General features: G+C 48.1%; 1 pseudogene; it reads right to left on the bottom strand.

The window, feature by feature from the left end:
* Positions 1 to 35,235: 35,235 nt before the first annotated feature.
* On the bottom strand, positions 35,236 to 136,785 carry LOC142255294 (von Willebrand factor A domain-containing protein 5A-like; annotated as a pseudogene).
* Between the last annotated feature and the right edge of the window lie 7,394 nt (positions 136,786 to 144,179).

Here is a 144,179-nt window from a genome sequence, read left to right as displayed (position 1 = left end):
CATGAACATCATTGAACATGTTTGGGGTAGGATGAAAGAGGAAGCTTGGAAAACAAAACCAAAGAATCTAGATGAACTCTGGGAGGCATGTAAGACTGTATTCTATGCTATTCCTGATGACTTCATCAATAAATTGTATGAATCATTGTTGAACCACATGGATGCAGGCCTTCAAGCTCATGGAAGGCACACAAAATATTAAATATGGCTCTAATAGCACCACAACTTCATTCACCAATGTTATGCAACATATCTTTGTATTAGAAGTTAATTATTTGTTTGAATTTCACATTACTTTCTGTGGGCGACAATACCTTTGTCTTGCCAAAATCTGACCTTTCTGTGTTCATTAAATGATCAATATTTCATCTTTGCTGCAACTTTATTTTTATAACCTAAGCCAAATTTGGAGGGTTTCAGCTTTCAAAACAGTAATTTATAAAACCAATGGATGAATTTAAAGTCAGGTTATAAGTTTTTATTTACATAACATGGATAAGCGATAGAACTTTTGTCAGGAACTGTACACTCCCCAGCTTTAAATAGGAAGACACCAGCTGTGGAAGGTAATCAGAGTTGCACACTGCTCCAAAAAGGATTAACTCCTGCATGACTGGGAGCATTGAAACAACTCAGCCAATGCCCAGCCAAGCTGAGCACTTGAGAGACCAGGTTGCCTGTCGGACTCTGCAATGTGAACAGAGTGTAATACTATTGTATGTACTGAGGATTTCGATTGCGTTAGGGCAATGACAACCAGAGACGAGTTCTTGGTGCAAAGATGTTTATAATATGTAACCAACGATATGTACATAAACGGAACAAAAACACGGTAGAACATAAACACAAGAAATACCTTCCAGGGTCGGAGCGAAAGGGAATTCCCGGGACCACGCACCGGACTCCCCCAGGGAGACCACCAAGAGCGAACCCCTATACAGGGACTGTCTGGCAATCACCCCAGAAGGCCTAAATGCGCAGCAGCCGGGACACAAAAGGGCAATAGGTATAGTCCAAAAATGTCCGTACGTGATGAGAGTCCAGAGAGGTTGTGAAACGGAAGGAACCGGGCAGAAGTGCCGATCAAGGACGGCAGACGGAGTCCGGGCACAGCTAGAATGAGACCAGGTGAAGTCCAGAGTCAGATTCAGTTGTTTCCAGAGGATCCAAATCACAATCAGGAACCAAGAGCAGCAGGGCAGGAGCACACAGGAAGCAGTATACTCAGGCACTGGACTAAGCTTAGGGGCGGCCTTTTATACAGATGGACAGGAAGTAGGGCAACAGAACAGCAAACTCCATGTTAACAAAGGGCAAGCTCTTTCAAAAGAAAACTGGAAATCCCGGAACTCTGACAGTACTCCCCCCCCCCAGAAACGGCCTCAGGACGGATCAGGGCCTGGCTTGTTCGGGTACCGTCGATGAAACTGAGCAACCTTCCGGGGCGCTCAAATGTTACCCACAGGTTCCCAGGAATCGTCCTCGGGGGAGTACCCCTGCCAACGTACCAGATACTGAAGCCGATGCCGATGGAGCCGGGAGTCAATAATGTCCTCAACCACGAACTGCTCCTGGCCGTCAACCATCACAGGCGGAGGAGGAGGCACGATACGACCATGAAACGTATTAGGGGAGACAGGTTTGAGTAGAGAAACATGAAAGACCGGGTGTACCTTCAAATGGTGCGGCAACCTCAGCCGACAGGCCACAGGGCTCACGATCCCGGTGATCTTAAACGGACCGATGAATTTCTGCCCCAGCTTCTGCGAAGGAACACCCAATTTCAGATTTTTGGTGGATAACCACACCGAGTCCCCTACCTTATACATGGGTGCCTGTTTCCGGTGAGTGTCTGCTGACTTCTTGTAACGCTCCTGAGCCGAAGCCAAAGAGTCCCTTAAAACCTCCAGATTCTGTCGTAGCTCCGTCACTCTGTCCTCCACCGGTGGCACCGAAACCGCCACCGGTGACCTAGGCAAAACATTCGGATGGTAACCCAAGTTAGCGAAAAAGGGCGTTACCTTAGTGGAGCTGCTCTGAGTGTTGTTATACGAGAACTCCACCAAAGGAAGCAGCTTCAACCAATCATCCTGCAGATGGCTGACATAACATCGTAGGTACTGCTCCAGGGTTTGATTAGTCCGTTCGGTTTGCCCATTTGTCTGAGGATGGTATGCAGAAGACAAACAGACATCAATACGGAGTGCCGAACAAAACCCCTTCCAGAATTTAGACGTGAACTGCACGCCCCGGTCAGAGATGATCTCATCCGGTACCCCATGTAATCGAAATACATTCTGGATAACCAAATCCACTGTCTCTGCGGCTGAGGGAAGACCGGTACATGGAATAAAGTGAGCAGCTTTGGTCAACCGATCCACCACCACTAAAATGGTATTGTTACCGCCTGAGACTGGCAACTCCACAATAAAATCCATTGAGATGGATCCCCAAGGGCGAGATGGAACGGGTAACGGTTGAAGGAGTCCCGTAGGAGCCACACGAGGGACCTTGCATCGGGCACAAACCACACATGAGTGGACATAGTCTTTCACATCCTTTAAACAGGTTGGCCACCAGAAAAAACGACTCAGAAATTCCTGCGTCTTCTGTACCCCCCTATGACCTGCCAACACGGAGTCATGGACCAATTTGAGGACCCGAAGTCTTACAGCCTCCGGGACATAAATACGTCGCTCTCTCAACCACACACCATTCCGAAGGACCAGAGTCACATCATTCGGGGGGGCAGCAAGAAATACGTCACCATCATAGGCCAGCTTGATGTCCTTCCACAAGTCCTGGTCCTGGATTACTCCAACGAAATTGGCATCAGATAACACGGTCTGAGACGGGGTTCCAGGCACGGAGTCCATGGCGTGGATTCGGGACAAGGCATCGGCTTTCCCATTACGTGAACCTGGACGGTATGTAACGATAAAATTGAACTGGTTAAGGAACAAGCTCCAACGGGCTTGCCGTGGAGACAAGCACCTGGCAGATTTAAGGAATTCCAGGTTACGATGGTCTGTGAGAACTATCACTTGCTGCGCTGCTCCCTGTAAGTGGTGTCTCCATTCCTTAAAAGCTGCAATAATCGCCAACAATTCCTTGTCCGCAATGTCATAGTTCCTTTCTGCAGGGGACAACCGGCGAGAAAAGAAAGCACACGGATGCAAGAGACTCTTGTCCCCAGTTCTTTGGGAAAGGATAGCCCCCAATGCATAATCGGAAGCGTCGACTTCCACAATAAAGGGGAGTGCGGGATTCGGGTGTATTAGTATTGGTGCTGAGGTAAAACAAACCTTGAGACGATTGAAAGCTTCCTGGGCCTGGGCAGACCACACAAACTTCTGTCTTTTCTTGGTTAACAGGGTGATAGGACGGACGATCTCTGAAAAGTTACGGATAAAGCGTCTGTAAAAGTTGGCAAAACCGACAAAGCGTTGTACCTCCTTGATGTTTCCCGGTTCCGGCCAGTCTAGAATTGCTTGTATCTTGCCAGACTCCATGTTCAGTCCCTGAGGAGAGATGACATATCCTAAAAATTGTATTTTTGAGCAATGGAATTCGCACTTCTCCAGTTTAATATACAGGTGGTTATCCCTCAGACGGGTAAGTACGGTCTTGACATGCTCCTGGTGTTCCTGTAGGGAATCAGAAAAGATCAAGATATCATCCAGGTAAATCACCATGAATTGGTCCATTATATCCCTAAAAATATCGTTGACTAGGTGTTGGAAAGCCGCAGGAGCGTTACAAAGTCCAAAAGGCATCACTAGATACTCATAATGTCCATACCGACATCTGAACGCTGTTTTCCACTCGTCCCCGGGGCGTATGCGGAGTAGATTATATGCCCCACGGAGATCCAATTTAGTGAATATCTTTGCCTGTTGAACTCTCTCCAATAGCTCAGGAATCAACGGTAACGGATACCGGTTCCGGATGGTTATCTTATTTAGTTCCCGGTAGTCGATACAAGGTCTCAGAGTCCCCTCTTTCTTTTTCACAAAAAAGATAGGTGCCCCTGCTGGTGAGGTAGAAGGGCGAATAAATCCCTTGGCTAGACTTTCATCGATGTATTCCTTTAGTGCTTCTAACTCAGGTGCCGCCAACGGGTAGACATGACCAAACGGGATCTCTGCCCCTGGGAGTAAGTCTATGGGACAATCATACGGTCTATGCGGGGGAAGCCGATCTGCTTTTCTTTTGTCTTATATATCAGCGAAGTCATGATAAACCGGGGGTAGAACAGGTACCTGTACAGTGCCCTCCGCATTCGGTGTTACTGGAACCGGTACAGTTGGACTAATGGTCGGACCACTCTGCGGTGGGAAGGATATTTCTTTAGTCTCCCAATCGATGACTGGATTTGTAGACCGCAGCCAAGGAATTCCTAAAATTATCGGAAAATGGGGAGAAGAAATTAACATGAAAACAAGGGTCTCCTGCTGACCTGGCTTCATCACACATTCTAGGGGTACTGTTTCCCGATCAACTGGTCCAGAAACTAATGGAGAACCGTTTACCGTCTCCATGGTAACCGGTGAGGATCTTTGTTGAGTCTGGATACGGTGTTTCCTGGCAAAAGAAGAGTCCATGAAATTTCCCCCTGCCCCAGAGTCTATCATAGCAGATGTTGGAATTAACTGTCCCTCCCACCGTATCTGAATGGGAAGCGAGCAATGGGTGTATTTCCCTTCTGAGTCCTTAGGTGAAGTTGACATTACAGTCAAGGGAAATACCGCATCAAGGTGTCCACTTGCCTCAGAGATATCGGACTCTGCATCCGTGTTGTCACACTCTGCCATGGCTGCCAATACCTTATTTGGGCGGTTTGGACAGTCAATCAGAAAATGGTCTGATTGACCGCAATAGAAACACAAACGCTCACGGAGCCGGTGTTCACGACGTTCGTTGGTCTCTCGCTTTTGTAGAGAGTCCACTTGCATAGGAACATCCTCGGCCTCCCGTAGCGTCTTGAGAGCGGGTTCTCTGGAAGGAAACGCAAAGTTGGTTACCCGGTTTACAGCTGCCCATTTTTCCTGTCTACGTTCCGTCAAGCGGGTATCGATACGCACACAGTGTTGGAGAAACAGTTCAAAATCCCCTGGAGATTCGGAACGAGCTAACTCGTCCTTGATGGTACCGGACAAACCTTTTCTGAAAACTGACAATAACGCATTGTTTCCCCAGTCGGTGTCTACCACTAACCTTTTGAACTCAGTGGCGTATTCGACGACAGACCGCTTTCCCTGATGTAAGAAAAGGAGAGCCGATTCAGCGGTAGCACGGCGATTCGGATCATCAAACATTTGCGCCATTGCTGTTAAAAAGTCATCCAGGTGATTTAAACGGATATCACGATTTTCTATCATAGGATTAGCCCAAGCCAGTGCTCGGGAGGTTAACAACATGATTATACATAACACTTTTGACCAGTCAGAACGGTAATAATCAGCATGTACATCAAAAAACAGTATACACTGGTTAACAAATCCACGAAACTGACTACGATCACCACTGAAACGAAATGGGGGTAACCTAGGCATACCGGCAGCTGATACAGACGCAGTGGGGGCGGCTTCCTGAGCCTCCACTCTGGTTTGCAAATCCTGAATAGCCGGACCCAGTACCTGGTGATCATGGCCCAGCTGTACCTCCACATCTCTAAGCTTAGTTTGCACCGCCTCCATCTCCTGCTGTAATGAGTTAATCATGGAGAAGAGCTGATCTACTCGTGTCTCAGTCATTGCCCCAGCGAAATCCTTTTATCGGCCTGAGTATAATGTAATACTATTGTATGTACTGAGGATTTCGATTGCGTTAGGGCAATGACAACCAGAGACGAGTTCTTGGTGCAAAGATGTTTATAATATGTAACCAACGATATGTACATAAACGGAACAAAAACACGGTAGAACATAAACACAAGAAATACCTTCCAGGGTCGGAGCGAAAGGGAATTCCCGGGACCACGCACCGGACTCCCCCAGGGAGACCACCAAGAGCGAACCCCTATACAGGGACTGTCTGGCAATCACCCCAGAAGGCCTAAATGCGCAGCAGCCGGGACACAAAAGGGCAATAGGTATAGTCCAAAAATGTCCGTACGTGATGAGAGTCCAGAGTGGTTGTGAAACGGAAGGAACCGGGCAGAAGTGCCGATCAAGGACGGCAGACGGAGTCCGGGCACAGCTAGAATGAGACCAGGTGAAGTCCAGAGTCAGATTCAGTTGTTTCCAGAGGATCCAAATCACAATCAGGAACCAAGAGCAGCAGGGCAGGAGCACACAGGAAGCAGTATACTCAGGCACTGGACTAAGCTTAGGGGCGGCCTTTTATACAGATGGACAGGAAGTAGGGCAACAGAACAGCAAACTCCATGTTAACAAAGGGCAAGCTCTTTCAAAAGAAAACTGGAAATCCCGGAACTCTGACACAGAGACTGAGTTTATTATAACTTGCATCACCACTCTAATGTTTATATATAGTGACTGACTATAATATTTCAATCTGCAGTGATTTTCTATTGTATATACTCTTATCATTCATGGTGTATGACCTGCTCTCCCTGCCTTCAGGCTTAATTATTTTATTTATTTTAAAACATGTCTGTGTCTATTATATGTTTTTAATGTGCCATCAATAAAAACCTTTTTAATTATTTCATAGTTGTTATTGGGATAATTTGGTTGTATCTATATTGGTATATCCCAATATCCCAGTAGGTTATAGGTTGTGTAAAATATTTTGGTCAAATCTTCTAATTTTGGGCTTTTAATGTTACAAATCTGTCTGCACAGGCAGGGGCTCACCATGACCATATCCTGATTCCCTGTCATTTGCACGTTTAGTAAACCTTCCACCAAAGGGGAGTGATTTACATAGAATTGTTCTGAGAACTGAGGCTAGACCCGTAGAAGCGCACTTGCGTGAAACAGCCATCATCCTTTTGGGTTTCCAGCGCCTGGCCCCGGACCTCCATGATTTTTATTCACCGTTTTAAGTAAAGTCCGGATGTTACTTTACGGCGGGTGCGGCTTTTTTCATCTCTTCACTGGCTCACCTTTCGATTTGCCTGTTCACACCAGAGAGCACCGCTGAAACCCCAGCAATAGTCAAGAGTTCGTATTTGTTCCCCAGCCATCTGCAGCACTGGACCAGGTAATCAAGTGGTGAGTGTCCGCATCTATTCTTTCGTTGTATAACTCACTTTAGCCCTATGAAACAAGGACAGCTGTAGTATAGCCCTGCAACCCAGAGACTGATCCTGGATAGCTCTTTTATCCAGGGACAGCTCTTGGATAGTGTGACGCCCTGGACTATCCAGGTCATCCCAGGTAGTCACACACACAATATCACACCCCTTCCAGTCAGGTAACAGCAGTCAAACACGAAAACCTTGTCACCACCCTCCAGGTTTGATGTCCACACCAGGGAGGGTGGAGCCAGGCGGTTGGCCCCACCCACCGAGGAGTTCACAGGCCTGGAGGCGGGAAAACAGAGAGTTGTAGTCTGGCTCTGGGAGAGTCAAGTTCAAGAGAGTTGAGGGAGGTTGTGTCCAGAAGCAGACCTGTGCTCAGGCCTGCCAAAGACTACTCCGGTGGCTGGGTTGGAACCCAGTCACCAATGGCAAGGAGGCAGATGGTAGTGGCCGCCTGCAGGAGACCGAGAATACGACCGGTGGAACCGTAAGGGACCGGGGCAGGGTAGTGGCCCGCCGGGACCGAACCGGGGAGCCAACTGGATACCGGAGCACCAGTCTGGGTACTCAAACCCCGAACTAGGCTATAAGCCACCACCATAGTCAAATTAACTGATTTCGGTCTGGACCTCAGGGGTTCATTCCCACCTAAGTCCCGATTGAAGGCAACAGCCCAACCATTCCGGATAAGTGCCACCGCCAAAGGCAAGAGATCCAAAGGGCCAGCGTCTGCGGGCAAATGGGCTCCTACGACACTTATACGCCGGGGAGCGGACTACCGGTGCCCAGGCACAGGAGTCAAGATTCATACACAGGTCCAGGAGAAAGGCGGACACTACCAACCTAACAGGAAAAGCTGCAGCCGGCTGCAGGCCCCGTCCATCACTCCGTTTGGTTTACCAGCGACTCCAGTGTCTTGTATCAGAGTGAGTACACCAGTGCCATCAGGCACCGCACCGCGCTGCACCGCACCACTGCGCCCTGCACCCTGGCCCCCGCAATCGGGCCCCGGGACCAACATCCCTTACCCACGGAGGGGTCAACACCTAGCTGCGCCACTACACTGCTCCCGGGAGTCCCCGTACCATCACCGCAGCGGTGGTGCCACGATCACCACAACTCGTGGGTGGCGTCACAAACTATCATTCCAAAACCAAATACCCGCATCCCCCGCGTGTAGCGCCAACCCCTCTTGCAGAGCGACGTGACCCCCGGGTCCGTGAGAGGCTCGAGACACCACCTGCAGTACACAAGCACGGATCCGAGCGGCTCGGCGGTCGCAGCCAAGCCCGCGGGGCGGTACAATAGCCCTACTACCCTAGCCCTAGTACACAGGGACAGCTGTTGTATAGTCATACTACCCAGAAACAGCTGTCGCATAGCCCTACTACCTAAAGATAGCTCTGCTATAATCTTAGTACTCAAGAATAGTTGTCTTATAGTCCTACTACCCAGGGACAACTGAGGCATAGCTCTACTATCCACACACAGCTGTCATATACACAGAAACAGCTGCTGTATAGCCTTACTACCAATGGACAGCTCTCTTATAGCTCTTCTCCCCAGGGACAGCTCTTGAATAGCCCTACTACCCTAGCCCTAGTACACAGGGACAGCTGTTGTATACTCCTACTACCCAGGAACATCTGTTGCATAGCCCTGCTACCCAAAGACACCTGTCGTATAACCCTACTACACAGGGACAGCTCTCCTATAATCCTACTACTCAAGAATAGTTGTTGTATAGTCCTACTACCCAGGGACAACTCTGGCATAGCTCTACTACCCACGCACAGCTGTCATATACCCCTACTACACAGGGACAGCTGTTGCATATGTGACGCCCCTGACTATATCAGGGTGTCACAGGGGACTGCATCCTCTCTTTCTATGATGCAGGACCTACCCCCCCCATGGTTCCGGGTTCCTGAAAACCGGTATCACTCCCATCAGCACCTCAAATCCCAACCACACCTTACATCATGACCTGTCAGACACACCAGTAGGTTGGTCTAGCTGGAAAAGGGCCACCCACCTAGGGGTCAGGAAGACTGGTGGTAGGGACATAGTCAGAACAGTGAGAGCTCCCAAAGAGTGAGGAGCTAGGAGTAGCAGCTCCTGGCGAGTTTCAGTTAACTCAGCTCTCAAAGTGAGAGGAGAGAAGAGTAGTAGCCCTCAGAGAGTGAGAAGTTCGGAAGTTGTAGCTCCCGGGAGTGACCTAGGTTGGGTCGCAGACGGTGGTCCGGGACCAGAGGAGTCTGAGACCCGGTCACAGGGTATTGGGAGAGGGTGCCCAGACTTAGTCTTGAAGGACGGTCGGCATCGGGAAGTCCAGTAGCCGGACTGGTATCGAGCATGGTGGGATACAGGAATTATCAGGGAAGAGCTTCAGGTGCCCTGATAATTAACCTGTGGAGGACACTCTCTTTATGAACTTTCCACAAGAGCTCAGAGATCAAAGGCATCAGCACAACGAGGGGGATAGGGTTTTCCAGCTTATGCGACCCACTGAGATCCCAAGTGCCAGCCATCGAGAGCACAGCTCCACAACATATAGGGAGCTGGACCCTGACAGCTTCAGGCCAAGGGGTCACAAGAATCACTAAATTTGTGCATTTGTGCATGGAGGCAGGCTCCGGACCATTAAAGTGATACCGGTGGGAGCGGACACCCGGACGGGCTCCCCACAGTTGCAGTGGTACCAAGAGACTTTGGTTTACTACAGTGTGTGAGTCTGCTTCATTGACTGCATCTAACAACACAACAACCTGAGTGAGTACACCGCCCCACTCCCTGCATCCTCCCTGCCCAGCAAGCCTGCACAGCACCATCCACCAAACCCTGCAGGGCCCCGGGGCCTCCCTACCTGTGAAGGGACCTTTCGTCTAGCTACCCCTACATCATCCGGCCCGGTACTCCCCTCGCAGGTGGCGTCACAAACTAATCCCCTGTAAATATTCCCCCCTTTCAATTGAGTGGCCAATGAGCCCCGGGTCCAGGGACCCTCGAGCCACAGCAATCCAGGATCCGAGCAGTTCGCCCCCTTAGGGGTGGCACACATAGCTCTACTAACAGGGACAGCTGTCGCATTTCCCTACTACCCACAGACAGTTGTTACATTTCACTACTAATCAGGGACATCTGTAGCATTGCCGTACTACCCAGGGACAGCTGTTGCATAGCCCTTCTACCCATTGACAGCAGTTGCATAGTCCCACTACCCAGGGACAGCTCTCTTCTATCCCTACTACCCTGGGACAGCTCTTGTATAACCCTACTATCCAGTGACAGCTCTCTTATAGCCTTACTTTGAAAGAGACAACTCTTGTATAGCCCTTGTACCCAGGGACAGGTGTCGCATATGTAGCACCCACAGGGCAAGGGGTTAACTGTTATTCGTCGCTGGGCCTGGTGATGTCGGGTCTGGGGATGTCATGGGTGGCTCTACCTGACTTCGTGGCCCCCGAGGCGTACAATAAAGAAGGGGGGGAGATGATGATGGAGGTTTGTCTCGTGACGCCACCTGCGGTACGCAGCCAGGGAATAGCCGCCGCTGCTGTAGCTGTCCTCCGGGGCGGATGGTTGTATCAGCTAAGATGTTTCGGCTCCCCACAGGTGGAGCGGGCCCCAGGGAAGATGATGAGGGGAGTAGTGATGGCTGGCGCCGAAGCGCGGGGCGCCGGCAAGGACAGTTCTGGCTTACCCGGGAGTTGCCGGTCACTGCCGTGATCGGCCCCAGCCGATTCTCGATCTGTTGGAGGTCAGAACCGGTACAGTGAACGATGGGTCCTTCCTCCTTGCGGCTGTAGAGATGGCTCCCCATGGCCTGAAGCTTCTTGGGGACCCCAGTTCTTGAAAAGTGTTTGCTCCCGTCCCTTATGCAGGTAGGGCCGGACTTAGTTCATGACTCCGGACCCCATCTAGTACTGTGCCCGGGAACTGTGGTGGCCAGAGGGACATATAATCCCTCTGGCCTGCATATTTTGGTGGACAAGCTGAAGTCTAATACACCCTAGGATTCTGCACCCTGCTCTAAGCCGCTCCCGAGAAAGCAATGAAGCTCTCCCCTCGGCAACCGTATGGACTCCTGTGTCCCACCGGAGCCACTGGTAAAACCCGTCTTGTGTTGCTCCTAACTCCCCCTGGTGGCTTCTCCTGCCCCGGTTCCCTGTCACTAGTGGATGGCAGCCCCCCATGTTTGGTGACTGTCTTAAGACCCAACCCTAGCCGGTCCTCAGTGGGAAGGCCAACCTGGTTGTGTGTATAATTTGGTGTGTTGTGGAACCAGTACCAACCTCCTCTGGATGCAGGATGAGTACTGCACCTTAAGTGTGGTGCAGTACCCTGCAAGGAGTTTGTATGTTCCCCTTGTATTTGTGTGGGTTTCCTCTGGGTACTCTGGTTTCCTCCCACACTCCAAAGTCATACTGAAAGGGACCTTAGATTGTGAGCCCCAATGGGGACAGTGTTGCCAATGTATGTAAAGCGCTGTGGAATCAATAGCGCTATATAAATGAATAAATATTATTATTATTATTATTATTATTACCCTGTGGTGACTGAAGCCTTAGGGGCGCCACACATAGTCCTACAGCCCAGGGACCACTCTTATAGCCCAACTACTTAGGGACAGCTCTGTTATAGCCCTTCTATTCATGGACAGCTGTTGCATAGTCCATCTACCCAAGGACAGCTCTGTTATAGCCCTACTTCCCAGGCACAACTCTCTTATAGCACTACTACCAAGGGACAGCTGCTGCATAGCCCTGTTATCCAGGGACAGCCATTGCATAGTCCAACTACACAAGGACAGCTGTGGTATAGCCCTTCTACCCATCTATTAGTACATAAACTGCATGAATGGTAATCTGAAGAAACGACGCATCAAGGTAAGCATCAAGAACTATATAAAAATAAATAATAATAATTAATAATAATAAAAAAAAAAGAGCAATATATAAGAATGTATTTTAAAACACCAAAGACACCCTCTCACCTACAAAAAAAGACCTACATATATTTTTATACTGAATACTTTTTAGAGAAATTGGAGTCCAAAAGTGCTAGAGTACCTAGTCAGTAGATCCATCTGCTTTTATATTGGGCAAGGATTTTACCTAAATGCCCCCCCCCCTAAATACCTAATGAGGCTTGGTCAATTCCTCTGAATTTTAATAAGTTAGGATTACAATTATGATGGACCTTGAAATGAGGTGGCGGTGTTTTTTAAAGTGAAATCATCTTCAGTATGTTTAGCCTTTTCTATATCCAGGCAATATTCTCTAATAAGTGTTTTGAGCTCTCTAGTTGCCAATGCAATATAGATTTTATTACATGGACATTGGGCATGGTAGATAACCCCTTTGGTCGCACATCTTATATGTATATGAATTTCAAAGGTCTGCCCTCTTGATTATCGCATGTTTAACATTTCACTGTATTGGCGCAGGCTTTACATAATCCGCATTGGAAGAAGCCATTTGGAATCTTAGAAATGTTGTAATGTTCTACTGTTGGGATCAAAGTGACTGTTCCCTCAATGGAAACGTTGATTTACTTTTGCTTTTTCTACTGTTTAAAATAATTACTTTTTATTATTACTTTAATAAAAATTATATTTTATGTCTAATTTCACGCTCAGTAGTTTTTTCTCAGATTAATATTTGGGTTTGAGTTGTTATTTCACTATGTACAAAGTCTGTAGACGGAGAGATGCTAATCAAAGGGGAGGAGCAGATCGGATTTAGGCTATGTGCGCACGCTGCGTTTTTTTGACGCTGCGTTTTTGTGCGTTTTTGGCCGCTAAAAACGCACAAAAACGCACCTGCGTCGAAAAAACGCATCAAAAAACGTTTTTACCGCGATTTGGTGCATTTTTGGCTGCGTTTTGCTGCGTTTTTGATCTCTGCGTTTTGCTACGTTTTTCCAATGCATTGCATGGGCGGAAAACGCTGAAAAACGCAGGAAAGAATTGACATGTCCATTTTTTTTTTCAAGCTCAAAAACGCAGCTTAAAAAAACAGTTGTGTGCGGACAGCAAAAATGAAAACTCAGACTTTGCTGGGGAAGCAAAGTCATGCAGTTTTGAGGCCAAAAACGCACCCGAAAAACGCGCAAAAACGCCGTGAAAAACGCACTGTGCGCACATAGCCTTATGCTGTCTGGCAATGTTAATCCCAGGTAATAAAACCTTCACTACAAGTAATTAGCAGCAGGGTAATAAAGGGCACACCTTTGAACTCTGTGTATGAGATTGTCTATCTCCTGCTACCTTCAGTTTAAATCAAACACCTGCTGATAAAAAAAATCAAACAGAAATCAGACAAATGTGTGATACACAACTACACCATAAAAATGAAATATTACAATTAATAGTGAAAACAAGAGACAATAAAAGCAAGGGATAAAAATAAAATAAAACAATATAGCGGGTAGCTACCAGATGGCAAAATAAGGTTATGTGTGCATCTTACGTTTTTTTCCGCGGAAACGCTGCGTTTTGAACTGCAGCGTTTTCAGTGCCAAATTGCATGCGTTCAGCTTCTCCAGCAAAGTCTATGAGAAAGCCGAAAAATCAATGCACACACTGCGTTTTGGATGCCCAAAATCGTTGTGGAAAAAAAAGCAGCATGCCACTTCTTTTGTGCGTTATAGCTGTGTTCTCCACCCATTGAAATCAATGATGTGGGTCAAAACGCAACCAAAATGCACTTGGACTGCATTTTTGTTGCGTTCCACATGCTTTTTTGACGAGCAAAACGCAGGTCTTTTCAGTCTCTCTCTGTCAATGTCGGTCAATCTCTGTCTGTGGATGTCGGTGAATCTCCCTCTGTCTGTCGGTCTCTTTCTCTGTCAGTTGGTCGCTCTGTCTGTCTCTCTCTGTCTGTCCCTCTCTCTGTCCGTCGGTCGGTCTCTCCCCCTCTCTCATACTCACCGATCCCCGATCACCGGCGCGGCGCTGCACGGTTGTCACACTGCTCCAGCGGCTTTTCCTTGTTTGAAAATGCCGGCCGCTCATTATTCAATCTGGTATTCCCTGCTTTCCCCGCCCACCGGCGCCTATGATTAGTTGCAGTAAGACATGCCCCCACGATGAGTGACAGCTGTCTCACTGCAACCAATCACAGCCGCAGGTGGGCGGGTCTATATCGTGCAGTAAAATAAATTAAAAAAAAGACGTGCGGTCCCCCCCCAATTTTGATACCAGCCAGGGTAAAGCCACATGGCTGAAGGCTGGTATTCTCAGGATGGGGAGCTCCACGTTATGGGGAGCCCCCCAGCCTAACAATATCAGCCAGCAACCGCCCGGAATTGCCGCATCCTTTAGGTGCCACAGTCCCGGGACTCTACCCGGCTCATCCCGAATTGCCCTGGTGCGGTGGCAATCGAGGTAGTAAGGAGTTAATGGCAGCAGCCCATAGCTTCCACTAAGTCCTAGGTAAATCAGGGCAGGCGTCTCCCCGAGATACCTTCCACGATTAACCTGTAAATTAAAGAAAATAAAACACACATCCAAAAAAATCCTTTATTTGGAATAAAAGACAAAAAAACACCCTCTTTCACCACTTTATTAAAATCCTCAAATACCCCTCCAGGTCCGACGTAATCCACACGAGGTCCTGCAACGCTCTCAGCTCTGCTACATCAGAAGCTGACAAGAGCGGTCACAGACCAGACCGCTCTCTGCCAGCTCCACGCAGCAAATGAAGTGAGCCGCGCGATCAGCGATGAAGTCACAGGTGAGTTACGGTCTCGGGTGGAGGACTCCAGCTGACCGCGGGTAACCTGAGTGACAGCTAATCGCGCTGCTCACTTCAGTCACTCAGGGGATTAGCGGTCACCGGTGAGTGAAAGCACGGGTGACCGCTAATCAGGACGCCACACACAGACAGAGCCGCGGTATGACAATGAAGTTGGGTAAAATTCACCCGAGTTCATTCTCATCGCGCGACTGTCTGTGTCTGCTGTCAGCCGGCATGTAGCAGAGCTGAATTGCCGGGGGAACGCACTATCAAAAATGCATCCAAAACGCATGCTAAATGCATGGAAAAAGCATCCAAAATGCATGCGTTGTGGATGCATTTCTTTTTACAAATGCACTGTCCAGTCTGCCAGAGGGTGCGTTCTTTTCTGCACTGCAGAGAACGCAACGTGCGCACATACCCTAATACCAAGGAGTGACGGGAACAGATCTGTATAGACATAGGCACATACAGTATGTACAGGGGCGGACACTGACAGCTTGGGGCTCCTGTGCAAGAAATTGTGCCTTGGCCCCCCCTTCTTCTATGGCAACAAAGCTGCAGATATATATAGTGCCTTGCAAAGGTATGCGACTCCCTTGAATTTTTCAACCTTTTACCACATTTCAGGCTTCAAACATGAAGATAAAAATGTTAATGTTATGGTGAAGAATCAACAAGTGGGACACAATAGTGAAGTTGAATGAAACGTATTGCTTATTTTAAACTTTTTTTTTTTAAATAACTGAAAATTGGGGTGTACAATATTATTCGGCCCCTTTAAGTTAATACTTTGTAGCGCCATCTTTTGCTGCGATTACAGCTGCAGTCGCTTGGGCTATGTGTCAATCAGTTTTGCACATAGAGAGACAAATTCTTCCCCATTCTTCCTTTGCAAACAGCTGGAGCTGAGTGAGGTTGGATGGAGAGCTTTTGTGAACAGCAGTTTTCAGCTCATTCCACAGATTCTCGATTGGATTCAGGTCTGGACTGTGACTTGGCCATTCTAACACCTGGATACATTTATTTGTGAACCATTCCATTGTAGATTTTGCTTTATGTGTTGGATTATTGTCTTGTTGGAAGACAAATCTCCATCCCAGTCTCAGGTCTTTTGCAGACTCCCACAGGTTTTCTTCAAGAATGGTCCTGTATTTGGCTCCATCCATCTTCCCATCAATTTTAACCATCTTCCCTGTCCCTGCTGAAGAAAAGCAGGCCCAAACCATGATGCTGCCACCACGATGTTTGACAGGGGGATGGTGTGTTCAGGGTGATGAGCTGTGTTGCTTTTACGCCAAACATATTGTTTGGCATTGTGCCCAAATAGTTCGATTTTGGTTTCATCTGACCAGAGCACCTTCTTCCACATGTTTGGTGCCTCCCAGGTGGCTTGTGGTAAACTTTAAACAACACTTTTTATGCATATCTTTGAGAAATGGCTTTCTTCTTGCCACTCTTCCATAAAGGCCAGATTTGTGTAGTGTACGACTGATTGTTGTCCTATGGACAGACTCTCCCACCTCAGCTGTAGATCTCTGCAGTTCATCCAGAGTAATCATGGGCCTCTTAACTGCATCTCTGATCAGTCTTCTCCTTGTTTGAGATGAAAGTTTGGATGGACGGCCGGGTCTTGGTAGATTTGCAGTGGTATGATACTTCTTCAATTTCAATATAATTGCTTGTACAGTGCTCAATGGGATGTTTAACGTTTTGGAAATCTTTTTTATTAGCCAAATACGGCTGTAAACGTCTCCACAACAGTATCATGGACCTGCCTGTTGTGTTCCTTGGTCTTCATGATGATATCTGTGCTTTAAACAGAACACTGAGACTATCACAGAGCAGGTGCATTTATACGGAGACTTGATTACACACAGGTGGATTATATTTATCATCATCAGTCATTTAGGACAACATTGGATCATTCAGGGATCCTCAATGAACTTCTGGGGTGAGTTTGCTGCACTGAAATTAAAGGGGATGAATAATATTGCACGCCCCAATTTTCAGTTATTTAAAAAAGTTTAAAATCAGCAATAAATTTCGTTCAACTTCACAATTGTGTCCTACTTGTTGTTGATTCTTCACCATAACATTAAATTTTTTATCTTTATGTTTGAAGCCTGAAATGTGAGAAAAGGTTGAAAAATTCAAGGGAGCCGAATACTTTCACAAGGCACTATAACCTGCAAAAGCAGTCTGGAAATGGCTCTGACAATGTTCCCCTCCCTGTATCTTAGAGCAGGTGAAGATTATCCCACCCTTAAGGACTGCCAAGTGAGTCTGTGACTGCGCTATTGCTGCTCCAATGCTAGTCTTAACTGGGTTGATCTCCTCCTGAGCATAACAATTTGTTTTTCTTGTTCCCTGTATAGACTCTTGTCCAAGTCCTAACTGTTCCATGAGCTTTACAGCTTGCTATGCCAATGCCCTGTCTCTACCCTTACATGTGTGAGCAAAATAACCTCCTTCTATACCTCTTGAACTCCAAATTAATAAGATTTGTTTGACGAGCGCTCAGGAAATTAATACAGCACACGCTTCGTATAGTGTACTCAAAGAATTCCTCTTTATCAGTACATGTGACCAGTTTATATAAGGTCACAATTTCCAGATGCCTGTCAAAGCAATAAGAACAATAAGGGTGTGAATGGAAATGTGAAACTTCCCCGCCCATCAGGGTTAGCTGAACCCCATGACATCATTCAGTTATAAGACCAGATGGATACTATGAGAACAAAATGGATTCTATTCTCTCACACCTGCGGCTTTGTGAAACGACATTACCCGTTGAGCCTAATAATAAGCACAAACATTACTGGATTGCCTGTGTGGGCACGGCCCGATTAGTTTTATTTATGAATTATTGGTAACAATGTGTGGTCAGAATGTAATGCAATATGTTGAGATTACAATTAGGGATGATTGAATACCTCAAATATTCGGCTTCGCGAATATTTGCCGAATAGGTCGCCGCTATTTGACTATTCGTGAATATTCGATGAGCAATGTAAGTCTATGGGAAACCCGAATAACAACTATTCGGAACTATTCGGTCTTCCCATAGACTTACATTGCGCTTCGAATATTCGCATAGCGGCAACTTATTCGTCGGATATTCGCGAAGCCGAATATTTGAGGTATTCGATAATAGCTAATTACAATCAACCGTGTTCGGGTGTTGGTCTCCAGTCACAATATAGAAAAACAGGTAATGATATGTGTATATAACATAAATACGGCCATGGATATGGCCAATTGGCTTGCAATATATTTGGAATTTAGCTTAGATTTTTAGAACATAGAACTAAATTCCTAGGATAAAATTCACAGGTGACTAAAAATCTAGAAGTTTTTCAAAGATAGTACCTTGAAATTATATCATTAGCACATTAGGATTCAAAATTTTTCACAAGATAATATATCATAGTATCATAGTATCATAGTTTTTAAGGTTGAAGGGAGACTCTAAGTCCATCTAGTTCAACCCGTAGCCTAACATGTTGATCCAGAGGAAGGCAAAAAAAACCCCAATGTGGCAAACAAGTTCCAATGGGGAAAAAATTTCCTTCCTGACTCCACATCCGGCAATCAGACTAGTTCCCTGGATCAATACCCTGTCATAAAATCTAATATACATAACTGGTAATATTAAATTTTTCAAGAAAGGCATCCAGGCTCTGCTTAAATGTTAGTAGTGAATCACTCATTACAACATCATGCGGCAGAGAGTTCCATAGTCTCACTGCTCGTACAGTAAAGAATCCTCATCTGTGATTATGATTATGACTCGCCCACCCCAGGGCTATGGGACACCCGGTGCCGGGCCGGACTAGTCCGGTGGTAGTCACTGGTGGCTGGGCCCGGCTCCGTGGCCCTGGTGGGTGTCAGTAGACTATGTGGCTTGCTTGTTAATGGTTGTGTTCGTGACGCCACCTGTGGTATGCTGCTAATAAGCCGCCGCTGCTGTGTGAGGCCTCCGGGATGATATTATGGCAGCAATGGTAGTACTGCTCCCCACAGGTGGAGCAATGCCCGGGGCACAGTTGGTGCTTGTGAATGTCTATGCAGCGGAAATAACAGAGACCACTTCAAGGGTGCAGTTCAAGTTCTTTACTCACAGTTCTTGTCACAGCTGTAGGGACCCTCAGACTGCTGGGACCACTGTCAGGGACCTCCGCCGTTTCTGGGTGATTCAGAGAGTAAAAGCCGGTACCCTTCTCTTAGTGTCTCTTTCTTCTGCTGTCTTCCTTAGCCTTGCCTTTGATAGGATGAACCTGGCTTGGCCTCCACTACAGCCTCCAGGCTGGGGGGTCACCTGTCGGCTGATTACCCCTTTTCTGGAAGTCTGCTATGGGTTCTGGCCCTGGGAGCTTACAACGTCCCTGGGCCTCGGTTTTTACTGTTTGGAGATGATTTTGCACTCCTCCAGTCTCTAGGGACCGTCCCCTGTCGCAGCTTGGTCCCTCCACCGATGTGACTGTGGAACAGGCCACCGCAGCCTACAACTACCCGTGGCACTTCTAGGGCCCTCTCCTTGGTACCTCTAGGCCTGCTTGTGATACTTCCAGGACTACCCGCGGCCCTGCGACTCCTTCTGTCCCTTACGTGGTGTCACCTGGACCTCTGGGTCCCAGGATCTTCACCGGGAAGCGTCTCCTTCTGTTTCTCTGCTCCTGACTGACTTGGAGCTCTTTTCCTTCTTTCTTTCTTTCTTTCCTCCTCCTTGCCTGCCTCCAGCAGGCCTCCTCCTCCCTCCTTTCTCTCGTTCTTCTTCTCCAACTACATGCTCACTCTCTCCCTCCCTGAGGTAGACTGACTAAACTTGACCTTCCTCTCTTTGTCTGCTCTCAGATGGCTCCTCCCACCTCCCCAGTTGCTAAGCTACCACCCTATGGGAGCAGGGATGGGTCTTACAGCCCCTCTCAGCATGCAGCATGGGAGGGTTGCCTGCCACTTTCCCTGGTCCCAGTATGTACCTAACAATGGGTGTAGTGTGGATTTACCAGGGGACCGGAGTTCACGCTCTTCCTCTCTCAGAATGGGGCATCACACCGCTGGATGGGGTGCAATGACCTGTGGCGACGGAAGCCTCAGGGGCGCCACACTCCCCCACAGCAAATCCCAGCACGTCCTCGGGCTGAAAAACAACAAAAACATGTGGAAGAACTGCAAAACATTTTTGGTATGCAAAACATAAAACAATAAAACATTTCTTCCCTTTATGGGAGGCACAATTACTTTAACGTTGAAAACTTCTTATAAAGAAACTATGTGTGCACTTTCAGTTCATTGCACAGTTTGGGCACTTCCCCCATAATTCTGGTAGGGGGCACAACGGGTGCAACTATATACATTTTCGGCTACAACAACTCCAGTAGCCCGGCAGTTCGTTTCTTTCAATCAAACGACAATGGGACAAAATCAACCAGCCATTAAGTCCAATGGCCTGGTTACATAAGACACATACACATTTACCAGGGCCCACATTCCAGTTCAGTGGCCCGGTAACACATAAACATGGGGGGTGACGTCTTCAAAAAGCATGAGGGGCAGTACAGCAGGAAAGGGTGTCATCTTCGAAAAGAATGAGGGGCAAAACACAAGGGACTTCTTCAAAAAGAATGAGGGGCAGACAGGGGCTATATACAGTTCAGCATCTCTTCTTCTTTACTCACGAGGGTAGATGTCAGGGTCCCACTCCGGCATGGCTCCTGGCAGCAGGTACGCCGACGAGATCATCGTCTGGGTCCCTTGGGCGCTGGTCCCTGACCTTCTGCGCCGTCCTGCAGCCTGGATTGGAGTGGGGCTGCTGGTAGGTGTTGTACGGCGTTGCTGCAGAGGGCTGCTTGTCTGCAGGGGGCTGTTGCTGTGGTCTCTAGGGCCCTGCTTTGGCCGGGCTCCCTGCATCACACACGCCATGGAGATCCTGGTCTGCGTCTCCTGGGTGACCGTTGTAGGCCCGCTGTAATGTTCTGCGGCCTGGGTCTGCCTTGAGGGAGGGCTGCGGCGGCTGCTGACAGGGGAGACGCTGCACGATGGCATGGTGCGGCGCCACTCCGGTTCCTCCGGGGCCGCTTCTTCCTGCACAATATGCGCATGCAGCGCGTACCATCCACGGTCCCCCATCAGCCGGGTATACTCCATCACATCACCCGGCCTGGCATCTCGCCCTGGGTGGCCTCTGGGCAGGTGCTCCTCAATGTCACGTCTGGCCACAAACACGTCTTTGCCCAGGCCGGGCTCCCTGATGAAGCCCCAGCCGCCATCTTGCCGAAAGTCTACGACTAAGCCCCGTCTCACTGGGCCCTCGGTTCCCTTCAGGGCCTTCCTGACCTCTTCCTTGGAGGCCAGATTAGCGGCTTCCCTGGCCTTCCGTTTCTTCTCCCGGAGCTCCCGCTCCCTCTGGTACTCTACCACTAGCCTCCGGCATGTTAACTCGTTGGCCAGGGGAGTTTCCTTGGGGAGCAGCGGCCGCTGCAGTCCCCTGCTTTCAATGGGCGCTGCGTCCCAATTCACTCCCGGGGATGCCATTCCCAGGAGGCTCACAGGGGGACTCGGCAAGGGGCCCGCTAGCTGTTCGGGGTTCACCCCTCCCCAGGCTCCGTCTGCGGGGGTCTCAGGCAGGCCTCCGGTGCCCCACCGTGCGTCCGCGGGGTAGGCTGAGAAGGCCAGGGGGTCAGTGAAGGGGCTAAGCGGGGGCGCGTGGCGGGGCCCTGGGTCCGGACTGGACGGGGTTTCTGGTTGCTCACCCTGCTTCCGCTCCGCGGCATCCATCCACCGCTCCATATCCTCCGGCACCCTCGGCGTTTCTTTCTGCCGGTCCGCTTCCACCTCCACGCTGCTCAGCCTCCGGGCCAAGACTCTCATTTCCTCCCGGAGCAGGTCCAGTTCGAGATTCACTTTTCCGGTCCCTGGTGCACCTCTCTGCAGCTCCTCCGCCATGCTGCCGACCTGGGGAATGCTGCCTGGAACACTGCTCGAGTGCTCGACCACGCCACTCGGCTGCTCCCTTTCCCTTCTCGGAGGCGGGGCCGGAGGCTGCACCAGCAGTTGGCGCCAGACTGGCGCCCAGCCCATCACGACCGGCGCCGCTCCGCTTAGTATCAGGTACATTTTCTTTATCTGCTGGTCTGGCATTTAAACTCTCTCTGCCAGCCGGCCAGCTTATCTCGTCGCCATTTCTTCTTCTTCCGCCTTCTATGGCGGGCACTGCTTCGCGCTCTTTTCTTGGACAAGGGGGCGGGGCTTCTCTTCGCGCCCTTTTTTCTTGCACGCCCCCCTTCTTCCCGCGCTCAGTGGCTTCAATGGCGGCAGTTTCTCACTGTAATACACAGTCTGTTTCACGATTCTTCAGGCGCACAGTACCCGGTGGGACCGGGCACGAAATCCTGTTCGTGACGCCAAAGTTGACTCGCCCACCCCAGGGCTATGGGACACCCGGTGCCGGACCGGACTAGTCCGGTGGTAGTCAGTGGTGGCTGGGCCCGGCTCCGTGGCCCTGGTGGGTGTTAGTAGACTATGTGGCTTGCTTGTTAATGGTTGTGTTCGTGACGCCACCTGTGGTATGCGGCTAATAAGCCGCCGCTGCTGTGTGAGGCCTCCGGGATGATATTATGGCAGCAATGGTAGTACTGCTCCCCACAGGTGGAGCAATGCCCGGGGCACAGTTGGTGCTTGTGAATGTCTATGCAGCGGAAATAACAGAGACCACTTCAAGGGTGCAGTTCAAGTTCTTTACTCACAGTTCTTGTCACAGCTGTAGGGACCCTCAGACTGCTGGGACCACTGTCAGGGACCTCCGCCGTTTCTGGGTGATTCAGAGAGTAAAAGCCGGTACCCTTCTCTTAGTGTCTCTTTCTTCTGCTGTCTTCCTTAGCCTTGCCTTTGATAGGATGAACCTGGCTTGGCCTCCACTACAGCCTCCAGGCTGGGGGGGTCACCTGTCGGCTGATTACCCCTTTTCTGGAAGTCTGCTATGGGTTCTGGCCCTGGGAGCTTACAACGTCCCTGGGCCTCGGTTTTTACTGTTTGGAGATGATTTTGCACTCCTCCAGTCTCTAGGGACCGTCCCCTGTCACAGCTTGGTCCCTCCACCGATGTGACTGTGGAACAGGCCACCGCAGCCTACAACTACCCGTGGCACTTCTAGGGCCCTCTCCTTGGTACCTCTAGGCCTGCTCGTGATACTTCCAGGACTACCCGCGGCCCTGCGACTCCTTCTGTCCCTTACGTGGTGTCACCTGGACCTCTGGGTCCCAGGATCTTCACCGGGAAGCGTCTCCTTCTGTTTCTCTGCTCCTGACTGACTTGGAGCTCTTTTCCTTCTTTCTTTCTTTCTTTCCTCCTCCTTGCCTGCCTCCAGCAGGCCTCCTCCTCCCTCCTTTCTCTCGTTCTTCTTCTCCAACTACATGCTCACTCTCTCCCTCCCTGAGGTAGACTGACTAAACTTGACCTTCCTCTCTGTGTCTGCTCTCAGATGGCTCCTCCCACCTCCCCAGTTGCTAAGCTACCACCCTATGGGAGCAGGGATGGGTCTTACAGCCCCCTCTCAGCATGCAGCATGGGAGGGTTGCCTGCCACTTTCCCTGGTCCCAGTATGTACCTAACAATGGGTGTAGTGTGGATTTACCAGGGGACCGGAGTTCACTCTCTTCCTCTCTCAGAATGGGGCATCACACCGCTGGATGGGGTGCAATGACCTGTGGCGACGGAAGCCTCAGGGGCGCCACAATTAAACCTTCCTTCCTCAAGACGTAGCGGATGCCCCCGTGTTCCAGTCGCAGGCCTAGGTGTAAAAAGATCTTTGGAAAGGTCTCTGTACTGTCCCCTCATATATTTATACATTGTGATTAGATCCCCCCTAAGCCTTCGTTTTTCCAAACTAAATAACCCCAAGTTTAATAACCTGTCTTGGTATTGAAGCCCACCCATTCCTCTAATAATCTTGGTCGCTCTTCTCTGCACCCTCTCCAGTTCAGCTATGTCCTTCTTATATATCGGTGACCAGAATTGTACACAGTATTCTAAGTGCGGTCGCACTAGTGACTTGTACAGAGGTAGAACTATATTTTTTTCATGAACACTTATACCTCTTTTAATACATCCCATTATTTTATTAGCCCTGGCAGCAGCTGCCTGACACTGTCCACTAAAGTGAAGTTTACCATCCACCCATACACCCAAGTCTTTTTCTGTGTCTGTTTTACCCAGTGTTCTACAATTAAGTACATAATCATAAATGTTATTTCCTCTACCCAAGTGCATGACCTTACATTTATCTACATTAAACTTCAATTGCCACTTCTCAGCCCAATCCTCCAATTTACATAAATCTCCCTGTAATATAAAATTATCCTCCTCTGTATTGATTACCCTGCCGAGTTTAGTATCATCTGCAAATATTGAAATTCTACTCCGCATGCCCCCAACAAGGTCATTTATAAATATGTTGAAAAGAAGCGGGCCCAATACTGACCCCTGTGGTACCCCACTATGAACTGAGACCCAGTCCGAGTACGTACCATTAATAACCACCCTTTGTTTCCTATCACTGAGCCAGTTTTTAACCCAGTTACACATATTTTCCCCTATCCCCATTATTCTCATTTTATATACCAACCTTTTGTGTGGCACCGTATCAAAAGCTTTTGAAAAGTCCATATACACAACATCCACTGCATTTCCCTGGTCCAGACTTGAACTTACCTCTTCATAGAAGCCGATCAAATTAGTTTGACAGGATCGATCCCTCATAAACCCATGTTCATACTCTGTCATAAGGTTATTTTTCTTGAGATACTCCAGTATAGCATCTCTCAAGAAACCCTCAAGGATTTTACCAACCGTAGAGGTTAAACTTACCGGCCTATAATTTCCCGGCTCAGTTTTTGTCCCCTTTTTGAATATTGGCACCACATTTGCTATGCGCCAGTCCTGCGGTACCGACCCTGTTATTAAGGAATCTGAGAAGATTAAAAATAATGGTCTATCTATCACAGAACTCAATTCCTGTAGTACTCTGGGGTGTATGCCATCCGGGCCCGGAGATTTGTCAACCTTAGTGATTTCGAGGCGGCGGCGTACTTCCTGCTGGGTTAAGCAGGTAATATTCAAGGGTGAATTTATGGTACCACTGGTCATGTCATCTGCCATGGCATTTTCTTGTATAAAAACCGTAGAAAAAAAGTCATTCAGCAGGTTGGCTTTACCCTCATCCCCTTCCACCATTTCACCAAGACTATTTTTAAGGGGGCCAACACTATCGCTTTTCAGTTTTTTACTGTTTATGTAGTTAAAGAATATTTTAGGATTATTTTTACTTTCTCTCGCAATGAGTCTCTCTGTCTCAAACTTAGCTAACTTAATTTGCTTTTTACATATTTTATTTAATTTTCTATAATTATATAATGCCTCATCACTACCTACCCTCTTTAATTCTTTTAAGGCTTTCTGTTTTTCTTTTATTGCTTCCCTTACAGCTCTATTTAGCCATAGGGGTTTCCTCCTATTTCTAGCATGTTTGTTCCCATAGGGTATATTTTCTGCACAAGCCCTATATGGAGACTCAAGGTTAGCAAAGTAATTAGTGAGATGAGTTTGAAAAGTAGGTTAAACCCATAAAACTTCCTGACGAGAAAACAACTCATTTGAGCCACCACATCCTCCCACATTCTATTAAGTAAAAATGTTTGCGAGAATTTGGAAATGTGTGTACTGTACGTGTATGTCATGATGTAGGTCGTGATGGAGCCGATTATTCGAACAAAGAAAAATACAAAAATTACTGTTTTTGCAGTGTGATTATAAAAAAAATTCTCCCTAAAACAGTCCCCACAGCGGACTTCCTGTTCCTGTCCTGGCTGAGGTGGAAGCTTAGAGGAGAGCTCCTGCCACCCCTCACAGAAACCGACTAAAAACAGACCCCCCCGGACGAGCCACCAAACAGAGAGCAGCACAGGAGGTTACCTAAAGCAGACAGCTATGGAACGGTACCTCCTGAGAAGCTCTGGGAGCGGTGAGTCAGCCTGGAGAAGCTTTGATATGGACAGAGGAGAAGATAAGATAATGGCGCCGAGCCTGATGGGGGAGGAGCCTGAACGCATGGTGAGAGACACAGAAAAGCAAACACAGAGCTGGAAGGGGAGAGATAAGGGAGATATGAGCGAGGAGACAGGAGATAAGGAAGATATGAGCGAGGAGTCACAGGAGGACACAGCAGGAGAGAGGTGGATGCAGGGGACTGATGACAGTGGATCCCAATGGGAGGATGAAGGAGATATGGAGGCAGAGGGGAGAGAAGATGCAGGCAAAGCAGGGCACCTCAGAGACACAGCAGTGTTGGAGGATGAAACTGACAAACAGTACAGGGAGATTAATCCCACTCAGACTCACAGGAAGTCAAATGCAAGAATTAATAATACCCCTTCCAAAGGAAACAAAAAGCAGCCTACTACACCAACATCACAAGCCTGCAAGCTATTGGGGGATGGAGGTGGTGGCCCAGTCCAGACAAAGAGAACTAAGAAAACAGCACCACCTGCAGGCCAAGACAAGTACACACAAAAGCTTAATGTGGACTATAAAAAACTGGCTGAAGAAGTGACATCACACTTGTCAAAAGAGATTAAAGTGGCTATTGAGGCAGCCATACAAACATCATTAGCTAATATGCAAAAACAGATAAATGCCCATGCATCTAGACTGGCAGAATCAGAGCAGAGAATATCTGACTCCGAGGAGACAATACTGGCTATGCAAGCACAAATAGCAGCTCTAGCAAAATCTAATGAATACTTGAAGGATAAAGCGGACGATTTGGAAAACAGATCGAGACGAAACAACCTACGTATAGTCGGGTTGCCAGAGTCTGTGTCGATTGGACAGTTGGATAATATATGCGAGTTGGAGCTACCGCAGGCCCTGGGCATAAAGGCGAAATTCAGAGTTGAAAGAGCCCACAGAGTGGGTCCACTGAGACACCAGGAGGCTAATAAGGGAGAGGGCCAAAACTCAAACAAGAATACCCCGATAAGAGCCAGGCAGGTGATTGTCAAGTACCTTGATTATAAGCATAAGGAGGAAATATTGAGGGCCTTTAGAGAACGAAAGCGTCCACTACAATATCAAGGCAACAGACTGCTAATTTTTGGGGATTATTCAGCGGAAGTATCCAGAAGGAGAAAAGAATTTACCAAAATTTGCTCATTTCTGTACAACAAAAAAGTAAAGTGCCAGCTATTATACCCTGCTACACTGAAAGTTAGAAACCCCAATGGCTCGTTTGTATACTACAAGGACTACAAAGAAGCAGAAAACATTCTCATGGCAGAGCTCAACAAGACTAGGTCAGAAAGGCAAGAAAAAGGAGCTAGTGGAGAAGGGAATAATAGAAGAGGATCCCCCACAAGCTCAGGAAGAGATGTGGGACGTCTTGGGGGACAAAAGCAAGTCGAGACCAGGGAGGAAAGGAGGCCAAGCCCGGGTCGACAGCATAATTCTCGCCTGGAACACAGGAACCAACCCTTGGAGAGAAACCATGATACCTGAACTGGAACTCGCTCATTGTTTTTCCTTTTTTTGCCTGTTTTTTTTTTTTTTTTTTTATCTCTTCCCAAACAGGGAGAGGCGTTGAGGAGGATGCATTACGGAGAGAGGGTTGGGGAGGTGAGAGGAGGAGGGGGAAGGGAAAAAAGAGAGGAAAACATCCCAAAGTCTGGGTCCTCTTCCCCCCCCCCTCTTTTTTTTTTTTTGTTCTTCTCCTTTCTTTCTCCATCTTCTCTCCCCTTGGTCTTTTTTTTCTTTTTTTCTTTTTCTCCTTTGTCCAGGAACATCATCCAAATTCAAATGAAGTGGGCCTGTTCTGGGCGGACTGATGGCTACCTGGAGTCAGAGATAAGTAGGACTGGAGAATCTTGCTGAGGTTTTGACATACTGTGCTAATTTTTGCATAATTTTCAAAGGCTTATTCAAGTTAGTCCGGGGATAGAACATATATTTTTTGGGGGGTGATTAGGGAGCTACATATTTTGGCTAGGAATAGGGGAGCTCACCAACGTGGCGGGAAGCGCCGTGGATTTCTCGGAAGGGAAATTATGTTTTACAGTTACATGCTTTTTGTTGTATTTGTTATATTTGCAAGGTGGGGAAAGGGAGTGTCGATTTTGTGGTACCAACTGTGATTCTAGTGTCGAACATCTCGTCTTCCTTGATGCAGGGGCCCATAGGGGAGGGAGTAGTAAAAGCAGAATACCCAGGTAAACATGATACAGATAACTACGTGGAATGTTAAAGGGCTGAGATCACCTAACAAACGAGCAATGATATTGAGACATCTGAAAAGACTAAAGACAGACATTGCCTTATTACAGGAAACCCACTTGGGGGGGGAGGACTTTTTCCGCATGAAGAAACATTGGGTGGGCACCGTTTACGGGGCAGCGGCACAAGGTAGAAAAGCGGGCACTATGATCCTAATAAATAAACAATTCAGTCATGAGGTAGTGGCACATGAGGCAGACGACCATGGAAGGTGGCAGCACTTAACAATCGTTAGTCCAGCGGGTAAACTCAGTATTTATAATGTCTATGGCCCAAATTCACAACAAATCACATTTCATGATGACATAAAGGCCACCATATTAGCAGATGGGGAGGCTAACATTATAGTGGGAGGCGATTTTAACACTGTCCCAGACTCAGCTGAAGATAGGAGGAGGGGCGAGGAGGGGACAGCTAATGTGGGCAGGAGTTTAGACAATAGGGATGTAACATTAGAAGACGTAGGACTGAAAGACATCTGGAGACTAACTCACCCACATGACAGAGAGTATACACACTTCTCTCACCCTCATGATAGCTGGTCACGTATTGATCAGTTCTGGATCTCGCAAGACTTACTGAGTGGAACGCAAGATTGTGTGATAGAGAATATGGTGATCTCTGATCATAGTCCGGTGAGATTGGGCATTAGAGAGAAATTCAGGAGAGGTACAGATATCATATGGAGATTCCCATCGTTCCTTCTCAGGCAAGATAATTTCCATAAGGTGCTACAGGAGTGGTGGGGAGAATTCGCAGAGGACAATAAGGAACATAGAGAGTCCCCAGTGATATTTTGGGAAACGGCAAAAGCGGTCCTAAGGGGCCGTCTGGTGGGGTACGCAGCCATGATCAAACGGAAAACCAATGAGAATTATAATTTCCATAGTGAAGCAGTACGGGTAGCATATACAAATTATGTGACAAATAGATCTCCCATGACAAAAGGCAGATGGTTGGAGGCAAAAGAGGGATTTGACGAATGGGCCAAAAAAAAGGAACAACTATTCTGGTCGCACAAGGAGGTTGACTTACATAGGTTTGGCAACAAGGCGGGAAGGATGTTGGCCAATCTGGCAAGGGGCAGCAGAAAGATGACAGTGATCTCTAAACTGAAAACAAAGGGGGGAGAGGTGACTACGGATCCTAAGGACATTAATAAACTGTTGGGAGATTACTATAGAAAACTATATGGGTCAGGGAATAACGACATGACTGATGAGGCAGAGTGGCTAAGACAAGCCCAAATGCCTAGCTTGACGGAGGAAGATTTGAGTGCCTTAAACGCAGATATCACAGTAGAGGAGGTGACGAGAACAATTGGGGAGCTTAACACCAACAAGGCACCGGGACCTGACGGTTTCAATAGTGAATTCTATAAGGCTCTGAAGGATCTGATCTCGCCGGATCTAACCTCAGTCTTTAATGCTTTCCTGGGAGGGGCGGAAATACCCAAAAATTCCAACATAGCATATATTAAATTACTCCCCAAGGGAACCAAGGACCTGGATGATCCCTCTAGTTATAGACCTATATCGCTCATAAATCAGGATTTAAAAATTATGTCCAAGATCATGGCTAATAGACTGGCCGAGATCTTACCTAGGATCATTACGAATCACCAGGTGGGGTTTATTAAGGGGAGAAATGCCGTTACCAATATCCGAAAGACAATTCTAGTGGTAGACGCGGTTAGACTGGGTCTCACTGAGGGAGGGGCTAGACCTGCCCTAGTTACACTTGACGCAGAAAAAGCGTTTGATAATGTAAATTGGGGGTGGTTAGACAGGGTAATGGAGGCCATAGGGATTGTAGGCAAGATGAGACTTTACATTAGAAACCTTTATGCCAACTCGGGAGCTAGGGTACACACTCCGGGCTTTCTATCAGACGTGTTCCCTTTGATGAAGGGAACAAGACAGGGCTGCCCATTATCTCCTCTTTTATTCAACCTGGCAATCGAGCCGTTGTCAAGAATACTACAGGGACAAAATAGCTTTAAAGGAATCAAGATAAGGGGTTCAGAAGTAAAGACAGCGCTTTTTGCTGATGACATCATACTTTATATGGGGGACCCCGGTGCGGATTTGCCACAGACTCTTGCCTTGATTGAAAAATTTGGCTCATTCTCCGGTTTCAAACTGAACAAAAAAAAATGCGAGATCATGTTCCTAAAGGGGCATCATGGGACAATGGGGGGACAAATAAGGGATGGCTGTCTATGTGGAATTCCTATAGCACAATCTTCAATTAAATACCTGGGAGTGCATATAGGAAGATCGGTGGAAACAATCTATAACTTGAATTATGGACCGCTAATCAGGAAAATTACAGTTCAATTAAAGGGATGGAAAGGTCTGCCACTTCCATTACTGGCAAGATGCCACCTGATAAAAATGATGAGCTTTCCTAGGCTGCTGTATCCCTTCCAGACAATCCCGCTATTGCTAAAACTAAAGGATGTGAATAAGCTCAACTCCGCGTATACAGAATTTCTGTGGAGGGGAAGGAAACCCAGAATAAAGCTGCGTACGCTGATGAAGTCAGCAGAGGAGGGAGGTCTAAACTTTCCAGATGTCCAAGGGTATAATCTTGTATGTATCATGAGGCATGTAATTGATTGGGTGAGAGGAACGAGTAGGCACTCAGATCATGCGATGGAAACTAAATATGCGTCACCGTGGGATCTGACGTCCATTCTACACTCCCCACTATCCAGGGTTGAAGGGCACATAAGGAACTCAATTATATTCCGAGACACCATGCTAACATGGAAGTCGGTAAGGAAAAAACTGGGGCTCTCATGGAAAGTGTCCAAGTACTTGAACCCCTGGGCATTCCCAAATTTTCCCCTGGGACGAGAAAACAAGCTATTTACTAGATGGAAAGAGAGGGGAGTCAGGAGAATGATAGATGTTATGAATGTGGAGGACAGGAGGTGGATGACAGGTCGGGAAGTGTTGGATAAGTACAACCTTAATAGCTCACATGTCATCCAGTATGAACAATTGAAACATGGAATAATAGGAGACCTGGGTGTGGTTGGAAGAGAGCTGAACAGAAGTTCGATTGATGAGTTACTGGAATGTGATGTAACAAGTATAAATGTCTCTAAAATTTATCGATCGCTAAGGGGGGTGCTTATCTCACGGGAGGATAGTCGGACTTTAAAAGCGTGGGGGAAACAATTGGGAAGGGAAGAAGTGGTGGATGATATACTGAGAGGATGGGTACAAGTGCGGAAACATATTACCAATGAGAGATGGAGAGACACTCAATTCAGAATTCTACATAGGGCCATTATAGGTTTCAACATACCAGGTAGGGATAGGTGGTGTCCTAAGTGTCAAAAAGAAAAAACGGATATGCTACATGGGCTATGGGAATGTGAGACAATCGCTAGGTTCTGGAACCAAGTCAGACTATTTGCCCAGTCAACATGGGGAATTTTCAGCAAACTAGACTTAATGGTGTGGATTTTCCACTCCTTTGAGGGAGGAGTAGGAGGAGGACCGAACACGCCGGAAAAGAGGAAATACGCAATAATGCATGACATAGCCATGATAGCTAAGCGTTGCATCTTAAAACACTGGATTCAAAGGGAGGGCCCATCCATAAAGGAGGTTGTGGGCGAACTACACAACCTTCTGAGGTGGGAAAAACTAGAAGCGGAGAGGGATAAAGATGGGTTGACAGCCAAGTTTTTTGTGAGATGGAGACATTTTATTGAAAGCCAATTCACACAGGGAGAAATAATTAACCTGATGGCACCTTTTGTTCACTCAGAGTGGTATATCCTGAGCGATATTCAGGACAGCCTGGGTAAACTGAGAATCACCTAGGAGGGGGCTCTGGCGGGAGGGGGAGACGAGACGGTTGGGAATACCAAGACACGCTAGCAAAATTGAAATCATTCAGGGACGACACAGAGATTTAACGAATTGTATTGCATATGTTATATTATATTTCATTACCTATGTTTTGGTTTAATGTTACTGTATACTATCTTAAATCGAACAGCAACATGGAACTCCAAATTGGGGTATCACCCACCTCTATGTCACATTTTGTCAGACGAATGTTCTTCTTTTGCAATGATACTTGTCATGTTTTTACAAATTTGAAAAATCAATAAAAAACGTTTTGGAAAAAAAAAACAGTCCCCACAGCAAAGAACAAACAGAATTGCTTGTTTTGTTTTTTTTTCAATTAAACCTCAATAAAAATAATATTAGTGCACACAGAAGAATAAAAGAATAATAAGTCTTGGAAGTGGTGATGAATAGTGATGAGGGAACCTGTCACCAGGTGTTTCCCTTACCACCACCAGTGAGCCCTTATATACAGCATTCCAGAATACTGTATATAAGAGCCCAGACCACTTTGTATAACGTAAAAAACACCTTTTTTTATACTCACCTAGTGCATGGTCCGGACCAATGGGTGTCATTGCTCTCGGGTCTGGCACCTCCTCCATCCTGAGCAGTCGCTGTCCTCCTGCCCAACCCCGTGTGGATGACGCGTCCTATGTCATCCACACAGAGACATCCATTGCGCTCCTGCACATGCGCATTTTCATCTTCCCGGCTGAGAGCAGATGAAAGTATTGTAGTGTGCATGTGTAGTCGTTCTTTGACCTTTCCTTGCGCCTGCACATTACAGTACTTTGCTCTGTCCCCTACAGGGCTGATCAAAGTGCGCATGCGCAGGAGCGCAATGGCGGTCTCTGTGTGGATGACGTAGGATATGTCATCCACACAGGGCTGGGAAGGAGGATGGCGACTGCCAGGCAAGATGGAGGCGGTGGCGGACCGAGTGCAGCGACGCCTATTGGACCGCCCCACCCCCTGAGTATTATATAGGTGTTTTTTACATTATAAAGAGCGGCCTGGGATCTTATATACAGTATTCTGGAATGCCGCATATAAGAGCTCACTGGTGGTAGTCGCAGCTTATAGAAGAAAATCCTGGTGACAAGTTCTCTTTATTTGCACTAGCAATCTTATATTTGTTGTTGAGGTTGACACTGCGCCATTTATTTCTCCCGGTACGCTTGTAGGCTAATAATGCATTACTTAACTTTCCTCAGGACCAACACTATTTCGCTGTCTGTGTTGTTTCCCCCTCATCTGTTTTTAGGTTGTTTTATTATTTCATGGGTTTAATAATAAAGATTTACATTTTATTGCTAAAATTATTTCTTGTGTTATGCCGTCTACTCCATTTCTCTATAGGTTCCCGTATACAGTGCCTACAAGTAGTATTCAACCCCCTGCAGATTTAGCAGGTTTACACATTCGGAATTAACTTGGCATTGTGACATTTGGACTGTAGATCAGCCTGGAAGTGTGAAATGCACTGCAGCAAAAAAGAATGTTATTTCTTTTTTTTTTTTTTTTTTAAATTGTGAAAAGTTTATTCAGAGGGTTATTTATTATTCAACCCCTGAAATCACCAGAATTCTGTTTGGTTCCCCTAAAGTATTAAGAAGTATTTCAGGCACAAATAACAATGAGCTTCACATGTTTGGATTAATTATCTCTTTTTCCAGCCTTTTCTGACTAATTAAGACCCTTCCCAAACTTGTGAACAGCACTCATACTTGGTCAATATGGGAAAGACAAAGGAGCATTCCAAGGCCATCAGAGACAAGATCGTGGAGGGTCACAAGGCTGGCAAGGGGTACAAAACCCTTTCCAAGGAGTTGGGCCTACCTGTCTCCACTGTTGGGAGCATCATCCGGAAGTGGAAGGCTTATGGAACTACTGTTAGCCTTCCACGGCCTGGACAGCCTTTGAAAGTTTCCACCCGTGCCGAGGCCAGGCTTGTCCGAAGAGTCAAGGCTAACCCAAGGACAACAAGGAAGGAGCTCCGGGAAGATCTCATGGCAGTGGGGACATTGGTTTCAGTCAATACCATAAGTAACGTACTCCACCGCAATGGTCTCCGTTCCAGACGAGCCCATAAGGTACCTTTACTTTCAAAGCGTCATGTCAAGGCTCGTCTACAGTTTGCTCATGATCACTTGGAGGACTCTGAGACAGACTGGTTCAAGGTTCTCTGGTCTGATGAGACCAAGATCGAGATCTTTGGTGCCAACCACACACGTGACGTTTGGAGACTGGATGGCACTGCATACGACCCCAAGAATACCATCCCTACAGTCAAGCATGGTGGTGGCAGCATCATGCTGTGGGGCTGTTTTTCAGCCAAGGGGCCTGGCCATCTGGTCCGCATCCATGGGAAGATGGATAGCACGGCCTACCTGGAGATTTTGGCCAAGAACCTCCGCTCCTCCATCAAGGATCTTACGATGGGTCGTCATTTCATCTTCCAACAAGACAACGACCCAAAGCACACAGCCAAGAAAACCAAGGCCTGGTTCAAGAGGGAAAAAATCAAGGTGTTGCAGTGGCCTAGTCAGTCTCCTGACCTTAACCCAATTGAAAACTTGTGGAAGGAGCTCAAGATTAATGTCCACATGAGACACCCAAAGAACCTAGATAACTTGGAGAAGATCTGCATGGAGGAGTGGGCCAAGATAACTCCAGAGACCTGTGCCGGCCTGATCAGGTCTTATAAAAGACGATTATTAGCTGTAATTGCAAACAAGGGTTATTCCACAAAATATTAAACCTAGGGGTTGAATAATAATTAACCCACACTTTTATGTTGAAAATTTATTAAAATTTAACTGAGCAACATAACTTGTTGGTTTGTAAGATTTATGCATCTGTTAATAAATCCTGCTCTTGTTTGAAGTTTGCAGGCTCTAACTTATTTGCATCTTATCAAACCTGCTAATTCTGCAGGGGGTTGAATACTACTTTTAGGCACTGTATGTTTGGAGTGGCTTTTTCTCCTGGTTGCACCTTAGGTGTCTCTGACGCCAGAAGGTTTGCTGCTTCACTCTTTTTTTAAATCAAATAAACTTTATTGAGGCGATATAAAGGATTAAGATTCATTACAGATAAAGCAAATTAACAAGTCTTGATGCCCAATAAATCATTACCAGGAGCGAACGTAAATATATTTAGTACATAGTAGTAACAGTATTACAGATACAGAGCATGTCTTGAATACAATATCCCTAAACATATATAGGTGGGTTCAGCGTACAAACTCAGAAAATCCCACTCTATAAACTAAGTTAGACAATAGTCATTGTTGCTGGTCTATTTCTATCCAGTGATATAAGTTATCAAAGGACAAGTCCGAAGATATTCAATACCACATAGAAGAACATTTGGCTCCAGAATGGCCCTTGCCGCTCCCTTCCCAGTCAGCGATCACCACCCCTCATCTCCACCGGTTAATCCATCCACCCCACATTAATTGGAATTTTCCAAGCCAGCCACATAGATAGTTTTTTTTAAAAAGCAAGGGAAAGGTTCATAGGTACTCTTGATGACATCCAATGTCTGGCTTTTGGGGCTACAATAGAACCTCAGTCAGGAAAAATCTTTCTACAGGCCTTCGGTTTTGTTCAGGGTCAACAAACAGTAGACAAGTCTTTGGGTCATCTGTCATGGGCATTCCCGTGTGATCTTGTAGGACCTGAACCGCTTGAGCCCAGTATCACCTAATCTCCAAGCAATCGCATAGAAGATGAAAAAAAAAAAAGGGGCGGGAGAGGGCTTACAAAGCGATCTCCTACTGCTCATCGCTTGTTGGTTCAACATCTGTCTCCCACTTGCTTCTGGTCAGGTGATGTATTGATTCCGTGCACCCTTCAAGGAGGATAACACATAAATGGGATAGAAGTCCAGATCCAGATGGATTTAGTAGGGATAAGGGGGATGTGGCTTAAGATTTTATATTGGCAATTTGCATTGTCTAGATTGTTCTGAAGAGTGATCAAGTTTTAAAAAGGCATTGCTTTAAAAGGCAAGGGCATTACAGCTTGTAGGAAAGCCCCTAAATGAACTATTTATGGTATTATCAAAATCTTCAAATACAGAGGTTCAAATGCTGTTTAGAAGGCTTCAGGATGTCCAAGAAGGGCCAGCAAGTGCCAGGACCGTCTCATAAAGCTATGGGATCTGTTAAACACCAGTGCAGAGCTTGCTCATAAATGGCAGCAGGCAGGTGTCAATGCATCTGTATGCACAATGAGGCAAAGGCTTTTGGAGGCAGCCTGGTGTCAAAGAGGGCAGCAAAAAAAGTTACTTGTCTCCAAGAAAAACCTCAAGGATAGACTGACATTCTGTAGGAAATACAGAAATTGAACTGCAGAAGACTGGGATACAGTTATTTTCTCTAATGAAGTCTCTTTCAGATTGTTTTAGACATCTGAAATAATAATAGTCTGGAGAAGAAACGGTGAGCCCGTCATGTGGCTGCCAACAGTAAAGCCTCCTAAGACCACTCATGGGTGGGCATGGAGGGCTAACTCACAGTTTTGCCTAAGCAAACTGCCAGGAATAAATAATGGGAGCTAAACATCTTCCAGGAGCAACTTCTCCCAACCATCCAGGAGCAATATGGTGATGATGCTTTTTTCAGCATGATGGAGGCCATGTCATGTGGCAAAAGTAATCACTAAGTGCCTCGGTGAACAAAATATTGACATTTTGGGTCCATGGCCAGGAAACTCCCCAGATCTCAATCCCATTGAGAACCTGTGATCAATTCTTAAAACTGCAGTCTGTGTCCGGTCTATGAAGCAGCAGGCACTGGATGTCCAAAAATATCTTTGGACTTCAGTATAAAATCTTTCAATCTTTCCAATATTTTTTCCATTTTACAGTACATCTAACCTTGGGAAAAGAGAAGTCAGATATGTAGTGCCATCATCCTCTGTCAGTGAAATAGTTACTACATAAAAGTTCATGTTAAGGAGCTGCTCAAGGGCTCAGAGGAATCGGATTTCCTTCCTTTTATCCCAAAAAATCTAAGCAATTCTGAAATTAGAACTATCTGAGGGAAGTGCTCTGCATGCAATTGTCTGAAAATTTCAAAGCAAACGAAAAAGCTAAAACCGTCCTTAATATCACTGAAAATAGATCATCTCCTCTGCATTCTCCGCTCCGATCACTCTCATAGGCCAAAAACAGCGAGATCCACTGACGATTTCAGCAATTTGTTCCCTGCATTGACCCAGAGGGTCAGAGAGGAGCCTGTAACGGGGAAAATAAAGTGATATTACATATTATAGAGTGGAGGTGTTCTGCAGCGTATACAGGAGAAACTGCAAAATAACCTAATATATTTCTGTATCTATTCTTCCATCTAAAACAGGGGTCAAGAGCCTATAGCTTGCGAGCCAGATGTGGCTCTTTTGATGGCCGCATCTGGCTCGCATACAAATCTTCCGGTTTGTAAGACGCACTTTTTTCCCCCAAAACTGGGGGAAAAATGAGGGTGTGTCTTACAAACCGCATATACCTTACCGGGCAGCAGTGGTGGCGCAGGTTGGCGATACTGGAGGATCATGGGGTGTTGGCTGGCGCACTGATCTGTGGGCTGCTTTGAATTTCCTGCAGTTGACGAGATCGACTTCAAGAAAATGTCCGTAGAGGCGGAGTGTGCGCAGATAGGACTCTGTGGCCATTTTCCTGAAGTCCATTGCGTCGATCTGTGCACACGCCATGAACATTTTCTTGATCTCTTCAACTGTGGGAGATTCTAAGCAGCATGCTGGCAGATCAATGGCGCCCGCCGCCGTGACATCCCATGAGCCCACAGCAGTATCGCTTACCATCTGCACACTTACCCTATTGAGTCGCGACACCCCCTCCTCTGTGCACACAGCATCGCCGACCCTGCCTCCTGGGACCTTCTGAGCAGCTCCACCACCGCTGCTCCCCCTGGTGAGTATGGCTCTCAAGAAATTATATTTTAAAATATGCAGTGTTCATGGCTCTCTAGGCCAAAAAGGTTCCCGACCCCTGATCTAAGATCTCTGCTTGCTGCAATTCCATGGACTCTTTATTATTTACTTCTGGTGTCTTGGTCGAGCGATGATCACACACGAGATCTGATAATGAGTCGCCCGGACTAGGGCTGAGCGTATTCGAACTGTAAAAATCCGGATCCGCGCGGTTTTAAAGATTTCCGGGTGCCGGAACCAGATCCGGAATTCCGTGTGCAAGATTCGGATCCGGCACTAGCGAAAATAATTTAAAAATAAAGAAAAACAGAAATAAAACAGCGTTTCATACTAACCGAGTCTCGGTGTCATGGCGGCACACTGCTTCCGGGTCGCGCATTCACTTCCTGTACTGTGCATCGTATACACACAGCTTTCCGTGTTTTCCCCGCCCACCAGCCGTCCACTTGTCTGTGACTGGTTGCAGGCACACACGCCCCCAGATTGTGACAGTATCTGCCTGCCATGCATTAATCGTGGCTCAGTCAGTGTCTGCACAGCCTGCGGTCGGGCTCTATGGCCGCTGACTGTGTTATGTAGCAGCGCTGAAGCGGTGTGGGACCTCGTGTGGATTACGCCGGACCTGCAGGGTGTTGGGGGTTAATAAAGAGGTGAAGTAGGGCGTGTGTTTTGTACTTTATTCCAAATAAAGGATTTTTCTCTGTGTCTGTGTTTATTTACTTTCACTTACAGGTTAGTGTTATGCAGGTATCTCATAGACGCCTGCCACCACCAACCTAGGGTTTAGTAGCAGCTGTGCGCTGCTATTAACCCCTTATTACTTTGATTGCCACAGCTCCAGGGCAATCGAGAAGAGCCGGTATTGCACCGGGATTGTCTCATCTAATAGATGCGGCAATACAGAGCGGCTGCGGGCTGAGAATACCAGCCCCCAGCCGGCTTTATCATGGCTGTGTATTTAAATTAGGGCGGACCGAACGTCGTTTTTTTAAAATTTATTTAAATAAAAAAAAAAACCAAAAAGCCGCATCAACGGCACAGCTGCGCACACTTCTGACAGGAGCGTGCATGTGTTTGTGTACATGCATGCTCATGCTTAGAGAACGCAGGCAGTGCCGGCTGATGTCATGTTACACTTGTACGAGTCTGACATCGCATCACCGGAACAGCCGCACACTTCTGACAGGAGCGTGCATGTGTTTCTGAAACACATGCACATTCACCATACTGACCTGCAGATAATTGCACTGCTTTCCCCACCCACCGGCCGTCCTGCTGCCTGTGATTGGTTGAAGTCAGCTGACGCACTGCCACTGGGGGTGGGGGTGCGTCTAACTGCAACCAATTAGACGTGCTGGTGTGCGGGCAAAACAATGAATATTGAATTGTCGGCTCCGGAAGAGAAAAGCGTGACCCGGAAGGAGTTTGCTGCTGTAAGGGTTGGGCAGACCCCTTACAAAGAGGTACAGTTTCCCCGGGATGCTAATGTTAATGTTATTTAATAAAAATGTTTTATTGTTATATGCACTGTTTTTAGGGGTTCCCCTAGTGGCCGGGTGGGACGGCTGTCTCCACAGAAACAGGGCAGAGGAAAGGAGGAGCCGGCAGCAAAAAGGGGAGGGAGAAGGAGAGTTGTTAGGGAAAAGTGAGAACCAGAGTTAGTTGTGTCCGGGACGGGAGAAAGGAAGCAGAGAAGGGGCAGAGTGTGGGAGCTGAGTGAATAGGAAAGCCGGAAAGAAGAGGAGAAGGCGGAACCTCAAGTGTGAAGCAGTACTGGTGTGGGTCCGGTCTGTGTGTAGCCGTAGTGGGAGCCAGGTGAAGTGGATTAGCCGGGCACATCCCCACTGGAGGAGACGTCAGGAACAGGTTTTTCCCCTCAGCCAGAAAGTGTGAAGTCACCTGAAGTGTTGTGCCTCTGTGAAGAAGAAGTGTTTAATAAAATGCCTGCTGGTTCAATTGATCCATGTCTGCAGAGTCTCTGTACAACTGACGACGGCGTCTGCACCACCACACTCTGCCCCACCAAGTCATCTCCTGTCCCAAAAGTGACGGCGGCACCAGGGGTAAGCCTAACCGAAGGGGCCACGACTACAATCCCCGAGGCACCCCTGTCACCCCGTTACACTGCCATGACACAGCCACGGGTGAGTACACCGCACGCTCCCACCCCCCTATCTCTTCCACAAATGATTTTAGTCTCCGGATTCTGGTTCCCATAGACTTATATATACATATATGGGCACCAGAATCCGGAGCGGATCCAGATTTTTTTTCAATCCGACAGTGATACGCCGGTCCCGGCTTTTGGCGGATTCGAGCGACTCTAGTCAGAAGATTTAGGATATTTATCCACCGGACGCAAACAAAGGTTTTTATGAAATGACAGCAAGCAGAGATATAAAAATGGAGAAATTGATATAACACGTATTGTGGAAAATTGGATAACATTTTACAGACCAATAAATCCAAGTGCTTTCACTGTACAAGCTGCTAAGGCAGGAATTACTCCGCAAAACCACAGTGATTTCCCATAAGGGTCCCTGCTAAGCGCTAAAATTAAAGCTATTTTACAAAGGAAATTGATCTGGGTTCACATAGTGTTTTACCCTATGGTCAGCGGCTCTGCTGGGGCTAACTTCTGAAAAAGGGGCTCTGATGTATGCGCCGACAGGGCCATTGATTGTAATGATGCATATGGAGTCACAGTGTGCCATTTTGTCCGTATACACCTAATTGAGGTGGGCGACTGAATTTTGCTGCCCACCTCAACTAAACATATACGGCTAAAAATTAAGTCCGACAAAAGCACACGGTCACTCCGCCTGCATCACCACAGTCAATGGCCCTCGATGGATCCTGATTTTTAGGGCTTCTCATGTAAGCCTTAATGGAGCCACTGACCGTGGGCTAACACACTATGTGAACAGAGACTTATTGACCTTTACCTGCTTTGGACTTCAGCCAGCTCACTGCCTTCCAGGACAATAACTCCCATTCATCCTTCTGCTCCACAGAGTTACTATGAAGCCAGATGACCGCCAGAACCGTCGTCCACACTGATAAGTCCAATCCCTGGAAGGAGGAGGATAATATCCATTACATTCTGCATTCCTGATTTTTGTTATTCTCTGTTGCCTTCTTTTTCTTGTATATAGCCGGCAATAGAGTGTAAAAACATCCAGGCTGTATGAATTTTTGTTCTCCCTTGTCTGTGTCATTTCTGTGGGAGGGGTGGGGGAGAAGGGGAGTAAGATCAGGGCTTGGACAGGAGTCAGGGTCACGCTGGGGGCTTAGACCTGGCAACCATCAAGCCTACCTCTGGGATAAGGGACAGCGCAGGGTCTGAAGTCTGAGGGGCAGCCTAGGAACCCCTGTTCTGTAATTTCATACTCCGTGACAACCACCCTGCAAACTATCCTGAAAGAGGCTGTGATTCTTCAGTTTCTACATACAGCTGACTGGAAAGGGCACCAATAGTCAGATCACCAATGCTCAGCTATCTCCAACAGGTCCATAGGCAATGAGTGGTGGTCGGAAAGTTACACTATAATGAGTCAGGATGGTCGAGGTCCTAGTGTTGTCATATATCCTATAGAATAAACCCTTTTAAATCCTAGAGTAATACCTGATCTGGATTCTGGACTTCTATGTCTGTCTCTGATATTCCCAAGACTGCGGCTAATTCAGGACTTGGGGTCCAGGAACCATCGGCTTTCTGCAGCAAAATCAGGTTCATGTGAGGCAACACCTCCTCCTCAGCAGAACAGTCATCTAAGGATAGAGAGAAAATCACTGCAATTACTGAGGATAAAAAAATACTGTGTATTTAAAACCAAAAAAGTGCTAAAAAGATGACCCCTACCTAAAAAGGATGCACTTCCAAGTATGATGGGTCCTGAGATGGAAAACATCAATTATTGATCACAACAAAATTTCTGTGCTCTCAGTTACACCTGCCTTTAAGAAAATCCGATAATACATCCATACAAGGCCCATAGAAAAACATACCGCCCACAAATAGCAGTGCCGGAAAATGTGCAAATTTTAACCCCTTGTAATCACAGTAGCACAGTATGGAGCACAAAATCCCATCAAACATTGCAAAAAATAATACATATTCAAGGGGTAGACCCACTAAATACATTTATAACCTACCAACAGAATATTAACGTATGATCACTAGTGAAACCCTCAATCCTGAGAACGAGGGTCTGCAGAGTTCAGAGCTAATTATCTACAGCAATCTCACAGAGAATGAATAGAGCAAAGATGCACATGCTCGACCTCCGCTTCATTCAAACCTTCTCTAGAATCTTTAGTGTCCTAGTGGTCAGATCCCAAGTAATCAATATTCCATATTTTAGGCTGGTTTCATACATCCATGTTTTAGGGAAAAAGTACAGAATACAATACACGGACTGGCTGAAGGTTCTCAGACCGAACTCCAAGAATAAAGCGAGTGTTTCATACCTACAGTGACTGGGTGTCATGGCGGCAAACTGCTTCTGGGTCGCGCATTCAGTTCCTGTACTGTGCATTAGGCTCATCGCATACACACAGCTTTCTCTGCCCACCGGCCATCCTGTCGTCTGTAATAGGTTGCAGTCAGACGCGCCCCCAGTCTGTGACAGCATCTATCTGCAGTCATTGCTCAGCGCAGCTCCATCATAGTCTACACTCACAGCAGCCGGTCGTGTTCTATGGCCTCTCGCTGTGAGATGTAGCAGAGCTGAAAGCGGCGTGGGACCTCGTGTGGATTATGCCAGACCTGGACGGGTGTTTGGGGTTAATAAAGTGGTGAAAGAGGGTGCGTTTTTGTATTTTATTCCAAATAAAGGATTTTTCTCTGTGTTTGTACTTATTTACTTTCATGTACATGTGTGATGCAGGTATCTGATAGATGCCTGTGCCATCACTAACCTAGGGTTTAGTAGCAGCTGTGCGCTGTTATTAACCTCTCATTACTCAGATTGCCATCACACCAGGGTAACGGCAAGAGTCAGTTAAGCACCAGGATTGTCACATCTAATGGATGCGGCAATACCGGGCGGCTGCGGGCTGAGAATACCAGCCCTCAGCTGGCTTTATCTTGGCTGGGGATGAAAATTGGGGGGGGGGGACTACACATCGTGTTTTATTTTTAAATAATTTATTGAATTAATAAAAAAAAAAAGCTGCATGCGGCTTCTCTTAGGCCGGAATCACACTTGTGAGGGACTCGTGCGAGTCTCGCGTCACATCACCTGGCACAGCCACACACTCTTCTGACAAGAGCGGGTCGGCAGCATGTATTTCCATATACCTGCACTCCTGTCAGGAGAGTGTGCAGCTGCCGGGTGATGTGATGAGAGTCCCTCGCATGTCTGACTCTGGGCTCTGGATACACAGCACAGATAAAGCCTGACAGCTGGGGGCAGCAGCCGTGGGTTTTTTCTGTGCTGGCATCAGAATACGGGAACCCTGCACCGATTGTTTTATTTGTTTTACTTTTTATACCACCATACTGACCCGCAGACACGTGCACCACTTTCCCCGTCCACCGGACGCACTGGCGCCTATGATTGGTTGCAATCAGCTGACACGGTGCCACTCAGGGTGAGGGTGCGTCAAACTGCAACCAATTACATTTGCCAGTGGGCAGGCAAAGCAATTGTCGGCTCCGGAAGGGAAAGCGTGACCCGGAAGCAACTTGCCACCATGACACAGCCTCAGTGATTACAATGCGCACGCTTCTACCCCCCTTATCCCTTACACTGACGTTTTTAATCCTGACACTGTGTAAGAGTCTGGTGGAGCTTTATATGGTTCCAGGGCAGAGGGCAGTTTTCTGCAGCGCTTCCTTAGGATACAATTTAGGTTTGGATTTGACAACTCTTCTCGGATAGAAGGTCTCTCTCTTTTCCTTCCAGGACAGTTGACCAATAAGTCGTCTAAAATGGCTTTGTTGTAGTCAGTAAGGAATAAATCCTACAGGTCAAATGCTCTACAAAAGTTTCACTGAAGACCATCCTTAAGGTATTGTGTATATTAGCAAATGTCTGATTACAAATGATAATCCTTACCAGAAGAGGGCACACTCCCAAATAACGAGGGTCCTGGGAAGAAAACGGATTATATTAACTTTTTGACATCTATTAAGTGGCTCATTCTCAGTTCTATCTGTGTGTAGTCGTGTCCTACAAAGACACTGATGCATTTTCCTCTTGGAAATTACAGGAATATACACAAAGCATGCAGCAGGTTAGTAACAGTAATGTCCTTCTGATATACGGTATAAGGGTCAAGCTAGGACCCACAGGGGGATGACTAGATGGGGAACCCTGCACTGGCCCACAGACTAAACGTACCCTGAACGTTCCCTCAACCCAGAGGTACACTTGAACGTAGTGAGGTCTGGGCCCCCAGCATGTCTCTGACTCCTGTCCAGGCCCTGGTTTAACTCCCTCCACACCCACCACCCAGGGGACGGGCCAGGACAGAAGTCACAAAAACCCCCAACAACTAAAAAGACAGACAGGGGTGACAACCAAACTCATGCACACAGGAACAAACACCAGGGGGACCACAAAAAGGTGTACAGGAGGTAAATAAAATAGAGAGAAAGTAACTAAACAATGTGGCAAATTCCACATCCAACAACGGCAGCCGTGGGCTTTTTCTGTGCTGGCATCAGAATACGGGGACCCTGCACCGATTGTTTTATTTGTTATAGCATCATACTGACCCGCAGACACGTACACTGCTTTCCCCGTCCACGGGCCGTTCTGGCGCCTCTGATTGGTTGCAGTCAGCTGGCACGGTGCCACTCAGGGTGGGGGCGCGTCAAACGGCAACCAATTACATTCGCCGGTGGGCAGGCAAAGCAGTGAATAGTCAATTGTCGGCTCCAGAAGGGAAAGCGTGACCCGGAAACAGCTTGCTACCATGACACAGCCTCAGTGAGTACAATGCGCACGCTTCTAATCCCCTATCCCTTGCACCGATGTTTTTAATCTCCAGATTCTGGAGCGGATCGGGGTTTTTTTTTTAATTTAAATTGAGCAGCGACCCGCCGGTCCTGTTTTTTTGCAAGTCCAAGTAGCTCTAGTAATGAGTCTTTTATATTTTGTATTAGGAAAAAAATCACAAGCACCAAAATAAAGGTCAATTGTAGTTAGCGCAGAGCACTTACCTGTAGAAAATAAAGGAGTTCCTGTAAAATAAGCAAAGATGTCATATATCGAAAAGACAGACGGACAAAAATATAGTGAGCTCCGATATATGGCAGGATCACTGGATGTGGAAACAAATATTTTAGGTGCGCACATAATACTGGACATACCAACCATATGGGAGAGACAACAAGGAGTGGGGTGGGGATAAAAAAAGAAACACATTTGAACAAAGATTCAGATCCTACATACAGAAAAGAAGAGTGCTGTGCAACCCTGGATGGTACACATGGATGGCCACCATATCCCAACAAGGCTGCAACGTCAGCAAGGAGGTGGTGGGTTCATGTTTTGGGCCAGAATCATGGGGAGAGAGCTGGTAGGCCCTTTTAGGGTCCCTGAAGGTGCAAAAATTACATCTGTAAATTATATAGAGTTTCTGACTGACCATTTTACTGCCATGGCACAAAAAAAAAAAGACTCATGCAATCAGTAGCAAAATCACCTTCATTCTGACAATGCACCATCTCATGCTGCAAAAAAATACCTCAGAGTCATTGGCTGCCATGGGTATAAAAGGAGAGAAACTTATGGTGTAGCCACCAGCCTCCCCTGACCTCAACCCTATAGAGAACCTTTGGAGTATCCTCCAGCAAAATATCTCTGAGGGCGTGAGGCAGTTCACATGAAAACAGCAGCAACACTGGGAGACTATTCTGACCTCCTACAAAATTCCAGCAGAAACTATCCAAAAACTTACAAGTTCAATGGATTAAGAATTTTGAAAGTGATATCAAAGAATGGTCCTATGTTAAAATGTAACTTGGCCTGTTAAGATGTTTTTAATTGGAAAAGCTTTTAATCTCAGTATGTATATTCAAAAAAGGACAATTTTCGGTTCTTCACAACTTCTAAAATATTTGGAAACACTCTGTTGTGCATAACAATTTGGAATAGTGCATTTAAAGTTTTTTTTCTTGGTAGGATTGTCCCAAAAATTGGGATGTGTACTATAAGTACTATAACGGTTGATGATTTGAACATTATACAGACTCATTTGCATCGACCATCCAGAGAAAAATAGTATTTGCATAATAATTTGGAATACGGTGTATTTGTGACAAGGGAAAAGCTCACACCACTGTAGCTAAAATAAATATTCGAGCACAGCGCCATCTGTAGGATGTCCTGACACTGGGTCGGAGTCTGGTGGAGCTTCATTTGGCACCAGGTCAGAGGTTAGTTTTCTGCAGCGCTTCCTTAGGATACAATTTCGGTTTGGATTTGACAACTCTTCTGGGAGGATAGAAGGTCTCTCTCTTTTCCTTCCAGGACAGTTGACCAATAAGTCATCTAAAATGGCTTTGTTGTAATCAGTAAGGAATAAACCCTACAGGTCACATGCTCTACAAAGTTTCACCGAAGACCATCCTTATAGTATTGTGTATATTAGCAAATGTCTGATCACAAATGATTGGTAATCCTTACCAGAAGAGGGTGCACTCCCAAATAACGAGGGTCCTGGGAAGAAAACAGATTGTAAGAACTATTTGACATCTATTAAGTGGCTCATTCGCAGTTATATCTGTGGTTAGTCGTGTCCTACAAAGACACTGATGCATTTTCCTCTTGGAAATTGTAGGAATATAGACAAAGTATGCAGCAGGTTAGTAACAGTAATGTCCTTCTGAAATACGGTGTAAGGATCAAGCTAGGACCCACAGGGGGGTGACTGCATGGGGAGCCCTGCACTGGCTCTCAGACTAAACGTACCCTGAACGTTCCCTCAACCCAGAGGTACACTTGAAGGTAACGAGGTCTGGGGCCCCAGCATGTCCCTGACTCCTGTCCAGGCCCTGGTGTAACTCCCTCCACACCCACCACCCAGGGGACGGGCTGCGACAGTAGTCACAAAAACCCCAACAACTAAAAAGACAGACAGGGGTGACAACCAAACTCATGCACACAGGAACAAACACCAGGGGGACCACGAAAAGGTGTACAGGAGGTAAATAAAATAGAGAGAAAGTAACTAAACAATGTGGTAAATTCCACACCCAACAACGGCAGCCGTGGGCTTTGTCTGTGCTGGCATCAGAATACGGGGACCCTGCACCGATTGTTTTATTTTTTATACCACCATACTGACCCGCAGACACGTGCACTGCTTTCCCCATCCACCACCCATTCTGGCGCCTCTGATTGGTTGCAGTCAGCTGACACGGTGCCACTCAGGGCGGGGGCACGTCTAACTGCAACCAATTACATTTGCCGGTGGGCAGGCAAAGCAGTGAATAGTCAATTGTCGGCTCCGGAACTGAAAGCATGACCCGGAAGCAGTTTGCCACCATGACAAAGCCTCAGTGAGTACAATGCGCACGCTTCTACCCCCCTATTCCTTCCACCGACATTTTTAATCTCCGGATTATGGTCCTCATAGACTTATATGGGTACCGGATTCCAGAGCAAAACGGGTTTTTTTTTTTTTTTAAATTGAGCAGCGACCCGCCGGTCCTGATTTTTTGCGACTCCAAGTAGCTCTAGTAGTGAGTCTTTTATATTTAGTATTAGGAAAAAAATCATGAGCACCAAAATAAAGGTCAGTTGGAGTTGGTGCAGAGCACTTACCTGTAGAAAATAAAGGAGTTCCTGTAAAATAAGCAAAGATGCCATATATCAAAAAGACAGACAGACAAAAATATACTGAGCTTCGATGTATAGCAGGATCACTGGATGTGGAATCAAATATTTTGGGTGCGTACATAATACTGGACATACCAACCATACGAGAGAGACAACATGGAGTGGGGTGGGGATACAAAAATGAAAACACATTTGAATAAAGATTCAGATCCTACATACAGAAAAGAAGCGTGCCGTGCAACCCTGGATGATACACATGGATGGCCATCATATCCCAACAAGGCTGCCACGTCAGCAAGGAGGTGGTGGGTTCATGTTTTGGGCCAGAATCATGGGGAGAGAGCTGGTTGGCCCTTTTAGGGTCCCTGAAGGTGCGAAAATTACACTGTAAATTATATAGAGTTTCTGACTGACCATTTTACTCCATGGCACAAAAAGAAGAATCATGCCATCAGTAGCAAAATCACCTTCATTCTGACAATGCACCATTTCAAGCTGCAAAAAATAGCTCAGAGTCATTGGCTGCCATGGGTATAAAAGGAGAGAAACTCATGGTGTAGCCACCAGCCTCCAGTGACCTCAACCATATTGAGAACCTTTTGAGTATCCTCCAGCAAAATATCTCTGCGGGTGTGAGGCAGTTCACATGAAAGCAGCAGCAACACTGGGAGACTATTCTGACTTCCTACAAGGAGATTCCAGCAGAAACAATCCAAAAACGTACAATTTCAATAGCTTAAGAATTTTGAAAATGATATCAAAGAATGGTCCTATGTTAAAAGGTAACTTGGCTTGTTAAGATATTTTTAATTGGAAAAGCTTTTAACCTCAGTAAGTAAATTCAACAAATGACAATTTTCGGTTCTTCACAACTTCTAAAATAGTTGGAAATTCTGTTGTGCATAACAATTTGGAATAGTGCATTTAAAGTTTTTTATTGGTAGGTTTGTCCCAAAAATTGGGATGTGTACTATAACGGTTGATGATTTGAACAGTATACAGACTCATTTGCATTGACCATCCATCCTACGACTGTAGCTAAAATAAATATTCGAGCACAGCGCCATCTGTAGGATGTCCTGACACTGGGTCAGAGTGTGGTGGAGCTTCATTTGGCACCAGGGCAGAGGGCAGTTTTCTGCTGCGCTTCCTTAGGATACAATTTAGGTTTCAATTTGACAACTCTTCTGGGAGGCTAGAAGGTCTCTCTCTTTTCCTTCCAGGACAGTTGACCAATAAGTCATCTAAAATGGCTTTGTTGTAGTCAGTAAGGAATAAACCCTACAGGTCACATGCTCTACAACGTTTCACCAAAGACCATTCTTCTAGTATTTGTGTATATTAGCAAATATCTGATCACTAATGATTGATAATCCTTACCAGAAGAAGGTGCACTCCCAAATAACGAGGGTCCTGGGAAGAAAACGGATTATAAGAACTATTTGACATCTATTAAGTGGCTCATTCGCAGTTATACCTGTGTTTAGTCCTGGCCTATAAAGACACATGCATTTTCCTCTTGGAAATTGTAAAAATATAGACAAAGCATGCAGCAGGTTAGTAACAGTAATGTCCTTCTGAGATATGGTATAAGGGTCAAGCTAGGACCCACAGGGGGATGACTGGATTGGGAGCCCTGCACTGGCCCTCAGACTAAACATACCCGGAACTTTCCCTCAACCCAGAGGTATACTTGAAGGTAGTGAGGTCTGGCCCCCCAGCATGTCCCTGACTCCTGTCCAGGCCCTGGTGTAACTCCCTCCACACCCACCACCCAGGGGACGGGCCGGGACAGTAGTCACAAAAACCCCAATGACTAAAGATAGACAGGGGGGACAACCAAACTCACGCACAGAGGAACAAATACTAGGGGGACCAAGAAAAGGTGCACAGGAGGTAAATAAAATAGGGAGAAAGTAACTAAACCATGTGGTAAATTCTACACCCAACAACGGCAGACAACAGAAAACACTTCCTTCATGCTCCAGACCAAGCTCCAGAATAAATTCTGAGGAACCGGCACCCTCTATTGGGAGCAGAGGGTATTTATCCAAGTTGGGAGTGGTTAACCCCATTAACCCCGCCTATGGCAAAAGGAAAAAGACACATTTAAAGTGTCGAGTCACCGATGGTAATAAGGGACTTTGAGCTTGTCAAAGAGAGATGTCCGTGATAATAAGGCCAAATTCATCAGCACCAAAATAAAGAAATGTTGAAGTTATTAGTTATTCCTGCAGGGGGGGCACTACTCTGACTATAAAATGTGCAGATGGCCATATATCGGATCCTAGATACCTACCAGCAGAGGGCGCACTTCCACATATAATCGGTCCTGACAAGAAAACAAATTATAATAATTCAGACTTGGGCGAATTTATGTTTTTTTTACTGTTAATCCTCAAACATAGCATAAGACTAGGTCAAGCAGGCAGATGATGGGGGAAATTTAGAGCACTCTACGCCGGACATGTCAGACAGTTTTCTCTTATTTATGCCACCTCTAGGTTACCTTAAACGCTGCACCACCTCCCCCTCCTTGTCTGGTTCTGTATCTTTTAATATTCATCAGGTTGCCATTGCAACCTGACACACATCACTCTCCCAGGCCATTTAAGTCCTCTCAGATGGTGAAATTCTGCCTGAGTCCTCAGGTAGGTGGAGTTTTGATACCCCATTGTTTCTGCATTTACCATTGGACGATGTTGATACAGTGCCTTGCGAAAGTATTCGGCCCCCTTGAATATTTCCACTTGATCCCACATTTCAGACTTCAAACATAAAAGATACAAATTTAAAATTTTATGGTGAAGAACCAACAAGTGGGACACAATTGTGAAGATGAAAGACGAAAAGTGGGGCGTGCAATATAATTCGGCCCCTTTAAGTTAATACTTTGTAGCGCCACCTTTTGCTGCGATTACAGCTGCAAGTCGCTTGGGGTATGTGTCTATCAGTTTTGCACATCGAGAGACTGAAATTCTTGCCCATTCTTCCTTTGTAAACAGCTGAAGCTGAGTGAGGTTGGATGGAGAGCGTTTGTGAACAGGAGTTTTCAGCTCTTTCCACAGATTCTCGATTGGATTCAGGTCTGGACTTTGACTTGGCCATTCTAACACCTGGATACATTTATTTGAGAACCATTCCATTGTAGATTTTGCTTTATGTTTGGGATCATTGTCTTGTTGGAAGACAAATCTCCTTCCCAGTCTCAGGTCTTTTGCAGACTCCAACACGTGTTCTGCAAGAATGTCCTGTATTTGGCTCCATCCATCTTCTCATCAATTTTAACCCCTTCACGACCATGGACGGATATATCCGTCATGGAGCGTGTCCCGTTAAGCCCCTACCCCTACCGCGGGCAGGCGGCGTGGATCGGCACACATATCAGCTGTTTTCAACAGCTGACGTGTGCCTACATGTTACGAGTGGAATCGCATTCCACCCGTAACATTAACCCCTTACATCTCGCTGCCAAAGTCTGGCAGGGAGATGTATATACGCGTGGTGAAGATTTTCACTTACCGCCGCCCCCACCGGAAGTCACGTGAGTGATCACGTGACTTTCGGTGGTTGCCATCGTAGCACAGGGTCATGTGATGACGCCTGCAGCTATGACGTTTTACTTTCGTTTTCCCTCGGCCGGAGCAGAGGGAAACAAGAAGTGACTGTATCTGCTGTTTACAGCTGTATAGCTGTGATCAGCAGATAGATAAGAGCGATCGGATTGCTGATCGCTATAGCCCCCTAGGGGAACTAGTAAAATTAAAAAAAAAGTTTTAAAAAAGTTTTAAAAATTAAAAAAAAAATAAAAAAACCTAAAAGCTCAAATCACCCCCCTTCACCCCCATTGAAAATTAAAGAGTTAAAAAATAAATATACACATTTGGTATCGCCGCGTTCAGAAATGCCCGATCAAAATATAAAATCAATTAATCTGTATGGTAAACGGTGTAGTGGAAAAAAATTCCAAACGCCAAAATTACGTTTTTTGGTCGCCGCAAGTTTTACGCAAAATGCAATAACAGGCGATCAACACGTAGCATCTGCACAAAAATGGTACCATTAGAAACGTCAGCTCGAGACGCAAAAAATAAGCCATCACTGAGCCATAGATCCCAAAAAATTAGAACTCTACGGGTTTCAGAAAATGGCGCAAAACGTATGCCACTTTTATTGGACAAGCTTGTGAATTTTTTTTAACCCCTTAGATACAAGTAAACCTATACGTTTGGTGTCTACAAACTCGCACCGACCTCAGGCATCATACCCACACATCAGTTTTACCATATAGTGAACACCGTGAATAAAACATCCCAAAAACTATTGTGCCATCACACTTTTTTTTGCAGTTTTTCCACATTTGGAATTTTTTTGCTGTTTTCCAGTACACCATATGGTAAAACTTATGGATTCATTTAAAAGTACAACTTGTCCCGCAAAAAACAAGCCCTCATATGGCAAGATTGACGGAAAAATAAAAAATTTACGGCTCTCGGAAGAAAGGGAGCAAAAAACAAAAATGGAAAGTGCCCCGGGGCTGAAGGGGTTAACCATCTTCCCTGTCCCTGCTGAAGCAAAGCAGGCTCAAACCATGATGCTGCCACCACCATGTTTGACAGTGGGGATGGTGTGTTCAGGGTGATGAGCTGTGTTGTTTTTACGTCACACATATCATTTGGCATTGTGCCCAAAAAGTTCGATTTTGGTTTCATCTGACCAGAGCACCTTCCTCCACGTTTGGTGTGTCTCCCAGGTGGATTGTGACAAACTTTATATGACACTTTTTATGGATATCTTTGAGAAATGGCTTTCTTCTTGCCACTCTTCCATAAAGGCCAGATTTGTGCAGTGTATGACTGATTGTTGTCCTATGGACAGACTCTCTTACCTCAGCTGTAGATCTCTGCAGTTCATCCAGAGTGATCATGGGCCTCTTGGCTGCATCTCTGATCAGTCTTCTCCTTGTTTCACATGAAATATTTGAGGGACGGCCGGGTCTTGGTAGATTTGCAGTGGTATGATACTCCTTCCATTTCAATATGATTGCTTGCACAGTGCTTCTTGGGATGTTTAAAGTTTTGGAAAACTTTTTATAACCAAATCCGGCTTCAAACTTCTCTACAACAGTATCACGGACCTGCCTGTTGTGTTCCTTGGTCTTCATGATGATATCTGTGCTTTAAACAGAACACTGAGACTATCACAGAGCAGGTGCATTTATACGGAGACTTGATTACACACAGGTGACTTATATTTATCATCATCAGTCATTTAGGACAACATTGGATCATTCAGAGATCCTCAATGAACTTCTGGAGTGAGTTTGCTGCACTGAAAGTAAAGGGGTCGAATATATTGCACGCCCCAATTTTCAGTCATTTATGTTTTACAAAAATTTGAAATAAGCAATAAATTTTGTTCACCTTCACAATCGTGTCCCACTTGTTGTTGATTCTTCACCATAAAATTTAAATTTTTTATCTTTATGTTTGAAGCCTGAAATGTGGGAAAGGGTTGAAAAATTCAAGAGGGCCGAATACTTTTGCAAGGCACTGTAAGTAACTCCACTGTGCTTTCTGGTTCTTCATCACTGAGCTTGCTCTGCAATATCACTGTCCAGGTCTCCTAATCTGGTTCCTCACCACTGAGTTAGCTCTGCTTCATCGCTGTGCCTACTCTACTACACAAGTTGCCATGACTCGGGCTTTCCCACTTTGCAGATAACAACTTTCCTACACCAGTTACTGTCATTCTGATGCTACAACTCAAGTTGCTTTAGCTCCAGCCCTGCTTCATCAGCCTCCATTGTTCCTATATATCACTTTGCTGCACCAACCCCACATGTCCCTGCATATGGGAAATGCTTACTCGGACCAAGGGCTTTGAGGATCTCACAAGGTAATAACTAGAGTTGAGCGCGGTTCGAGGTTCTCCAGTTCTAGGCTCGAGTGATTTTGGGGCCTGTTCTAGATCGAACTAGAACTCGAGCTTTTTGCAAAAGCTCGATAGTTCTAGAAACATTCGAGAACGGTTCTAGCAGCAAAAAAACAGCTAATTCCTATCTGGCTTTCCGCTGTAATAGTGTAAGTCAGTCTGTGACTCACACTATTATGACATTTCAGTGTATAGTGTGCGGGAACAGCGCGTTCAGATCACTGCTGTATGGATAATGGCGATCGCCATTTTTTTTTTTTTTCCTTGTCTTCCTTCCCTAAGCGCGCGCGTCTTGTGGAATGGGCCAGCATGTCAGCCAATCCCAGACACACACACAGCTAAGTGGACTTTTAGCCAGAGAAGCAACGGCATGTGTGATAGGATGTCCATGTCACATGTCCCTGCATTATAAAAACGAGTATCTGCCCGTCCGGACGCCATTATCTCTTCTGCGTCCTTGGTGTCAGACATCACTGGTGCAGCTCCGTCCTTTGTCCTATCGCCGATACTGGATACGCTAGACAGCATAGGGATAGCACTATCTATCAGTCCTTTTAAGGGCTCGTACCGGCAGGGTCAGAGCCATAGGTGACAGGTCCTGAAAACAGAGACAGCGTCTGTGTAGCTAAGGTCAGGGATTTCGTCGCTGCATTTCCCCATTAGGAGGGAATAGAAAGGCAGGCTTCCATTCCTCTACCCAGAGCCCCACAATCCTGGCACTGTACCCTCCTGTCCTCTGCACACTCCAACTCATTATAACTAAGCCATTATTCTAGCAAACAGTCAGTGTACCTAGTGGCATCCTAAACGTGGCTATTGGACTTTTGTCTAGTCACACTAGTGCAAAGATATTTGCAGCACGTCTGCCTGCATTGCACACTCAAACTCTTTTTAACTAAGCCATTATACTAGCAAACAGTCAGTGTACCTAGTGGCATCCTAAACGTGGCTATTGGACTTTTGTCTAGTCACACTAGTGCAAAGATATTTGCAGCACGTCTGCCTGCATTGCACACTCAAACTCATTGTTACTAATACATTATAATACCAAAAATTGAGTAAACTTAGTGGCATACAAGAAGTGGCTGTTGTACTCCATTAGTGCCCCACTGGTGCAAATCTATGTGCAGCACCTCTGCATGACACCCTCCTGCTCTGTTTTTAATAAGCTATAATTATAGCAAAAAATACTGCCACTTAGTGGTATACAAAAAATGCCTGTAGGACTCCTTTATTGTGCCACTGGTGCCAAGCAATCTCAAGCACCTCTGCATTCTACACTCATGCCCATTTTGCTATGCTAATTTTATAGCAAACTCAGGGAATTCCTTGCTGCATTTAATCATTAGGAGGGATAGAAAGTGAGGCTTCTTTTACTGTCCTGGTACCCACAGAACACGGCCACTGTACCCATCTGTCCACTTTTGCCACGTTATTTAATTTGCACAAAGAGCTGACTCTTTTTCTGCCTTCCTAAAATTGTCTGGAATACTAAGTTAGTGTTCCTTTGCTGCCAAGCAAGGTACAACACATGTGCATTCTACACTCCTTTCCATTTCTGGAATGCAATTATTAACTGCAGGTAGTCCAGGCAATCTGTGACGAAGGTGCAGGCGTGGATATAATGTAGCCTGCATCCAATGATGGTTCTCTCGATGTCTGACAGCTCAACAATACCTTCTGTTTCCACTTCCAAAACAAGTGATGACCTGCCAATCACACTCCCTGTTGCGGGTTAAAGAGTGGAAGTTCAGTGTGAAAAACCATGTGTGACTGCTGTCCCCACAGTCACAGAGGATGAAGTGCACGCAGATGCACTTGATGGGGCAGGCGGTGGTTGCACAGGCACGCTAGTCCGCATTGTAGCACAGTGAAATTCACATTGCGACTTATGCTTCATTTTAAGTCGTGTACAGGGTGGGCTCCCCAGTATGCAGCAAAACCAGGCAAAAGGAAAAGGACTCTAGCCAGTTGGGTTGATAAATGATTGTTTAACTTTACCAAAACAAACAATAAGAACCATGCATACAATTAAAATAAATGAACAATCTATTCTGTTGCCTACTACCTGCTAATCCCTCTGTGTAGCAGTAATTGTGTGTTTGTGCGTGTGTGTGTGTGTGTGTGTGTGTGTGCGAACACGACTTACCAGTGGCGCATCACAAGAGCTTCCAAGTTATCTACCTAAACATAGACAAAACACATGACCCCCCCTGAATACCCTTGTTAGCTGAAGCCTCACAGATATTGCAGATGATAACAGTGTGAATGCAAACCACACAGCTCTGCAACACAGTCATGGAAATCTTGAAAAGCAACAGTCAATGCAAACATGTGTTGCTGTCCCTCTATGATTTAAACTGTATGTGACTATTTGACAGTGCAGAGGCAGCAAGTCTTATTGTCTATATAGTCGGCCTACCCAGAACAGATATGTGTTTTGCTAATAAAACAAAGTGTTTTGTGCCCGCATTATTGTCTGGGCACAGCCTACCGTACCCGGGTACTGTGATGTCCAGTTGCCAGAAATACAGACTTTACGCTCCTCTCACGGTAAACAGTATAGACAGCACTGTAAGAATGTTGGTCTGTGGCACACGATGCTGCTCACTGACGTTACAGTGCTCATCATCAAAGTACAACACAACTCCCCTCACAATTGAACAAAGTGTTTCCGCGGTGGCTCCTTGCTGTAACACACACCTTTAGCTTTTCATTCTGTTCATAGACAGCATCTCCAAGTCCACCCCCGAAGAGCAATTTTCTATTGCTATAGTGACCAAAGGCAGATCCAAAAAAACAGCAGCCCCTTGTGTGTAGTCTGCAACTATGCATGCAATGAACGGCAAATAAGCATATTGCGTTGACAGTTGCTAAAGCTGAGCAATACACCTTCACGCTGTCAATTCACATCCATGTGATACTTCATGGAGGAAGTACTCAAAAGTGTGAGTTTTTGCCTTCTACTTACAGATTGTTGACAAATCTTACAGATTCCATGACTTGGGTGATCCTTTGCGATGTCCAAAAATTCACAGGCTAGGAAAGGCTTACAGCCCATGCGACCTGCATAGCCAACACGACATCTGCTCAGAGTCAAAGATGTGGTCCAGGATTCAGTTGTTGACGTGCTTCCAGTACTTTGTCTCTGGCCAGGAAGACGCAACGTAACCTCGTCGTCAGTAGCATCCTCCTCCACCTCCTCTGCTGACCTCATCGACTGGCTGACTTTGGTTTGACAGTAAGTGTTGTCTCCAACCTCATCAATAACCCTGTGTGTTTTCATTCCCCTCGTCCGGAGTCCTCCGAGACAACCTCTTCCTGCCCTGACCGAATAGTAAAGTTGTCCTTCCAATCAGGTATCTGTGCTACTCATCATGTTCCCCATTGTCTCCACCAGGAGGATTTACTATTTGGAAATGAGGGTGTAGATTAGGCTCAGCACCTTCTTCATCGGGGCCTGGATCACAGTCACAAAGTTTCAGGCTATCTGCGCAGATCATTTCCCCTGTCTCATGGAACTCGCTACCTCAACACGTTAGATTATCTGCTACACACGCAAGCGTCAAACTGAATCTGAAAACTCATCTGTTCAGAAATGACTATAACCTTCAATGACACCACCACCATACGTACTTGACGCTCAACCTAAACAACTCCTACTGTCTCATCCCAAAAATCCTTTAGAATGTAATCCCGCAAGGGCAGGGCCCTCTTCCCTCTGTACCAGTCTGTCTATAGTTACTTGTATATGTATTCTGTATGTAACCCCCTTCTCATGTACAGCACCATGGAATCAATGGTGCTCTATAAATCAATAATGATAAAAATAATAATAACTTCCTTGTCTGTACTCATTGCAGCTTTGGAGCAGACCTCTGATTCCCAGGCTATAGTGCGACTGAACAGCTATGCAAACTCAACCATCTCTGTCACCCCATACTCAGCAGGGCTGGTGGAAACTTGAGAGCTGTTAGGAAGCAAGTGCGATTGGATTGACACCACAGAGGAATGGAGTATTTGGGATCTTGAAATTGGGGTGGAGGAGAGGCCACTTTATGGAGCAATTCAGATCCATTGAAGCAGCTGCTGATTTGGCCTCATCTACATTTGTTAGCGATGGTCGTGTCCATGAAAAAAGGGATCATATCAGATTATCCATGGGAAGAAGTACACCTGTTCTTTTGGATGTTATTTGTTGTTACAAAACGGTGACGCCTTAAACGCAAGCAGCCTGCTGCGGTTTCAGTTGCGCCCAGGCATCAGCTGCCATTTAGGCCTGTGCCTCGGGTTGTCCAGCTGGCTGCTTTCTCCTCCACGTGTAAGTGTGGAGAGGCAGCTAGTGCGCATGCGTGTGACGAATTACCCCAGCCGCAGCCTAACTCTAGTGTTTCGCCTAGTGAGTATGCTCAGCCTGACTGTGCCATTCCTGAGGCTAAGTCTTCATTTCGGGCTACAGCGCATGCTCCCACACTTAGTGCGAAAAGCCTCTTTGCACAGGTACTTGCACTCCGTGACGGGTCTAAGTCCTGTGTTGTGCATAGACACCATGCTAAAGCTGATAGTCTTTTTTCAGAGACTGTATTTCATGCAACTGACTATGGTCAGGCACTTACTGCATCAGAAACTAGGTCCGGTAATGAACTCTTTGGCCCTGCCCGTGATGTGGGGGGCCCATTTAGACCACAGGGCATCAGGTGTCCTGACGATGTGGCCAGGCCACTCCCAAATGGCTTGCAGAGGCCCGCCCCTATGACTTGTCACCTCATTATTGATGGTCAGACGATGACTGGTGAGGTGTTTGGGTCATGACAGCCATGAGGTCATCATTGAAGTTGCGGTTCCAAATAGGACGCTAGTTATGCCACTCATGACGTGTCACTCTGCTTTTGTCTCCAGGAGGTGCATTGTGGTCCACCCTGGTTTGGGGCGGACCCAGGTTATAGAAGGTGCTGGAGACAACAAGGAGGTGCGCAGTCTTCTATTATGCTCCGAAAGAGCACACCTCCATGTGTTGAACCCATTGTGGCTTTAGGCCAGAGGTAGGCAGGGATAGGGCATCCATGCAGGCCGCCACCACAGTTGGTAACGCAGAACGGTTAAGACCAGCTCCTGTCCTACAAGTCCTGCTTGTGCAGCCCAGTGGCATTAACAGGCCTGCTGCTGCTGATGCGCCTGCTGTCCACAGGTGTGGCCCCAATGCACACGGTCAGCGTACTGAATGGCCCCTGTGATGTTAACAGGGAGTTCCTGGGCTGGGTGGGCGTGTGGACCCTGTGACGCTAACAGGGCTCCCAGTCTCAAGATCCGAGTGGCGTCTAACTTGGTTCAGGCTACTATTAGTTTCATAGCCACACAGCTCTGTATCCTTCACTGAACCTTCCAGTTGCCAACCTCTCCTTTTCCATCTGGGAGCACGGTGGACACTGACTGCTGATGGGGATATATACCTTTATCTTTCTTTTCTTATTAATTTTCGTTATATAGCGGTAACATAGTATATACCACCTTATCCAAATCTGCCAGTCCCACCGTAACAGATGGTGTTTCTTCATCAAATGTTACTTTTGCTTAACCACCAAACCCACGGACCAAAACTTTTTTCCCCTTTCCAACACACCTGTTCCCCTTTTCACCCGCATCTGTCCTTTTTCAACTCATTTTGTATATGACCAAAAGTGCAACTCTGCAGGGACACCGTACTCAACGCCATCTCAGCATAGCAGCCAGCCCAAGTCCTTGGTGTGTTGGTGGCAGAGAGGTGAGAATCGTGCCTCCTTCCTCTGCCCTCTCCCCCCAACCTCGCACAACCGAAATGTGAGCAAGCTCTCACTCATCTGCTGAGTCTTCCATGCCCATCGCAAGTTCGTCCTCCATTTCTTCATGGCTCCTGCACCTTCCTCAACAATTTTTGCTGATACTATGCGCCCTTGTTAATCCCTATCCCCCACCATAACTGCTGCCTAGGTGCCGCTTACCGTATGGACCTTGTAGATCTTATTATCCCTTCTGCATATGACTCCTCCTGTACTTCCTCACCTTCCTCTTGGACCAATACCTGACTCCGAATAATGCTTACAGTGTGCTCCATCATGTAGGTGACCAGAATTGTCACGCTGAGAATGGCATTGCCAGTGCTAAACATCTTCGTCGACATTTGGAAACTGTGTAGAAGGGTGCATAGGTCCTTGATCTGACACCACTCCAGCAGCGTGATCTGCACCACCTCTGGATCAAGTTAGCCCAGGGTATACGTCATACCGTATTTCAGCAGGGCTCTGCGGTGCTGCCACACACGCTGCAACATGTGCAGATTCCAATTCCTGCGTGTCGGAACATCGCATTTCCGGCGTTTAACTGCCAGACCCTAAGACTTCCGGAGCGATGAAAGTTGTTGAGCTGCTGGGTGCGAAGGATGAAAGTGACCACATAGCAGCGTGCCCGCTGCACAAGGCCATGTAGGCCGGGATGGTATTTTAAAAATTGCTGGAGAATCAGATTCAACACGTGAGCCATACAAGGCCCGTGTGTCACATTGCTCTGACGAAGGGCCGCAGACAGGTTTGCATCATTGCCGCACACGGCTTTTAAGTCACCAACGTAGTCCACTCAATCAATTTGTACTCTGGTCCCAATGGGAAGACACCACACCCTTTTTTAGGCCCCTCCTGTCTGCAGACCACTGCCAGACAAAGCTATGAACCTCTTGTTACTGTTACCCCCAGTTCAGTTTTATGAGTTTGTGTGCTTGTTACCTGACTACGTGTCCTGCTTGCTGTTTATGTACCTCGTTGGCCGATCCGCATTTCACCTCTGCTTGTTTTCTGATTAAGTCCTGGCCATCCCATTCTGTTCCTCTTCCTCAATTAATGTTTTTGAACCTGCATGACTACTATTCTCTGGAACTGCAGCCTTCCACAGGTATTGATCAACGTGGGCCCTGTGTAATTCCAAATCACTGTATAGGGGTTAAAGGGTTTCAGGGTTCTGGGTGTCCAGCTTGGTGAGTGGCTTGCCTCTAGCCTATCCTTTACAGCCCATCTGAGTGTGTCGATCCAGGCAGGCGTTACACCGTGCCCTCTGCAGAAGGCCATGTAGGCAGGGATAGTGTTTTAAAAATTGCTGGACAACCAGGTTCAACACGTGAGCCATACAAGGCACATGTGTCACATTGCCCTGAAGAAGGGTCGCAGACTGGTTTGCATCATTGTCGCACCCGACCTTCCCTGACTGCTGGTTGACTGTAGACAACCATTGATGAAACTCGGTCTCACTCTCCAGAGCTAACCGTCCACAATTCCTCAGTGGTGTCTCACATTTCCCCTACATTTCAAAGTAAACATTTGACCGCATGATGGCCTTGAGCTCTGCTGCCAGCATAGTAAGGAGGTGTGTGGGATTCCTTGGGCGCAGTTACAAGGAAGGGTGGCCTGACCACACAGGGTTTGGGAGGAGGTGGAGGACCCACACGAGGTTGAGGAGGCAGAAGCAGTGGAGGAACTTGTACATACAGAGGAAGGATTGACACACAAGTCGTGGGGACGGCAAGACTTGTACAGCAAACCCTTCTCCATCTCTCACCATAGTTACCCAGTGCCCAGTCAGCAACATGTAACTCCCCTGTCCATGCTTACTGGTCCAAGTATCTGTGTTGAAATGCACCCTGTCACACACAGAGTTTCTCAAGGAATCGGTGAGGTTGTGTGGGACCTACTGTGGTAGCGCGGGCACGCCTTTCTTGGAGAAGGAGTGACGACTGGCCATCGGCTCTTGGGGCACTGCAATGGGCATAAGGTCTCGAAAATCCTCGGTCTCAAAAGGGTGTAAAGGCAGCCTTTCTGTTGCCAACAAGTTGCAGATGATGAAACTCAACCTCTTAGGCATGTCATGCCCTTCGAAAATCATGTAAAACATAGCGAGGGGACTCCAACCACAGTCTCCCTCGTTTCCACTAATTGGGCCACACACACCCCACTTGACTGGCATCAGTTGACCCCCATTTTCAAGATGAAAAAGATGCTTTGCATGAACCACTCTCAAAAATACGCGTGCCTTTGCCGTCCCCTGGCTGACCCAGGGGAAGAAAAGTCCTCTGAGAGCCATGACTTGTTCATCTTGGTTCTTTTAGAAACACAGCGAGGGGACTCCAACCACAGTCTCCCTCGTTTCCACTAATTGGGCCACACACACCCCACTTGACTGGCATCAGTTGACCCCCATTTTCAAGATGAAAAAGATGCTTTTCATGAAGCACTCTCAAAAATACGCGTGCTTTTCCCGTCCCCTGGCTGACCCAGGGGAAGAAAAGTCCTCTGAGAGCCATGACTTGTTCATCTTGGTTCTTTTAGAAACACAGCGAGGGAACTCCAACCACAGTCTCCCTCGTTTCCACTAATTGGGCCACACACACCCCACTTGACTGGCATCAGTTGACCCCCATTTTCAAGATGAAAAAGATGCTTTGCATGAAGCACTCTCAAAAATACACGTGCCTTTCCCGTCCCCTGGCTGACCCAGGGGAAGAGAAGTCCTCTGAGAGCCATGACTTGTTCATCTTGGTTCTTTTAGAAACACAGCGAGGGGACTCCAACCACAGTCTCCCTCGTTTCCACTAATTGGGCCACACACACCCCACTTGACTGGCATCAGTTGACCCCCATTTTCAAGATGAAAAAGATGCTTTGCATGAAGCACTCTCAAAAATACGCGTGACTTTCGCCTCCCCTGGCTGACCCAGGGGAAGAAAAGTCCTCTGAGAGCCATGTCCACATTGTCAGCGGACAGACGCGTGTGCTTATCTGCCAGCAGACCCCCAGCAGCACTGAAAACAGGTTCCGAGAGAACGCAGGCTGCAGGACACGACAAGAACCCCAAGGCGTACGTGGCGAGCTCAGGCAATTTATCCAGATTGGAAGCCTAAAATGAGCAGGGCTCAAGTTGCACAATAATGGAATCGATGTTTCCTTGCATATACTCATTTATCTGTGTGTCCTCCTCTTTTTCCTTGTCCAGCTGTTTTGTTTTCGCATGAGTATATGTCCTTGTCACTTTCCCATGTGTTTGTGTTGTGTTGTGAGTTGTTTGTCACCTTTTGGACACCTTTGAGGGTGTTTTCTAGGTGTTTTTATGTGTTTGTGATTGCCTGCCATTGTTTCCTATGCAGTTCGAGTTCGGTTCGTCGAACGTTCGACGAGCCGAACTCGAACGGGACCTCCGTTCAGCGAACCGACCTCGAGCCGAACCGGGACCGGTTCGCTCATCTCTAGTAATAACACCATCATATCTGTCACACTGCTCAAATATTATTTCTATAAACAGATCACACACTCTCGCCCTGCCATAAGAGTGTGATCCCTATTAGAAGGGGGGTGCACTTTCAAATACAAACATTCCTAATGTTGAACTTCTATGTTCTGATCTCCTCTACATATAGACAAAAAAGACTGCCTGCACTCAGCCTCATCGACCTGACGTGGTGTGAACAGGCGCATAACTGAACATGACGTAAAATACAAAAAAAGACAGTTTGCGCTCTGATAATGCTAAAGTATGGAAACCATGAATGTGTGAACATGGACCTGCATTACCGCTAAGGAAAATCTAAGAAAAATGATATATTTAGCATATAGAAATGGCCATTTGTATATCTGCCTATAGCAGGTTCCTACGTGCCCATACACAGGAGGTTTTTAACCCAGAGAGAGGCTTCAGAATAGTGTTAGGTACCCAGTTACGAGATATGCCGTGAAGGGGCAACTGGGCAGATATACAAATGGCCATTTCTATATGCTAAATATCTAATTTTTCTTAGATATTCCTTAGCGGTAATGCAGGTCCATGTTCACACATTCATGGTTTCCATACTTTAGCATTATCAGAGCGCAAACTGTCTTTTTTTGTATTTTACGTCATGTTCAGTTATGCGCCTGTTCACACCACGTCAGGTCGATGAGGCTGAGTGCAGGCAGTCTTTTTTGTCTATATCATGAGGGTCATACCTTCTGACCGTGCACCCCTCCCCCAGTTGCCACAGGTAATCTCATTCTCTATAGCAGGTTCCTACGTGCCCATACACAGGAGGTTTTTAACCCAGAGAGAGGCTTCAGAATAGCGTTAGGTACCCAGTTATGAGATATGCCGTGAAGGGGCAACTGGGCAGATATACAAATGGCCATTTCTTTATGCTAAATATCTCATTTTTCTTAGATTTTCCTTAGCGGTAATGCAGGTCCATGTTCACACATTCATGGTTTCCATACTTTAGCATTATCAGAGCGCAAACTGTCTTTTTTTGTATTCTGATCTCCTCTACAGTCACAATTTTGACTCTCTCTATACTTACAGCAATGAGAGATCACAGCTTTCTAGTGTCATCTTGCAAGAATGAACCCCATAAACATTGAGACAAGTGACGCCATCTCCTGGAACCTCACACTAACAACCTGGCGCCAGATATGTCATCAATTGACATCAAGATCCCTATTAATACTTTTCACCACAGAAAAGAATGCTATATAGTATAATAAAATATTTAAAAAGTGAAAAGACAAACCTACCAGACAACGGCACAGGCAAGATTCCTGGAAAGAAAAGAGTATATCAGATATTTAACATTTACAAAACTCTGCACTCGCAGCTGTACCTCTCTTATAGTCCTAAAGATTGGTGAAGTGTACTGAGCTGCTGTCGGCGGATACTGGTCTGCTGTCGGCGTGTACTGGTCTGCTGTCGGCGGATACTGGTCTGCTGTCGGTGGATACTGGTCTGCTGTCGGCGTGTACTGGTCTGCTGTCGGCGGATACTGGTCTGCTGTCGGCGGATACTGGTCTGCTGTCGGCGGATACTGCTCTGCTGTCGGCGGATACTGCTCTGCTGTCGGCGGATACTGCTCTGCTGTCGGCGGATACTGCTCTGCTGACGGCGGATACTGCTCTGCTGTCGGCGGATACTGCTCTGCTGACGGCGGATACTGCTCTGCTGTCGGCGGATACTGCTCTGCTGACGGCGGATACTTGTCTGATGTCGGCGGATACTGGTCTGATGTCGGCGGACACTGCTCTGCTGTCGGCGGACACTGGTCTGATGTCGGCGGATACTGGTCTAACTGAAACGTGCATGGTGTCTGTCATGTCCCACCGGAGTCCACTCCATGGCTCTGCTGAGGGCAGGCTCGGCTCATCCACTAAGCTGGGTTTCCCTGGAACCCGCAGTACCACTGGCTGACTGTAGGTGGCGTGTGTCTTCCAGATGAAGTTGCCATCATTCACCTGCAGCCAATGGGAAGACACCACACCCTTCTTATTCCCCCTCCTGTCATTGACCACTGCCAGAGATAGTTCTATTCCTGGTTCCTGTGTTATTTGTATAGTGATTCCTGTTCGCTGATCTCTGCTTGTTTCCTGACTACCTGACCTGCCTGCTGTTTATGTACCTCACTGCCCGATCCGGTTTTGACCTCTGCTTGTTTCTGATTACGTCCTTGCCTACCGATTCTGTCTTTGGTCTGCAATTCCTGGTTTGACCCTGCCGGACGACTACTCTCTAGGACTGCAGCCTTCCACAGGTAGTGATCTCCAGGACCCTGCGTAATTCCAAATCCCTGTATAGGGGTTAAAGGGTTTCAGGGTTCTGGGGGTCCTGCTTGGTGAGTGGCTTCCCTCTAGCCTGTCCATTACAGCCCGTCTGAGTCTGTGGATCCAGGCAGGCGTTACAGTGTCATATTCAGAACCAGCTGTTGTTCATGGGCGTATCACATAATATAATCACTCGCATCATTTAGCATGGAGTAGTTGCCAGATTTCGGCACATATTTGCACGTCACAGCTCCAAAGTCAGTGATCACGCTACTTTCTTACTTATCTTCCTAGGAACCTTCCTATACCAAGCACTACATCCATCCCTGTTGCCCCCAGTGTATAACATCCAGTCCTGTTGCCCCCAGTGTAAATCATCCGACCCCATTGCCCCCAGTGTATAACATCTCGCCCTATTGCTACTGGTGAATGACATCTGGATTTTTCCCTTAGTGTATAACATCTGGACCTGTTATCCCCAGTGTATAACATATGGCCACCTCCCTTGCCGTCTGCATTTTCTGACACGTGACAGACTGGCCAGTGGCGCAGAGCTCAATGACATCAGCGCAGTCCTGTGTAACTGGTCAGGTCATGACATTTCTTTCTCTTATATCTTCCCCCATCACCTATGAGTGATATTTTTGAGAAGTGGAAGGAACTGCAACAACTCAGCCATGAAGTGAAGACCACATAACTTTACAGAGCTAGGGGCTGAGAGCTGACGGCAGAAAAGTCAACATCGCTCTGCTGACTCCATAACTGCAGGGCAAACTCTAGTATTAACAATTCTGTTCCCGCTGGGAGCTTCTTGGCATGAGTTTCCATGGCGGAGCAGCTTCATGCCGTCGTACATCACCAAGCACAATGCAGAGTGTCAGAGAGGTGTAAAGCCGCCACCACTGGGCTAGAGTGGTTGTCTGCTTTTGGGACATTCGTTGGGACAGGACCTATAATCCTGCCCTCAATTGGTTAATTAGCTAGGCCGTTGGTTCCTGTCCTGGCTTCAGGGTCCAAGTACCCCCTCTGTGCATGGTTTCCGGGTCGGTTCTCCGGTGTCGGTACCGGTGGGCTCCAACCCTGTCCCAGTCCACCTCGGATCTCCGGCAGCCATCTTCCTATCTCCTGTTAGATACGGACCACTGTCTGCCCCGGTAGTGAGGAGGAGAAGTTCAAGTTCAGAAAGAAAAGGCGTCGGTGCTCCAACTCCGACGCCTTTCCTTTCTGAACTTGAGCTTCACCTCCTCACTACTCCACTCCTCTCAGCTCAACTCCAGACTACCGCTTTTTCCGCCCCGGGTTCTCCAGACCCCTAGGTGGGCGTTTCTCATCCGCCTGGTCCGGCCCACTGGTATGTCTGTCCTACCCTAAGGGGGGTGGCTAGGGTTTCAGGTCGGCTGTATGTAACCCTGTGTGTGAAGGTGTTGTGCGGGGGTCTTCTGTGTGACTACCTGGTTTTGCCAGGGCGTCACAGAAACGTAATAAATACTGCACTGGCCAACTGTGGGGCCTCCCGACCTGAACTGCACAGCGTCGTAGACATGGACAGCTGAGTTTGTCTTGGGAGGCCTGTGCCTGGCCCGTCTGAAGACTGACAGAGAAACAGGCATAGGCGAAGTGTGGATGTCAGTCTAAGTGAAGAGAGTTTGTGCTGAGGGATTGCACTTTTGTCTGAGAGCAGTGTCCTCCAGAAGTCTGCTGTATGCCCCCCTAGGGGGAGTCGCATCTATGTCCTGGTGTAGAAAGTCAATGGAGGAGAAGCATAGAGGACAGTAGATGAAGCAGCTGGAGTGTTTAGGCTCACAGGGGAGGAGATGCCCTGTACAGAGGGGAAGGCAGGTGAGGCCTGTGGGCCCGAATCACAAGGGGACTGGTACAGAGCCGAGTGCTGGGTCTAAACAGCACAATCATGATTGTTAAAACAAGGATTTTATTTTTAAGCAAACTTAAAGATTTATTCCTATCTTCATATATGGATATTTTTAGCCCTTCTTGAGGTATTAATATTTTTCTTTTGTTTACTAGAAGAAAGAACACCGCTGCTGTCCAGCTTGTAAGCACTGCGCTGAAACTGACAGGGACCACACAATCATAGCCAATTTAAAAACAGTGCTACAAGCTTAATAGAAAAGAGCTTGTAAGTACTGCCAAAGCTCTGCTCTCTAGAAGCAGTGGTCGGTCTCCAAGGTAACATGCTGTAAACAAAAGAAAAGCATGAATATCTCAAAAATGGCTGACAATGTCAATAAGCAGTAAATTGCAAATAGGTTTTTATTTACAAGCACTATCTGACAAAACCTATTGTTAAGATTGGAATAAAAATAATCGTAGCTGACGAACGAGCAATTTGCTTTTTCGCTGCGCCATATAGATAGGTATGTAGCCATGATTCAATGAACAATAGCTTTCCGATTATCAGTCTGTCTAAGTGGGTCCTGCACTGCAGACCTTTAGGCCCAGATACCTGTTGCTGTTACATGATGAGTGAAGTATGTGCATTTGTACAACTGATGTTTTAACTGTGAAACCATCAGTGAACATGAGATCTTTGTGTAACTACTACTGCCCGTCCTGTTCTCTAAAGTGAGAATTAGGGGGACAGTAGAGACAAGTGTGAACCCATACATTTATGTGTGTGACACTGCATCAGTGCCCAGCACGGCTACCACCTGTGAGAGAGAAAAGCCCCCTGTACTTAGTACGTATGTGTCCTCGCATAACAGTCCTCGCATCACATGCCCCCAATGGTGCAACATCCGGCACCAGGTGTCAGGGATCGGGTGGAACAGATCACCAGGGAAGATAGGGTAACCTATGGAGATCCTAATTCTGGAGTCCTTAAGCTCACCCACACACCCGGAGGTACCTAAGAACATAGGGAGGTCTGGGCCCTTGACCTGGTCCGGACCCTGATGACAAGTGACCACCATACCCACTACCCAGGGCACTGACCAGTACAGAGATCCCCTAAATCCCTACAACAACAAGCTACAGGCAGGGGTAAAAAAAAATAACACACCTAAAACCTACACCAGCGAACAACCAAGGATATACGGGTAAGAGACAAGGGAAAGGAGGTAGTGCAAGAAAACAAAACAACTTGCAACAGACCGCAGCAGAAAGCAACAGCAGCAACAACCACATCCTCTCTGCTCCCAGGCTAGCTCCTAACTGAATGGAATAACAAGCACATAGTCCAGGAAGCAGAGGGCTTATATCCTGGAGGGAAGTTGATTAACTGCTGCCAGCTGAGCAAGTCTGCTGCTGCACCAGAGAAGGAATTAACCCTTAATGTGCCCAAAGGAAAAACTACATTTAACGTGCATGGTCCCAGATGGTAAGGTAAGAGCTAGCCCTGAGCCTATCCCTATACACGTGACACCAGAGAAGGGGCCAGGTTCCTCTGGCTTTTCTGTCAGGCTCACAGATTTTCAGAAAGAGTAGTTAAGTATGTTCTATCAAATAACTCATTTAAAAAAAAAAAAGAAAAAAAAAAAAGAGCGCTTTATTGACTGTAACATGAGTCCGATTCTTACCAATAGTTGGCGCAAGTCCAAAAGGAGAAGCTCTTCCTAGGAAGAAACCAGAGAGTTAAACGTCTGCACATTTTTGTATTCTAAATAAAGGGATATTCCGGTTATAACAACTTATCTACATGATAGGTGATAACTGCATAATTGATGGGGTCCAGCCACTGAGACCCCAAAACATCATAAAAATGGGGAGTCAGTGTTGTCCATTTATATGAAGAAGTGGTCGCATGCGACTGCTCTAGTCAAAGTCTATGGGATTGACGAACATAGAGAAGTATGATATATCTGACAATCCCATCAAGATTACCCCCATCATGTTCCATGACATATATACCGGTTGTATCAGTGTGCATGTACCTCTGTCCACATAGATATTTTCCTCTAACAATAGGGATCAGGGCTAGATGAGATTACTGCTGCTTAACACCCTTAGATGCTGCTGCTAAACACTGACATGCAAGATTTTTTAAACATGAGATGACATTCATGTTATAGACAATCATCTTGGCTATCTCATAACTTTAACTTGCAGCTATTTAAGATATGATTACTTTTGCAGATTCTTGTCATGTCATTGCATTGTTACTGTTTTGCTCCTAAAAAAAATAAAAAAAATGTAATATTTTGTAAATCCAACTTTGGCTTTCAGCACTGTCTGAATCCTTCTGGGGTCTAGATCAGATTCAAGCATGACTCAACTGAAATCTGATCCCAGGTCTCTTCTACACGTTCCCAGTGTTGTAGTATACTGGTCGGGTCTCTTCTACACATTCCCAGTGTTGGTGTATACTGGTCGCTCACTTGGGGATGTATACAGCTTTGTCTTCAACTCCTACCAAGTGTTCAATTGGGTTAAGGTCTGGGGACTGTGGGGTGAATACAGCTCCTCTACTTTATGGTCACTAAACCATGTCTCCACCAATCTCGACGTTTGCTTTGGGTCATTGTCCTGCTGGAACACTATGTCGTCCTTCTCATACCAAAAGAAATCGAATGTACGAAGTATCTCGTCTTGTAGGATTCTCACATGCAGCTCAGTATTGAGACCACCATCCATCCTGGTCATGTATCCAACGCCTTTGGCTGTGAAACAACCCCATATCATCAGGTTTCCTCCACCGAACATGGCAGATTCTTAAATTTCTCAATCCATTAGCCCCTTTTATCTTGTCTTTTCTAGACCCATTCGCACCCATCAGAGCTGTCTATTGACTTTCATCTCATGGCTCCAAATCACCCATTTCCAATCTTCTACTGTTCACTTTTCATACTTTTCTGCAAACTTGAGCCAATGCTTCTTATGACGATATTGAAGTCGAGGCTTCTTTACCTTTTTTTCGGGCCACCATTCCCGACTTGTGTAATGTGTGTCGCTCGGTGCTTCCATGGACGTCTGTAATCTCACTATTATGAAGCATACGAGCCGCCTCCATTGCTGGGTTTGTCGCACCAAAACTGATAGACCTTGTGATGAGACGACTTGTTGACGGTGATATTTTGCCTGGACGTCACCTCTTGGCATTTGAATGGATGGATGGATAGACTTCATTTTTATATTCTTCCAGCTGTCATGGCCTCACATGGTGCAGTTTGGCAATTTTCTTGGCTGAGAGACCAATATCGATGAGCTGGAAGATGCTGTTTCCCTTTTTTGGGGAAATCTTCTTCATGGCTGCTCCTTGATTTGAACCAGTGATCTTGCACTTGGGAATCAACCTAATAACACACTGAGCTATGAGGGAATGTGAGAATAGGTTGTAATTTGTAGTATACAGGAAGACATTTTTCTTTGAAACACCAGGAGCAAAACAGTAACAATGCAGTGACATTAAAAGAATCTGTATAACTAATCATACGCTAAATAGCTGCACGTCAAATTTATGTATGAGATAGTCAAGATGATTGTCTCTAAAGTGAAAGTAGTTTCACACTCAAAGCTGTAGTGGACGGTGAGATATGGAGCCTCAAAGTAAATAGTTCAAAACATTGTTACCCTTTTGCTTGTCAGTGGAAGTTGTATTATCCTAGTATGTCTATTTGGGCATCCATCAAACCTTCCCCTGCAAATTGATTGCACCGTGCCGATGGGTTGCCTTGGCAGTCAGAAGCCTGCTAAAAGCCCCAATTGCTGCCATTTTTGTTATCCCTGGCTTCATAGGAAACTATGATTTGTATTGCAGTATACAGGGTGGGCCATAAATATGGATACACCCTAATAAACTCATGGCATCACCTGGCCTCAAATATTATGCCACTCCCATGTACTAATATGCCACAAATGGTAAGCAACCACTTCCATTTTATCAGGGTGTATCCATACTTATGGCCCACCCTGTAAAGCACAAGCGATCAAACAACCAAAAGTTCAAGTCCCCTATGGGGACATAAATATGGTGTACAGTACAATTTTTTTTATTTAAACAAAAAGATTAAATTAAAAAGTATACAAATTTGAATCACAAAAATGTAAGAAATAGTAAGAACTAAGAAAAAGCATATTTTGTCCATAAAAATCCAATCTATAAAAAATCTAAGGTAAATTTAGAGTATAGTAAATGTCATGAAGAAAAAAAATGTCCAAATTGCAATTTTTGGGACGGGGTCACTGCACCTCTTAGTAAAAAATGCAGCAAAAAGTAATCAAAACCAATTATACACCCCAATAGGGTACTATAACAACAACCCTACGTGTTTTGCAAAATGGCTATTTTTTATTTTTAGAAAGTTGTTTATTTTAGTAAGCCACTAAAATAGTTAATGCACCACTCCAGAGTATTTTTTCAGCACTGGAGTGGCACTTTAAATTTAAGTCCCCTGCCGCCTATCATATACTCCTCTTCCTGCAGCTTCAACTTTCACTGATGCCGATCCAGTCCCGCGTTGCAATCTTGTGACTAACTTCTTACTAGCCGGAAGGCATAAGTTACATCAGAAGCTCCCAAAACAAGTCTATGAGAGCCAAAATGAGGCTCTCATAGAGTTGTATTGAGTTGTGACCTCCAGCTCCATGAAACACTGGAGCAGCCGACAGGTCACAAATCACAGGAAACACATATGTACATGTAATGAGAAGTAGATACCTACCATCAGGGAGTGGTCTTCGAAATGTAAATGGTCCTGGTAATAAAAGAGATTGGGGCACATTTATTATTATTGTTTTTACTTAAAAGCGTTGTTCCATGAATAAAGTAGGTTTTAATCAATAGATCTTGGAATAAAATATAATTTCCACAATTGGATGTGTAAAAACAATGTTCCTGTGCTGATATAATTTTATATATGTGTCCCTGCTATGTACTTTGTAATGGCTGTGTCTGACCGTACAGGGACATGGTCTGATCATACCATGTCACTTGGGCCGAGAAGGACGCAAAATAGCATACAGACATTACAGCACGGGATCAGACCTTCTGCTTTCTGTGAGGTAAAACAAGTTTAAAAACAGGAAGGCAAATGTTTTACCTCACAGAAAGCAGCAGCTGCAATCCCATGTATGGAGCAAATCATCAAATAAAACCCAGAGTTCCCGCAAAAGAAAAAGACGTGTTATAGATACGGCTGGTACAAACCTGAAGATGCTGAGCTTCCAAATAACTGAGGAACTGAGGAGAAAACAAATGGTGTCAATCCAAGAATGGCTCGTATCTCCCCGTACAGTGCGCTCTGTGCCCCTCCCAAGATGAAGGAGCACTTGTTTCAGAACCAGCCATGTTTTTCTAGTTCTTAATTACCAAATTGCAGAAACTAAAGCAAGTCGTGAAAAGAAATCATGTGTTGACATCTACAAATGGTGATAAATACATACCGGGGGCCGGTGAGCTTCCCATTGGAGCTGAGAAGAAAACAGATTGGAGTAAAGGCAAGAAATGATTCCATCTGAGCCGTCCTACCGCACAAACACTCAACGCCAAACCTACCTCTCTGTAGTTCTGCTATAGCAGTAGCTTTAAAGGGGGTCTTCCCCTAAACAGGTCCTGATGCACGTTGTGCACTCACCTTCTGATGTCAGGCGTAGTAGTCACAGCTCGCCCACTTGCGCCTGTTAACTCCTGAGATCGTGCCGTCAAACTCTGATAGCGAAATCTAACAGGCTCCGACAGGGATCACGCTGTTCCTCTCTGCTATCGGTGGCCCAGTGATGCGATCACAGGGAGCCAATAGGTTGCCATGCAAGGGTGGGGTCAGATGATGACCCCTGTCGCTGCCATGACTCATGTCCTATGAATGCTGGCAGAGCACAGAGCACCAGCATTCAGAGGAAAACAGCATTTCTGCTGATCAGACAGAAGCTGAAGCACTGCTCTGATCAAGAGAAGTGAGCAGATAGTCCCTTTATGGTATTTTATTCCTGCACTAACAAAATTAATAGAAATTGTTAAAAAAAAAAAAAAAGAAGTTTTTAAAAATATGAAAAAAAAACCAAGAAACCTCTAAGGCTTTGTGCGCACTAGAAATGTGAAGTTTCTCCAGAAGATTTCTTGAGAAACTTCTGGGATTGGAAGATTTCCGGACCTCCGGAAAAAAATCTGCACCAAATTCGCATGCGGATTTGCCGCGATTTTCCCGCAGGTTGTTCCCTGCGGATTTTGCAGGCTGTACTGCCGAAATCCACAGGGTACCTGCGGAAAAGAATTGACATGCTCATTTTCTCAAGAAATTTTCTCAAGAAAATCATCAAGGAAATTTCTTGAGAAAAATCCGCACAGTGCGCACAGCTATTTTTTTTCTCATAGGATTTGCTGGGAAATGTCTGCACAAAGATTGCAGACATTTCTCAAGAAATTTCCGCAGCAAATCAGCGGGTAAATCCGCGGGTAAAACTGCCTAGTGCGCACAGAGGCTTAAAGTTCAAATCACCCCTCTTTTGCCCCATTGATAATAAAACAATAAAAATAAAAAAATACACATATTTAGTATCACCATGTTTAGAAATGCCCGATCTAGCAAAATAAAACAATTCATCTGATCGGTAAAGAGCGTACTGAGAAAAAAAAAAAATTAAAAACGCCAGAATTTTTACTTTTTTTTTGGTTGTGTCAACATTGTATTAAAATGCAATAACAGGCGATCAAAACATCACATGTGCTAAAAAATGGTATCATTAAAAACGTCAGCTCAAGTCGCAAAAAATAATCCATCACTGAGCCCCAGATCCTGAAAAATGAGAATGTTACGGGTGTCGGAAAACTTCTGATTTTTTTTCACTACTTTGATAAAAGTAAAACTATACAGTAGTGTTCAAAATAATAGTAGTGCAACATGACTACCCGGATTATTCACTGATTTTTGTATAAATTATATCACCAAGTCATACAATTTATCAGTTGGTGCAGTAGATTCTTAAAAAATCAGACTCAGCATTCATGATCTTCAGGTTTTTGAGTCGGTGTATCTTAAATAATTGTAAGGGAAGGCGTTCAAAATAATAGCAGTGATGAGTTACAAAAGTGAGGTCAATCATCCTGTGAAGAAACCGGTGTGAATCAGGTGGCCCTTATTTAAGGGAGAAGCCGGCCCATGTTGTACAGTCATGGCCAAAAGTTTTGAGAATGACACCAAAATTATATTTTCACATGATCTGTTGCCCTCTGGTTTTTAATTGTGTTTGTCTGATGTTTACATCACATACAGAAATATAATTGCAATCATATTATGAGTACCTAAAGGTTATATTGACAGAATCAGTTAATACAGCAAGTCAATATTTGCAGTGTTGACCCTTCTTCTTCAGGACCTCTGCAATTCTCCCTGGCATGCTCTCAATCAGCTTCTGGACCAAATCCTGACTGATAGCTGTCCATTCTTGCATAAGCAATGCTTGCATTTTGCCAGAATTTGTTGGTTTTTGTTTGTCCACCCGTCTCTTGATGATTGCCCACAAGTTCTCAATGGGATTAAGATCTGGGGAGTTTCCAGGCCATGGACCCAAAATCTCTATGTTTTGTTCCATGAGCCATTTAGTGATCACCTTTGCTTTATGGCAAGGTGCTCCATCATGCTGGAAAAGGCATTGTTGGGCGCCAAACTGCTCTTGGACAATTGGGAGAAGTTGCTCTTGGAGGACATTCTGGTACCATTCTTTATTCATGGCTGTGTTTTTAGGCAAGACTGTGAGTGAGCCGATTCCCTTGGCTGAGAAGCAAGCCCACACATGAATGGTTTCAGGATGCTTAACAGTTGGCATGAGACAAGACTGGTGGTAGCGCTCACTTCTTCTTCTCCTAATAAGCTGTTTTCCAGGTGTCCCAAACAATCGAAAAGGGGATTCATCTGAGAAAATGACTTTACCCCAGTCCTCAGCAGTCCACTCCCTGTACCTTTTTCAGAATATCAGTCGGTCCCTGATGTTTTTCCTGGAGAGAAGTGGCTTCTTTGCTGCCCTCCTTGAAACCAGGCCTTGCTCAAAGAGTCTCCACATCACAGTGCATGCAGAAGCACTCACACCAGCCTGCTGCCATTGCTGAGCTAGCTCGGCACTGCTGGTAGTCCGATCCCGCAGCTGAAACAGTTTTAAGATACGGTCCTGGCGTTTGCTGGTCCTTCTTGGGCACCCTGGAGCCTTTTTGGCAACAATGGAAGCTCTCTCCTTGAAGTTCTTGATGATGCGATAGATTGTTGACTGAGGTACAATCTTTGTAGCTGCGATACTCTTCCCTGTTAGGCCATTTTTGTGCAGAGCAATAATGGCTGCACGTGTTTCTTTAGAGATAACCATGGTTAACTGAAGAGAAACAATGATACCAAGCACCGGCCTCCTTTTATAGTGTCCAGTGGTGTCATTCTTACTTAATAATGACTGATTGATCGCCAGCCCTGTCCTCATCAACACCCACCTATGTTAATGGAACAATCACTAAAATAATGTTAGCTGCTCCTTTTAAGGCAGGAATGCAATGCTGTTGAAATGTGTTTTGGGGGTTAAAGTTCATTTTCTTAGCCAATATTGACTTTGCAAGTAATTGCTGTTAAGCTGATCACTCTTTATGACATTCTGGAGTATATGCAAATTGCCATTAGAAAAACTTAAGCAGTAGACTTTGTAAAAATTAATATTTGTAGCATTCTCAAAACATTTGGCCATGACTGTACATGCATTTCTCCTTGAAAGTCTGAGAAATATGGGTCGTTCGAGACATTGTTCAGAAGAACAGCGTACTTTGATTAAAAAGTTGATTGGAGAAGGTAAAACTTATAAAGACGTACAGACAACGATCAGCTGTTCAGCTAAAATGATCTCCAAAGCTTTAAAATGGAAAGCAAAAACAAAGACGACCATTGAAATGGATGGAAGAATAGCCAGAATGGCAAAGGCTCAACCAATAATCAGCTCCAGGAAGATCAGACGTCTCAAGTTACCTGTGAGAAGTTTAACAGTTAGATTATCTTCACACAGGCGTCTTCTATTAGTAAGAGGTCTCCGCAAAGTCCCACTGTTATAAAACGAAAAATACGGTATGTCTTTTTTTTTTTTTAGACGCACGGGATTATAAGACGCACCCCAAATTCAGAGCAAATAAAGGTGAAAAAAAAATGGGGTCCATCTTATAATCCGGTGGTGTCATATCAGAGGGGGCAGTAGCAGTGGTGGAGGAGTCACAGGAGCGGTGGGTGTCCCAGAAACTGTAGACTATGCTGGGGCCGCGGCGTAGGCTCAGGCTCCCGTGATAGGGCAGCTTCTGCAGCGGCTCAGGCAGCAACGGCGACTGTGCACAGTGAGGGCTTCAAAGAAATGGCGTCCGAGGGTCAAAGGCAAGCCGAGATCTCATTTGCGCAAGCGCCACCTCTGGGCGCCATTTTTCTGAAGTCCGCTGAAGGGAGATCAATGGGCCGGAGGCGGCACCTGCGCAGATGAGCCGAGAGCTCCATCTGCGCACGCGCCCACTCTGGGTGGCATTAATTGAAGTCCTCATCGCTCAACCTGCATCGCCAGTCCAGCCACCGGAGACCCCACGCAGACACCGCGCAGCCGCCCCAGCAACAGCCATCGGAGACCCCGCACAGCAGCTGCAGACACCGCACAGCCATCGCAGGCCCTACACAGCCGCCTTAGTGTGACGCCCTGGACTAGCCAGGTAGTCACAGAGCCCCGCACAACACCTGTCCCCCAATAAGGTGTCATCAGCCAACCACTAAAACCTAGTAAACCCTCTCAGGACTTGACGGACACACCAGGGGGCGGAGCCAGGCAGTTGGCCATGCCCACCGAGGAGTTCAGAGAGCCTGAGGTGGGAAAAGTAGTCAGTTAAGAAGGTCTTAGTCTGGAGTTTAGTGGAGGAGGTCAGGCCTGGGGAGTCAGGCCCATGACAGACTGACAGGTGCGCCGGTTGGAGCCCGAGCACCTTTGGCTAGGAGGCAGGCGGTGGCCTCAGCCTGCAGGAGCTGGCAAGGTGGCTCGGTGGAACCGTGGTGGACCGGGACAGGGTAGTGGCCCGCCGGTACCGACCCGGGGAACCGATTCGGAAACCAGAGCACACAGGGGGGTACTCAGACCCTGAAATGAAGCCCAGAAACCACTGGGCCGAGTTAATTAACTGATTGAGGTCTGGACTTTAGGTCCTTTCCCACCCAAAGTCCCGACAAAAGACAACAGCCCAACGAGGGGGATAGAAAGCCACCGCACAGGCAGAGAGATCCCACGGGCCAGCGACTGCGGGCAAAGGGCTCTCCCGACATCCACAAAGCCGGGGAGTGGACTACCGACGCTGAAGCGCAGGCAGTCAAAGACACACAACAGGGTGCAGGAGAAAGGCAGAGACCACCAACTGGGTGGGGGACCAGACGCAGCTGGCTGCGGGCACTGACCACCATCAACTTGGTTTACCAGAGACTTGAGTGTGTTTCTAATCGGGAGTACAACAGTGCCCTCCGACCGCGCATCACCCTGCACCGCCCAGCTCTCCCCAACGGGTCCCGGGGCCACCACTCTTACCCACGGAGGGGTTAACATCTTGCTGCGCAACCATCTCCCCCGGGTGTCTTGCAACCGCAGCGGTGGTGTCCACCTTCATCACAACCCGTGGGTGGCGTCACAAACTTACAACACGGCTTCGGCCGTACACCTACGTCCCCTCTAAAGCGCCAGCCCCCCTTTTTAGATCGACGTGGACCACGGGGCCCCTGGGTCCGGAGACGCTCGAGCCACCCACCAGCAAGCCCGGATCCGAGCGGCTTGGTTGCCGCCAAGCACGGGGCGGTACATTAGCATTCCCCAGGCCTCTTGCGACCCATCTCCACCAGCCTGGTCAGCTACATTCAGATTATAAGACATAGCCCTCACTTTCCTCCCAAAGTTTTGGGAGGGAAAGTGCGTCTTATAATCCGAAAAATACGGTATACTGAAGCGGGTACAATTTGCCAAAGAACACATCAACTGGCCTAAAGAGAAATGGAGAAACATTTTGTGGACTGATGAGAGTAAGATTGTTCTTTTTGTGTCTAAGGGCCACAAACAGTTCATCGGACGACCCCCAAACTCTAAATTCAAGCCACAGTGCACTCTGGAGGCAGTGAGGCATGGTGGTACAAACATCATGATATGGGCATGGCTCTCTCACTATGGTGCCGGGCTTATTTACTGCATACCAGGGATCATGGACCAGTTGGCATGTATCCAAATACTTGAAGGAGATCATGTTGTCTTACGCTAAAGAGGAAATGCCCTTGAAATGGGTGTTCCAACAAGACAACGACCCTAAACACAACAGTAACCGAGCAAAATCTTGGTTCCAGTCCAACATAATTTAGGTTATGGAGGGGCCAGCCCAATCCCCGTCCCTTAATCCGATAGAACACTTGTGGGGCGACATCAAAAATGCCGTTTCTAAGGCAAAGCCAACAAATGCAAATAAATTGTGGGATGGAGTCATAGCATCCTGGGCTGGAGTAACCGGTGACAAGGGCCAGAAGTTGGCTGACTCTGCGCAAAATAGATATGAAGCATTTCTACAAAACTATGGTTATACAAGTAAATATAAGATAGTGATTCACAGGAAAACAGTGTGGAACGTTCCCAATACATGGAATTGAAAATTATACTTAACTCGTGGTTTTGAACACACTGCTGTTATTTTGAACACAACTGTACATGTTTGGAATCTACGAACTCGAACCGACCCGAGAAATCAGAATGCCAGGTCAGTTATACCATATAGTGAACTTGGTAAATAAAAAACCCAAAAACACAATAGTGAAATTGCCCTTTTTTTGTAATTGCACTGCACTTGGACTTTTTTTTTTTCCAGTTTCCTAGTACAATATGGGGCAGAATAAATGGGGTCATTCAAAAGTACAACTCGTCCCACAAAAATCAAGCCCTCATATGGCTACATTGACAGAAAAAGAAAAACAATGTTATGGCTCTTGGAAGAAAGGGAGGAAAAAAATGAAGTAAAAAACGAAAAATTGAAGGTGTTACAGGACATCAGCTGAAATTATTATTCACTAAGTAGCAGGATTGCTTTCTAATTACTGATAGATTTCAGCTGGTGTCATGACTTTTTGCACCTCTCTTTCTGCATGTGCTGAACACCTTTTCTCTGTGTCATTTCTCATTATTACATACCATTAAATTTATGGACATCTATGGTTTAATTTCTTTGCTTGTGTGGATTGGATGGGTTGTTACTGACATCTGATGAGAATTTCATGCCAATAGCACCTTTTGTAATCACTATGTTACTGCAAGTCGCAAGAAGTTGAAACCAGTTGTATTTTTTGTGACTTAGGTCCCTTTCACACATCTGTTTTTTTTGCCATCAGTCGCAATCTGTTGAAATGTGAAAAAAACGGGTTCGGCGCTGGATCTGTTTTTTTCTCATTAACTTGTATTAGCGACGGATGGGCTCACGTTACATCCGCCATCAACTGTGATGGAGGCAACGTCCATAGTAATGTTTTATGTTTGTGTAAAAAAAAAAAAAAAAAACGGACAGCGACGGATCCGTTGCCGTTAGTTGTGATGGAAGCCTATGGGTGCAGGATCCGTTCTCGTCCGTCAAATGACTGTTCCGTCGACTGGTTCCGTTTTTTATATGTGAGCATGCCCAGAAGTGTTGTAGATTCACTTGTGGACATGATCTCTCTCTTTCTCTCGCTCTCTGAAAGAGGCCTTACTGGGTGTCAATGTGACCCCCATTCACTTGCAGTATGCTGTGATGTAGAAGTTGCATAAAACAATTTTTGGCAGCACTAAAATTATTGTGAAGCCCGGCCTTAAATACGGTTGTCAGACCCCAACTATTGCTATAACAAAGCTGCAGTGCTTGGTCGTTCACTTCTGCTCCTCCATTTTAGTATTTTGCAGGGGTCTCAACATCCGGACCCCCATCAATCAAAACTTTTCATATGTCCCTATTACATGTGAAAGATTTCCATGAAGAGCACTTGCAGCTATTGGATTAGATTCTTGTTCACCAACGAAATCCAGAAAAGTAAGCGGACAGCACTCACCGGAATCCAGCAATGTTCTTTATTTAGAAAAGGTGCATATAAAATGGCAGGAGCAGAGCAGACAGCAAGCCCCCTCACGGACAAGAAGGCTTGCTGTCTGCTCTGCTCCTGCCATTTTATATGCACCTTTTCTAAATAAAGAACATTGCTGGATTCCAGTGAGTGCTGTCCGCTTACTTTTCTGGATTTCGTTGGTGAACATTTGCCTGCTACGGACGGGCACCTTGGTACCAGCCACGTGGAGGATCCATGCCCACATTCAGGATTTGTGTCCTAGCTGATATATGTGTCGCGCCCTGGCCTAGCCAGGTCGTCACAAATAACACACAAACACCCCCCACCCCCATCAGACAGGGACAACAGCCAAACAAAAATCCTTGTTGCCTCCCTCCAGTGTCTGATGTTCACACCAGGTGGGGCGGAGCCAAGCGGTTGGCCCCACCCACCGAGGAGTTCACAGGCCTGGAGGCGGGAAAAGTGACAGAACAGTTTAGGAGTTTGAAGTGAGAGGAGTGATCACTTGGGTGTCTGGGTTTGTGGCAAGGTTGGCAGACGGTGGTGGCCGCCTGCAGGAGTGGTGGAGTAACGCGGAACCGTAGGACTGGGGTCGGGCGATGGCCCGCCGGTACCGTCCAGGGAGCGAAGTGAAGCCAGCACACCCAGGCAGGGCCATCGGACCCCGACCAGGCTTGGAGCCGCCGTCAATAGTCAGATCCGAATGTGACTGGAACCCCAGGGGTTTCACAACAGCAAAAGTCCCGATTGAAGGCAACAGCCCACACCGTGAGGGTATACAGCTACCGCCTAAGGCTAGAGACCCAAGGGCCAGCGCCTGTGGGCAAACGGGCTCCTCCGGTACCCATACACCGGGGATCGGACTACCGTTGGGAATCCATAGTAGTCAGAAGGAGAACATCAAGGTGCAGGGAAAGACAGCCGCCATCACCTGTCCAGGGAGAAGCCCTGCAGCCGGCTGCGGGACCCGTCCATCCAGCCGTTTGGTTTACCGAGGACTTTGTACCTTTCTGGCTGAGTGAGTACACCCGTGCCATCCGGCACCGCGCCGCGCCGTCCCTGCAACCCTGCACCTCACCGACCCTGCCTCCCCGTTACATCATCGGGCCCCGGGACCACCGACCCCTACCCACGGAGGGGGAAAACAACATCCCAGCTGCTCCCTACCATCGCTCCCGGGATCCCCGTCACCAGCAGCGGTGGTGCCCATCTTCACCACGACCCGTGGGTGGCGTCACGGACTAAATCCCCCAAACCAACCACCCCTTTCACTCACGGGCGAGGAGCGCCGCTCGAGTCCCCGGATCCGGCGCACTGCTCGAGCCACCGAGCAGCGCCGGACCCGAGCGTTAGCGAGCGCCGCGCAGTGGCATCCTCTCCGCCCGCGACATATGCGGTGGGTGGTGCAGCAATTTTTCTTCATAATTTTATTAGATTCTTGTTCATCTATAAAGAAAACTTCCAATGACCCAACAATCTCCAAACCTGACATCACAAATCGAGAGAAGAACCGGACTGTATGAACACGGACTGTGAGAAATGGGAAATTCTTACCTCCTAGAGAAAATAAGCCGGTGGACCCAAAACCTGCAGGGATAAAAACATGATAAAACACCAGAAGAAATCAGCAGATTGCTAGAAGTGAGTAACTATAAGGCTATGTGTGCACTGAGTATTTGGTTGCAGAAATTTCTGCACTAAATCTGCAACTCTAGGCGCAAAAAAACAGATTTATTTCTGCAGTGGAAAAAAAAGCAACATGAACAAAACTTCAGGATTTGTCATTGACTTTGCTGGTCCATAAGGATTTGTATACAGTTTTGTGACAAATCTGCACTAAAAACGCATCAAAAGAAGGGAATTTTGTTTACTTACCGTAAATTCCTTTTCTTCTAGCTCCTATTGGGAGACCCAGACAATTGGGTGTATAGCTTCTGCCTCCGGAGGCCACACAAAGTATTACACTTTAAAAAGTGTAACCCCTCCCCTCTGCCTATACACCCTCCCGTGCATCACGGGCTCCTCAGTTTTGGTGCAAAAGCAGGAAGGAGGAAACTTATAAATTGGTCTAAGGTAAATTCAATCCGAAGGATGTTCGGAGAACTGAAAACCATGAACCAAAAGAACAATTCAACATGAACAACATGTGTACACAAAAGAACAAACAGCCCGAAGGGAACAGGGGCGGGTGCTGGGTCTCCCAATAGGAGCTAGAAGAAAAGGAATTTACGGTAAGTAAACAAAATTCCCTTCTTCTTTGTCGCTCCATTGGGAGACCCAGACAATTGGGACGTCCAAAAGCAGTCCCTGGGTGGGTAAAAGAATACCTCGATAAGCTTCAAGAATCGGTTCCTTGATCCACCGAGCCAAGGTTGACTTGGAAGCCTGCGAACCCTTACGCTGGCCAGCGACAAGGACAAAGAGCGCATCTGAACGGCGCAGGGGCGCCGTGCGAGAGACGTAGAGCCGGAGTGCTCTCACCAGATCTAATGAGTGCAAATCCTTTTCACATTGGTGAATTGGATTAGGGCAAAATGAAGGTAAGGAGATATCCTGATTGAGATGAAAAGGAGATACCACCTTAGGGAGAAATTCCGGAACAGGACGCAGAACCACCTTATCCTGGTGAAAAACCAGGAAGGGGGCTTTGTATGACAGCGCTGCCAGCTCCGACACTCTACGGAGCGATGTAACTGCCACTAGAAATCCCACCTTCTGCGAAAGACGTGATAAAGAGACATCCCGCAGCGGCTCGAAAGGTGGTTTCTGAAGAGCCGTTAGCACCCTGTTAAGGTCCCAGGGTTCCAGCGGACGCTTATAAGGTGGAACTATGTGGCAAACTCCCTGCAGGAACGTGCGGACCTGCGGAAGCCTGGCTAGACGCTTTTGAAAAAATACGGATAGCGCCGATACTTGTCCCTTGAGAGAGCCGAGAGACAAACCCTTGTCCATTCCGGATTGGAGAAATGAAAGAAAAGTGGGTAAGGCAAAGGGCCAGGGAGTAAAACCCTTATCAGAGCACCAGGATAAGAAGATCCTCCAAGACCTGTGATAGATCTTGGCGGACGTTGGTTTCCTGGCCTGTCTCATGGTGGCAATGACATCTTGAGATAACCCTGAGGACGCTAGGAGCCAGGACTCAATGGCCACACAGTCAGGTTGAGGGCCACAGAATTCAGATGAAAAAACGGCCCTTGTGACAGCAAGTCTGGGCGGTCTGGGAGCGTCCACGGTTGACCCACCGTGAGATGCCACAGATCCGGGTACCACGACCGCCTCGGCCAATCTGGGGCGACGAGAATGGCGCGACGACAGTCGGACCTGATTTTGCGCAGCACTCTGGGCAGCATCGCCAGAGGAGGAAATACATAAGGCAGTCGAAACTGCGACCAATCCTGAACTAATGCGTCCGCCGCCAGAGCTCTGTGATCTTGAGACCGGGCCATGAATGCCGGGACTTTGTTGTTGTGCCGTGACGCCATGAGATAGACGTCCGGCGTTCCCCAGCGGCGACAGATCTCTCGAAACACGTCTGGGTGAAGAGACCATTCCCCCGCGTCCATGCCCTGACGACTGAGAAAATCTGCTTCCCAGTTTTCTACGCCCGGGATGTGAACTGCGGAGATGGTGGAGGCTGTGGCTTCCACCCACTGCAGAATCCGTCGGACTTCCTGGAAGGCTTGACGACTGCGAGTGCCGCCTTGGTGGTTGATGTATGCGACGGCAGTGGCGTTGTCCGACTGGATACGGATCTGCCTGCCCTCCAGCCACCGATGAAAAGCCAATAGGGCTAGATACACTGCCCTTATCTCCAGAATATTGATCTGAAGGGATGACTCTATCGGAGTCCAGGTTCCCTGAGCCCTGTGGTGGAGAAAAACCGCCCCCCACCCTGACAGGCTCGCATCCGTGGTGACCACAGCCCAGGTTGGAGGTAGGAAGGATTTTCCCTGCGACAGAGAGTTGGGAAGGAGCCACCACTGAAGTGACGTCTTGGTTGTAAGGGAAAGAGAGACGTTCCTGTCGAGGGAAGTCGACCTCCTGTCCCATTTGCGGAGAATGTCCCACTGGAGTGGCCGCAGATGGAATTGCGCGAAGGGCACTGCCTCCATCACTGCCACCATCTTCCCCAGGAAGTGCATGAGACGCCTCAAGGGGTGTGACTGACCCCGAAGAAGAGATTGCACCCCTGCCTGCAGAGAAAGCTGTTTGTCCAGCGGTAGCATGACTACCGCTGACTGAGTATGAAACTCCATCCCGAGGTAAGTCAGTGATTGGGTCGGTGTCAACTTGGATTTTGGGAAGTTGATGATCCACCCGAACTGCTGGAGAGTCGCCAGAGCGACGGTAAGGCTGTTTTGACACGCCATCTGAGAGGGTGCCCTGACCAGAAGATCGTCTAAGTAGGGAATCACCGAGTGGCCCTGAGAGTGTAGGACCGCCACAACAGATGCCATGACCTTGGTGAACACCCATGGGGCTGTCGCCAGGCCGAAAGGCAATGCCACGAACTGAAGGTGTTAGTCCCCGATGGCGAAACGCAAAAAGCGTTGATGTTAGGGTGCGATCGGCACATGGAGATAAGCATCCTTGATGTCGATCGATGCTAGGAAGTCTCCTTGTGACATCGATGCGATGACCGAGCGGAGAGATTCCATCCGAAACCGTCTGATGCTCACATGTCTGTTGAGTAGTTTGAGGTCCAGAACGGAACGGAACGAACCGTCCTTCTTTGGACCACGAACAAGTTGGAGTAAAACCGCGACCATGTTCCTGGGGGGGAACAGGGATCACAACTCCTTCTGTCTTCAGAGCGTCCACCGCCTGAAAAAGTGCATCGGCCCGCGCGGGGGGCGGAGAGGTTCTGAAGAAACGAGTCAGGGGACGAGAGCTGAACTCTATCCTGTAACCGTGAGACAGAATGTCTCTCACCCATCGGTCTTGAACATGTGGCCACCAGGCGTCGCAAAAGCGGGAGAGCCTGCCACCGACCAAGGATGCGGTTCGGGGATGCCGAGAGTCATGAAGAGGCCGCCTTGGAGGCATTGCCTCCGGCGGGTTTTTGGGGGCGTGGCTTAGCCCGCCACGCATAGGAGTTCCTCTGGCCTATGACAGCATCTCTGAAGTTAGAGTGATCGAAAAACACACTCCGTGTACGTTTAGGGAACCGAAACTGGTGTTTCTCCTGCTGAGAAGTCGACTCCTCTACAGGTGGCGGCGGGGGAGATATATCTAACACCTGGTTGATGGACGAGATAAGGTCATTTACTATGGCGTCCCCTTCAGGTGTATCAAGATTGAGAGCAACGTCAGGGTCAGAGCCCTGAGCTGCGACGTCCGCCTCGTCCTCCAGAGAGTCCTCAAGCTGGGAACCCGAGCAGCGTGAAGAAGTCGGGGAAGATTCCCAGCGAGCCCGCTTAGCCGGTCTGGGACTGTGGTCCGGGCAGGAGTCCTCCACGTGAGACCTAGGGCCCCCCTGGGAGCGCGCTGCGGCGCGGACAGAGAGGGGCCTGGAGGGGACGATCCAACAGGGCCCGGGGCCTGTGTAAGGACCGGTCTGGACTGCAAAGCTTTAAGCAGCTTGGCAGACCATTTGTCCATAGACTGAGCCATGGATTGTGAAAGTGACTCAGAGAGTTTCTCAGCAAAAACGGCAAACTCTGTCCCTGCCGCCTGGACAGGGGGAGCAGGGGGGTCTACCTGAGCCGAGGGGCCCACTAGTGACCGAGGCTCCGGCTGAGCAAGCAAAACAGGGGTCGAGCATTGCTCACAGTGAGGGTAGGTGGAACCCGCAGGTAACATAGCCGCACAAGAGGTACAGGTCGCAAAATAACCCTGTGCCTTGGCACCCTTGCTCCTTGTGGACGACATGCTGTTGTCTCCTAGGAGAGTGATCACTGAGGGTATATGGGAAAAGGTATATAGCCCGACCGAACAGAAATATATATATATATAGTATCTATTCCGGCACCCTAAGGGGACCAGCACCGGGTGACCGGTGTGGCTTACCGACCGCTAAAAAGCGGAGCGTGTGTCCTCCAGATTCCCTGCCTTAGGTCTCCCAGAGTTGCAGAGCTCTTTCCTGGAAATACTCCACCGGCAGAATGTCAAAAAAATGGCTGCCGGAGCTCTCTGGGGAGGAGTGGAGCCGTGGGCGGCGCTAGAAAAGTGCGGGAATCTGGGGTCCCCACAGTGATCAGTGAGGGGGGAGGAAACATACAGGATGCTCCGGCCCTCACATCCGACGTCAGGTCGGCAGTCCCGCCCTTACCCCTGACAGACAGGCCCGGGGACGGGAGTTTTGCTACTAGGCCGCAATGAAGCCGGGGACTAAATTTAAGACCGCGGCCGACAAGCAGGCACGGTCGGCGCGGAAGTCCGCCGGCCTTCTCAATTCAGCAGCTGCTGCAGCGTCCGGGATGAAGGCGCTCCATGCACAGCCCCCATGGGGACACAGCGTACCTTAGAGATGCAGGGCCCGGTCCCTGAGGATGAATAGACTCCTGTCCGGCAGATTCCCACAGGGGCTGCGGAGGGAGCACGGTCCCAGTAACTGGATGACCGGTCAGGATCCCACTTCTCCCAGAGCCGCTAAGGGATGGTGAAGGAAAACGGCATGAGGCTCCGGCCTTTGTACCCGCAATGGGTACCTCAACCTTAACAGCACCGCCGACGTAGTGGGGTGAGAAGGGAACATGCCGGGGGCCCCGTGGGGGCCCACTTTTCTTCCAACCGATGTAACTAATATGAGAATGCATGAGTGGATGTGTGCCTCCTTCCACACAAAGCATAAAACTGAGGACCCGTGATGCACGGGAGGGTGTATAGGCAGAGGGGAGGGGTTACACTTTTTAAAGTGTAATACTTTGTGTGGCCTCCGGAGGCAGAAGCTATACACCCAATTGTCTGGGTCTCCCAATGGAGCGACAAAGAAATACACTATAAAAATACACAAATATTATGGATTGGTGTAGTGTGAGGCGGATATGACTCCTACAAGTAGATGCAGGGTGTGGGCGAACATTATGGAGCAGTGCAAGGTGTGGAGGAACATTATGGAGTGGTGCAGTGGTTCGGCGAGCAGTATAGAGTGGTGCATGTGTGTCGCCCGGGGACCAGGGGGTACTCAGATCCGGGCCACGAGGTCACTTCTGTGGGTATCACAGTGGCGTGACCCGGTCTGTGATCCCAGGCTCCACAGTAAAAGGGGGTTTGGTAAGGGAGATTGTCCGTGACGCCACCCACGGTTGTGGTGAGGTTGTGACACCACCGCTGCTCTGGACGGGGATCCCGGGAGTGATGGTATGGAGCAGCTAGATGTTAGTTCTCCCCTCCGTGGGTAGGGGGTAGGTTGTCCCGGGGCCCGGTGAGGTAGGTGGATGGGTAGCAGGCGGGTTATGGGGCCTGGCGAGGTGCAGGGTCGCAGGGGCAGCGCTGTGCCGCACGGCACGGGGTACTCACTCAGCCAGTAATCACGACACAGTCCTTGGTAAAACACTCGGCTGGATGGACGGGTGCGCACAGACGGCTGTGGTTGTTGTTTCTCCCCTGACCCAGTTTGGTGGTGTAAGTCCTTTCTTCCACCTCCGTGCACGCTCCTCCTGCGCTCCGGCTTCCAGCTGGCTCCCCGGTTCGGTACCGGTGGGCCACCGCCCAGCCCCGGCTACCTACGGTTCCACCAACTGTCTCCCCGGCTCCCTGCAGACGGCCACTACCGTCTGCCTGGCTCTCTGCTGCACGAGGGCCCTAGGCTCCAATCCTAGGCCCCAGTCTGCGTCTGCCTCTCTGCAGACCTCCTCTCTCTTCCTCTCCTAGACTTGTCTGGGCTTGTTTCCTGCCTCAGGCCAGCTAACTCCTGGGTGGGCGTCTCCATCTCCTGACTCCGCCCACCTGGTGTGTCAGTCTGAGCCCGAGGAAAGGAATCAAGTTTCACTGGGGATGTCTGCTGTGAAACTGCTGGGGGTGGGGGTGTGTGTGTGTTGTTACCTGTGGCCCCTGGCTTGTCCAGGGCGCCACACATGGTATGGGGAAATATTATGGACAGGTGCAAGGTGTGTGGAAATATTTACTGGCGCAACGTGTGGAGGATATTACAGAAAAATGCAGGGTGTGGGGGATATTGCAGAGAGGTACAGGGTGTGGAGGAACACTATGGAGTGGTGCAGGTTGTGGGGGAACATTTTGGAGAGGTATAGGGTGTAGGGGAACATTATGGAAAAGTGTGGGGATATTACAGAGAGGTGCAGGGTGTGATGATATTTCAGAGAGGCTCAGGGTGTGGGGGATATTAGAGAGAGGTGCAGGGTGTCAACGAACATTATGGAGTGGTGCAGGGTGTCTGGGAACATTATAGAGTGGTGCAGGGTGTCGGCGAACATTATGGATTGGTGCAGGGTGTGGGGGAACATTATGGAGTTTTCAGGGTGTGGGGGAACATTATGGAGTAGTGCATGGTGTGGGGTATAATATGGAGAGGTTCAGTATGGGGGATACTGTACTTTGTGCAGGAAGCACAGTGCGGGTCAATTATTTATTTAGGGGTGCAGCATGGAATATATTTTTCTTTATGTGGCAGTATAATGATACTTTTATTTTTAAGGGTAAGGTGTTGGGATTTGCTGCAGAAGACCAATAAAGAGAGAAGTCTGCAGAGACGAGCTGTGGATGTGAAAAGTCATCATGGCTTCAGTACTATGACAAAAGGGTTGAAGACAAAAGATATCGGAACAACATCAATCATAGAAAAAAGAGAATTTTGTTTACTTACCGTAAATTCTTTTTCTTATAGTTCCGTATTGGGAGACCCAGACCATGGGGTGTTTAGCTTCTGCCTCCGGAGGACACACAAAGTACTACACTTAAAAGTGTAGCTCCTCCCTCTGAGCTTATACACCCCCTGGTGAGCAGACCCAGCCAGTTTAGTGCAAAAGCTGAAGGAGAATAGCCACACACAAGTAGAACAGAACAAGAGCCGGAACAACCGGAGACTCTGTCCACGACAACAGCCGGTGATAACACGCGGAATAAGAAATTGCCAACAGGCAACAGGGAGGGTGCTGGGTCTCCCAATACGGAACTATAAGAAAAAGAATTTACGGTAAGTAACAAAATTCTCTTTTTCTTTATCGTTCCTTTGGGAGACCCAGACCATGGGACGTTCCAAAGCAGTCCCTGGGTGGGAAATAAACAGAAAAACTAAGAAGTAGGCAGAACCTAACTTCACAAATGGGCGACAGCCGCCTGAAGGATGCGTCTGCCCATGCTCGCATCTGCCGAAGCATGAGCATGCACTTGGTAGTGCTTCGAAAAGGTGTGCAGGCTAGTCCAAGTGGCAGCCTGACAGACTTGTTGAGCCGTAGCCTGGTGCCTGAAAGCCCAAGAGGCACCGACAGCTCTGGTCGAATGTGCCTTGATCCCCGGCGGGGGAGGCACCTGAGTACTCTGGTAGGCGTCCGAAATGGTCGATCTAATCCAACGTGCTCAGGTCGGCTTAGAAGCAGAAAGGCCCTTGCGCCGACCTGTGGTTAGCACAAAAAGAGAAGTGCACCGCCTAAGTGCAGCGGTGCGAGACACATAGATCCGGAGAGCACGCACCAGATCCAGAGTATGCAGCGCTTTTTCAAAGCGATGAACAGGAGCCGGACAAAAGGAAGGTGAGGTAATGTCCTGGTTAAGGTGGAAAGGAGAGACCACCTTAGGAAGAAAGTCCGGAGTCGGACGGAGAACCACCTTGTCTTGATGGAAAACTAAAAAAGGTGACTCCAAAGAGAGCGCAGCCAAATCAGAGACTCTCCTGAGGGAAGTTATGGCCACCAGAAAGGCCACTTTCTGTGAAAGACGATACAAAGAAACCTCCCTAAGAGGCTCAAAGGGGGGTTTCTGCAAAACCGTGAGAACCAAATTAAGGTCCCAGGGATCCAAGGGCCGCCGGTAAGGCGGAATGATGTGAGACGCGCCTTGCATGAAGGTGCGGACCTGAGCCAGCTGAGCGAGACGCCGCTGGAACAGAACTGACAGAGCTGAGACTTGTCCCTTGAGAGAGTTGAGGGACAGTCCTAGCTGCAGACCGGACTGTAGAAAAGACAGAAGGGTCGGCAAGGAAAATGGCCAAGGAGGATGGTCGGTAGAGCGACACCAGGACAGGAAAATTTTCCAAGTCCTGTGATAGATCTTAGCGGAGGAAGACTTACGGGCCCGAGTCATAGTGGAGATGACTTCAGGAGAAATACCAGAAGCCATCAAAATCCAGGACTCAAGAGCCACGCCGTCAATTTGAGAGCCGCAGAATTCGGGCGGAAAAACGGACCTTGCGAGAGTAGGTCTGGACGGTCCGGGAGATGCCACGGCATCTCTACGGACAGATGGAGCAGGTCTGGATACCAAGCTCGCCTGTGCCAGTCCGGTGCAATGAGGATGACTCGACAGCCCTCCATTCTGATCTTGCGCAGGACTGTGGGCAAGAGAGCTAGAGGGGGAAACACGTAGGACAGACGAAACTGGGACCAGTCTTGAACCAGAGCGTCCGCGGCGAATGCCTGAGGATCGTGGGAGCGAACCACGTAAACAGGAACTTTGTTGTGACGGGATGCCATTAGGTCCACGTCCGGAGTGCCCCATTTGCGGCAGATTGACTAAAACACTGCCGGGTGCAGGGACCACTCGCCACCGTCCACGGTTTGACGGCTGAGATAATCTGTCTCCCAGTTTTCCACACCTGGGATGTGGACTGCGGATATGGTGGACTTGGAGTCCTCCGCCCATTGAAGGATGCGTTGTACCTCCAACATTGCCAGGCGGCTGCGTGTCCCGCCTTGGTGATTGATGTAGGCAACCGCTGTCGCGTTGTCTGACTGGACTCGAATGTGCCTGCCCGCCAACAGGTGGTGAAAAGCTAGGAGAGCTAGAAGCATGGCTCTGGTTTCCAGCACATTGAATGAAAGGGCTGACTCGGACGGAGTCCAAGTGCCCTGCGCTCTGTGGTGGAGACATACCGCTCCCCAGTCGGATAGACTGGCATCCGTGGTGAGAATCACCCAGGACGGGGCCAGGAAGGAGCGCCCCTGGGACAGGGAGAGGGGCTGAAGCCACCGCTGAAGAGAGCTCCTGGTCTGTGGTGACAGAGCCACTAACCTGTGTAAGGAGGAAGGCCGCTTGTCCCAACAGCGGAGAATGTCCAGCTGCAGGGGGCGCAGATGGAACTGGGCAAAGGGAACAGCCTCCATGGACGCCACCATTTGACCCAGCACCTGCATCAGACGCCTGAGGGTATAACGGCGGGGCCTCAGCAGAGAGCGCACCGCTAGCTGGAGTGACTGCTGTTTGATTAAGGGCAACTTCACAAGTGCCGGCAAAGTCTCGAACTGCATCCCTAGGTACGTGAGACTCTGGGTCGGAGTTAGAGTGGATTTGGGCAGATTGACCAGCCACCCGAATTGGGCTAGAGTGGCGAGAGTGAGCGAGACACTCCGCTGACAGTCTGCGCTGGATGAAGCCTTGACTAAAAGGTCGTCCAGGTAAGGAATCATTGCCAACCCCTGGAGGTGCAGAACCGCAATCACTGCTGCCATGACCTTGGTGAATACCCGAGGGGCCGTGGCTAACCCGAAGGGGAGAGCCACGAATTGGAAGTGATCTTCTCCTATTGCAAAACGTAGCCAACGCTGGTGTGAGACTGCAATTGGCACATGCAGATAGGCATCTCTGATTTCGATGGATGCCAGGAAATCCCCTTGGGTCATTGAGGCAATGACTGATCGCAGAGACTCCATGCGAAAGTGCCGCACCTGAACATGCTTGTTGAGAAGCTTGAGATCCAGGATGGGCCAGAAGGTACCGTCCTTTTTGGGAACTAGGAAGAGATTTGAGTAGAAACCTCTGAACCGTTCCCGGGCGGGAACCGGTACAATTACTCCGTTGGCCTGCAAGGCTGCCACGGCCTGCGAGAAGGCAGCGGCGCCTTGGAGCAAGGGGGAGTTGAGAGAAAAAATCTGTTTGGCGGGCTGGAGGAGAATTCTATCCTGTAGCCGTGGGAGATGATATCTCTCACCCACTGATCGGAGACGTGGTGAAACCAAGCGTCGCCAAAGTGGGAGAGCCTGCCACCGACTAAGGACATCGCCGGAGCGGGCAGAGAGTCATGAGGAGGCTGCCTTAGTGGCAGCACCTCCTGCGGTCTTCTGTGGACGCGCTTTTGGGCGCCAGTTGGATTTCTGGTCCTTGGCTGAGTTAGCGGACGAGGCCGAGGGCTTACAGGACGACCAGTTGGAGGAACGAAAGGAGCGAAACCTCGACTGATTCCTACCCTGGGCAGGTTTCCTGGTTTTGGTTTGTGGCATGGAAGTACTCTTCCAGCCAGTAGCTTCCTTAATAATTTCATCCAGCTGTTCTCGGAACAGCCGGGACCCAGCAAAAGGGAGCCCAGCAAGGTACTTCTTAGAAGAAGCATCTGCCTTCCACTCTCGAAGCCACAGGATCCTGCGGATAACGAGGGAATTAGCCGAAGCTACCGCAGTCCGGTGAGAAGCCTCCAGCATGGCAGACATGGCATAAGATGAAAAAGCTGAAGCTTGGGAAGTTAAGGCAACCATTTCGGGCATAGAGTCCCTGGTGAGGGAATGCATCTCCTCTAGAGAAGCAGAGATGGCTTTGAGAGCCCACACTGCTGCAAAAGTCGGGGAAAACGCGGCCCCCGCCGCTTCATACACGGATTTGGCCAGAAGGTCAATCTGACGGTCAGTGGAATCCTTAAGGGAGGTGCCATCAGCCACCGACACAACGGTCCGGGCTGAGAGCCTAGACACCGGAGGGTCTACCTTTGGGGACTGAGCCCATTCCTTGACCACCTCAGGTGGGAAGGGAAAACGGTCATCAGAACCACGCTTTGGGAAGCGTTTGTCAGGACAGGCCCTGGGCTTGGTCACAGCGGCCTGAAAACTGGAGTGGTTAAAGAACACACTCTTTGCCCTCTTAGGCGAGGTAAACTGGTGCTTTTCTGCCAGAGAAGGTTGCTCCTCTGATACTGGAGGGTTGAGATCCAGTACAGAATTAATGGAAGCAATCAAGACACTAAGATCTGAGTCACCCTCGGACAGATCAATGGGGTACATGGAGTTAGCCTCCGAGCCCCCTGTAAAGGCATCCTCCTCATCCTGCGAGTCAGCTTTTGAATCAGAGCCGCGGGAGGAGGGGGGAGAGGGAACCCTGCGTCTCTTCTTAGGAGGATGGGGTCTGGGCCCTGATGATGAATCCTCTGTGAGCTCCGAACCTAAGGGACCCATAGCAGTAGGGGCACCCTGTGAAGGGGGCTGATGCATATTCATCAAAGTCCTGGACAGAAGTCCCATGGACTCAGCAAAAGACTGGGAGATAGACCTAGAAAAGGATTCTACCCAAGCCGGGGGTTCAGCCACAGGAGCAGGAGCAGCCTGAGAGACCACTGGGGGTGAGACTCCAGGCTGTGGCACCGCCAAGTTAGAGCAGACATCACAATGAGGATAGGTCCTCGGTTCAGGCAGCAGGAGCTTACATGCAGTGCATACAGAATAAAGCTTTGGAGCCTTGCTCCTCGTGTGAGACATGCTGCTGGAGTGGGGGCTCTGCAAGAGAATGAACCCCAGAGAGTATATACAGAGGTCCACAACCAGGGATAGTTGTGGCTTACCAGACCGCTGGAGCGGTGTTGTGTGCCCTCCAGATCCCGAAGCCCGGACCCCAAGCACAGCACTTCAGCAGGGATGCAGAGTGCAGACCAGCGCCGATGAACTCTGTCTGAGAAGATGGCCGCCGGAGCGAAGAGAGGGGGCGGGACTTGGCTGTGAGAGCGGGATCTGGAGGGCCATATAGACCTACAGGGGAGGAGACACACACAGCAGTGGGGAGTGTCCCTCCCCTGTGCAGAACGGCCGCCGGGAGGAGCCGAGCCTGTCCCTCTGCATGAATGACATGCGAGGGCAGAGAACAGAAACTAGGCCTCCGGCAAAGCCGGGGCCTAAATTTGAGCGGCGAGGCCGACGCGCAGGCACCATCGGCGCGGTTCTCGGGCGACAGCTAGAGAACCCGCCGGAAATGCCAATAAATACAGTAAGCACACTCTTCCCCAAACAATAAAGCACAGGGACCCCCAAAATATAAACATCTCAGGTACTTAGCTGCTGAGACGCAGGGCCAGGTCCCTGGGGATGAGTGCTCCGGTCCAGCAGGGTCCTGAAGGGCTGCGGATGGAGACCGGTCTCCTGCCAGGCAGGGAAACCGTGCTGGCTCCCACTTCAAGCCAGAGCCCATGAGGGATGGTGAAGGAGCACGGCATGTAAGGCTCCAGCCTTGGAAATCAACCTTACAACACCGCCGACACAGTGGGGTGAGAAGGGACATGCCGGGGGTCCAGACGTGGACCCGCACTTCTTCAATCTCATTCCAAAAGGAAAAAATCATATGAGAATGCATGTGTGGATGTATGCCTCCTGAACACAAAGCGATAAACTGGCTGGGTCTGCTCACCAGGGGGTGTATAAGCTCAGAGGGAGGAGCTACACTTTTAAGTGTAGTACTTTGTGTGTCCTCCGGAGGCAGAAGCTAAACACCCGATGGTCTGGGTCTCCCAAAGGAACGATAAAGAAATGTTGGTACCTGAATGTAAATAATTATTTGTGATACTGCCTGTGTTTCATCAGTACTGTGTTTCCCATATCATCAGCAGTCTGATGGCTGATAACAACAACTCCTAGGATCTCCATACCATTGTTCAGGTCATACAGGGATTTGCAGGTTCATGTCATACAAATGTATTATAGAGCTGACCTGGAACTGAGATTGATAACTGTACTAAGCTTGGTGATGTTTCCTGTACTGACGATGTTTCTGGTGATGCATTCCTGTACTGACAATAGTTTTGTTGATGTATTCCCATACGGACAATGATTCTGGTGAGGTATTCCTGCACTGTAAATGGTTTTGGTGATGTATTCCTGTATTAACAATGGTTCTGGTGATTTATTCCTGTACTGATGGTGGTTCTGGTGAGGTATTCCTGCACTGTAAATGGTTCTGGTAATGTATTCCTGTATTGACAATGGTTCTGGTGATGTATTCCTGTACTGACAGTGGTTCTGGTGATTTATTCCTGTACTGACAATGGTTCTATTGATCATGACTAAGGACAATTGCGTCTGAAACGCGTCGATCGGAGGAGCTTGTTTTACTCCTTTAATTTTAAAATAAATGTGAAGTTTTATCTACACTTCTGATATTTTTGTGGACGACTTGTGACGGGATCTGCCTTTGTTTAATGGTTCTATTGATGTATTTCTGTACTGACAGTAGTTCTGATCATGTAGCAATCCATAATGTGCTTCATGTTAACACTAAAAAATCCTCAAAACTTAGTATTGACATTATGAAAAGCATTTAGTTAAGTTTCTGCTCCAAAATCTCAGTGCAAGTTGGGTCTGTTCTCATTGAATATTTTTTTAGCAAAAACTCTCCAAACCCTTCTCAAATACTTCACTCTTGGTTCTGCTTATGTATTAACGTACTGTAAGTACCCATTTAATTTTTTTTTTGTGGCCTTTCAGATTGGTTCAGTATGACCATGTGGTCCTTGAACCAAAAAGTGTTGTGCACCCCTGCTATATGCCAAGACCAATAAGGTGGCAGTGTACCTGGAGCGGGGAGGTCCCGGCGTACAGGAGGACCTTTTATTGTAACCTTAGTATCTTTCATAACAGCTACAAAGGCAGTGAGGGAGGAGATGACTCCAGACTGAAGACTGGTTTCCAGGACTCTCTTCTTCACCTCTTCAGAGTCTGAGTCCAATCCATACTCCAATTTGGAGATAAGAGCTTTACCTGCCAGTCTGTGGATGGTGGGACTGACAAAAGAAAGACAGAATAAAGTTAATGACACTGGGAAATTCTCTTTATCCTTTTTTTTTGCATATACACTTCAGGGACAGCAGGTTAAACCACCACTCCAGCGCTTTTTTTATTGCACCACTGGAGTGGCGCTTTACATCCAAGTCTCCTGACCCCTGTATGATGCTCACCTTCTGGAGATCTCACCATTTTCCAGCGGTGCTTGGTTCTGTCTGCAGGGATCCAATTTAAATTGCTTGTTCTCACCCACAAAGCTTTCCCCAGAGCGGCATCCCCTGCATCTCCACCCTCATCTCTGTTGATAATTCTACCCATTCTCTACGCTCCACAAGTGACTTTCGACTAACATCCGCACTAATTCGAACCTCCGTTCTCAGCTCCAAGACTTCTCCCGAGCTACACCAATTCTCTGGAATGCTCTACCCCAAGGAATCAGGAGAAACCACAACTCACACAGTTTTAGGCACTCCCTAAAAATAAGTTTTTTAAGGGAGGCCTATCACATTCCCTAATCAAAGTCCTTTCATATATAGTCCATTCATTATTTCTCTGAACATAATTCTCCATCAAGCTCCACCTCGCCCAAAAATACTACAAATATTGGCTCGTGACTGGCTCATGCAGCCCTTTATCTATCCTCCATTTTCTCAAGACAGCTGGACCTTCATAGTAAAGAAGTACCTGTACTTCTTTGCGTCACCCCCACCTCATTGTAGATTACGAGCTGGGTCATCATTATTTTTGCTATAATTATTGTATTATCTATAACTACGTTACTTATGGCTGTTTGTATATGAACTGAATTATAAAGCACTGTGGAATAGGTTGGCACTATATAAATAAAGATTATTATAATATTATTATTATTATTATTATTAATTGTGACCTGCCAGCAGCTCAAGTGCTTTCTGGAGCGCATTAGAGGTCACAAATCAATACAATTCTATGAGAGCCTTCTTCTGGCTCTCATAGACTTGTATTGAGAGCTTGTGATGTTACTTCTGACGTCCGGCCAGTCAGAAGCTACAGTCACAAGATGGCGCTGGAATACCGGAACAACATTGGTAAGAGGTGAAGATGAGTATATGACTGGGGGTAAGGGGGTTTTAAAGTGCCACTGCAGCGAAAACCCTCCCAAAAAAAAAAAAAAAAAAGCCAGTCGTGCTTTAACAAACAGTATAGCCATCATTATCGTACATGCACAGTATACAAGTTACAGAATAGAAGCCATTCCAAATCAAGACCAATTCTAGAGAATACAAGCCATTAATGGACTCCCTGTTATATCCTGAAGGATTAAATCTGGCTTTTGTCATTTGAAAGCATCATACCTGACTGATATACCCTGTAAGATCGTATCTGGCTGTTATAACCTAATAGTACATATCTGGCTGTTATAACCAGAAGAATCGTAACTGTTTGGTATAGCCTGAAGGATCAGATTTAGCTGTTACAGCCTCAAGGATTGTATCAGGCTATTATGACCTATAGGATCTCATCTGGCTAATATAATCTGAAGGACCATATTCAGCTGTTATAGCCTGAAGGATTGTATCTGGCTAATATATTCTGAAAAAATATATTTAACTGTTAACGCCTGAAGGATTATATCCATCTGTTATAGTCTGAAAGATCATCTTTTGCTGTTACAGCCTGAAAGATGGTATCCTGCTTGTTATAACTTGAAGGTTCATATTTGGTGGTTACAGTCTGAAGGATGGTATATCCAGTTGTTATAACCTGAAGGTTCATATTTGGCAATTACAGTCTGAAGGAGGTATATCCAGCTGTTATAAGATGAAGGTTAATTTTGGCGGTTACAGTCTGAAGGATGATATATCCAGCTGTTATAACCTGAAGTTTCATATTTAGCGGTTACAGTCTGAAGGATTTTATTAGGCTATTATTATTAGGATTAGGATTATTATTATTTTTCGGACTATAAGACGCACCCTGGTTTTAGAGGAGGAAAATAGGAAAATAAAATTTTAAGCAAAAAATGTGGTCATGACACACTGTCATGGGGCGAGGATCTGCTGCTGACACTGTTATGGGGGTAATGTCCCCAAATTCTCTACTAAGGTGCCGCATCCTGGTAATGATCCTCCCTGCCTGGTATATACAGTATATGTCCGTCATCCTGCTATATACCGTAATCCTGCCATATGGCCGCATCCTGCTATATACTGGCATGTGGCCGCATCCTGCTATATAACCCATCATGGCATATGGCCCCATCTGGCTCATAATATGCCCCCATCTGGTTCATAATATGCCCCCATCTGGCTCATAATATGCCCCCATCCGGCTCATAATATGCCCCCATCCTGCTCATAATATGCCCCCATCCGGCTCATAATATGCCCCCATCCGGCTCATAATATGCCCCCATCCGGCTCATAATATGCCCCCATCCGGTTCATAATATGCCCCCATCCTGCTCATAATATGCCCCCATCTGGCTCATAATATGCCCCCATCCGGCTCATAATATGCCCCCATCCGGCTCATAATATGCCCCCATCTGGCTCATAATATGCCCCCATCCGGCTCATAATATGCCCCCATCTGGCTCATAATATGCCCCCATCCGGCTCATAATATGCCCCCATCCGGCTCATAATATGCCCCCATCCGGCTCATAATATGCCCCCATCCGGCTCATAATATGCCTCCATCTGGCTCATAATATGCCCCCATCCGGCTCATAATATGCCCCCATCCTGGTGTATGGCCGCATCCTGTGGCACATAAAAAAAATAAATGTTCATACTCACCTCACTTTACCTCACTCCCTGCAGCATCGCTCGTCCTCCCGTCTGTGTCAGCGGCAGCGCCGCTGATTGGAGCCGTCCCCATTACCCTGCTGGATCGCGATCATCTCCTGTGTCTGTGCCAGTGTCCCGGCGGCTGCGTGTGGACACGTGCGCACAGCGATGACGTCATCGCTGTGCGCACCGCTAGTCTCCACTCAGCCGCCGGCACAAACACAGGAGATGATCGCGATCCAGCAGGGTAATGGGGACGGCTCCAATCAGCGGCGCTGCCGCTGACACAGACGGGAGAACGAGCGATGCTGCAGGAGAACAGTGAGTACTGTACACTGATTCACTGCTCCCCTCGCTGATGATGATGCACGGGGTGCAGTGAATACAGCCGCACATGATCACTCCAGGCCGTAGTTGCCAGGGGTGATCATGCGAGCCGGCTGTTTATCCCCCGCCCATCATCCCGCCCACCTGTCAGCGCCGGCTTCAGCGCTGAGGGATGATGGGCGGGGGATGGGCGTGCATATTAAATGAGCGGGTCCACGTGGTCACGGCAGGCTGCTACAGCCTGCTCGTGCCCCCGATGACCCGCTCCACCGCAGCACCCACATTCCCCGCAGCCACATTCAGACCATAAGACGCACCCCCCACTTTCCCCCAACATTTGGGGGAAAAAAAGTGCGTCTTATGGTCCGAAAAATACGATATATCTGGCTGTCAAAACCTGAAGAATCGCATTTGGCGGGCTGTTATTACCTGACATGATATTCAGCTGTTTTAACCTGAGTTTTACCCATTTTTTCTAATTTTGTAGATTTCCTAACTACAAAAATTACCTGTTTACATTCTTGAGATTCAATGGGAAGCTATAGGTGTTACTTAGGATTTCCCCTCTGAGCTTGTACTGCAGGGTGACGCGACCCTCCGCAGACTCTTCCAACTATATAATAGAAAGCAAAAATTTATGAAATGTCTTCATGCATGAAAAAAAAAATGATTCAACCCCAAAGTTACACAAAGATACAGTTGATTCCAAAAATATAATCTTTTTCACCCTCAAATTTATTCTTAAAATTAAGGAAACCTCAAGTTGACATCCAGGGACTGTGCCTGAATCCCTTTATCACTGGTATCTCAGTGAGACAGGCAGTTGGTAGCCCCCGATAGCAGTGATGATTCCAGGAATAGCTTGACTCAGAATTAAGGAAATGTCCGTCCTGGACAGACGGGATCAGGCACATTAATGAGAGCGGAGCAGCTTCAGTCTGGGTCTCAGCTTAATTACACCAATAGACGTCAGAAGAAACATCCTGAGACAAGTCCACTTTAAGTTGGGTTCATTGCTATTAATGTAACGCACCATATTTCCTTTCAGTTGGGAATAAATAATCGACATCTGACCCTGGAAGATGGAGGTGGGGACCCTGGAGAGGACGGAGGCTTCCAGTCCAGTAGGTAGGGTCCATGTAAGGGAGACGTCTGTCACACTGGGCTGCAGGGCGCGTCTCATCGCCCGGAGAACCTGACAGGATTAAAATAAGACGAGAATGTTCACGTAGGGTCACAATACATTATACACAGAGGAACTATAAAGCTGCAGGACAAAGTCACATAGAGCCGCAGATATTACAGATGAAGATGCACTATAATACCGGAGCGACAGTACACTACACGTAGAGCTCCACCAACATATTGTAGGGCAAGCTTGGAGAAGAAGTTGTGCAGCAAACAGGCTTCAAAGAGTCAAACAAAAGTAAAAAAAAAAAGGGTATTGAGTTGGAACAGGAAGAATTTCAGAAATAATGATATAACCTTGGTCTGCATTCTGCCCTTCCCAGTGATAAAGTCACTATAATACAAGAGCGTCAGTACACTACACATAGAGCTCCACCAACATATTGTAGGACAAGCTTGGAGAAGATGTTGTGCAGCAAACAGGCTTCAAAGAGTCAAACGATAGTAAAAAAAAAAGGGTCTTGAGTTGGAACAGGAAGAATTTCAGAAATAATGATATAACCTTGGTCTGCATTCTGTCCTTCCCAATGATAAAGTCATAAGCCCCGCCACCTGCTCGTGCCATGCCTTTAATGAGAGACGTAGAGGCGCCTTCACCGATCCCAAATGTGAAACACCTGAATGTAAAAATAGCACATATTAAAAGTAAACAGGCACAGATAAATAAGTATAGCGGATAATTTTTCAGACAACATAGTCCAAATAACTTGTTTCCCTTCACACAGGTATAATAAAATTCTTACACCACAGATTTATACAACCAACACTAGGGGGGAGCGCACGTCATACAGATTTATATAATCAACACTAGGGGGAGCTCACTGCATATAGATTTATACAGCCACCACTAGGGGGAGCTCACTGCGGAACGATTTATATGGCCACCACTAAGGGGGGGCTCACAGAAGAAAGATTTATCCAGCCACCACTAGGGGGATCTCAATGCAGAAAGAATTATATAGCAACCACTAGGGGTGAATTAATTGCAGATAGATTTATATAACCACCACTAGAGGGAGCTCACGGCATACAGATTTATACAGCCAGCACTAGAGGGAGCTCACGGCATACAGATTTATACAGCCAGCACTAGAGGGAGCTCAGTGCATACAGATTTATACAGCCACCAATAGGGGGAGCTCACTACATACAAATTTATACAGCCACCACTAGAGGAAGCTCACGGCATACAGATTTATACAGCCAGCACTAGAGGGAGCTCACTGCATACAGATGTATACATCCTCCACTAGAGGGAGCTCACTGCATACAGATTTATAAAGAAAGCACTAGATAGAGCTCACTGCATACAGATTTATACAGCCACCAATAGGGGGAGCTCACTGCATACAGATTTATACAACCACAACTAAGTGAACCTCCCTGCAGAAAAATGCTTTATACAGCCACCATTAGAGTGAGCATACTGAATACAGACTTATACCACTAAAGAGAGCACATTGCATACAGATTTATACCACTAAAGAGAGCACACTGCATACAGATTTATACCACTAAAGAGAGCACACTGCATACAGATTTATATAGCCACCACTAGAGGGAGCAAACTGCATACAGATTTATACAGCCACCACTAGAGGGAGCTCACTGCATACAGATCTATGCAGCCACCAATAGGGGGAGCTCACTGCATACAGATTTATACATCTACCACTAGAGGGAGCTCACTGCATACAGATCTATACAGCCACCAATAGGGGGAGCTCACTGCATACAGATTTATACAACCACAACTAGGGGAACCTCCCTGCAGAAAAATGCTTTATACAGCCACCACTAGAGTGAGCATACTGCATACAGATTTATACCACTAAAGAGAGCACACTGCATACAGATTTATATAGCCACCACTAGGGGGAGCTCACTGCATACAGATTTATATAGCCACCACTAGGGGGAGTTCACTGCATATAGATTTATATAGCCCCACCATGGGGAGCTCATTGCATACAAATTTATATAGCCACCACTAGGGAGAGCTCAATGTATACAGATATATACAGCCACCACTAGAGGGAGCTCACTGCAGAACAATTTATATAGCAACCACTAGGGGAGCTCAATGCATACAAGTTTATACAGCCACCACTAGAGGGAGCTCAAGGCAGAAAGATTTATATGGCAACCACTAGGGATAGCTTACTGCATACAGATTTATACATCTCCATATAACACATCTGTTAGTAACATCTCCTAAGCTTCCCCTAGTGTAGGCTGAACAAGGTCTCAGCATGAGGATCAGGCGATCATATACTGATCACCGTACAGGCACATGTGGCACATCAGTACTTGCCACATGATGCCTTGTGATAACTCTGCTTTGTGGACCCCTGTGGGTATAAGATGGGCATTAATGGACTCTATGTCAATGTCGTGGACATTTGGCCTCAAGCCTGATGTCTATGAATCACTGAAGACACTACAAGAATGAATTACCGATGATTGTGAGAGTTTTTCTCAACTTCCTTTATCACTTCCTTTGTGTTCCCAACTTCTCCATCTGTGAAGATGAACAACTAAAAGGGAAGAGGTACATAAAGTCAGCATTTCACAATCCATAATGGTTTTACCCTGATTTCCCCAAAGCCACAAAAACTAAAACTAAATTAATTTTCACTTTTGATTTTCAAAAACTCAAATAAAAACTAGTTTACTAGAGATATATGATGAACATTAAAATATTGGGCCCTCTAGGCCTTAAAGGGGTTTTGTGAGAATGTGATAAAAATGGCCGCCATCACATATTTCAAGCTGCAGTCCTCCTGCTCGCGCTATTCCCTTCATTAGCTGCGTGGAGCTGACAGGAGCGGCTGTGTCTTCTGCAGCTCCGGTCACCTTCATGCAGCACAGCTGGATGCGACGCTGGACCATCCTGGATTACGCCGGACATGGAGGGCTTTTTCGGGCTTATAAAATTGGTGAACAAGGCAATTTGTTAGTGTTTTTTTTTCTAATAAAGGATTGTTCGGGTGTGTGTGTTTATTTACTGTAATTTAGAGATTAATCATGGAAGGTATCTCGGGGAGACACCTGACATGATTAATCTAGGACTTATTGGCAGCTATGGGCTGCCAAAAACTCCTTATTACCCCGAATGCCAATGCACCAGGGCAAATCGGGAAGAGCCGGGTACAGTCCCAGAACTGTCGCATATAATGTATGCGGCAATTCTGGGCGGCTGCTGACTGATTGTTAGGCTGGGGGGCTCCCCATAACGTGGAGCTCCCCATCCTGAGAATACCAGCCTTCTGCCGTGTGACTTTACCCTGGCTGCTATTAAAATTGGGGGGGACCGCACGCCGTTTTTTTAAATTATTTATTTATTTATTTTACTGCACAGTATAGACACGCCCACCGGCTGCTGTGATTGGGTGCAGTGAGACAGCTGTCACTCAGCGTGGGGGGCGTGTCTGACTGCAACCAATCATAGGTGCCGGTGGGCGGGGAAAGCAGGGAACACGAGATTGATTAATGAGCGGCCGGCATATTCAAAGTAATTGTTGCCGCGTATTTTCTGCACAGCTGTCCCTCGCCGCGCTGGTGATCGGGGAGCGGTAAGTATGAGTCGGGGGAAGAAAAAAAACGAGCGCCAATGTAAGTATGACTGAGAACAGCAGAAAAAAAGGTAAGTATACTGACTTTAATTTAAAAAAAAATAAAAATAAAATCGCTAGTGTAAAAACGCACACGCACGAAACGTGCTGAACACGGACATACTCCGTGTGCGGTCCGTGCAGGCACGGACTCATAGACTTTAGCGGGTCCGTGCCTGCGTGCTGCCGGCCACAAAAACAGACATGTCGTCCGTGCAGAAAAGCACACACACGTACTTACCACACGGACACACGTTCCGTGGTGATTTTACGTACGTGTGCCATCTACCTTTGAATAACATGAGTCTCCGTGTGTACGTGTCTCCGGTACGTGCAAATACGTACCGCACACATACAAAAAAAAACGGATGTGTGTTGCGGGTCTAACAAAGAGCCTGTGGATAGAGGATGAGCCAACCTCTATTCTATAACACACTGCATCATGGTAATGTATTTATGACTAATACAAGTGACTGGAAGGATACTACAGGTCTTCTCTGTAACCATTAGGACACCAGAAATCATTGAACTTACTTGTTTGAGTCGCTCTGGTTTTCCGGGTCGAATATATTTTTTTTAATGGGAAGAAGGATTTCGGTCCCACCAAAGTTAGCGTCCATCTCTTTAACATGCCTGATGGCTTCTTCCATAGTCTCCTGTGTATATTCCACACATCTCACTGGAAGGAACCAGAATTATAATGGTGTCCATGATTGGGGTTCTTTGACAATGTAATATAAATGCCCCCATCACATATTTAAAATGGCAACCATCTTAAGCCCCAGTCACATTTAATGACTTACCAGCGATCCCAAAAACGATGCGACCTGATAAGGATCTGTACCGCCTTGAGAGGGGCCTGGCCGCTTCCTCCGCTTCCTCGGGCCGAGCCACTCGAGGTCCGGGCTCGGGTGGTCGGTGGCACGAGTGCCGTCCGGACAGGGGGCCACGTCGCTCTTGTTAAAGGGGTAAGGCGGTGGGGAGTTGGTGGTTGTGTAACGGTCAAGACGGCACTCACGGTTCGTGGTGACGGGGAGATGCACCACCGCTGCAGCTGAAGTGATGGCGAGCTCGTCCGGGATCGGTGTTGGTAGCCCCTCCGTGGGTAAGGGCGGTGTGTCCCGGGGGCCCGGTGGGAGGGACTGCGAGGGTTTGTTGTTGCTGTCGGGGTGCAGGGCACCGTGCCGCGGTGTAGTGCGTCGTGCCCGGATGGCACTGGTGTACTCACGATTAATTCACACTGAGTCACTGGTAAACCAAAGTTCGGATGTGGTCGGTTCCCGCGGCTGCTGCTGATGTCCCCCTGCGGGGTTGATGGTGGCCCCTTTTCCCGTGCACCTCTAGATGTAGGTCTTTCGGCTCCCCTGCCTGAGCAGTGGTAGCCCGCCTCCTCCGGCGTTGAGCTGCCGGAGGAGCCCTCGGTTGCCCGCAGGCGCTGGCCCGTCGGGTGTTTGGCCCTTGGTGGTGGCGCTCACCCGGTCCTCGGTGGGCTTTTGCCTTCTTTCGGGACTTGGTTGTGGATGAACCCATGAGGTCCAGCCAGCAATCAGTCAATTTGCCCATACTCAGTGGCTTCTAAGCTAGGTCGGGGTCTGAGTACCCTCCTGTTGGTGCTCAGGTACACGTTTGACGCTCCGGTTTGGGACCGGGCCTGGGTTGGAGGTACGGTTCCGACGGTTGCTGTACCGGTACTCCTGCAGATGGCCACCACCGCCTGCCTGCCTGACATTTTCCAAGGGCACTGGCTCCTACCAGAGTCCCTGACAGCTCTGCTCCACTACCACTTCACTGTCAACTCAAAACTTCACTAAAAACTGTTTGTATTTCCTGCCCCAGGACAGTAGTCTCCTCGGTGGGCGTGTCTTTCCGCCTGACTCCGCCCACCTAGTGTGCTCTACTCGCCCTGGGAGAGGCATCAGGTCTTCCTCTCGGGTGACATGTGTGTGACCTCACAGGGGGTGGGGGGGTGTGTGTAATGTGGTAGGTGTTATTACCTGTGACCCCTGGGGTCCAGGGCGTCACAGATCACTGGTAAGTCGCAGGGAGGTCGCTGGTGAGATGTCACACGTCAGACCTTACCAACGACGCAGTAACGATCAGCGACCTGTATAACGATGAGCGACCTGTATAGGAAGTTGTTAGTAGGTGTAAAACACAGCAATGCGTCCTGCCCAGCAGGACATCGGCTTTGAAGAAAATAAACCAGAACAGTGTGTAACGATCAGCGATTTCACAGCAGGGGCCAGGTCGTTGCTTAGTATCACACATAACGAGATCGCTGGTGCGACCCCTATTACGTCACAAAACCTGTGACTCAGCAGCGATCTCGCTAGCGATCTCGTTATGTGAGAAGTACCCCTTAAGGTACCGTCACACTAAGCGACGCACCAGCGATCCCACCAGCGATCTGACCTGGCAGGGATCGCTGGAGCGTCGCTACATGGTCGCTGATGAGCTGTCAAACAGGCAGATCTCACCAGCGACCAGTGACCAGCCCCCAGCCCCACGACGCACTTGGTTACCCGATATTTACCTTGGTTACCAGCGCACACCGCTTAGCGCTGGCTCCCTGCACTCGTAGCCAGAGTACACATCGGGTTAATAAGAAAACCGCTGTGCTTAATTTACCCGATGTGTATTCTGGCTACGAGTGAAGGGAGCAGGGAGCCGGCACTCGCAGCCTGAGAGCGGCGGACGCTAGTAACCAAGGTAAATATCGGGTAACCAAGCAAAGCTCTTCGCTTGGTTACCCGATATTTACCTTGGTTACAGCTTACCGCAGGCTGTCAGAAGCCTGCTCCCTGCACATTCAGTTCAATGCTCTCTCGCTGTCAAACACAGCGATGTGCGCTTCACAGCGGGAGAGCAACAACTAAAAAATGGTCCAGGACATTCAGCAACAACCAGCGACCTCACAGCAGGGGCCAGGTTGTTGCTGGATGTCACACACAGCAACATCACTAGCAACATCGCTGTTATGTCACAAAAGTCGTGCCCTCAGCAGCGATGTTGCTTAGTGAGACGTGGCCTTTAGTCAAGGCTCAGGAGGAGTTGCAGACTGAATAAACAAAGCTCCAGACATGCATATCAAATATCAGAGTAGCATCATCGTGAGCAAACATTCCTCACTCAGCTGCAGAGAAGGGCTGTGATTTGAGAAAAAAAAGAGAATTTTGTTTACTTACCGTAAATTCTTTTTCTTATAGTTCCGGCATGGGAGACCCAGACCATGGGTGTATAGCTTTTGCCTCCGGAGGACACACAAAGTACTACACTAAAAAGTGTAGCTCCTCCCTCCGGGCTATATACACCCCCTGGATGACAATCTAACCAGTTCAGTGCAAAAGCTGAAGGAGGACATCCACCCATAAGTAGAAATAGAGTAAAACTCGGAACAACCGGAACCTCTATCTACAACAACAGCCGGTGAAACACACGGAACAAGAAAGCTGCCAACAGGCAACAGGGAGGGTGCTGGGTCTCCCATGTCGGAACTATAAGAAAAAGAATTTACGGTAAGTAAACAAAATTCTCTTTTTCTTCATCGTTCCTATGGGAGACCCAGACCATGGGACGTCTCAAAGCAGTCCATGGGTGGGAAATAAACAAAACTGAGAAGTAGGCAAAACCTAACTTCACAAGTGGGCGACAGCCGCCTGAAGGATGCGTCTGCCCAAGCTCGCATCTGCCGAAGCATGAGCATGCACTTGGTAGTGCTTCGAAAAGGTGTGCAGACTAGACCAAGAGGCAGCCTGACAAACCTGCTGAGCCGTAGCCTGGTGCCTGAAAGCCCAGGAGGCACCGACAGCTCTGGTCGAGTGCGCCTTAATTCCTGGCGGTGGGGGCACCTGAGAACACTGGTAGGCATCGGAGATGGCCAACCTAATCCAACGAGCTAGGGTCGGTTTACAAGCCGAGAGACCCTTGCGCTGACCCGTGGTTAGCACAAAAAGTGAGGTGCACCGCCTAAAAGCGGCGGTGCGTGACACATAGATTCGGAGCGCCCGCACCAAATCCAAGGTATGCAACGCCTTCTCAAAGCGATGCACAGGGGCCGGACAAAGGGAAGGCAATGAAATGTCCTGGTTAAGGTGGAAAGAAGACACCACCTTAGGGAGAAAATCCGGAGTCGGGCGGAGAACCACCTTGTCTTGCTGAAACACCAAAAAAGGTGACTCCGTAGAGAGCGCAGCCAAATCAGAGACTCTCCTGAGAGACGTTATGGCTACTAGAAAAACCACTTTCTGTGAAAGTCTAAACAAGGGAACCTCCCTAAGAGGCTCAAAGGGGGGTTTCTGTAAGGCCGTGAGGACCAGATTAAGATCCCAGGGATCCAAAGGCCGCCAGTAAGGAGGAATGATGTGAGATGCGCCCTGCATGAAGGTGCGCACCTGAGCCAGTCGGGCGATACGCCGCTGGAATAATACCGACAGAGCCGACACTTGTCCCTTGAGGGAATTGAGGGACAGTCCTAGCTGCAGACCGGACTGCAGAAAGGACAGGATGGTCGGCAAGGAGAACGGCCAAGGAGCATGGCCGGAAGAGCGACACCAGGACAGGAAAATCTTCCAAGTCCTGTGGTAAATCCTGGCCGAGGAAGACTTCCGAGCCTGAGTCATAGTGGAGATGACCTCAGAAGGAATGCCTGAAGCCGTCAGGATCCAGGACTCAAGAGCCACGCCATCAATCTGAGAGCCGCAGAATTCTGGCGGAAAAACGGACCTTGAGAGAGAAGGTCTGGGCAGTCCGGGAGATGCCACGGCACCTCTACGGACAGACGGAGCAGGTCTGGGTACCAAGCTCGCCTGGGCCAGTCCGGAGCAATGATTATGACTCGATGGCCCTCCATTCTGATCTTGCGCAGAACCCTGGGCAAGAGCGCTAGAGGGGGAAACACATAGGCCAGACGGAACTGAGACCAATCTTGAACCAGCGCGTCCGCTGCGAAGGCCTGAGGATCGTGGGAGCGAGCCACGTAAACCGGAACCTTGTTGTTGTGCCGGGATGCCATTAGATCCACTTCCTGAGTGCCCCACTTGCGGCAGATTGACCTGAACACTGCCGGATGCAGGGCCCACTCGCCGCTGTCCACGGTTTGACGGCTGAGATAATCTGCCTCCCAGTTTTCTACGCCTGGGATGTGGACTGCGGATATGGTGGACTTGGAGTCCTCCGTCCACTGAAGGATTCGTTGAACTTCCAACATTGCCAGGCGGCTGCGAGTCCCGCCCTGGTGATTGATGTAGGCAACCGCTGTCGCGTTGTCCGACTGGACTCGAATGTGCTTGCCCGCCAACAGGTGGTGGAAGGCTATGAGAGCTAGAAGAACAGCCCTGATTTCCAGCACATTGATCGAGAGGGCTGATTCGGACGAAGTCCAAGTGCCCTGTGCTCGGTGGTGGAGAAATACTGCTCCCCAGCCGGAGAGGCTGGCATCCGTGGTGAGGATCACCCAGGACGGAGTCAGGAAGGAGCGTCCCTGTGACAGAGAGAGGGGCCGAAGCCACCACTGAAGAGAGCCCCTGGTCTGCGGCGACAGAGCCACTAGCCTGTGCAAGGAAGAGGTCCGCTTGTCCCAACAGCGGAGAATGTCCAGCTGCAGAGGACGCAGATGGAACTGGGCAAAGGGAACCGCTTCCATTGACGCCACCATCTGACCCAGCACCTGCATGAGGTGCCTGATGGAATGACGGCAGGGCTTCAACAGAGAGTGCACCGCCAGATGAAGGGACTGCTGTTTGACTAAGGGCAGCTTCACAAGTGCCGGCAGAGTCTCGAATTGCATCCCTAGGTACGTAAGTTCCTGGGTCGGGGTCAGAGTGGACTTGGGCAGATTGACAAGCCACCCGAATTGAACAAGCGTGGCGAGAGTGAGCGAGACACTCCGCTGGCAGTCTGCACTGGATGAGGCCTTGACTAGAAGGTCGTCCAGGTAGGGGATTACTGCCAACCCCTGGAGATGCAGGACCGCAACCACTGCTGCCATGACCTTGGTGAATACCCGAGGGGCCGTGGCTAACCTGAAGGGGAGAGCCACGAATTGGAAATGTTCCTCTCCGATTGCAAAGCGTAGCCAACGCTGGTGTGAAACCGCAATAGGCACATGCAGATAGGCATCTCTGATGTCGATGGATGCTAGAAAATCTCCTTGGGTCATTGAGGCAATGACCGATCTCAGAGATTCCATGCGAAAGCGCCGCACCTGAACATGCTTGTTAAGAAGCTTGAGATCCAGGATGGGCCGGAAGGAACCGTCCTTCTTGGGGACTAGGAAGAGGTTTGAGTAGAAACCTCTGAACCGTTCCCGGGCGGGAACCGGAACAATTACCCCGTTGGCCTGCAAGGATGCCACGGCCTGTGAGAAGGCGGCGGCCTTGGAGCAGGGGGGAATGGACAGAAAAAATCTGTTTGGCGGGCTGGAAGAAATTCTATCCTGTAGCCGTGGGAGATGATATCACGCACCCACTGATCGGAGACGTGTTGAAACCACACGTCGCCAAAGTGGGAGAGCCTGCCACCGACCAAGAACGTTGCTGGCGCAGCCAGATAGTCAAGAGGAGGCTGCCTTAGTGGCAGCGGCTCCTCCGTTCTTCTGAGGACGCGGTTTCGCGCGCCAGTTGGGTTTACGATCCTTGGCTGAGGCAGTGGACGAGGCTGAGGGCTTAGAGAATGACCAGTTAGAGGAACGAAAGGAACAAAACCTCGACTGGTTCCTGCCCTGGACAGGTTTCCTGGTTTTAGTCTGTGGCAAGGAAGTACTCTTCCCGCCAGTAGCTTCCTTAATAATTTCATCCAGTTGTTCACCGAACAGCCGGGACCCAGCAAAGGGGAGCCCAGCAAGGAACTTCTTAGAAGAAGCGTCTGCTTTCCACTCTCGAAGCCACAAGATCCTGCGGATCACGAGAGAATTAGCGGAAGCCACCGCCGTGCAGTGAGAAGCCTCCAGAATGGCAGACATGGCGTAGGATGAAAAAACCGAAGCCTGGGAAGTTAAGGCAACCATCTCGGGTATAGAGTCCCTGGCGAGGGAATGTATTTCCGCCAGAGAGGCAGAGACTGCCTTAAGAGCCCACACTGCTGCAAAAGACGGGGAGAACGAGGCTCCTGCCGCCTCATATACAGATTTGGCCAGAAGGTCAACCTGGCGGTCAATGGGATCCTTAAGAGAGGTGCCATCGGCCACAGATACGACTGTCCGGGCTGAGATTCTAGACACCGGAGGGTCAACCTTTGGGGACTGAGCCCACTCCTTAACCACCTCAGGTGGAAAGGGAAAACGGTCATCAGAGCCACGCTTTGGAAAGCGTTTGTCAGGACAGGCCCTGGGCTTGGTAACAGTGGTCTGAAAACTGGAGTGGTTAAAAAACGTACTCCTAGCTCTCTTAGGAGAGGTAAACTGGTGTATTTCTACCAGAGAGGCTTGTTCCTCTGACACTGGTGGATTGAGGTTCAGTACGGAGTTAATGGACGCAATCAAGTCACTAACATCCGCATCACCCTCAGATAAGTCAATGGGATACATAGAGGTAGCGTCTGAGCCCACAGTAAAAGTATCTTCCTCGCCTTGCACCTCAGCTCGTGAATCAGAGCCGTGGGACGAGGAAGGAGAAGGGTCCCTGCGTCTCCGTTTAGGAGGACGGGGTCCTAAAACATGCTCTGAGAGCTCTGCAGAGCTCGGAGCAGCAGAGGCGCCCTGAGAAGGGGGCTGATGCATGGTCAGCAGAGTCCGGGACAGCTGTCCCATAGAGTCTGCAAAAGACTGGGAAATAGCTCTGGAAAAAAATGCTACCCAAGCCGGGGGTTCAGCCACCGGGGCCGGAGCAGCCGGAGGGACCCCTGAGGAGGCTCCAGGCTGAGGCACCACCATGTTAGAGCAGGCATCACAATGTGGATATGTGCTCGGTTCTGCAGAATGAGCTGACATGCAGTGCATATAGCGTACAGCTTAGCAGCCTTCTTGCTCCTAGTGACAGACATGCTGCTGAGGTGGAGACTCTGCAGTAAAGAATACACTCCTGTAGAAAGACCCCCTGAGAGTGTATAATAAAAGCCCACAACCAGAGGTTGTGGCTTACCAGACCGGTTCCTGTGTGCCCTCCGGATTCCACAGCTCGGACCCCCAGTGAAGCGATGCAGCAGCTGCAGCAGCCAGCGCCGATCAGTGTGAGAACGCTGAGAAAATGGCGCTGGAGTGAGGATGGGGGGCGGGGATTAGCCCAAGAGCGGGAACCGGAGGGCCAAGGAGAGATACAGGGGAGGGAACATCTCCTCAGAAAGGAGTGTCCTCCCCTATGCTGAACGGCCGGTGGGTGGCGCCGCACTGCTCCCCTGCATGACTGACATGCAGGGGAAGCTGAAAACGAAACTAGGCCGCAACTGAAGCCGGGGCCTAGATTATTACATGCGGCCGACGAGCAGGCACCGTCGGCGCGGTTCTCAGGATAAATCCAGAGAACCGGCCGGAATTCACAGTACAGTCAAAAGACACACTCTCCCCTTAATAAATGTACCCGGGACCCCTGAAAAATGTCTCAATACTTAGCTTTGAGACGCAGGGTCAAGTCCCTGGGGGGGGGGGGATTAAACGCTCCGTCCGGCAGGATCCTGACAGGGATGCGGATGGAGACCGGTCTCCTGCAAAGCAGAGAGAACCGTGATGGCTCCCACTTCAAGCCAGAGTCCGAGGGATGGTGACGGAGCGCGGCATGTGAAGGCTCCAGCCTTGTAAAGTCAACCTTAACAGCACCGCCGACACAGTGGGGTGAGAAGGGACATGCCGGGAGTCCAGACTGGACCCGCTTTTCTTCCAAATCTTTGAAAAAATCTTAAAAATTAAAAATCAGAGAATGCATGTGTGTGTGTGACCTCCTGAACACAAAGCATTGAACTGGTTAGATTGTCATCCAGGGGGTGTATATAGCCCGGAGGGAGGAGCTACACTTTTTAGTGTAGTACTTTGTGTGTCCTCCGGAGGCAGAAGCTATACACCCATGGTCTGGGTCTCCCATAGGAACGATGAAGAAAATAAATCTTCTCACTGGCTGAGATCAATATGTTTTTTTCCCTTCATGACCGAAAACAAAACTCCGTTATGCTCAGTCAGCGAGGAAAATATTTCTTTTTTTTGTCCTTCTTTTGTCGTTCCTGATGAGTGAAGTTATGTTTGCTCACAATGCTGCTCGTCTGACATTTGAGACTTGTCTACATCTTGACATATCACTAACATGAGTTGCAGTTTGAAATATGTAACGGGGGTAATTTTTATAACTTTCTTGGAGAACCCCTTTAAGAGTGGGGCTCACAATTTTGTGCATTAAAATCTCCTGAGAAAGTGATTGTACCTAATTAAAACTAGAGGGTACTTTACACACTGCGATATCGGTACCGATATCGCTAGCGAGTGTACCCGCCCCCGTCGGTTGTGCGTCATGGGCAAATCGCTGCCCGTGGCGCACAACATCGCTTACACCCGTCACACGGACTTACCTTCCCTGCGACGTCGCTATGTCCGGTGATCCACCTCCTTTCTAAGGGGGCGGTACGTGCAGTGTCACAGCGACGTCACACGGCAGTCGTCCAATAGAAGAGGAGGGGCGGAGATGAGCGGGACAAACATCCTGCCCACCTCCTTCCTTCCTTATTGCGGCCAACCGCAGGTACAAGGTTGTTTCTCGTTCCTGCGGTGTCACACAGAGCGATGTGTGCTGCCGCAGGTACGACGAACAACCTCGCTACTGAATAGGCAACGATTTTTGGTAAGTGAACGACGTCTCACATACCAATGATTTTTGCCTCTTTTGCGATTGTTTAAGGTTGATCATAGGTGTCACACGCTGCGACATCGCTAACGACTCCGGATGTGCGTCACAAACACCGTGACCCCGACGATATATCGTTAGCGATGTCGCAGTGTGTAAATGGCCCTTAACAAGAAGTGTACCTAACCATTATTTTCTGTCTTATTGTTATAGAGCCCCAATTCTTCTGCTTTTCATCACATAGGCCTAGTTATAGGTCAAAAATCTGGCTGCCTGTAGCCACCAGTAGAGGAAGCTCCCTACCTGCAGAGTTACGTAGCTTCCAATGATAAATCTGTCTTCAAGTCCTCTAAGAAAACATGTTGATACTTTCACCACCTCAAAAATAACTCGTTGTGATTTGGTGCACAGGTCGTGCCCATGGCGGTGCCCTTTATTTGATGGGAGATGTATGATCAATGCTCTTAAGCTCCTTCAAATAGCGGCTGAAGAAATAAGTTTACCACTTAACTGCATGTTTAATCTGTCACTGTAGCGACCTATTAAAATAAAGAGAATTTTGTTTACTTACCGTAAATTCTTTTTCTTATAGTTCCGACATGGGAGACCCAAACCATGGGGTGTATAGCTTCTGCCTCCGGAGGACACACAAAGTACTACACTAAAAGTGTAGCTCCTCCCTCCGAGCATATACACTCCCCGGATGACAAATCCAACCAGTTTAGTGCCAAAGCTGAAGGAGGACATCCACCCATAAGTAGAGATAGAGTAAAACCCGGAATACCCGGAATAACCGGAACTTCTGTCTACAACAACAGCCGGTGAAAACACACGGAACAAGAAAGCTGCCAACAGGCAACAGGGAGGGTGCTGGGTCTCCCATGTCGGAACTATAAGAAAAAGAATTTACGGTAAGTAAACAAAATTCTCTTTTTCTTTATCGTTCCTTATGGGAGACCCAAACCATGGGACGTCTCAAAGCAGTCCATGGGTGGGAAATAAACAGAAACTGAGAAGTAGGCGAAACCTAACTTCACAAATGGGCGACAGCCGTCCGAAGGATGCGTCTGCCCAAGCTCGCATCTGCCGAAGCATGAGCATGCACTTGGTAGTGCTTCGAAAGGGTGTGCAGACTAGACTAAGTGGCAGCCTGACAGACCTGCTGAGCCGTAGCCTGTGCCTGAAAGCCCAAGAGGCACCGACAGCTCTGGTCGAGTGCGCCTTAATCCCCGGCGGGGGAGGCATCTGAGAACATTGGTAGGCATCGGATATGGCCGACCTAATCCAATGAGCTAGGGTCGGTTTAGAAGCCGAGAGACCCTTGCGCTGACCTGTGGTCAGCACAAAAAGAGAGGTGCACCGCCTAAAAAAAACAGCGGTGCGTGACACATAGATCCGGAGCGTCCGCACCAAATCTAAAGCATGCAACGCTTTCTCAAAGCGATGCACAGGGGCCGAACAAAGGGAAGACAATGAAATGTCCTGGTTAAGGTGGAAAGGAGACACCACCTTAGGGAGAAGGCCCGGAGTTGGACGGAGAACCACCTTGTCTTGGTGAAAAAAACCAAAAAGGGTGACTCCGAAGAGAGCACAGTCAAATCAGAGACTCTCCTGAGAGAAATTATGGCCACCAGAAAGACCACTTTCTGTGAAAGACTAAACAACGAAACCTCCCTAAGAGGCTCAAAGGGGGGTTTCTGTAAGACCATGAGGACCAGAGTAAGGTCTCAGGGATCCAGAGACCGCCGGTAAGGCGGAATGATGTGAGATGCGCCCTGCATGAAGGTGCGCACCTGGGCCAGTCGGGCGATACGCCGCTGGAACAACGCTGACAGAGCCGAGACCTGTCCCTTGAGGGAATGAGGGACAGACCTAGCTGCAGGCCGGACTGTAGAAAGGACAGGATGGTCGGCAAGGAAAAAACGGCCAAGGAGCATGGCCGGAAGAACGACACCAGGACAGGAAAATTCTCCAAGTCCTGAGGTAAATCCTGGCCGAGGAAGACTTCCGAGCCTGAGTCATAGTGAAGATGACCTCGGAAGGAATGCCTGAAGCCGTAAGGATTCAGGGCTCAAGAGCCACGCCGTCAATCTGAGAGCCGCAGAATTGTTGTGGAAAAACGGACCCTCTGAGAGAATGTCTGGCCGGTCCGGGAGATGCCACAGCACCTCTACGAACAGACGGAGCAGGTCTGGGAACCAAGCTCGCCTGGGCCTGGGGCGATGAGTACGACCCGACGGCCCTCCATTTTGATCTTGCGCAGGACTCTGGGCAAGAGAGCTAGAGGGGGAAACACGTAGGCCAGACGGAACTGGGACCAATCTGGAACCAGCGCGTCCGCTGCCAAGGCCTGAAGATCGTGGGAGCGAGCCACGTAAACCGGGACCTTGTTGTTGTGCCGGGATGCCATTAGATCCACTTCCGGAGTGCCCCGCCTGCTAAATTGACCGGAACACTGCCGGATGCAGGGCTCACTCGCCGCTGTCCACGGTTTGACGGCTGAGATAATCTGCCTCCCAGTTTTCTGCGCCTGGGATGTGGACTGCGGATATGGTGGACTTGGAGTCCTCCGTCCACTGAAGGATATGTTGAACTTCCAACATTGCTAGGCGGCTGCGAGTCCTAGGACTACAGCCCTGATTTCCAGCACATTGATCGAGAGGGCTGATTCGGACGGAGTCCAAGTGCCCTGTGCTCGGTGGTGGAGAAACACTGCTCCCCAGCCGGATAGACTGGCATCCGTGGTGAGAATCACCCATGACGGGGCCAGAAAGGAGCGTCCCTGGTACAGAGAGAGGGGCCGAAGCCACCACTTAAGAGAGCTCCTGGTCTGTGGCGACAGAGCCACCAGCCTGTGCAAGGAAGAAGTCCCTTGCCCCAACAGCGGAAAATGTCCAGCTGCAGGGGACGCAGATGGAACTGGCAAGGGGAACCGCTTCTATTGACGCCACCATCTGACCCAGCACCTGCATGAGGTGCCTGATGGAATCACGGCGGAGCCTCAGCAGAGAGCGAACCGCCAGATGAAGAGACTGCTGTTTGACTAAGGGCAGCTTCACAAGTGCCAGCAGAGTCTCGAATTGCATCCCTAGGTACGCAAGTTCCTGGGTCGGGGTCAGAGTGGACTTGCAAGCGTGGCGAGAGTGAGCGAGACACTCCGCTGACAGTCTGCACTGGATGAAGCCCTGACTAGAAGGGCGTCCAGGTAAGGAATCACTACCAACCCCTGGAGGAGCAGAACCGCAACTGGTGAATACACGAGGGGCCATGGCTAACCCAAGGGGAGAGCCACGAATTGGAAATGTTCCTCTCCGATTACAAAACGTAGCCAACGCTGGTGTGAAACTGCGAATGGCACATGCAGAGAGACATCTCTGATGTCGATGGATGCTAAGAAATCTCCTTGGGTCATTGACTGATCGCAGAGATTCCATGCAAAATTGCCGCACCTGAACATGCTTGTTGAGAAGCTTGAGATCCAGGTCGGAAAGCACCGTCCTTTTCGGGGACTAGGAAGAGATTTGAGTAGAAATCTCAGAACCGTTCCCAGTCGGGAACTGGTACAATTACTCCATTGGCCTGCAAGAATGCCACGGCCTGTGAGAAGGCGGCGGCCTTGGAGCAGGGGGGAGTTGTCAGAGAAAAATCTGTTTGGCGGCTGGATAGAATTCTATTCTGTAGCCGTGGGAGATGGTAACCCACACCCACTGATCGAAGACGTGTTGCAACCACACGTCGCCCAAGAGGGAGAGCCTGCCACCGACCAAGGACGTTACTGGCGCGGCCAGATAATCAAGAGGAGGCTGCCCTGGTGGCAGCAGCTCCTGCCGACTTAGGACGCGGTTTCATGCGCCAGTTGGTTTACGGACCTTGGCTGAGTTAGTGGACGAGGCCGAGGGCTTAGAGGACGACCAGTTAGAGGAAACGAAAGGAACGAAACCTCGACTGGTTCCTGCCCTGGAAGGTTTCCTGGGTTGTGGCATGGAAGTACTCTTCCTGCCAAAAGCTTCCTTAATAATTTCATCCAGTTGTTCACCGAATAGACTGGTCCCAGCAAAAGGGAGTCCAGCAAGGAACTTCTTAAGAAGCATCTGCCTTCCACTCTCGAAGCCACAGGAACCTGCGGATAGCGAGGGAAGTAGCCGAGGCCACCGCAGTGCGGTGACAGTCTCCAGCTATAGGATGAAAAGACTGAAGCCTAGAAGTTAAGGCAACCAATTCGGGCATAAAGGCCCTGGTGAGGGAATGCATCTCCTCCCGAGAAGCAGAGATGGCTTTGAGAGCCCGCACTGCTGCAAAAGATGGGGAGAACGAGGCCCCTGCCGCCTCATATATAGATTTGGCCAGAAGGACAACCTGGCGGACAGTGGGATCCTCAGAGAGGTGCCGTCAGCCACTGATACAACTGTCCGGGCTGAAAGTCTAGACCCCGGAGGGTCCACCCTTGGTGAATGAGCCCACTCCTTGACCACCATTGGTGGAAGGGGGAAACAGTCATCAGAGCCACGCTCTGGGAAGCGTCTGTCAGGACAGGCTCTGGGCTTGGTCACAGTGACCTGAATGCTGGAGTGGATAAGGAACACACTCCTTGTTCTCTTAGTCAAGGTATACTGATGCTTTTCTGCCAGAGAGGGATGCTCCCCTGATACAGGCGGATTGAGGTCCAGTACAAATATAATGGACGCAATCAAATCATTAGCATCTGCGTCACTTTCGGACAGATCAATAGGGTACATGGAGAGCGTCCGAGCCCCCAGTAAAGGCATCCTCCTTGTCCTGCGAGTCAGCTCATGAACCAGAGCCGCGGGGCGAGGAGGGAAAGGGGACCCTGCGTCTCCATTTTAGGAGGACGGGCTCCCAGATGAAGAATCCTCTGTGAGCTTTGCTGAGCGAGCCGTAGCAGCAGAAGCGCCCTGAGAAGGGGGCTGATGCATGCTCAGCAGTGTCCGGGACAGCTGTCCCCTGGAGAGAGGGATTCTACCCCGGAGCCGGAGCAGCCGGAGGGACCACTGGGGATAAGCCTCCAGGCTGAGGCACCACTATGTCAGAGCAGGCATCACAATGTGGTTATGTGCTCGGTACAGACAGTACGAGTCAACATGCGGTGCATAATAAAAAACAGCCTTGCAGCCCTGCACTGATATGAGACATGCTGCAGAAGTGGGGGCTCTGTCCAGAGAGACCCCCAGCAGAGTATATAAACAGAGTATATAAGCAGCAGCACAACCAGAGGTTGTGGCTTGCCAGAGCGTATAACATAACATCTCTGTGCCCTCCAGATTCCCCAGAAGTGGGGGCTTTTCGGAAAAAACCCCCAGCAGAGTATATAAACAGAGTGTATAAGCAGCTGCACAACCGGAGGTTGTGGCTTGCCATACTGTTTAACATAGGGGCATCTCTGTGCCCTCCAGATCCCCCAGAACTGGGGGCTCTGTCCCAGGCCCCCATTAGTCACAATGTGTTTGCAGACATTGATCTCTGTGCCCTAGAACGCTGAGAAAATGGCGTCCGCAGCGAGGAGAGGGGGCGGGGCCTACTCTGAGAGCAGGACGGAGGGCCAATGAGGCATACAGGGGAGGGAAGCTTTCCTCAGTGAGGAGTGTCCCTTCCCTGTGCTGAGCAGCCGGTGGGCGGAGCCACCCTGTCTCACTGCACTGACTGACATAGAATCGAAACTAGGCCTCAGGCGAAGCCGGGGCCTAGATTTAAACATGCGGCCAGCGTGCAGGCACCATCGGCGCGGTTCTCCAGTGAACCGGCCGGAAATGTTAAAACATACATATAACACATTCTCCCCCACAAATAAAGTACAAGGGACCCCTAGAAAGACCACTTTCTGTGGTAATAACGTCTCAGTACTTAGCTTGAGACGCAGGTGCCAGGTCCCTGGGGGGTCATCGCTCCGTCCGGCAGGATCCTGAACAGGGCTGCGGATGGAGACCGGTCTCCTGCAAAGCAGTGAGAACCGTGATGGCTCCTACTTCAAGCCAGAGCCTCAAGGGATGGTGAAGGAGCGCGGCATGAAAAGGCTCCAGCCTTGTAATCAACCTTAACAGCACCGCCGACACAGTGGGGTGAGAAGGGACATGCCGGGAGTCCAGATTGGACCCGCTTTTCTTGCAAATCTTTGAAATAACAAAATCAAAAATCAGAGGATGCATGTGTGTGTGTGACCTCCTGAACACAAAGCATTGAACTGGTTGGATTTGTCATCCGGGGAGTGTATATGCTCGGAGGGAGGAGCTACACTTTTAGTGTAGTACTTTGTGTGTCCTCCGGAGGCAGAAGCTATACACCCCATGGTTTGGGTCTCCCATAAGGAACGATAAAGAAATAGCAGTTTTGACTGAAGTGATAATTGCCAGTCTTACTGATAATTTAGTAGCTGAACCCAGTTATTTATAACTGTGTGGTTCAGGTATGCTTCGAATATAAGTGTGGAATTGGTTATCTGAGTTTTTAAGCATTTATTAATAAAGGTTAAATTTTATACACTGTCCACACAGCCAGTGATTTTTAACTGCATGCTTAAGCAGATAATTTGAAGGTTAGAGATTTATTTTCTACTTTTTTAGACAGCTACCTTAAGGCCATGTGCCCATGGGAGCTTGCACCTGCGGATATATCCGCAGGTACGTCTGCAGGTTTCCCGCAGATGATCCCCGGAACCCGCAGCTATTTTTAGCTGCGGGATTCCAGCGAAATATCTGCGGTAAACCTGCAGACATTCCTGCGGATTACCTGCGGAAGTCCTGGCCTCTATCTCCATAGTGGAGCGCCGGGATTTCCGCAAGTAAATCCGAAGGAATAATTGACATGCAGTTAGGCTATGTGCTCACGGGAGCTTGCTCCTGTGGATTTTGCCGAGGAAAACCTGCGGATTTATCTGGATTTTATGTTTCAGCAAGTACAACTATGGAGATAGAGGCCGGGACTTCCGCAGGTAAGTCGCATGAATGTCCGCAGGTTTACCGCAGATATTTCGCTGGAATCCCGCAGCTATTTTTAGTTCCGGGGAGCTGCTGCGGGAAACCTGCGGCTGTACCTGCGGATATATCCGCAGGTGCGAGCTCCAGTGGGCACATAGCCTTATGTGGGGCTGCGGGATATCCGCAGCATATTCCACAGCCGCACATTCCGCAGCATGGACACAGCACTCCCCATATCCAATAGGATAACAATGGGAGTCTCTGTACTTGCTGAAACCTGCGGATTTATCTGGAAAATCCAGATAAATCCGCAGGTTTTCTGCGGCAAAATCCGCAGGAACAAGCTCCTGTGGGCACATAGCCTTAAGGTTTATTCACAGCTTCATAAATCAGCATTGTCATCTAGTGCTTATACAGTACAGTAAATACAAGCAATTTTTCAGTTTACAGCTTATTACATTTTTCAGCTGTTATTGAGATATTAACACTTTTCTTTTGTTTATAACTCGTTGCCTTGGAGACAGACCACCATTACTACAGAACAAGCACAGCGCTGACCAGCTGTTTTCTATTGAGATGTGACACAATGTTTTGAAGCTGGAGAGCACTGTTACCGCCTCATCCCGGCCAGCTTCAGTGCAGCACTTACAAGCTAGACAGCAGCGGTGGTCGGTCTCCAAGGCAACGAGCTGGAAACAAAAGTGTCAATATCTCAACAACGGCTGGAAATTTTAATAAGCAGTAAATTGCAGAAGTGTTAGTTTTTCAAAGCCCTATCTGACAATATCCATCTATGAAGATAAGGACACTTTAAAATAATGGCGCAATTTATTCCATACCGGAACTTTGGGGGACACAATGTAGGAAAAGAACTGGAATTTAGGTATAAATAAAATGATTTTTGCCAATTCATTATCATTTCCATGGTACATATATAAATAACCCAAAAGATCCTGCACAGGTTAGTTTGGAAAGTGAATTAATTCCTCAAGTCACAGATAAATCAACCAATAAAGCATCAAAAATAATGCAAATTCCTTAATGTTTTAATGGCGGAGGCCGGACACATGGTAATATACTCACGAGAAAAAAGAGACAAAGTGCGAGCCAAATCCAAAGACGTTAAAGTAACATCCGAGGGGCAAGCTCTTCAGCATCAGAAGCAGAGTCTCCTGGGGGGAAGAGAGAAGCTGGGTCACTGGAGGCGACGACTGCACCGGAGGGGAGGCGAGATATACTGTATATCAGCTCCTCCATCATCCGTACATTCACAGCAGAAGATGCCGGTGATAATATCAGCGTTGACTTCAATAATGTTGTTGCCATTTATTTCCCCCCCAAAAAATTAAAGAGACTTCCACATGTTTTTAAACTTAATTTACAACATTTTAGTGAGCAGTAATGATGAAATCTGTAAAAATCATTTTACTGTTTACGTATAAAATACTCCACATAAAAAGCTTTATAAATACATTACTTTACTTATTACATATTTTTTACTGATCTAGAATTATACTCCAGAGCTGCACTCACTATTCTGCTGGTGCAGTCACTGTGATCATACATTACATTACTTATCCTGTACTAATCCTGAGCTACATCCTGTATTATACTCCAGAGCTGCACTCACTATTCTGCTGGTGCAGTCACTGTGTACATACATTACATTACTTATCCTGTACTAATCCTGAGCTACATCCTGTATTATACTCCAGAGCTGCACTCACTATTCTGCTGGTGCAGTCACTGTGTACTTACATTACAGTACTTATCCTGTACTGATCCTGAGTTACATCCTGTATTATACCCCAGAGCTGCACTCACTATTCTGCTGGTGCAGTCACTGTGTACATACATTACATTACTTATCCTGTACCGATCCTGAGTTACATCCTGTATTATACTCCAGAGCTGCACTCACTATTCTGCTGGTGCAGTCACTGTGTACATCCATAGGTTTAGTTTGAGACAAAAAAAACAAAAACATTGCTACAGTGTGTAAAATACTTCAGAGCTGCATTTACAATTCTGCTTGATGTTTTTGGAAACAGGCTTGTTATCCTGCAATTTAGTTGTGTTTGTATACTGCAGGGGAATTTTGTATTTCCTGCTCTGGACTATCAGGCCTCAGGTACGCAGCAGAGATATTTATAGGAGGTTGTAAAGAGGCAGAATCCGGGGGTTTCTGTATAATAACGTCTTCATTTGGCCTCTTATGTGCTATAACTCAGGCCCCCTTCACACGTCCGTTTCCGTATATACCGGAGACACGGCCAAACGTGCATCAATGTTATTTAATGTTTGAGGACACATGTGCGTTTTTCATTAAGGTCCGTGTGTCCGTGTGCGTGCTACGTTTGTGTCTCCGTTTTGCACGGATGCATGTCCGTTTTCAGCACGCAACACGCAGCACGGACCCAATGAAAGTCAATGGGTCTGTGCGCACGTCCGAGTGACACGGACGCATCTCTGTTTGCTCCCTGTACGTTTTTTGCTTTTTTCATGTGATGTCAGTCTTTTTTCATTTTCGGTTTCGTTCTCTCCCTCAGTCCGTCAGTCTCTCTCTGTCTTATCTGTCCTTCTCGCTGTCTTTCGGTCAGTTCCCCCCCTCTCTCATACTCACCGTTCCCCGATCTCCGGCGCGGCGCTGCACGGCTGTTCTCTAAACTCCAGCGGCTTTTCCTCTTTTGAAAAAGCCGGCCACTCATTAAACAATCTCGTATTCCCTGCTTTCCCTGCCCACCGGCAAATATGATTGGTTGCAGTGAGACACGCCCACACGCTGAGTGACAGCTGTCTAACTGCATCCAATCACAGCCGCCGGTGGGCGTGTCACTATGGAGCAGAGAAATAAATAAATAAATAATTTAAAAAAACGGCGTGCGGTCCCCCCCAATTTTAATACCAGCCAGATAAAGCCATACGGCTGCAGGCTGGTATTCTCAGGATGGGGAGCCCCACGTTTGGGAAGCCCCCCAGCCTAATAATATCAGTCAGCAGCCGCCCAGAATTGCCGCATACATTATATGCGACAGTTCTGGGGCTGTACCCGGCTCTTCCCGATTTGCCCTGGTGCGTTGGCAAATCGGGGTAATAAGGAGTTAATGGCAGCCCATAGCTGCCAATAAGTCCTAGATTAATCATGTCAAGCGTCTCCCCGAGATTCCTTCCATGATTAATCTGTAAGTTACAGTAAATAAACACACACACACCTGAAAAAATAATTTATTAGAAATAAAAAACACTAACAAATTCCCTGGTTCAACAATTTAATAAGCCCCAAAAAGTCCTCCATGTCCAGCGTAATCCAGGATTGCTGCAGCGTCGCTTCCAGCTCTGCTGCATGGAGGTGACCGGAGCTGCAGCAGACACCGCCGCTCCTGTCACCTCCACGCAGCAAATGAAGACAGCCGCGCGATCAGCTGAGCTGTCACTGAGGTTACCTGGATCCAGCGGTGGATGCAGCGGTGGCCGCGGGTAACCTCAGTGACCGCTCAGCTGATCGCACTACTCACCTCAGTTGCTGCGACAGGAGCGGATGTGTCTTCTGCAGCTCTGGTCACCTTCATGCAGCAGAGCTGGAAGCGACGCTGGACCATCCTGGATTACGCCAGACATGGGGGGCTTTTTGGGGCTTATTAAATTGTTGAACCAGGGAATTTGTTAGTGTTTTTTATTTCTAATAATAATAATAATAATAATAATAATAATAATTTTTCGTGTGTGTGTGTATTTACTGTAACTTACAGATTAATCATGGAACGTATCTCGGGGAGACGCCTGACATGATTAATCTAGGACTTATTGGCAGCTATGGGCGGCCAATAACTCCTAATTACCCCGATTTGCCAACGCAACAGGGCAAATCGGGAAGAGCCGGGTACAGTCCCAGAACTGTCGCATATAATGTATGCGGCAATTCTGGGCGGCTGCTGACTGACATTGTTAGGCTGGGGGGCTCCCCATAATGTGGGGCTCCCCATCCTGAGAATACCAGCCTTCAGCCGTATGGCTTTATCTGGCTGGTATTAAAATTGGAGGGGACCGCACGCCGTTTTTTTAAATTATTTATTTCTCTGCTCCATAGTGACACGCCCACCAGCTGCTGTGATTGGTTGCAGTTAGACAGCTGTCACTCAGCGTGTGGGCGTGTCTCACTGCAACCAATCATATTTGCCGGTGGGCGGGGAAAGCAGGGAATACGAGATTGTTTAATGAGCAGCCGGCTTTTTCAAAAGAGGAAAAGCCGCCGGAGTTTAGAGAACAGCTGTGCAGTGCCGCGCCGGAGATCGGGAACGGTGAGTATGAGAGAGGGGTACTCCATTCAGTCACTCAGGGGATTAGCGGTCACTGGTGAGTCCGTCACGGGTGACCGCTAATCAGGACGCGGCACAGACAGAGCCGCGGTATGAGGATGAAGTCGGGTGAAGTTCACCCGAGTTCATTCTCAGCGTGCGACTCTGTCTGCTGTCAGCTGGCATGTATCAACGACATTTAACAGCACACACGGACATTTCACACGAACAACACACACACACACGTCAGTTAAGTTTCACGTGCACACACGGCCATTCCACACGCACACACGGCTAGAATACGCAGTTCACACAGATGCCACACGGACCATAAAAACGGACACAAAAACGGAAAACGGACCCGAAAAACGGGCGTAACACACGTGCGTGTTTTTTCACGGACGTGTGAAGGGGGCCTCAGGAAAAGTGCAAGACGTGTAAGGCTAAGTTCACACTTCAGTTGTTTTGCATCAGTCACAATCCGTAGCCTTGAGGAATTACGGAATCCTGCAAAATATTTTGCAGGAATCCAGTATTTCCCCATAGACTTCTATTAGTGACGGATTGCGACTGATGACCCTGCGTTGCATCCGCTGCGTCGCGGTCCGTCGTTTTTGACTGACCGCCGAGCGGGGAGCAACGCAGAATGTAACGTTTTTCGGGCCGTCAAAATTAACGCGCCGCACAGGAATCCGTCGCCATCCGTCAAGCTTGTAATGTATGTCTATGGTGCTGGATTCCGTCGTAATCCGTCTTACAACGTAATCCAGCGCAGGATTCCGTCATGCTCTACTGAGCATGCCCAGCATGTTTGGCACGCCCACTGGGCTGTCCCAAACACAGACGGATCATGACTGATCCGTCAAAAAACGGACGCACAGCGGATGTAACGGACGCAACTGATCAGTTTTTTCACAGGATTCCTGTGAAAGGAATCCTGTGAAAAACACATCAGTTGCATCAGTTGACATCTAAAAAACAACTGATCCGTTGCTGACGGACCTGACGGATTGAAAACAACTGAAGTGTGAACTTAGCCTAATATGTGATGACAGCGATTGAAGGACAACATTCCCGTTCACACACAGTCAGCCACCAGGGGGCGCTGTCTGACCTTGGCACTCTGTATACGCAGAGGAGCATTGCGCTCAGCACTCATGGGACAATGCATGCTTCCGGAGCGATCCATAAGGAAGATGAAGTCTCCACTGGTCGCCTCGTCCTGCTGAACTGGTAAACTGGGAAATAAACTCATCATGACAACTTGGTCGGACATAAAGGAGCCTGAAAAGGAAATAAAAATGTAAATCGTAAAAAGGAGGTAAATACTCGAAGTAGATAACGGAAAAGACACACAACATACAGAAAAGCATGGTCTGCTGCGTATACCAGTTTACTATGTCCAGCAACTACACCCATTTTCATGTTTCAGTGGACAGTTCCCTAAGTGTCATCAGTGTTCTTCCAGCACTATAGGTGCTGGAACTTCATTTCCATCAATTTCCAGAAAGCACTGCTCCTGACATACAATGACTTGACTGTTCTGTACTGATACGTTATGACATTATGATAGAAGGAAAACAGTAGTACAGAGATTCAAAACCCCATGTAGTGCTTGCACAGAGCATTCTGGGAGTTGTTATCTTTGCAGCAGACACTGTACAGTAATATGATGCAGCCAATACTAACTGCCCTCCTCTATATTAAAGTAGCTGTGCAAAGCTATTTAGGTAAAGGATGCTTGGATAAGATTTCTGACTGTTTGTAATAACAACCAGCTGAATTGTGAATGCTGCTCTGCAGCATAATACTTGCTGTTTCCAGGATTGGAGCATGATGGAGTTATATAATGTACTCACAAACTTGGCTAACTCTGATGTAGATATATTATAGAATTACAGATGTGTTCATAACATAACTCTTATAAATCCGGCCTTAACGTACCTGGTACGGCCAGATCCGAGTCCAGCCCTGCCTCCACGGCCACGGACGGCCTGGACACTTCCATGTAGTAAGCCAGTAACTCCACATCCCGATCAAACTTGTGTCCTTGCGCCAAGGAAACCTACAAAAGTATAATATAAAATAAAAGTGAGCGTTGTTCCCATACCGGGGACCAAAAATTGGGCACGATCAAAGGTGATAAGATCACAGCTCTGAAGCACAAGAATACCCAGCTCTGTGAGTAGTATAGGATCACAGCTCTGCAGCACAGCAATACCCAGCTGTATGAGTAGTATAGGATCACAGCTCTGCAGCACAGCAATACCCAGCTGTGTGAGTAGTATAGGATCACAGCTCTGCAGCACAGCAATACCCAGCTGTATGAGTAGTATAGGATCACAGCTCTGCAGCACAGGAATACCTGTGTGAGTAGTATAGGATCACAGCTCTGCAGCACAGGAATACCCAGCTGTGTGAGTAGTATAGGATCACAGCTCTGCAGCACAGGAATACCCAGCTGTGTGAGTAGTATAGGATCACAGCTCTGCAGCACAGCAATACCCAGCTGTATGAGTAGTATAGGATCACAGCTCTGCAGCACAGCAATACCCAGCTGTGTGAGTAGTATAGGATCACAGCTCTGCAGCACAGCAATACCCAGCTGTATGACTAGTATAGGATCACAGCTCTGCAGCACAGGAATACCTGTGTGAGTAGTATAGGATCACAGCTCTGCAGCACAGGAATACCCAGCTGTGTGAGTAGTATAGGATCACAGCTCTGCAGCACAGGAATACCTGTGTGAGTAGTATAGGATCACAGCTCTGCAGCACAGGAATACCTGTGTGAGTAGTATAGGATCACAGCTCTGCAGCACAGGAATACCTGTGTGAGTAGTATAGGATCACAGCTCTTCAGCACAGGAATACCTGTGTGAGTAGTATAGGATCACAGCTCTGCAGCACAGGAATACCTATCTGTGTGAGTAGTATAAAATCACAGCTCTGCAGCACAGGAATACCCAGCTGTGTGAGTAGTACAGGATCACTGCTCTGCAGCACAGGAATACCCAGCTGTGTGAGTAGTACAGGATCACTGCTCTGCAGCACAGGAATACCCAGCTGTGTGAGTAGTATAGGATCACGGCTCTGCAGCACAGGAATACCCAGCTGTGTGAGTAGTATAGGATCACAGCTCTGCAGCACAGGAATACCCAGCTGTGTGAGTAGTATAGGATCACAGCTCTGCAGCACAGGAATACCCAGCTGTGTGAGTAGTATAGGATCACAGCTTAGCAGCACAGGAATACCCAGCTGTGTGAGTAGTGTAGGATCACAGCTCTGCAGCACAGGAATACCCAGCCGTGTGAGTAGTATAGGATCACAGCTCCGAAGCACAAGAATACTCAGCTGTGTGAGTAGTATAGGATCACAGCTCTGCAGCACAGGAATACCTAGCTGTGTGAGTAGTATAGGATCACAGCTCCGAAGCTCAAGAATACTCAGCTGTGGGAGTAGTATAGGATCACAGCTCTGAACACAAGAATAATCAGCTGTGTGAGCAGTATAGGATCACAGCTCTGCAGCACAAGAATAATCAGCTGTGTGAGGAGTATAGGATCACAGCTCTGCAGCACAGGAATACCCAGCTGTGTGAGGAGTATAGGATCACAGCTCTGCAGCACAGGAATACCCAGCTGTGTGAGTAGTGTAGGATCATAGCTCTGCAGCACAGGAATACCCAGCCGTGTGAGTAGTATAGGATCACAGCTCCGAAGCACAAGAATACTCAGCTGTGGGAGTAGTATAGGATCACGGCTCTGCAGCACAGGAATACCCAGCTGTGTGAGTAGTATAGGATCACAGCTCTGCTGCACAAGAATAATCAGCTGTGTGAGCAGTATAGGATCACAGCTCTGCAGCACAGGAATACCCAGCTGTGTGAGCAGTACAGGATCACAGCTCTGCAGCACAGGAATACCTAGCTGTGTGAGCAGTACAGGATCACAGCTCTGCAGCACAGGAATACCCAGCTGTGTGAGCAGTACAGGATCACAGCTCTGATGTACAAGAATATCCAGCTGTGTGTGCAGTACAGGAGCACAGCTCTGAAGTACAAGAATATCCAGCTGTGTGAGCAGTACAGGAGCACAGCTCTGAAGTACAAGAATATCCAGCTGTGTGAGCAGTACAGGATTACAGCTCTGAAGTACAAGAATATCCAGCTGTGTGAGCAGTATAGGACCACAGCTCTGAACACAAGAATAATCAGCTGTGTGAGTAATATAGGATCACAGCTCTGCAGCACAGGAATACCCAGCTGTGTGAGTAGTATAGGATCACAGCTCTGCAGCACAGGAATACCCAGCTGTGTGAGTAGTGTAGGATCACAGCTCTGCAGCACAAGAATAATCAGCTGTGTGAGTAGTGTAGGATCACAGCTCTGCAGCACAAGAATAATCAGCTGTGTGAGCAGTATAGGATCACAGCTCTGCAGCACAGGAATACCCAGCTGTGTGAGCAGTACAGGATTACAGCTCTGCAGCACAGGAATACCCAGCTGTGTGAGCAGTACAGGATTACAGCTCTGCAGCACAGGAATACCCAGCTGTGTGAGCAGAACAGGATCACAGCTCTGATGCACAAGAATATCCAGCTGTGTGAGCAGTACAGGAGCACAGCTCTGAAGTACAAGAATATCCAGCTGTGTGAGCAGTACAGGATTACAGCTCTGAAGTACAAGAATATCCAGCTGTGTGAGCAGTATAGGACCACAGCTCTGAACACAAGAATAATCAGCTGTGTGAGTAATATAGGATCACAGCTCTGCAGCACAGGAATACCCAGCTGTGTGAGTAGTATAGGATCACAGCTCTGCAGAACAGGAATACCCAGCTGTGTGAGTAGTATAGGATCACAGCTCTGAAGTACAAGAATACCCAGCTGTGTGAGCAGTATAGGATCACAGCTCTGAAGTACAAGAATACCCAGCTGTGTGAGTAGTATAGGATCACAGCTCTGAGGCACAAGACTACCCGCTGTGCGAGCAAAATTAATGTTACCAGTGGTTATCAGACCTCTGTGGATTCCCATTAATCATTTTATATTATCTTGCAGTCGCTGATCCGGTACTAGGGCTATAGTGAGAAAAATTGGAAGCTGCTTGGACTCAAAGCAAACTGACAAATGAACCATGCACTAAAAAGAGGAAAGTAGTATGTAATAGTACTGGGATCGCTGAATATGTATACTTTACGATATTCCTACCCTTGAGGAAGCCACACCACAGGTGGCGAAACGCGTGAGATTTATCTTTTTCCTCATCTCACCCTGTCCGCCTCAACTCACAGATTCCTTTACCTTTTTTAGTACCTTTCAGGACTTACATGGCTGTGGCTATAGGACATTTTCTTAGGATATTGGGGTTGTTATAACTTTTTCTTGCAAATATCTATTTGTACTCTTGGGCTCTGCATGCATCCTATATGTGTCCTATGGACGGCCATGGTATGCTATTGATTCAGTGTTATTTGCCCAGTGGATCAATGCATTTTACTTTTCTCTATCTCATGGTTATCTCTTTTACTTAATTGAAAAAACTGATGGTACTTTCCAACAGACAAATGTGAACAGGTGCGAACTGAACATGAAATATACTCTACTAAATATACATCTGCTCTCAAACACTGAATATAGGCATTTGGACATGTATTACTTCCAAGGAAATACATTTAAAAATTGAGACACATAGCCCATAAAAAAGGCCTGTTTTATGTGAGCCCAGAAGCCAGCGTCAAGGCGTATCTGTTTTGCTGGGTCCCTACCTAAATGCCTTTACTCGGTCTGAAAAGCTTACAATTTTATGAAACTTTTTAATGAGTTGTTTTACATTAGTCTGATGAGGTGTAGTGTTGCTTTATTACAGGCACACTTTTTCTGGTTGTTATCCAAAGGCTTTGGCTTTTTAACTATTTGATGTTTCTCTTGTCTTTTTGAATTTTTAATAACAGTATACTTATTTGGTGATCCCGGTACTATTGCATACTTCTTTCCTCTTTTTAGTGCATGGTCTATTCACAGCATGTAAACTAATTGACCCCTTTTGTATTGGTAGTGCCTTCAGATTTTTCGCCTTGAAACTGACCAATGTACGTCACACACCGTGGCCAAAAGTATACGGACACCTGACCATCACAACTACTAGATATAGCATCTGAGGTTGGAGAGGAAGTGGTTAATAGACAGAAGAGATATTATTGCATGGTGATTTATTAGTCGACGCATTTCAGAGGACTCAGTCTCCGTCATCAGGACAATCATCACCTGGTTGTCCTGATGAAGGGGTCTGAGCCATCTGAAACGCGTTGTTGACTAATAAGTCACAATCCAGGAATATCTCTTATGTCTTCATTCCATCGGCAGTGCAGGATTAACCCCTTCCCCTCCAGCCTCAGATGCCGATTACACATGGAGCTGCTGCAGCCGAGTTTTCCAGTGGTTGTGTCTTACACAACGACACCAGGTGAGCACGATTTTGCTTATGGTTTCACAGTATCTCGGATAAGACCCTATTTGTGCTCCTTGTCTTTCCAGTTTTTATCTTTCATATACTGTATATGAGCTCATTAGATATCACAGTCAAAAGCTATTGGCCACTAAAAAGTTATTCTCATCAATGAACGGTATCACCCATCTATAGCACGATGAGAATTTTCTGATTAGTGAATATCTGGTCGCTGGGACCCCACCAAACCTGAGAGAGTGAACATCTGAATTGCTCAGTTGGATTGTAACAGTTGCGGCACCATTCATTGTCTATGAGACTGCAGGAGCTGTACTCTCTGGCTGTCCAATACACAATGAGTGGAGCGGGGCACTCCGAAGGCGGCCACTGCTCCACTGTTATGGGAGGAAGGATCTGTGGAGGTCCCAGTAGTCAGACCACCACTGATTCATAGGGAGGCTTCTGAGGCACCACCACCTTCTTCTGTACTGAGGGATACATTCTTACAGGCCACGTAATGCAGCACTGGGGGGGGACGCCGCTTCCTGGCTGAGCTGTTATTTCTTACTGGTAATTGGGGCAGATCTAAAAAACTGATTGTATAGAAGGGACTGAAACACCTGAACTAAATCCTTACTAAGGGGGTTCACATACTTTGGCCATATAGTGTATAGTCAGGAATTGTATGTACTGCAGTGCTCCAATATAGACCCCATAAAAAAAACAGAGGAGGAAAATCTGATTTCAACTATATATTGAGTATCGAAAAGATGAGCGCAATAGGGTGTTATCTGAGAAATAGGCGAAATAATCCCAAAGACAACTTGGTCACTTGGTGAGGTTGTGCAAGACACAACTACGGGAATGGCATAACGGCTGCACCAGCCCCAAGGCTGTATAAATGCAGATAGTGGAGTGAAAGGGTTAAACATCGCACGGCCATTGCAAAAGAATCAAAATCAAATCCTGGGCAAGTGATTTATTTGACACGTTTTGGAGTGGATAGTCTTTCTTCAGGACAATCACTTTTTTTGTCTCCTATGCAAATGATTTACCCTTTCACTTCATTATTGTCACGTGGTATGTAATGACAGGTCAGGGGCCCCTAGCCTGGCCCTCAGACTTGACACCATGCATTGTCCCTTGTCTCGGAGGTAGGCTTGATGGTAGCCAGGTCTGAGCCCCCAGCGTGACCCTAACTCCTGTCTGAGCTCTGATCTTACTCCCCCCTGTCCCCCAGCCTCGGGAGGGGGGGGGAGGCAGAAAACACAATAACCAAAATCCCAAAGAAACAACACGGATAAGGGAGAACGAAAACCTGTACATATAGCACTCAAAGACAAAGGAGAGATAATATGTGGACACAGGTGCAAAGCAAAAGGGAGGAAGTAAACGCACAACAGGGGGATGGTCACACCACTCAGTAGAGCAGCACAGATCATCATAAACAGGAGCAACAACAAGACCGGCGGGCTCACTGGAGCTATGCTGAAGCTATCATCGGCACACACTGAAAGAAAGCCATGTTGTAAATAAGCAGGAGACAGCTGCACGTGGCAACTAGCAACCTAGGCTCTAGTTACTTCTCACCAGTCTGCAGGAATTAACTCCTGCAGAGCTGAAGACCAGTGATCCTGAACCAGCTGACGCCCGGCTCTCACTGAACAATCCAGAAGCCTCAGGTTGCTTGTCAGATTCTGAGGTGTGAACAGTGTCTGACGATGCCGTGCCAGCAGGTGTTTGCAGATTCGAATATCGCATGAGAATTATCTGTATTCCAACTATATTTTGTGAGAACCATCATGGCAGCCGCTCTCCAGAATATGGTTTGTATCTACTGACTTTAGGCTCTATGAGGAGAGTACCTGTCATGATGTGCTGAAGACTACCTCCCCTCCCTGCATTGTTGGGGTAGATCTTGCCTTCACCCTCCTATTCACAGCACCAGTAGGATCAGTATATACAGTATATTCACGGCACTGTAGACAGATCCTGTTTTCTACTGATCGCACAGCAGGGAGCGAGCACAGGACACTCAGCTTCTACGGAACCAGTAGAACTGTAGTTTCCCTGTATATAACTGGAGGGAATGTTTTGATGTAGATTCCTCACCTTGGCGGCGGTCTTGTCCTCATTCGTGTACTCCACCGGGCTCATGGCACAGTTGGATTCTATCTTGGCAATGCCGTATGCAGACTGGAAGTGAGCGCTGAGGCTCAGGGTGTACGGGATCTCTCCAATAGGCACTTGCGGGCGGGTGGCCGTCACACTCACAGCACGGTCTGCAAAAAGAAAAGAAAATATACAGCCCAGTTGCTTTACACTATTCGGCAGATTATAGAGAACATCGGTAAGGGGGTGCTAGTGACTGAACCCTACGCGTGGCAACCCGGTCCCTAATTATTCTGTGCTGGGTAACTGGTAGCCAAGCTTGTGGCGAGCCCAACCCACTGTATGCTATAATGCAACCACTAGGGGGCGGCATCAACATGTTTTCTTATCCCAGTCCATACCTGTCGGGGTATATCTGGGGTTGAGGACAGCAGGCAGCACAAACCGTGCGGCTCCATCTGCCTCCACCAGAAGCTCCTGCACATATTTTACGGTGACTTCGGCTACTTGACTCGGTGGCAAGTTACCGACGCGGCAAGTGAACACATCAGAGGAATCTTGAGTCTCCTCCAGGATGTACGCCTGCCGACCCTCACTGATGGCATCTTCATACGTTTTGTGAGCCTTGGAGGAAAGAACAGGTCAACAAAGGGGAAAGAAAAAAAGTATCCATATTCCAAACGCCATAATAAGTCAGTACACCCTAGGCCTAGTCCACAGATCTGACATTTGGCCTGCAGCTCAGACGCCACATCAGGTTCCCTTTGAGATATATCCACGTTCTCATTGTGGATCCCAATCAGGTGATCTCCCAGGTGCCCCAACTAATCCATATAGAAATAGTATGCAATGTCTTATGAATACTGAGAAATAACAAACCTGTTCCTTCTCCTGGAGGTCGGCTACTATGGTCTTCCCGTCCACTGTAGCCTCAAAACTGTAGACAGCAGACGCTTCATCCATGGGGAACACAAAGACCGCCTCCACCGCCTTCTCCTCCTCATTCTTGTACTTGAGTGTTGCAGACACATCAGCCACAAAGCCTTTCACCTGGACGTCAACCGAGATCCCCTGCAGAGGAACTGAATGACCCAATAGTAAAGAAAAGCATCCATTTGTCCCCCCTTTTCCACTCCCCCAGCCCCTTCCTAGCACCCCTCCAAAAAACACCTTTTGTAAAGGGAGGGTAGTGGTGCATGTAACAAAAGGACAGATGACATTACTGGTGCCCACGATACTGTCGCGGGCGGGGAGGAGGGTGTCAGCACACCGCACTCGCCCCCTTCTGCTCGGGTCCGGCGGCCGCTGCTCAGTGGTGGCTCGAGCCGTAGGCCGGATCCCGGGGGTTTCTCGAGCGGCACTCCTTGCCCGTGAGTGAAAGGGGTTTGTTGGGTGCGGGGATTGTTATAGTTCGTGACGCCACCCACGGTTGTGGTGATTTCACCACCGCTGCTCAATGCGGGGGTCCCGGGGATGGTGATGCGGAGCAGCCAGGTGTTGTGTTGCCCCTCCGTGGGCAGGGGTTGGTGATCCCGGGGCCCGGTGATGGTTTGTGAGGTGCGGGGCCTGGTGGGCGCAGGGACGCGGGGGCAGCGCTGTGCCTTGCGGCACTGTGGTACTCACTCAGCCTAAGACACGGACACAGTTTGTACGGTAAACCAAACGGCTGGTAGGACGGTCCCACAGACGGCTGCACCTGCACTCCCGGTAGGTGACGGTGATGTCCCTCTTCCTTGCACCTATGGTTGACTTGTGGTAGCGGTGGATTCCCTCCGGTTACCCACTCCCCGACTACAATCTGGGCCGGAGGAGCTCTACACTTTGCCCGCAGGCGCTGGCCCTGAGAAACTGGTGCCTTGGCGGTGGCGATGTCTCTCTGCTTCAGGTTGAGCTGTTGCCTTCAATCGGGACTTGGTTGCTGGGGGATCTACATCCCCTTCACTGACGGATTCAGCAAATTTGGCGACTCCTAGCCTTGCCGGGGTCCGAGAGGCCCCTGCCCTGGTGCTGACTGTCTTTCGGAACACTGTTCCAGACCACCGGGCACACAGCCAACGGGGTCCTTCCAGGAACTTCCAAACGGTCCCACTCCGGACAGTCACCGCCGTCGCTGACCTTGCTGTTCTGGCCCTACACAAAGCTGGACCTTTCAGGCTTTCCTTCCTTCTTGTCACCTCACTTGCTTTCCTCCTTTACTACTTTTCTACTTTCACTACTTGTTTACTCCTTCACTTAGCTCCTCACTCAAGCTCCCCCTGAGCTAATCTGCTTGGTTCTTCCCGCCTCCAGAGCTGTGATCTCCTTGGTGGGCGGAGCCAACCGCCTGGCCCACCCCCTGGTGTGAATCATCAGCCTCTGGAGGAAGGCAACAAGGATTTGTAGTTTAGCTGTGATGTGCCTACCTGGAGTGTGGGGTGTGGTGGTGTTGTGACCTGTGACCCCTGGCTTGCCCAGGGCGTCACAATACCATCATCTGATGTGGTCTCGCAGGACCTATATAACACCAATGCGACCATGCAAATTGAGCAAAAAAGCAAAACAAAACATAAAGTCATTTAAAAAATGCTTTATTTTCCCTTCCCAGGTCCAGTACCGAGTCTCTGCTGCTGCTCCATGTGTCTGTTATAGTCTGTGATCACATCAACAGCACTGCAGTCAATCACTCAGCGGCTCAGTGGCTTTGCCCAGGTTGAGCGCACTAGCCGTTCAGCTCACTGATTGGCTGCCGTGACGCACAGACAATTACAGACACCAGGAGCAGCAGTAGAGACTTTGCGCTGGACCTGGGAAGGATGAGTAAAGCACAGTTTGTTTTTTAATACAAAAATCTGCTGGGGTACAGGGGTTTTCCAAAACCAGAAAACCTCCTAAAGCTCATGAATCAGCTGCACAGAACTGTGTACACCGAGTCCACCATGGCCGGGGAGTCTATCACTCGCCTGCGTATTGCCCCTTGTGATCTACAGCACCACCATGAATCATGGCAGTTCACAGACACATGGATCCTCACCCGGCCGCCGGATGCCCGCACTAAAGAGCCTAGTTGGAGGAGAAAGCACCAGCATCTTATCTGGGTGACCTAGAAAAGAGACAATAACACACATATCGTGAATGAAGACAAAGTGAAGGCAAGAAAATGCACAATTAAAAGCTCATTTTTTTTTATTTTCAAAAATGTACATTTTGGGGACATTTATTGTGGAGACCTCGATCGATGTAATTATGTATTATTATGTAATATATAATTTAATTTTTAGTTAAAAGAGACCTCAACCTATGTATCATTCCCTCATCTATGGAGATGTAACTACATAATCCCCTCCCCGAATGTTCAGAGACAATATGGAGCCCATTAGACACCCAAGTGATCACTTTCCACAAGGACAGACTATAATAAGTGGCAGATATCGAGCCACGGACCTAGCGCTCAGTGGTGACTTCAGGGGATCTCATGGACAGAGCCGTCCAGTCACTTCCTATATTTCTTCAATATTCATGAAATTATAAAAGACAAAAGTTCCCTCAGTGATCTGTAACGTGACACAATGAAATTTACTAATCTACTTTACAGATGAGAACTTTTGCAATGGTTCCTATTCACCTTTTTAGCCACTGAGCCGGGCAGGTTGGGACTTTCCCCACTATGGCTACTTTCATAGTACACAGCACAGGAAAAGGTTTGGGGAGTGTAGATTTGTACACCCTTCTTTTTAATGTATGGAATAGTGAAATGGACAACACTAATTTAACCAAATGCTTAAACAGCAGCACAGGTCAGCGGCAGACACCAGGAACTACTCCAGGGCAGGGCAGGGGTTAATGGCAGTATCAATGGTGTTCTCGGAATAGTCAAGGGATTAATGTCAATATCAATGGTGATCTAGGGGCAGTTAAGAGGTTAATATCAATGATATTCCGGGTGAGTAAAGGGGTTAATCTCAATATCATTGGTGTTCTGGGGCAGTCAAGGGGTTAATATCAATGGTGTTCTGGGGGTAATCAAGGGGTTAATGTCAATATCAATGGTGTTCTAGGGCAGTTAAGGGGTTAATGTAAATTATGTTCTGGGTCAGTAAAGGGGTTAATGTCAATATCAATCGTGTTCTGGGGCAGTCAAGGGGTTAATGTCAATATCATTAGTGTTCGGGGGCAGTCAAGGGGTTAATGTCCATGTCAACGGTGTTCTGGGGGAGTCAAGGGTTTCTGTCAATATCAATAGTGATCTGGGGGAGTGAAGAGGTTAATGTCAATATCAGTGATGTCCTGGGGGCAGTCAAGAGTTAATCGCAAGATGAGATGTTGGTCTGGCACTAACAGGTTAACCTCAGAATAACACAATCTTAGGCAGGAAAAAGGGGTTAGGTCTGCATGAATGGTGCGCTTTGGCAGTGACGGGGTTAATGTCACAATTGCTGTGTAGGGCACTGAAAGGGTTAATGTTAGAGAACCTGGTGTTGTGGGCAGTGTAAGGGTTAATCTCAGGATTCCCGGTGTTCTGGGACAGTAAACATCAAAGTTCCTGGTGGTCTGGGGGCAGTGAAGGACTAGTCCTCTCTGGGGTGTTCACGGGCAGCGCTTGTACTGATGTTATTCTCTGGGGCTGAGCACATGTCCGATTTTGTCCTTGGACCCAGTGTCAGCTCACAATCGGCAATGCAAGTGTACGGGTCCGTGGAAAACACTGGACCGCACTCCGATGACATCTTCACAGACTGACAGAATGGAGGAGGAGGAGGAAAAACTTTTTTTCTCTCTCCACGTCCAAGAACAACAGATCCTTCTCCGATCAGAGTCTGATCAGCGAGAGAAAACGGTCGTGTGCACCTACCCTTGTGTCAGGACTCCTGGTGGTCTGGAGCAGTGAAGGGGTTAATGTTGCCAGGATTCCTGGTGACTTTTGTTTTTTTTTCATTTTTTAGGTTTGACAATTTAAAAAAGTGGGTGTGGTTTCATAGAAGGGGCGTGGCAGAGCACGGAGGAAGACATTCAATTGAATTTATGATATAGAACAGTGGTAAAGTCAGGAATGTTCCTGAATTCTTAGAAATCTGCAACATTATCACATAAGGCTAAGTGCCCATAATGTGAGTACGGGAATAATGACCCCCCTGTGCCCACCTCCTGTCCGTCACCATATCCATCATTTTCATTTTTATTTCAGAAATCAATAGTTCACATGAAGATAAGCATCTTTGTAATAGATCTTATCAGACAAATCTGCTTCTTTCTCGGCCAGAATTGATCAGACATTATCAAAATTCTCAACTCGGAGGTAAAGTCTGTATTCAGTGAAGACCTTCCCATTACTGAGATAGGAAATGGCAGTTGTTACCAGGGCCGGGGCAAGCTATTTTGGTGCACTAGGCAGACAAAGCTGATGGTGCCTTCCCTGATGAATCCTCAGCCCCAGAGTAAAGAAGCAGATCAGAGATTAAGCTAAAAGGACCCCTAACAACCCCCACCCCCCCTCCAGTAGGCAGATACTCTAATGGAAACTAAAAAACTAAACATGGTCCATGTTAGATAAAGGGACGGTTTTTATGCCTGTATTACGCCAAATACAGTTTGCAACAAAACTGATGGTAGTTCTGGTGCCGTATTCCTGTCATATACCTGTACAGATGGTGGTCCTGGTGATGGTTTCATGTACAAATGGTGGTTTTTGTGTAGTATTCCTATACTAATAGTGGTTCTGATAATGTATTCACATGGTGATAGTTGTTCTGGTACTGTATTCATGTACTGCTGATGGCTATGGTGATGTATTCATGTAGTGATGGTAATTCTGGTACTGTATTCACATACTACTGATGGCTCTGGTGATGTATTGATGTAGTGATGGTTCTGGTGCTGTATTTATCACCAGAACCATCATCGATACATGAATATGAAACCAAAATCATCATCAGTGCATATATAGAACACCAGAGTCATCAACAGTACATAAGTACAGCACCAGAACCATAATCAGTAAATACACAAGTCACCAAAACCACCATCAGTACATGAGTACAGCACCACAACCACCATCAGTACATTAATGCATCACTAGAACATCAGTACATGAATACATTACCAGAACTACCATCAATAAATACAACACTATTGCTATTATTAGTACATGAATACTTCACCAGAACCATCAGTACATGAATATGTCACCAGAATCTCAATTGATACATGAATACATCACAAGGACTAAGGACAGTAAATAAATAAATAAATGCATCAGTACGTGTTTGTCACTAGAACCACCATCAGTACATGAATACATCACCAAGCTCTGTACAGCAATTACTTGTAATGTCAAGTCACATCCATATACATTTGTATCTCATGAACCTACAACTCGTATTATGTCCTTAACAGTGGTAAGGAGATGCTGGGAGTTGTTGTTATCAGAATTTATCAGACTGCTGACCATACAGGTACCACAGTAATGATGAGATGTTGTCAATAATCAGTAAACATTTATATCCAGGCATCTTTTGAGGTGAAGTTTTCACTGATTGGGTTGTTTAAATTAGAGTGTTATTAAAATGCCCTCAGCTTAACAATATCTGTCCATATAATGACCTAAGCCTGCTACGGCATATGATTGCCACAATGTCCACCTTAATGATCTATAACAACCTCTATCTGCTATTATCAATTATAACTGTCACACCATCCGCCCTTATTAACCACAACCTATATAATGGCTGTCACCTATCCACTGCTTACCCTTACACTCTTTATATCTCCCCTCTGTACCCCCACTACACTAACCTCTCTCCATATCGTGCCCCCATTTCACACTGCACCCTCCCCATATTCATTCTGTGGCCCTTTTGCACATCATGCCTTTATACTGCCACCATTTTGTGCCCCGCCGCAGGTAGAGTCACTGACACCGCTCACCTCTGCACCTGCGCCCCGCCTATCAGTGTGCTGAATGCCTAAGAACATACAGAGGTGCCAGGTGGCCGCATGCATTCAGCAATGTCATTGCCCCCACATTAAAGTGCACCCCCTCAGGGAGGCAGGAGGTAGCGCCTTGTGCGGATGCTTAAACTGCCTACTCCTATACCCAACCCTGGTTGCTGCTGAGGAGATTCTATGATGATGGGAGGTGAGAGGAGCTATATGCAGAGGGAGGGGCTAGAGGAAGAGGGATGAGCTCTAGGTAGAGGGAGGGGTCAGAGGAAGAGGGAGGAGCTAGAGGCAGAGGAAGGGGTTAGAGGAAGAGGGAGGAGCTACTATGACGCCCCTGGACTATCAGGTCGTCACAGGGTACAGCACAAACTGCCCTTCCGTGTAGTATCCGAGTCCTTCATGGTTCTGGGTCCCCATCTTACAGTGTTGCCTCCAACAGTAAATCAAATCCTAGATACACCCTGCACCACACCCACCAGTGGACGGCTTGAGTGGAATAGAGTCGCCCACCTGGGGGATCAGGGAGGGGGGGTGAGTAGTGTAGAGTAGTGTAGAGAGGGAAGAAGTGAAGTAGCCCTCGAGTTGAGAGGAGCTCAGAGGAGGTCGGGAGCGGTGGCTCCCAGGAGAAGCAGTCTAGGTTGCAGAGGGTGGTCTGGACCTAGAGGAGTTGGACCCTCGGTCGCAGGGGATTGCGGCTAGGTGCCTGGACCTGTCAAGGAGGACGATCAGCAGCCTAATCCTATCACCGGTCCGGGACCGAAAGCACAGCGGGATACACAGACCCTAGGTCAGGGAGAAGCTTCAGGCAACCCGGCAATTAACCTGAGGAGAACGGAGCCTTTATGATCTGTTCCCACCAGCTCCAGAATCGGGGCACTAGCGCAACAAAGGGGATAGGGCCTTCCATATAAGCAGCCCAAGAAAATCCCAAGCGTGAGTCCTGTGAGCAAGCTCCCACATTTAGCTACAGTGGGGAGCGGGGCCCGGCAAGTTCTATACTACTGGGCCACTACATTGAAGTTAAACTTAGTGCCAAGAGGCAGGTCACGGATCACCAGGCAGCACTATAGGGGACGGGAACCGGAGGAGCTCCTCTCTGAGAAACAACGTCAGTCAGACTTGGTTTACCCAGTTGTCAGCGTCTGCTTAATGACTGAGTGAGTACCTGAGTGGTCCCTGCATCCCACGGCACCCTCACTGAGTCCCAGGGCCTTACCCTACCCGTGGAGGGAAACGACACCTTGCTGCCCCACTCCATCACCCCGGGCACTCCCATCGGCAGCGGTGGTATTCCTTCCTTACCGTACACCACAGGTGACGTCACGAACTATATCACTTTCCCCTGTAAATACCCCCTTTCACTTAAGAGTGTGGCCCCTAAGCCCCCGGGTTCAAAGACCCTCGAGCCACGGACGGACATTACCCCCGGATCTGAGCGGTTCAATCCACTGCTGGAGAGGCATACTACAAACATAGGGGGAGATAGAGACAGAGCTCCACCCCTTCTACCTCTTCTGTCTACATTGACTCTCCTCTACAAAATACAGATTTAAAGGGGTGGTTCACCCATTTTTTTTATTTTCTATATGAGTGTAACCATTTTAGGGGTTTTCTTCATTGGCCTCTATTTGCAGTTCTGGCACTGAGCGGCGCTATCCTGCACGCTCAGTGCCGGTCACATGACCCCCTGGTGCTGCGGCTGCTAGTATCCTCTTACGTCCTGTCAAGTTCCGGGCTCTGAAACTGGACAGTTACGTCAGAGGATGCTGGCGCCGCTCACATTGTTTGACTGTGCTGTGGGCGGTGACTACTGCACGTCACAGCCCAGCATCGAGGGGAGGATCCAGTGAGGGAGTGGGGAGGGCGCCAGTGTGGAGTGGTGAAGAGGGCTGAGCGTCCAGCAAATGTGCGAGTCATGGGGCGCCAGTGTGGAGTACAGGGGGGGGGGGGGTGTTTCTTCAGCTGAAACCCCCCCTGTCATGTAAGTATGTGATCTCACTCTCCACCCGCCAGCTCTGCTCCGATGTCAGGAGAACAGGCGGTGTCGGGCGGTGTGGTCATGTGCTCCTCCCACCAGCGCTACACGATGCAGCAAGACACTGACAAGCTGGTGACATGCAACACTGCATGTATCAGAGCAGAGCATGTCACCGCTCTGCTCTGTCACCTGTCCTGCTGCATGGGACCAACTGTCTCCACTCTGTCACCTGCACAAGTCACAGAGTGGAGCAAGTTGGTGACAGAGCACCTCTCTCCCCCACTCTCTTCTCTCCCCCCACTCCCCTTTCTTTCTCTCCCCCCACTCCCCCCCTTCTCCCCCTCTTCTCTCCCCTCTTTTCCCTCGCTCTCTCTTTTGCCGCGCTCTCTCTCTCTTTTCCCTCGCTCTCTCTCTTTTCCCTCGCTCTCTCTCTCTTTTCCCTCGCTCTCTCTCTCTTTTCCCTCGCTCTCTCCTGGTATGGTCAGTATGTACCGCCCTGAGAGGGGCCCGGCCGCTTCCTCCGCTTGCTCGGGCCGAGCTGCTCGAGGTCCGGGCTCGTGTTGTCGGTGGCACGAGCGCCTCCGGGCCGGGGGCCACGTCACTCTTGTTAAGGGGGAGTAGGCGGTGGGAGGATGGTGTTCGTGTAACGGGTCGTGGGGACGAGAGAAGCACCACCGCTGCGGCTGAAGTAATGGCGGGCTCGTCCGGGATCGGTGTTGCGGCTGAAGCCGAGATGTTAGCCCCTCCGTGGGTAGGGGCGGTGTGTCCCGGGGCCCGGTGGGGGACTGTAAGGTTTGGTGGTTGTCGCTGGCCAGTCGGGTGTTTGGCGCTTGGCGGTGGCGCTCACCCGGTCTTGGTGGGCTTTTGCCTTCTTTTGGACTTTGGTTGTGGATGAACCCATGAGGTCCGGCTAGCAATCAGTCAATTTGCCTATACTCAGTGGCTTCTAAGCTAGGACGGGGTCTGAGTACCCTTCTGTTGGTGCTCCGGTACACGTTTGACTCCCCGGTTCGGGAACGGCGGGCTCCAACCCAAGCCCGGTCCGTACGGTTCCGCCGGTTGCTGTACCAGTACTCCTGCAGATGGCCATCCCTGCCTGCCTGCCTGACGTTTTCCAAGGGGCCCAGGTTCCTACCTGAGTCCCTGACAGTCTCTCTCCTTTTTCACCTCCTGTCACTGTCAACTCTAAACTTTCTCTCTCTCTCTTCTGCTCTTGAACTTCCTGCCCCAGGACAGTAGTCTCCTCGGTGGGCGTGTCTTTCCGCCTGACTCCGCCCACCTGGTGTGCTCTACTTGCCCTGGGGGAGGCATCAGGTCTCCCATTCGGGTGACATGTGTGTGACCCCACAGGGGGCGGGGGTGTGTGTGTGTATGTGGCTGATGTAATTACCTGTGACCCCTGGGGTCCTGGGCGTCACAAGTACAGAAATCTCTCGATCGTGGAGGGGTGAGAGGGAGTAATAAACATGGAGTCCCTAATGTGTCTGTGTATTTATTTCTAATAAAGTATTTTTCTCTGTGTGATTTTTTTTATTTTTTTTTAACCCTTTATTGAAGATTCTTAATAGCCGGGTC

The sequence above is a fragment of the Anomaloglossus baeobatrachus genome, chromosome 1 (genome assembly GCF_048569485.1).
Source record: "Anomaloglossus baeobatrachus isolate aAnoBae1 chromosome 1, aAnoBae1.hap1, whole genome shotgun sequence".
Lineage (NCBI taxonomy): Eukaryota > Metazoa > Chordata > Amphibia > Anura > Aromobatidae > Anomaloglossus > Anomaloglossus baeobatrachus.
The sequence above is the reverse complement of the archived record's forward strand: the minus strand, read 5'-3'. Positions and strand labels throughout refer to the sequence as shown.